This window comes from Mercenaria mercenaria, chromosome 2 (genome assembly GCF_021730395.1).
Source record: "Mercenaria mercenaria strain notata chromosome 2, MADL_Memer_1, whole genome shotgun sequence".
Lineage (NCBI taxonomy): Eukaryota > Metazoa > Mollusca > Bivalvia > Venerida > Veneridae > Mercenaria > Mercenaria mercenaria.
The window spans coordinates 78,139,272-78,257,365 of record NC_069362.1 but is presented as its reverse complement, the minus strand read 5'-3'; the positions used below and the strand labels follow the sequence as shown (position 1 = coordinate 78,257,365).

The 118,094-nt window shown below is 35.8% G+C and overlaps 2 protein-coding genes across 8 annotated transcripts; one reads left to right on the top strand and one right to left on the bottom strand.

Moving 5' to 3' along the window:
* Positions 1-12,505: 12,505 nt before the first annotated feature.
* On the bottom strand, positions 12,506-31,196 carry LOC123564380 (suppressor of fused homolog). The gene is made up of 10 exons (XM_045357919.2): positions 30,996-31,196; positions 27,858-27,992; positions 27,018-27,154; positions 25,869-26,014; positions 23,727-23,812; positions 22,779-22,934; positions 20,950-21,054; positions 18,501-18,642; positions 17,576-17,644; positions 12,506-15,279 (listed from the first exon to the last, which is right to left on the bottom strand). Exons 1-10 carry the CDS (start codon positions 31,154-31,156, stop codon positions 15,172-15,174), a joined length of 1,245 nt encoding a protein of 414 aa, XP_045213854.2. The 5' UTR covers positions 31,157-31,196; the 3' UTR covers positions 12,506-15,171.
* Positions 31,197-31,352: 156 nt separating this feature from the next.
* On the top strand, positions 31,353-99,854 carry LOC123564379 (regulatory-associated protein of mTOR-like). Of its 7 annotated transcripts, XR_008369906.1 has the most exons (30): positions 31,355-31,635; positions 41,541-41,643; positions 42,662-42,822; positions 43,175-43,255; positions 44,602-44,748; positions 45,361-45,524; positions 45,724-45,783; positions 46,045-46,145; positions 46,405-46,549; positions 46,747-47,011; positions 47,225-47,335; positions 49,178-49,252; positions 50,416-50,481; positions 54,388-54,720; positions 55,406-55,568; positions 60,047-60,133; positions 67,048-67,307; positions 68,748-68,845; positions 74,167-74,323; positions 74,583-74,820; positions 75,367-75,481; positions 81,329-81,453; positions 82,571-82,678; positions 85,593-85,699; positions 86,194-86,324; positions 88,428-88,514; positions 90,074-90,190; positions 90,420-90,549; positions 92,079-97,552; positions 97,989-99,854. XR_008369906.1 is itself a non-coding variant. In XM_045357916.2 (29 exons), exons 1-29 carry the CDS (start codon positions 31,462-31,464, stop codon positions 92,145-92,147), a joined length of 3,945 nt encoding a protein of 1,314 aa, XP_045213851.2. In that variant the 5' UTR covers positions 31,354-31,461; the 3' UTR covers positions 92,148-99,854. The 7 variants fall into 7 exon arrangements, 5 of the variants coding, with proteins under 5 accessions (XP_045213851.2, XP_045213853.2, XP_045213852.2 ...); XM_045357916.2 differs by having other exon boundaries at positions 31,354-31,635; positions 55,406-55,535; positions 92,079-99,854; XM_045357915.2 differs by having other exon boundaries at positions 74,607-74,820; positions 92,079-99,854.
* The last annotated feature ends 18,240 nt before the right edge of the window (positions 99,855-118,094 follow it).

Below are 118,094 nucleotides of genomic sequence, written 5' to 3'. Positions count from 1 at the left end.
CCAAGTTATTTGAAAATCCATCCCTCGATGACAAAGATATGGACCGGACACGAAAATTGCGGACAGACTGACAGACCGACAGATGACAGACAGACAGACGGTTCAAAAACTATATGCCTCCCTTCGGGGGCATAAAAATAAATAAGGCAAATCACTTAAAGCATTGATAATTTATTACAGTCAGCTACATAAGCATATGGATTCTATACCAAAATGCTATAATGCTACAATGTTAACCTAAATTTCCAAAATGGTCCAGTCCATCATTCATTTTGGGCAATATCATTTTTTATTCCAAGCAGTGAAAATTTACTGACTGAATAGCAAACAGTGCAGACCATGATCAGCCTGGTCTGCACTGGTCGCAAAGGCAGAATCACTTGCCGCCAGCAGGCTAAAGGTTAAAAGGAGATAATTTAGTGATTCAGCGAGAACAGTTAAAGTCACTGTCAATTTACTACTGCTTGTAGTTCATTTAAATCTAGTAAAGGTTCAAGGACAACGAAGACCTCCAGTATTAGCGGGAATGTTGCAATTAAAAGCATCTTTATATGGTCATTGACTGTAAAATTTCATTTTTCTAATTGAATAAGAAAAGCAAACATTATTTGCTGACCCCCTGTAATGAAAGGTCGAGTCAAATAAAACTATCTCAACAGATAGGAAAAATAAAATTTGAAATTCTGTTTCACACTTAAATGGCACTAATTGGCAGAAGATTCTCAATAACTAAATGTTCTTAATAATGCTTACTATCAAAACCTGATAATGTATTTTCATAAAATGGCACTAAAACTGATAAAAGATACAATGTAATCAAAACTTTAAACAAAACTTTCATTATTTTCCTTGATATAAAAATTACATTATGATTTTATAAAAACAAGTCTGACCTTTTCTGAAAAAAATAACAGTGACAATTTTGAATTTTATTTTTTTTTAAACATGAAGATGCTCTATCAATGCTTAAAGCATCATTCATATATGGTATGATAATTTTGCTTTAATGACTAGCATATATCGTTTTTATCAACAAAAATAAACTGTAATGGCATGTCATGAATAATTTTTAGATTTTTAACAAGAGCTGTCTGAGGACAGTATGCTCAACTATTCAATAGCCTTTTCACTTACACAAGGTTAAAATAATGAAAATATAAAGACATAAACAAGAACAAAAGGGCAACCATTCTGAACCATAAAACTCCCACATTTTATGATGCTTATATAATGAGAGAACAGATCAGGTTTTGTTGTCTAACTTTGTGTCATTTCTTTTGACATTACATTTGTAATTAAGTACTTATGTTTTCTGTCTAATCTAGTACTCTGATACTTTCATGTTTATGAACTGAAAAGGCGTAACTTTGTAAAAAGGAGGTAAGTATTATACAGCATTTGCAGTGAATATCAGGATATCACAGTGAACAAGTGTGTGAAGTTTCTGTGAATATCAGGATATCACAGTGAACAAGTGTGTCAAGTTTCAGTGAATATCAGGATATCACAGTGAACAAGTGTGTCAAGTTTCCGTGAATATCAGGATATCACAGTGAACAAGTGTGTCAAGTTTCCGTGAATATCAGGATATCACAGTGAACAAGTGTGAGAAGTTTCAGTGAATATCAGGATATCACAGTGAACAAGTGTGTCAAGTTTCCATGAATATCAGGATATCACAGTGAACAAGTTTCCATGAATATCAGGATATCACAGTGAACAAGTGTGTGAAGTTTCCGTGAATATCAGGATATCACAGTGAACAAGTGTGTCAAGTTTCCGTGAATATTGGGATATCACAGTGAACAAGTGTGTGAAGTTTCAGTGAATATCAGGATATCACAGTGAACAAGTGTGTCAAGTTTCAATTCAATCCCTTCAGTGGAACAAGCTTATATACAAATATTAAACCACATTGGGACACTGACCTAGATGCTGACAAACAGATGAGTGCAATAGCTCTACCTATTATTCTTACAGTCAAGCTTAAAATTACTATGTCATAAAATGTATAAAAAAGACATACTGAACCATTCTTCAGAAAGTATGCTATCCATATCTAACAAGTATTTTAAAATTTACAATTTAACAAAAAAACAGAATAAACAAAACTATAAGACTATTAATCACATAATGTTGAGCACAGAGATTCTTAAAAACATTTACAGGTAAAAACTTTTGTTCTTACAAAAGTTTGATCATAATCGAAAAAAATTACACAAGGAAGAACTTACTTTACAGCAAACTGGAAACTATATAAAGACAATTTTAGCCTGTTTTAGGTATCATACATGTATATTATTAACTAAACAGTCAAAGTATCTAGATCAGAGTTCCCTTACTGGAAACTCCAGGCCAAACTGCCTACGTCTATCAATGGGGAACAATCTACATCATGTTCCTGTATCAATAAATCAGAAATATATGAGTGCTTTTGATATGTTTGATAAAATCTCTAACAGTACTTACTGTGACAGCAATATAAAAATGTGTGTGTATATATATATAATTATGACTTGATGATTAAAGAACAAGTGAACTCTTCATCATTAACATTAAAACATTGTTGGTCCTTGAAGGGACTAACCTACACATTTTAGGCAAAAAATAATTTCTCTCAAAAATCCATAAAAACTAGTGTTCTTAAAATGAATAGTGGTATAAACTTACTGACATAAGATTTTTGCAAGATACTCTTATAAATAACCAAAAATACTGTCCAGAAAGTAGTAAACTGTTGCAACACCTTTGAAATAATGCAGAAAAGTTACATTTTTCTTGCATTTTTATCAATATCCTAACTTTTATTTTCACCCACTTTATAATTTTTCAATGTAATATAAACATTCTATGCCAAACTTGGTGGAAATGAACATGTTGAAAAATTTCACCCAAACTGTGTGTGTGGGTGCGTAGTTTTAAATCTAAATTTATGGATACAGGATTTTCTGAAAAATTATTCAGCTTACTGTTTGTGAAGGAAAGTAAGTCCTTTTTCACAAAGAAACTTCTAAACCTAACATACCAGAGTGTTTTCATAGTGCATCATTGCTTTGAGATACTCATCATGTCCCTACATAAACTGAAATACTTTCAACAGACTAGCTTAAAAAAGAACAGAATGCATGGTCTTAAAATGACCAAAAACCTTAAAAGTTATTCTTGGACAATGTAAAGTACAATACTTCAAAATGACAGAAAAAGGTACATATTTATATTTCTTCTTCGAGTTCCAATTTCATGTGAAATGTAAAAATACATTTAACATGAAAAATTGTTAAACATTGCAAAGATATCAAATCAAAAATAAAACACAACTTAAAATGACTGTTTGTTAAAAAACTGTCAAATTTAGAAAATCATTATCAATTTGTTATGTGCTACAAAATGCTCCTGGCTGTCACGTTTTCAATACATTAATGAATAATATTGCAATGTTATTATTATTAGCTCTTACATACCAACAACTAATAAACACTTATAATTTTTGATATTATATAATCTTGGAATATTACTACTGTATATTTTCATACGCTTCAAAAGGCAAAAATAAGTGGCATAACCTAATGCAATAACAATTCAATTCTTCAACCTCAAATACACCTACAACAATTTTGGCAATTTGAAAAATGTTCTTTTGGCTAACACAAGTGTTAAACATAAAACAAGAGCTGTCCGTAAGACAGCCAAGCTCGACTATTCGAAATATTGACCCAGAAGCAGGAAAATATTACCCAAAAAAGTTAAATATCAAAAGAGTTTTAAGTTCAAAGGGGGGAATAATTTGACGAAAATGCATATCAGTTATGGGACTTGCTGCTATCAACTAGATTTATAACCCTGAAGACACATGAGAAGTTTCAATTCAATATCTGCATTAGTTTTGGAGATAGATACTTGCATGTAAAACTTTAACCAGAATTTTCAAAGTCCAAAAGGGGGCATAATTTGCCCAAAATACATGCCAGAGTTATGGGACTTGATCCAGTGAGGTTAGTAATTGATCTAGAAAAAGAAAAAATAAGTTTCAAATCTATATGCCTTTTAGTAATAGCTGTATGTACTTGCACGCAAAACTTTAACCAGAATTTGCTAAGTCCAAAAGGGGGCATAATTTGGCCAAAATGAAGGTCAGAGTTATGGGACTTGATCCTATCAACTAGTTTTATAACCCCGAAGACACATGTGAAGTTTCAAATCAATATCTGCATTACTTTTGGAGATAATAACTTGCATGTAAAACTTTAACCAAAATTTTCTAAGTCTAAAAGGGGGCATAATTTGCTCAAAAAACATGTCAGAGTTATGGGACTTGACCCAGTGAGGTTGGTAATTGATCTAGAAAAAGAAAAAATAAGTTTTAAATCTATATGCCTTTTAGAAATAGTTGTATGTACTTGCACACAAAACTTTAACCAGAATTTTCTTAGTCCAAAAGGGGGCATAATTTGGCCAAAATGAAAGTCAGAGTTATGGCACTTGCTGCTATCAACTAGTTTTATAACCCCGAAGACACATATGAAGTTTCAAATCAATATCTGCATTACTTTTGGAGATAGTAACTTGCATGTAAAACTTTAACCAAAATTTTCTAAGTCTAAAAGGGGGCATAATTTGCTCAAAAAACATGTCAGAGTTATGGGACTTGACCCAGTGAGGTTGGTAATTGATCTAGAAAAAGAAAAAATAAGTTTTAAATCTATATGCCTTTTAGAAATAGTTGTATGTACTTGCATGCAAAACTTCAACCAGAATTTTCTAAGTCCAAAAGGGGGCATAATTTGGCCAAAATGAAAGTCAGAGTTATGGGACTTGCTGCTATCAACTAGTTTTATAACCCCGAAGACACATGTGAAGTTTCAAATCAATATCTGCATTAGTTTTGGAGATAGTAACTTGCATGTAAAACTTTAACCAAAATTTTCTAAGTCCAAAAGGGGGCATAATTTGCTCAAAATACATGTCAAAGCTATGGGACTTGACCCAGAGAGGTTGGTAATTGACCTAGAAAAAGAAGAAATAAGTTTCAAAGCTATATGCCTTTCATTGATGGCTGTATGTACTTGCATGCAAAAACTTATCCAAGGTGTGACGCCGACGCCGACGCCAGGGTGAGTAGAATAGCTAGACTATTCTTCGAATAGTCGAGCTAATAAAGAAATAGTGAAGCACCATCCTTGCCTGAAAGCGCAATTAAAGAAATATTAACTAGATGGATGTTTTTTCCTAAAAAAACTTATATCTCCTCATGTATTCAACAATGATAAGGCAGATTTTTTCCTCTTTTTTTTGAAATAGAAAATGGGAGTAAATTTTAACTTCATCGTAAATGGGGTTAAGTAGGCTTTATGTATAATAGTTTCAAGGCCAGAACTTAGTAGCATCAGTGAAAACCTGGTAATGAATGCATAACTAGGCTTGCTAGGCTCCAATCAAATACCAACAATAATAAAGGAGAAGTCCAAATAAATTTTACTAAAATATGGCCTTTAAGGGGCCATAACCCTGCAAACAATAATCCAATTCCAGGTGTGACAGGGATATGCACAGCTAGGCTTTATACAAACCAATGATCTGAAGTATCATAGAAATCTGGGCAGAAGAGTCAACAAGAATCTCTACATAGATATATAGTAATCAAAGGGCAAGTGGACAGAGAACAGTCAGAGGAGAAAGACCACCCAAAGGAAGGGCAAAAAGTGGTCTTTCAACACAAACACTCACTTAATACAGCAAAACCTGTTCCTTAACAACACATAAAGGGGCTGTAAAAGTAGTTGTGTTAATGTTAGTGGTCTCTAAAGAGATGTGTTCTCTATGGCAGGTTTGACTGACTGTATTTCTGCCAGAGAAATGGACCTTAAGTCAAATGGATCAATTATTTTAAGTTGAACCAAATCCTTTTATAAATAAGACAGACAGAGGGAAAATGCAGCAAACATTAACATGGAATTCTAAGTAAACAGAAGCATAAATCAGGAAAAATTTAGGCTAGAGTTATGGACCTTGTGTCATATGATGAGGGTTATGATATGGGACTGCTATTTTAAGTTTGAGTCAAATCAAGTGAGTGACAGGAGCTGTTTACTGTGACAGCTTGAACACTGTGACCATGACCTTTGACCAAATGACCTAAAAGCAGATGTCATCTACAACTGATAAGCAATATGACTGACAGTCAATGCCCTCTTTGGTTATTAAAAGGAAACCATTTTCAGTCTAAAGGTCACTGAGATCTTTACCTTTGACTTACTGTCTGAAAAAACTATAGGAATTGTGTACCACAGGCAATCATCCTATGAAGCCTGACAACTGTAGGCCAAAGGATTCTTTAGTTATGTAGCGGAAACAGTTTTCAGTTGACAATTTCAAAAACGTTAAGAAATAGTTTGTAAAAGAGGGAATTTAAAGGTATTTCTATGTTTAGCTCTAGTGGCCCCTAAAAGGAACCAATGGGCCCTGTTTGAACATCAGTAGGAGAACACCTTATAGTGAGGCTACAGTACAAGTTTGATAAAGTTCCATCAAGCCATTCATGCCAAGAAGTTGTTTTAAAAGTTGTTCTATTTTTAGCTCTAGCAGCCCCTAAAAGGGGTTAAGCCGAATCATTTGATTACATTTGAGAGAGGACCTTGCCAGGATGCTACAAACCAAGTTTGGTGTAATTCAGATGAGATGTTTCAGAGGAGAAAATTGTGGATGATGAAAGCCAGACCATCCACATACAGTATCAAAATGTTGGCAACAATGGAAAATAGAAACAGGGGGATCACAATATCTCATCTCAAGCACTTAGTTTAGGTAAGCTAAAATTACCTTATGGGGTTTCTACAAACTTCACAGAAAGATCAAAGCAGGGTCTGATGAACGTATGTACAGTTAGGCTTCACTTCAATCACTCCTGTGAAGTTTCATTGAAATTAAGCCAGTTTATTTCAGAAGATGTGCAGACAAGCTTAATGCATATAATCAGACTGACAGACAGATGACAAAGGCAAAAAGCAAGGTCTATGGTATGGGGAGACATAACAAAACTTTACATATGAAATGGATCAGACAAAAGTCTGAGGCAGAAAATAATGAACTAATAAAAACCCATAGTACATGTATCTTCAAACAATCACAAAAAAAAATTCTCTCTGGATCACACAAATACTTCCTTTTCATCGTAGCACTAGGGCAAAATGTATAGAAATAAAATATTATGTTGGCAATATATTTATCTCAGCAATGTTTGGCAAACATGTAGAACATTATCATAATATGTACTTTTTCTGACGGCCAGTTCCTTTTTTAAACTGTTAGTACTTGACATATAGAACTTAGTCATACAGACCTTTGTTCCATTAACAGTTTCAAAAACAATTTCCATGTTATCAAATTTTCAAGACCTCAAAGTACATTAAGAAGTAAACAGAAAAAAAAAAAAAAAAAAAAAAACAACATAAAAAAGCTACAGTTGAAACCTGGAGTGATAGGGTTTGTACAGATTTTCATTACAACACAGGTGAGCTAAACATTTAAGACACAATTTTTGTAATAAAACCCCTGCTTATACAAGTATCAACAGAAAAACTACATAAACTACCCTTAAACATTACTTAAGTATTAACATTTTTACAGAATCATAAATATCACTTAGGTACCACTGCTCATCTATAGTTTAAGAGGAATATCCAAAAGTTGAAACTTTTTACTTTGTAATTTACTATACTATGAAAAAATATGAATAATAACATGTCAAAACAGCAAGCAATATGAATTTACTAAATAATCAACTATTTTCGGTCTTTACAAAGACTTTGATCTGGATGTTTATAACTTAACAAACAATTTAGGTTCCACACAGTATTAAGGCATCTTAAAATGCAAAAATCAAATGAATTACTTATGATTTAATCCAAATACAATTTTTCCATCAGAAACACTCTTTCCTAGGCAGATGAGCAGTAATGCACTCTGGTTTGTACTTTTTCATCAGAACTTTGATTCCGAAGCCCAAGTAGTCTCATTTTAAAAACTACATTTAATTTCTTAGTTTTCATATGCTATGGAGACAACTTGTTAGTTTATTTTTGTTGGTTTTATTTTTGTTAAATTCAATGTAACATAATGTAAAACTAACACAATTATAGGTCTTATGGCAACTTTCTAGCTTTAAATGGTAACGGCGGAGGAAGGGCGGGCACCTCAGTGGACCACTGACCTGTAAGCATGCTGGATGGCTGCCTCATTGAATTTTACACACCAAGCACAGAACCTGCAGCAGTCAATACTGTTTTCAAGGGCAGATAACTCTTTTTCAATACTGGTGACCTATGACTTTTATTGCATATTTTTGTTTCTTAAGATGATTGTCCTTCAATATCCAAAGTTTGAAGAAATTCTACTATTGGGAAAAATTTCACCCATCTCATATACAGGAATTCTATTAAATTCAATTTGTTGTTGTTCGAGCAAAAAGATGTTAACTAAACTGTAATATAATCGCCAGGACAAGAGGCATGGTTCAAGAGTTCTTGCCATGTTAGAGAGATAAATTGTGAATATATATATGAGCCGTGCCATGAGAAAACCAACATAGTGGGTGTGCGACCAGCATGGATCCAGACCAGCCTGCGCATCTGCGCAGTCTGGTCAGGATCCATGCTGTTCGCTAACAGTTTCTCTAATTCCAATAGGCTTTGAAAGCGAACAGCATGGAGCCTGACCAGACTGCGCGGATGCGCAGGCTGGTCTGGATCCATGCTGGTCGCATACCCACTATGTTGGTTTTCTCATGGCACGGCTCATATATATATATAATATTGGGATTTTGCCTTGACCCGACAATGAGTTCAAGCAAGGCAAGTGTTCAAGCAATCCCAGTTCGAGCAAACAAAGTTGGATGGTATATATTTTATCTTAAACTGTAATGCAACTAACTGTTTACTTATATACTGCTAAATAAAAATGCCATAATACTGTATGGTACATATACATTATTATAATTTACATAAATAAAAATCTTGAAAAATAAACTACACTTTATCAGTTCTCACAAAACAACTGTAACAGTTTTACCTCTGTACACCTATACTATAACATATCATACAATCTAGGTCCAGTAATACATTTACAAGTTTAAAGGCCAGAATTAGGAACAATACAAAATAAAAATTATATAACCAATTTATATAACAATAAGAGAAACTAGAAAATGCTTTTGTAAAAAAACGCATGTCTCCCCAAATGCAAAGTCCTATAGGCAAGAAGTCTATAGGGGTCAGGAGCGAAAGTCAAAGAGTCACTGATGGTTGGCTGCAATAGGGATCATCTACTTGGCATGTCCAGTCATCCCGCTAAATTTTAACACTCTTGGCCTAGTGGTTCTCAAGTCACTGTTCAGGCTCCTGTGACCTTGACCTTTGATCAAGTGACCTCAAAATAAATAGGGGTCATCTACTCTGCATGTCCAATCATCCTATTAAGTTTCAACATTGTAGGTCAAGTGGTTCTCAAGTTATTTCCAAAAAATGATTTTACATGAACAGGCCACTGTGACCTTGACCTTTAATTGACTGACTCCAAAATCAATAGGGGTCATCTACTCTGCATGTTCAATCATCCTATAAAGTTTCAACATTCTGGGTCAAGTGGTTCTCAAGTTATTGATCAGAACTGTTTATCAATGTTCAGGACCCTGTGACCTTGACCTTTAACGGAGTGACCCCAAAAACAATAGGGGTCATTTACGCTGTATGAACAATCATCCTATGAAGTTTCAACATTCTGGGTCGAGAGGTTCTCAAGTTATTGATTGGAAATGGTTTTCCATGTTCAGGCCCCTGTGGCCTTGACCTTTAACAGAGTGACCCCAAAATCGTTAGGGGTCATCTACTCTGCATGACCAATCATCCCATGAAGTTTCATCATTCTGGGTCAAGTGGTTCTCAAGTTACTGACCGGAAATGGTTTTCAATGTTCAAGCCCCTGTGGCCTTGACCTTTCACAGAGTGACCCCAAAATAGTTAGGGGTCATCTACTCTGCATGACCAATCATCCTATTAAGTTTCAACATTCTGGGTCAAGTGGTTCTCAAGTTACTGACCGGAAATGGTTTTCAATGTTCAGGCCCCTGTGACCTTGACCTTTAATGGAGTGACCCCAAAATCGATAGGGGTCATCTACTCTTCATGTACAATCAACCTATGAAGTTTCAACATTCTGGGTGAAGTGGTTCTCCAGTTATTGATCGGAAATGGTTTTCCATGTTCAGGCCCCTGTGACCTTGACCTTTGATGGAGTGACCCCAAAATCAATAGGGGTCATCTACTCTTCATGATCAATCATCCTATGAAGTTTCAACATTCTGGGTCAAGTGGTTCTCTAGTTATTGATCGGAAATGGTTTTCAATGTTCAGGCCCCTGTAACCTTGACCTTTGACGGAGTGACCCCAAAATCAATAGGGGTCATCTACTCTTCATGACCAATCATCCTATGAAGTTTCAACATTCTGGGTCAAGTGGTTCTCTAGTTATTGATCGGAAATGGTTTTCAATGTTCAGGCCCCTGTGACCTTGACCTTTGATGGAGTGACCCCAAAATCAATAGGGGTCATCTACTCATCATGACCAATCATCCTATGAAGTTTCAACATTCTGGGTCATGTGGTTCTCTAGTTATTGATTGAAAATGGTTTTCAATGTTCAGGCCCCTGTGACCTTGACCTTTGATGGAGTGACCCCAAAATCAATAGGGGTCATCTACTCTTCATGACCAATCATCCTATGAAGTTTCAACATTCTGGGTCAAGTGGTTCTCTAGTTATTGTTCGGAAATGGTTTTCAATGTTCAGGCCCCTGTGACCTTGACCTTTGACAGAGTGACCCCAAAAACAATAGGGGTCGTCTACTCCAGCAGCCCTACAATCCTATAAAGTTTGAAGGTTCTAGGTCAAATGGTTCTCCAGTTATTGCTCGGAAATGAAGTGTGACGTACAGACGGACGGACGGACAGACGGACGGACGGACAGGGCAAAAACAATATGTCTCCTGGGGGAGACATAAATATAAATGAAATATATATTCCTGAACCACAGTACTTTAATAAAAAATAAATTCATGTGCATATCTACAAAATATAAAAATTCAATAATCTTTAAAATACATGTACCTATAAAAGTAGAATCCAAATCATTCTGCAACTGTGGGTATTTATTTTTCTTTAATTAAATTTTAAGTAAAAATCTTAAAGAATCAATTGTTTATACTGTTTTGCAACAGTGTTCCTTTCATGGCTAAATAATGAACTAATGATTCTAAAGAAAACTGAGATGTGAGCATGCTAAAACAATTATCATAACAAGTATTTAAGCAAATATTTCATTGAAAATTCAAGTTTAATTTATAAAACTGAAGCCAGCTTTACATACTGCCTCATTTATGTACAGCATTTACTTCTGAAAATTAATGGGTGGACTATATAATATGCAGATGTGGATATTAATACAGTATTTTATTTATGAACATAATGCACATTTAAAGAAATCAAACTCTTCCTATGACACACAAGGTCACAAAACCCAAACTACACACTTGGTCGCTATTAACAGTCAATACAGAGGAGGTGAAAATTAGAGGATAAATCCAACAAAGTAACTGGAAGTAACTGGATAAATCTTTTTGTAGTACAAAATAACTAGATTTAATTGTCATATCCACTAAGATAACTGGTACCAAAAACAGGATAAATATGTTAGTGATAAATAAAAAGTAAAACAAACAGAAATAACAGGATAATCCAGTAAATGCATAATTGGAAGAAACGGTGATATCTCCTAAAACAACTGGAGGTATATTAAATGGAATAAATCCATTGATGATCAATGCTGGAGGTAATGGGACAAAAGTAATTGTCTATGCAATATATATGTCAGTAAGAGACAAGCTCCTACATATTCAGAACAACATTACTGATGATTCAAGCCGCACCATGAGAAAACCAACATAGTGTGTTTGCGACCAGCATGGATCAAGACAAGCCTGTGCATCCATGCAGTCTGGTCAGGATCCATGCTGTTCGCTTTCAAAGCCTATTGGAATGAAAGAAACTGTTAGCGAACAGCATGGATCCTGACCAGACTGCGCGGATACGCAGGCTGGTCTGGATCCATGCTGGTTGCAAATGCACTATGTTGGTTTTCTGATGGTGCGGCTCATTATTTAGTTTATCAGTGGAAGAAACAAGATACATAATTATAATGCTCAATGCAAAACATCTGGAAGAAACAGAGTTATTTGCAAAAACATCTGAAAGTATAAAAAGGATAAATTCCTGGAGGGCCAATGTATGTGATTGTAGTAACTGGAAATAACAGGAAAGTTTACTTCACAGTTTTGCAAACTGACTGAATACAACAGAATTATCAATACTAACTTACAAAAATGTATGAATACTATTACACAAACTCACAAACTTGGAATGAAAGGAACAAGAAGGACACACTGGCCCAGTGTAATGCAAAATTTAGTAACTATAATTTGATAAAGACAAGGGAAACAACTCTCAACAAAGTACATTAAAATACCACACAAAACTTTGTTAATGGTATAAGTTTCATTCTAACACGCAAATAACCTATATACATGTAGAGCAAAATCTATCTCGGGTTATTCTGCAATAAACCATTCGCGTACAATGACGTCATCCGATCCAGGTGCATGGCACGGTTGTAAAAAGTAGTTACCATTTTTTCTAACACATTTGATACTAGTATGTCGTGTTAGAATCGAAATAATAACTTCCCAAGTGAGATTTTTCGTTCTTATGCAAAACAATATATATCATGAAGGCCTACAGCCTTCATGATATATTCTTACGCATAAGAACTCAAAACTCGGGTTATTCTACGATAAACCAGGTTTGGGAACTTATCATTTCTTAATTATAGTACCTTAAAAACAGAACAGTAGATAAATGTTCTACATTCAATGTCATTAATAAATGTCCTTAAAAAACAATCTTGTTCAAAAGACTACGCAGAAGTAAATCTAATAATCAAATCTGGCAATTTATCAAAACATTTCTTAGAACTTATAGCCAAATGTAGGACAAATCCCTCCTAAAACCAGACACCCTCACTTTTCATTTTGTTAAATAATGAATTTATAATTACAATATAATTAATCAGATAGGGTTGGTGGGGGAGGGGGCACATTTTGTCCATCTTGGTCATTCTGAGGGAAGGATTTGTTCATATTCAATTTAAGCCAGATACAGTCTGTGCATGTTTCTTCACATTTGTTCAATAAGTGCAGCATCTAGTGCACACACTGTATCATATGGCAATTTTGAATGATTCAAGGACCATAACTCTGGTGTTTAGCTGGAACAATCTTGCGCATTAGCAGTTTGTCCGACATTCAGCTAAAACAACTTATCTGCAAGCACCTTTGAACATGTTTGACATGAAAAGGGTGCTGTATGAATCTGGTATAACTGTCAATTCTATGTCAACAGTTTTCAACTGGACTAGGCCAGACTATATCAGGCAATACTCAACAAATTAACGAAAAATCAGAATAATATGTACATCCATGATCTCAAACACTATAACACAGCTAGGCAGTTTCACAAAATGTGGAAAATATTGAACAAGACTACTGCCAAGCAGTAAAAGTCCCCTAACAGAACTATCTAGAGAGGGCATTTGTTATACCGACTGATACAGAAACCACAACTTTTATACTGAAACCAACTTAAAGGATCTGCATATTCTCCAAATAACCAATCACATGTAAAACGGGTTTCATGAAAAAATCCTTGAACTTTTGAAGTTAACACAGGATCTATTTTTCATGACTGAAGGATGGACAGACAGATGGATGAATGGATGGATAAACAGACAAAACTAAGTGATATGTTCTAAATACTGTCTTCTTTCTATGTTCAAGGCTTCATGAAAAAATCTTTTGTTCTTTGAAGTTATGGCACAATCCACAATTTGTGACTGACAGACTGATGGAGAAAATAAAATGAAGTTTTCCACATAGCCTTCTATCAATGTACTATGCAACATGAAAAAATCTCTTGTACTTTTAAAGTTATCACAGGATCCATTTTTGGCAGTTATTTGGACTACCTGTTGCCATAGCAATAAAATAAAAGTGTGCACACCAAGAGTCCTGAAAAAATTAACTGGTATACAGTCAAACATACTGACACACAGATGGGGTGCAAACTGTAAGTATCCTATGGTGAGTCTCTGGTAGGGGACTAAAAATATACCACCACATGCAATTTTTTAAGGATATTCAATCCACATATCATGGATCGCTACTATTTTTGAGTCCTAGCATATTTGACTTAAACACATTATACAAAATACTATGCAAAGATGCACTGGTCCTTATCATATAACAATAACAATGAAAAAAAAACCAACATTGTTAACAAACTTAACAATCACTTCTTCAAAAACACTTGAAGTGAAGGTCACACTGATTATTTATAACTTGACTAGCTAGGCTGTTAATTACAAACACTTAACAACCTATTCAGAAATACTCTTTTGTTCAGTAAATGCATTTGATCAGTAAAATGCTTTTGTTCATTTCTTCCATTATTATATGACACAAATTCGAGGTAGTTTAACTGATTAACTGACTTATCGGTGCTAGTTTTGGCAGTTTTTTGGTATCACATACACAAATATATTTTGATATACTAAAGCTCAATACAACATATTTATGGCTGACTATTTGAAATAAGTAAACTACAAACTGAATTAACATGCGGCTCTAACAACCTGTATTTAAGGAGAGGACAACCATAAGCTGTTATAACTTTCTGTCCAATTCCTTAACTAAGTTTTGTAAATGTTTCATGACTTTCTGAAATGAAATATGTTTAAACTAACCTGAATTTAGCAGCAAGCCAAAAAAGTGACACAATCTGGTTGCTCAAAGCAAATGACAGCTTAAAACAAGTTGATATTAGAATAGAAATTCAATTTGGGAAGTTAACTGACTAGCTGCTTTAGGTAAGTGGTTGTTTAATACAGGTGGCCGCTAAGGGAGGTTCAGCTGACATACATGTATATAGTTCTGCAGAGAAGAGCAAAAAAAAAAAAAGAGTTGACTTAGGAATGCTTAAGAGCACAACCAATAATTGTAGTGACTAGATCAGATCTAAATGGTCCCCAATGGTTCTTCCCCTATCAGGGTGCCCCTCGGGGACACTGTGATAATCAACGTTGGATCTGTGAACCGAAACTCCCGTGGGTAGCTGTGAGAATCCTGAAAATAGCAAAATAATGTGGGTCACCACAGTAGCTAAAAATGTAGTTTAGGATAATTAGATATTTTTCACTACATTTGTTTAATTAAACATACATAACATCAAATGTTGGAGAAGTACTAAATCTTTCTTCTGTTAACTTCCCTCAGACTGCTAACAGGCTCTCTTAAACCTGTACTTGTGACAAATTAAAGCACTGAGCAGACCTTGGTAAAATACGGATCCACGACACTTCGCCGAAAGACACCTCGTCGAATACGACACTTTGCCGAAATTGACACTTTGTCGAATCCGACACTTTGCCGAATACGACACATAGTCGAAGTTACATACTCGTCGAATTTGGTCGAAAGTTGGTCTAAAATAATCGGAAAAGGAGTACTTACAATGTTGAAAAAATTTCGGAAAAGGGGTACTTACATATTGAACGAGAAAAGAAAGCGGAAACACTTTTATTAAGGTAGTTCTGCACGTTTGATAAACCGGAAGTGATGGCGTAACGTCATTTATCCGGAAAACGTGGAATAAAGCCTGGATTCGACATACGGAAATGAAACTCATTTTATACATGAATAGCAACCTATCAGTAAATTTATTACAATGGCACTGTTACTGTCTTTCTAAAGTTAAAATATGATATTAAAATATCTGACACGTTAAAAATTCAAAATAATGTCTTAAAATTAGCGTGAAAAGTGCGGTTCACTTTAATCATCTTCAAATATCTCAAAATCAAGCACACGGACCTATACATTTTATTTCACCACATTATAGGTATTATGTTTATTTACAACTATGGGAAGTTTGATTAAATTCTACATTTTAGAAATATTTCTATTCGCGAAAATGTTATGAATGTTATGATTTTCCCATAGACTTCCATTATGAAAAATTGCGTGAGATCTAATTTTTCAAATCGGTCTAACAAAAAATCAAGCACACGACCCCATCTTTTTTATTTGCTGAATTTTCTAGGTATATTCTGAAGTTTTGAAAAATCAGAGTTTAATCAAATTCTACATTGTGTAAAAAAAATCGATCGAAAAGTGCAGAACTACCTTAAACTGTGCTTGATTTATAACAAAATCGATCAGGTAGATTAATCGAGTTACAGTCTCTTTACAGTCTCTTTATTAGTATCTTATGTTGTATGCTATTCCCCTCAGAAATTCTTCAGACGATCGTTTCCCAAAGTCCTGTACCACTCTCTATTCAATTATGGTTATTTACCCATTGAGTAAACGGTAAACGTAAGCCGATAATACAATCAATTTTCATCATAAAGGCCTTTGTCAAAGGTAACAATTTCGACCAAGTGTCGTACTTTATATGAAAATTAGACCAAGTGTCGGATTCGGCTAAGTGTCGGATTCGGCCATGTTTCATCTTCGACGAAGTGTCATATTCGACCAAGTGTCTTTCGACCAAGTGTCGTGCACATTTTACAGCTTTCCTTTGGATTTGAACCTGCAACCTCTGGGTTAGGTGTAAAACAATCTTACATACCTGCCTGTGCAAGTTTTTATAATCCTAGGGTATAATGTGGAATGAGACACCAAAGTAAACATTAAAGCATCTGTCTTACTCTGGCATTCAAGTTAGATATTTTTTCTTGCCTACTGTGATGATGTCACGCAGGAATGATGGGCTCTACACACAAATCGCTGTGACTTCCATTATATTTGTTACAGATCTATTACATAAACAGCAATGTGCAAAGCATTTACTGAAGTTTAAAGGGACATTCCTCCAGCTAAACAGTCAATTTTCAAATATTTCTAAACAGATATCAATTGATATCAGATATTGCAATGACTGTTTAAGTAAATATTTTAAGGTGTCTCATATAAAATACAGCTAAGAGTTCCTTCTACTTTGCATTAAATTTCATAAGCTTGACTAATGCTTTTGACAGTTTTTTTTACATATTTTATTGATTAAAAGAGTGTTTTTATATATAAAAGTTCATAAAATGCACAGAATCACTTTATATTTTCTTTTTATTGCAATTACTAAGTAATACAAGCTTATTCTTAATTTCAAAAAAATTGTCATAAATATGGATGTGTGCAGCTTTAAAGTGAAAGGGACATTGTTCATACATAATGTAGAAATGCATGGTTAGATAGGCTATTTTGATTGCTAAATGGGCTGTTTTTTTTAAGTTTTCCATTAACCCCTTAATCATGTCACTCCAAACAAATGTATTAAATCCTTAAAGTACTAAACAAATCCGCTGTAGAGCAATATTTCATCTGAGAGGACAAACAAGAGGGGAAAGATCACATAACGTACCAGACTTCTGTCATGTAAACTCTCTAACTCTTCAGACATCTTTTCTAATAGACTGCTTGAACAAAATATCTGAAAGTATATCAAACACTCCAACATTCTATATATCATAAACCCTACAAAATGCAGGAAATTTTTACTGCAAATGTGTGAGTACAGAATATTCTGTCATGCAATGGAATTATGCTGATTCTCATCAGTGACATGGTGTTACAGTAGGATTTTAGTATGAAAACTAGCTAAAATTTTCAAACATTTCCAAAAACAGGACATGCATGGCTTCAAGCTTCTCCTTTCATTACATATTTGAAGCCAGCAACAAGTATCATGGAATATATACAGGTCTTTCAAAGCAGATATGTCAGACCATCATTAATAAACACATAGTGTTCATTGTAGTGGGAAAAAAAAATTAATGAAGAAGTGTACAATGAGGTGGAAAGGAACAATGTACCTTTCATTTTTGTCCTTCATCTCACACTTAGAACTAAGTGAGTCTCATTCTAGTTTTTTAAAAAGCTACCCTCAATCTTCTTATTAAATTTTACTAAACAAAATTTCATATCAAGGGCTATTTAAAGGAAATCTAGAATTCAATCAATGAACCTTTTAACAGACAACTGCATCTGTTGAATGTATAATGAGCCACACCATGAGAAAGCCAACATCATGCATTTGCGAGCAGCATGGATCCAGACCAGCCTGCGCATCCGCGCAGTCTGGTCAGGATCCATGCTGTTCGCTTTCAAAGGCTATTGCAATTAGACAAACCGTTAGTGAACAGCTTGGATCTTGACCAGACTGCGCGGATGCACAGGCTGGTCTGGATCCATGCTGCTCGCAAATGCACGATGTTGGTTTTCTCATAGTGCGGCTCAACCATTACCTGTAGGTAGGTACCCTGTGCTCTGTTGAATGTATATATTACCTGTAGGTAGGTACCCTGTGCTTTAAGTGGCTCTGTCCTGTTAACGTAGATCCCTTCCTCATGAAAATCTGGTGGTATCAGATGTACAGTATGGTTCTCAGCATTGTGGAACACAAAAAAACGACCCTTTTGCAACCGACCCCTATACAAAATGTAGTTAAACAGATTAAAAATTTGATATATTGTAATTTTACACAGTTCAGCAGAAACAGTATAAACTTAGAGAAAATAAAATGAAATCACATTTGTTTGCAAAATGTAGTCAAAACTACAATTCTTATTTCAAGTGATGCTGGGTATGCTACTGGTAAAACAAAGGGTCATGATGACCCTGGATCGCTCACCTGAGTAATATGAGCTTCATATCATCAATAACAAGAAAGTAGGCTAAAATATTAAGAAAGTAGGTCAGTAGGTCACATCCATGACCACTGAAAGTCAGTTTTAAGATCGGTGTGCAAAACTGTATAAGTCAACCAAATTTCAAGGCTGTATCTTAAAAAACAAGAAAGTAGGTCATTAGGTCATGGTCACAGTCAAATGACCCCTAATTACTTGGGATCATCAGGGAATTATAATTAAACAGTCTAGAAAATATGATCAGATAATTTTTGTAGTATTTTTTCCTATATAACTCATATAAAAACTAAGTGACCCTGGGACGGGGCTTTAAATGGACCCTGGGTCATGGTTTGATCAATCTTAGTAAAGAACAACTAGACAATGCCAAATGTATACTATCTAAGCCCTGTGCCTCTCGGTTTCAGAGAAGAACATTTTTTAAAGTTTTTTTTCTATAGAACTTTATGTAAATTCAAGGGACCACAGGGTGGCACCAATATTGACCCTGGGAACATAACTTGAACAATCTTGGTAAAAGTCAACTAGACAATGCCACATACCAAATATCTAAGCTCTAGTTCTTCGTGTTTCAGAGAAGAAGGTTTTTGAAATTTACAATATACAGTCAAATACCGTTACCTCGATATTCAAGGGACTTCAAAAATTGCATTGACATATCCGTAGTTCGACTTAATGATATCGCCTATCTGGGACTACATTTTGTATCTGTGTAGGAGATCTATATTGTCATTACATCCGATCCTTCTTTTAGAGGGTTTGAAAGGGTACAGAAATAATATAAAACGTAAATACGTCATTTTGAACGTGTTTTGATAACGAAAATTTGCCAGTTAAATACGCATATTGTTACTCAATCAAAAATGGTATATTTTTATTCCGTCAAACAGAAAAATATTTCGTCCTTATTAAGTGTTATTGCCCGCTTGCACGCTGTTTTAGACTAATTATTGAGAATTAAATGCAAACTTGTTAATATTTAAATTGGATTAAAGATTAAATAAAAAACAAAACAATCACAAAAACCAACCTGATTATAATTAATACATCGCCGGACAACAATAGGTTGATTTTCACACCTTACAAATAACATGGAAATTTTTTAACAAAACCAGGTGTAAAAACAGTACAGGTAAGTTGACGGGACTGAAAAATCCCATCAAGCTGAACAAAATATCGAGCTAATAATATCGAGTTAATGATAAATAATACCATTGAAATATATAGAGAAAAGTCAGGACCGACTAAAACACATCGTGCTAACCGGAGTATCGAGCTAACCGATTACAATGTATAGGGAAAATAAGCCCCACCCCTGGCAGCCATGTTTTTTTAACGAAATAGAATGGCTTAAGCAATTTTGGTAGAAAGTCAACTAAAGACCTTTTCTACAAAATATTTTTGAAATCCCGTTAACAGTTTCTGAGAAAAAAAAAAATTTAAGTTGTTCCTGGCAACCACAGTTCTGAATGGATTTTAATTATTATTATTAATCATTTCTGTGAAGTGTGGTGTAAATCTGCCCAGTGGTTTTGAAGAAGATTTCAGAAATTTACAATATAGCCATTGAGGGAAAATAAGCCCCACCCCCTGGCAGCCATTTTGGCAGAGGGTAATCTAGAGATCATTTCTAAAAAATATTTTTGAAATCCAGCTAACAGTGTCTGAGAAGAAGATGTTTAAAGATTTTCCTTTCGGTTGCCATGGCAACCATAGCTCTCAATGGATTTAAATTCTTTGGGCAATTTTGAAAGGGGGCCACCGAAGGATCATTCCTGTGAAGTTTGGTGTAAATCTTGCCAGTAGTTTTGAAGAAGATGGTTTTTAGAATTTGTTGACAGACACACAACAGACATCAAGCGGTCACAAAAGCTCACCTTGAGCTCAAAAGAATACTGATCTATAGGATCTTGAGTTTGATTCTCAGGCTGAGCAAAATTTTAATGTTAACCTTGACAATAAGAAACACAGAGTCAGATTACACCTAAAGTCATAACTGCCCAACTCTGTGCATCCTAGGAAAAGGTGTCACTACCAGTAGTGATCTAAAGAAAAGAAAGAAATTTGGTAGCTAAATCCTGTCACATACCTAATAACTGTAGGAAGAAGGTCGGCAGCCTCAGAATCAAACATTAGATGAACACCTTCAAGACACTCGGGTTCCATGTCCTCATCATTCTTCACATCAAACATCCTGCAACATAACTATATTGTAAATTGAAGGCTCAAGTTTTACTACATTGATATTTTCTCCTTCATGCTTATTCTCCTGATCCTGAAAATTCTCCCTAAATTAAAATTAAGAAGTAAAATATTCCAAATAATGATTTTATCATTGCATAAAATCTTTTTTGGAATTTAAGGATTTATATAATAATATGCATCTGAACTCTGATGATTTTATTCAATGATAATTCCAATACAACATCATGGATTATTATTTAATACATAATTCACTACATTCACCAAAACTTACCTGTTTTAAATTACCTTTCTGGGCATCGCTACAAATTTTCACACTATATTGCAATTATTGTTACATCACATTCACTATTAGAAAAACAGCTTGGGTTGTGTTAGAACTTGTTTACTAATTCCCAAAATTGATATCAACAAATTGAGGGGTTCTTGTGTTTATAACAATTGGAAATGCATACATGCCATATTTTCAGACGGTCAATAAGGGAGTTTTGCCTCAGCAGGGCTTTTTTTAAGGGAGATTTGGGTAAAAATAAGGGAGACTTTTATTCGCTCACTTTTTACGCGCTAAATAGCCATTTTCATGAAAAAATCATCAATTTTTTTTTACACTGAATTGATAAGTGGAGCCAACAGTTGTGTACAGAATGCATGATTATTACTTATAGCACTTAACTTAATCCAAGGAAATTCAGAATTCCGTGAAAGATTGAACCAGGAACTTTGTTTTTGCTTTATGTGTTGATGCTTCTGCATCTGGGGAGAGTGATCTTTTTGACATGTTTAAGCATACAATACTCAAAAGATTGCGGAGATATCATGTCAAAACAGTCTTTTAAGGGCAGTCATTTCTTTACATGTATTTAACCTGGGAATTGTTCTGTTAATTATTGCAACATGACAATATCACAAAGGAATGGCAGTCAATTATTTGGGCAATATGAATTGCAATTTATTTCATAAAATTCACTTATCCGAATTCATGTTTGTCCGAAATTCTGTGTAGTGTGCCATTAACTCGCCAATTTTGTTAGGTTGTTGTCGATTTTTTGCATGTTGTGCAAGAATTTAAATTGAGAAACATAAACTCGGTGTTAGCACTAACCTGTCTCATCCTCTGATGGCTCGATAAATACGGGAAAAGAGTGTTTCCCGATAAATATTAAGGTCAGCGAAAACGAAAGTACACTTTGGCAGATGGCGGTAAAATGACGTAATTTTAAGACTGGTTTACATATTGTTCTGAAAAATTACGGATCAGTGGCTTTGATGTTATTGAATCAGTCTAAAATCTCGCATGTTTACAATTGCCTACGGGTAAGATTAAATGGTTAATTGTTTGCAGATGGTGACAGTAGGTGGTAAGATAATTAATGCCTCAGGCGTGTATCTCTCGATAAACAAGCTAGGGATTATAGACAAATATGAAAATTATGTTTGAAGTGTATTTCTGGGCTACTCGATATTGAATTTCAAGTATTTTCGACAGAGGACTTTTTTTCTGAATTTATTTTTTTACGGGAGGTTTTCATGTCCCGGCGGGAGACCGGGAGATATACTGAAAATACGGGAGAAAAAGCCTCCCGGCGGGAGATATGGCATGTATGGAAATGGTCTCAGTTTATTGTACACGTACTACCATTACAACAGCAACAAAGCAGAGTCTTAGAATAAATAAAAAATTTTACATGTATTTTTTTCAATAGGTTTTAAACTCACCTGGAATTAACATCCACCCACTTGCACACAGCTGTAACATGACCCAGGTTTGAACCATCAACATTAATACCTTCATTCACCTTTTCTATCTGACTAGCATCGGCTTCAAATATTGACTGTTTACGTCCTATATCTGTGATGAAATATGGTCCAACTCTGAAATTCATTTTAATCCGTACACATTTTTATCCCTGGTACTGTCTTGTAGCTGTATTTGTTCATTTTCCAACTCAGATTTCCATAGTATGGAACATTTAAATAAGCAATGAATCTTATAAACAGAATGAATGACATGCTGCCTATAGGAGTGATCGTGTTTGTAAACAGATCCATTGTATTTTCTATTTTTAGAACTGATAAGACAAAGACCGGGTGGGCCGACGCCGAGCGTCCATGTTTTTTTGTAAACAGTGATGTTTTTCTAACGGCTTAAACTTTCTTAAAACACAAATAATATCAATAATTTTTTGATCAATGGAAAGTGTATAAAACAAGCAATTTATTGATTACTTTTGATTATAAATTCGAAATTAAATGGATTAATTATGAACGCTTAACTTACAGTGTTTTTTCAAAATGTTTGGAGGATCGCTACGTCGCTATTAAAATCTTATGTCATTTAAAACGGATATTCATTTTAAAAAGATATTTAAATGGGAAAATATGAAAATCCTAAGCATTCCAAAACTTTTTTAATTTTTAAAATCCATAAATGAGCGAAAAAGTTATTAAAAATTAAAAATTCAGATCCCATACACAAACGGTGTAAAAACATTTGTTTTACCCACCACCAGATAAACAGGTATTTATGCGTGACGTAATGGCGATCACTCCTATTTTAAGCTTACTTAGAAAAATTTGTTACCAGATGCAAAAGGTAGCTAATGACGCATTAAATGGACTTCCTTAAACCTACAACTTTATTCTGTATTTGACTCAGTTGTATACCCTTTACTGGTTGACATAAGATCCAGCACTCCGGCTCCTTTCCATCTCTGTGCAGCTTTCATTTCATCATCAGTCACCCCAACCACCTGGAAATAATATACATGTACAATATTGGTCAGTCTGTATTATAGTTTTTAAGCAGTTAACAATCCTTAGTAACAGCTTATAAGGTTATACAGAAAATAAAGACATATTATTCGTGGAATTGCACTCTGTTGAAGGATCTATGTGGCTCCAATGGAAACTGCTCGGGAGCAGAGTTAAAGCTTATAATCTTGTAAGTCCTAATTACTGAAAGCTTTCTGGAGGAAGTACAAGTCACGTTTTCCTTAGCAACCATCAGCATACAGAGTCTATAGCAACCAGTGAAAATCCATCTGTCTGGTTGCGTTGAGGCCCGCATGGAAGATCGGGAAACCGAATGCGTTAGCCTCATTAAATAAAGACATTACTTACTTACTTACTTTCTATAAATGAGTAAGCATATTTGAAAACATGTAAACATCCAGAGGAATTAAACTACGAAAGTGTCCATTGGTGTCACAACAAAATACTGTTTAACTACTGTAGTACTGACAAAGAAATATAGCAGCTTCAAAAACTCCTCTGCAAAAGTCTGCAGTTAATTTTCATAAGATAAGATGAACATAGGTACTCCATTTGTCACAATTTGATCGACCCATGTTACGTGTGAGTGGTGGGGGAGGGTTCTGGTTGTAGAGACAACTTTAAACTACAAATAGTTGCAGCTAAATTATGCAATTCAACATTGGTAAGAATATGTGAAAACTTGTGAAACTAGAAGATGCTTTTGTAGAAAAGCACATGTCTGCCCCAAAACATAGTAGTAATAGGCAAGAAGTCAATAAGGGAAAGGAGCGAAAATCAAAGAGACACTGATGGTTGACTTAGTGACTGAAATGAAATAGGAATCATGTACTCAGCATGTCCAATCATCCTATGAAGTTTCAATGTTCTGAGTCAAGCGGTTCTCAAGTTATAGATTGAAAACAGGCCCCTGTGACCTTGACCTTTGATCAAGTGAACCCAAAATCAATTGGGATCATCTATTCTGCATGTCCAGTCATCCTATGAAGTTTCAAGATTCTGGGTCAAGTGGTTATCGAATTATTGATCAGAAAAGATTTTCCAGGTGACCCTTACCTATGATGGAGTGACCCCAAAATCAATAAGGGTCATCTCTGTATGTCCAATCATCCTATACAGTTTCAAAGTTCTATGTCAACTGGTTCTCCTGTTATTGATCAGAAATGAAGTGTGACAGATTCTGGCCCCTGTGACCTTCACCTTTGATGGACTGACTGACCTGAAAATTGTTAGGGGTCATCTAATTTGCAGGGTGGGCCGATGGTCTAGTGGTAACACACTTGACTGTCAATCCAGAGGTCCGGGGTTCGAATCCCGGTCCAGGCACTGGAAATTTCTGAGATGCTCTTGAGTGTCTCCCACCTAACTAGAGGCCTGTACTGGTTCTTCCCAGGAAAGACGGCTTCGCGTGTATTGGTGCTATACCCCGGGCACGTTAAAGACCCAGACTGTCTATTCGCAAAGAGCTACGCTAAGTCAGCTGGACACGTCTGTATCTAAAACGTTCTCTCTGTCTGTTCTGGGGGCTTTATCTCACTCTGTCCCTCTGGTCAGATCGCTCTGTGTCTGTACTAGTAGAGGATGAATTTTGCGCCCTGTGTGGCTGCGTCTGCTATAATATGTAAAGCACCTTTGAACGTGTTTATCATGAAAAGGGCGCTATATAATCCTGGTATAATAATAATAATAATAATGTCCAATCATCCTACAAAGTTTCAACATTCTTGCTTAAGTGGTTCTCAAATTATTGATCAGAAAGGGTTTTTCATGTTCAGGCCCCTTTGACCTTGACTTTTGATGGAGGGGTCATCCACTCCATAAAACCTACCATCCTATGAAGTTTGAAGGGTCTAGGTCAGATGGTTCTCCAGTTATTGATTGGAAATGAAGTGTGACCGATAGACGGATGGAAGGACTGACTGACAGATGGATGGACAGGGCAAAAACAATATGTCTCCCCAAACTATGGGGGAGTGGGAGGTGGGGGTGTGGGGATACATAATAAGAACAGTTTGAATGAAATAATCATACAACCTGTCTGAAATCAAGATTTCCATATGGAGAGTGAAGGTCAGGCAACTCCGGATCCTTGGCTACCAGCATGTGTTGAACAAGGGACTCCTCACTACCATCTAGAGGTTTGTGCCAGGGTATGTGATCTCCTACATGTAGGGTATTTCCTGCAAAATAAAATCATGAAACCTTGAACTGACTGAGACTATTATGCCCTAAAACAGATAGATGCCCATATTTGGATTTTGCAGACCAAGCTTGATGAAGATCTGTCCAACAGAAGTGGTTTAAATGTTTTCTTCTTTTCAGTTACACACTTGCGAAAGTTTATTTGTACTACAATATAAACCTTGTTTGTTTTCATATTCTTCTTATAAATCAGTTTTAAAAATGCATTACCTGGCCAAAGCTGAACAAAGTTGCATAGTTTTTTTCTCAAATGTTTAATTCTGTCCCTTTTGTACAGTGAAACAAGTCTGACATATCAAGTCAATGTAAGAATGCTTAATACTTAATATGTTGAAGATTCATTAACTGGTTTACAAGAAGAAATGGTTGAAAGAATGTTCATGTGTAAAGAACCATCTGCACAAATTTAAGAATTATCTGAGTTTATAGACCAAGTTTGGTGAGAATCTGACTGTCTGTTTCACTGAGCATGTTGTTTTAAAAAGTAAAAGTGTTGATGATGAGTGACAGAGTGTAACAAAATTATGATAAAGTAACACGACCACTTTCCTCAAACTTGACCTTGTAACACTTTTGAGCATTCTAAGTGGTAATCAAGAAAGCAAGATAAATTAGCAGCCACTACATATCCACTTCAATTAAGTGAAGTCTTAACTTTAAACAAATATCTGTAATAGAATCTACTCTGTGTATCTTAGAGGGCATGTTTTATTTCAGCTAGGTTGAATAGCATTATAGATCCATAATTATTATGGCTGTTAAAAAATGTCTGTCTTTAAGTATCTCCATACATCATGACCATGAGTGACCAGCCATGTAAATTTGAACACATACCACCAAATAATGAATAAGGAGTTTGAAACACAAAGTTGTTTAATAAGAGGCTCATACAGAAAAACAGAAACTCGATCTGTTTGCCAACATGTTATCTATGCCATTCTTACATTTAACAAAGACAAAGAAAACGAAGATCAAACATACCAGTCTGGAAGACATAACTAGCAAGTCTATTCATAAGACCTGATGGCCACATAGGGGGTGCTGACTCATTTCCACATTTCTTTAGCCGCATTGTCATCTCAAACCCATAGCCACTGGGCTGACCTGACCCTCTGTATCTGTAGATATCAAAAAACAATACAATCAATGGCAAAACCATGGCCACTGGCCTGACCTGACCCTCTGTATATGTAGATAACATAACAAACAGAACAATCAATGGCAATGCCTTTCTAAGTAATGACCAGTTAAGTCCATATTTTTGTCACATTTTTTTGTTGTAAATTGCAAGTAAGCGATATTTTATGCATATTTTTAATGCTCATACATGCTGTCATAGTGAAAGGGATCTAAAAAAAAATCTCTTATCAAAACTAATGAGAAACTGTTTTGATCATGTAAAGCAATAAGGTAATCTACTCAGTGTTCCTGGACTTTTACCAGTAATCTGCAAATAACAAACAACTTCCACACAGGAGTTAACGTGCCGACCAGTTAGTATGTACTGCCTTCTGCAGATCCTAAATGAAAACATTCACTTTACCATGGGATTGAACTTGCAACCTCTAAATTGACAGTAACATGTTATCCCTACTGAGCTAATATGTTGAACATTTACCCATTTTCAGAAATCTAATGCAAGATGTAACATGTATAGCCAATTTAATATATGAATTCTACCAGTTCACCTACTTCAATAATTTATTGTTAAAGTCTTTATTGCTCCACTTTAAATTACCAGCAGCTAATGTCTAATGCGTTACTTTGTGTGATTTACAAGTTTCGCTTCTGATTTTATTGAAAACAATTACCAATACTTACTGGTGTACTCTGTTATCCCCATAGAGATCGGAGAACCCATAGCTCACATAATGCCAGTGTGCAGGAACTCCTCTGTCTACATCACCATTGTTAGAGTATATACTGATATAATCTAGAGGGTCTGGTCCTCCCAACCTGTAAAAAAAAAAACCCATATATATCTACATGTTACGGCAAACATTCTATAAACAAGCAAATCAGTGAATTCATATCCCCTGCCATATTGAGGGGACTATATTCTGAAAAATATTCAATTTCCAGATATTCTTAAATTATGTACAAATGGACCATGCAATGGTTTGTTGGTTCCTATTTTTTACAAAATCAAGAGGAAAAACTCAGCCCTATAGTGATCTATCTTTATATTAAGTTTCATGAAAATCAATCAGTGAGTTACTTTCACTGTGGGAAATCACCTGATCAAAATAATCTCTAAGTCTAAACCAAAGTAAATTTACGAATAATATGGGATATTATTTAAGCAAGTTTTGCTGTAAATCTTAAATATAGTAACATAGTTGATTCTAAAACTACACAGATTTTAATCACCATCACCTTCTGATTATTTTGGACACTTCAAGGAACTAAGACCTCTTATTTTCATAAATGTTCATAATTTAAACCAGAAATCTAGGCCCAAGACTTCTCAAGTTATCATCCGAAAATGGTTTAACTGTTCCGGGTCACTCTGACCTTTATGTTTGACCTACTGACCTCAGAATCAATAGGGGTCACCTAGCTGCTGGTCATGACCAACCTCCCTATCAACTTTCGTGATCCTAGGCCCAAGGGGTCTCAAGTTCCCATCCGGAAACTGTTTAACTGTTTTGGGTCATTGTGACCTTAACCCTTGACCTACTGACCTCAAAGTCGAACCTGACCTGTATTTCATGATGTTACAACTGTGTACCAAAATTTATGATCCTAAGCCCATGCATTCTCAAGTTATCATCCGGAAACCGTTTAACTGTCCCGGGTCAGTAACCTTGACCATTGAACTACTTACCTCAAAGTTGAACCTGACCTGTATTTTATGATGTCACACCTGTGTACCAAAATTTATGATTCTTGGCCCAAGCATTCTCAAGTTATCATTCGGAAACTGTTTAACTGTTCCGTGTCATTGTCACCTTGACCTTTGACCTACTGACCTCAAAGTCGAACTTGACCTGTATTTTATAATGTTACCAAAATTTATTTAAGTCTGTCAAGTCTTTCATCAGTTACTGTCCGGAAACCATAAAAAACAATTTGACAGACCAACGGACAGATCGACTGACAAGCTCACTCCTATATACCCCCTCAACCTTAGTTTGTGGGGTTATAACTACTCAAGATAACTATGACAGTGTCATTTGTATGTAAAGCAAAAATCTTGGCTGGCAGACTCTTTATGACAGACAGACATGCTTGACTGACCATGTTCTTTAAAATTGTTTATGGTTTAGCTGCATGCTCTCCCTATGCCATTATATCTCAAGTGTCTATGAGAATGACTTGCCACATGCAAATCTATACCATAGCTAAGCTTTAAAATAACTGGGCATCACTTTAAGTAAAAATCTCATTGCAGATAAATGCATAACATAACTGTACCACGTTACAGCAGACGTAAATAATTCACTAAGATTCATCAAGGGAAATGTCAAAAGTCAAAGAAACAGCATATAACACAGATGTCTGTCCACAACTTGAATACTTCTCCACCATCTGGTATCCATGGCAAAAATCGCTCACATACAAAACTGAAAAAGCGCTCTTCCCAAGTACATAATAGTCCAACACCATTTTGATTATTATTCACTGAGTGGCTGGCAACTGTAACATTTTAATCTTCATGTCTGTTTTTATTCTTAGAACTATGTAGTTCTTTTAAACTTAACACACCCAATGAGCTGCTCAGGTTTAAACCATCTGCTCAGACATAGCGCCTCCCTGTAATAATATTACCTAACTATTTGCCAGTTCATTGATGAGGTAGGTGTTACTATAAGGATTCCTTTTTTCCATGTACAGTTGTATATGGAACAGCATCCCAGCACACACTGTCCTGCAGCCTTACCTTGATGGCTTTAAGAATACTTAAGCTACTCACTAAACAGACCATGCAACAATGAGCAAATTTTGTTTTCATCTGTTTTTATGAGTTTTCAATTTGTTAAAAAAATTTCACCTCATGGCCAACACAGTTATACCAGGCTACCGAACCCATCGTCCCTTTAATACATTTATCCATACTGATACAGAACACTGATGCACCTTTGGTCAATTTTTATTTCACAAAAACTAGTTCATAAAGTTTCTTGCACTTTCACATTTTTATTACACTTAAATTTAATTCATTGGGTTACAAGTTTCTATTTCTTATATAGTATAAGATTCTTACATAGGCTTGATTCCAACTATATATTGTGAGGATCTCAGGTGCTGTACTAGGGCTGATTGGGTGTTTAATACAAGTTATAAATTTGGATTACTTTGACTACATTATCTTTTTTGTAAATACTTGGGATATATATTGGCGCCTTTTTTTTTGTCACATTGAAAAAAAAATGTTGTAAAATTAATTAATATCTATATTAATTTTAGTCATATTTTTAGATTTATCTAACTTAATTACTACTAAGAGTCAATTATTAAGCACGAGCCAGCAGACATCCAATGTCTCCATGAACACCCAGCCCATTATCCTATCATACTTTTAATCTGTCTCATTTCTTTCACAGTTAAGTCTTCTTTCAATACTTTTAAACATTATGCCATGTACAAATGCAAAACTGCTGTTTACTCAAATTACTGCCACAAGACTGAGAGTCTAGCAAGTACGTCTTATTAGATTTGGCTACCATAACTTCTCTGATGCTATATTTACTTTCTGATGGTTGTGTTCAGAGGTAAGTAAAAGCATATAAACATCTCTGAAGCTGAAACTTTCTAGCTAAAGACTTTAAGGTATCAGAATCTGCAATAATGGCATTCTTTGAAAACAACATAATATCATATCATAAAATTCTCTATGTTGTGAGTCCTGCTCAATCTGATATTAATACACAACTGGAATATGTAAAAAAGCAATGCCAAATGGAACAATTTCCAGGATTTGTTTTTATTTGTGACTCCACCCATTTGGCAACCTACCAAAATTTAACAACAGCTGTGGCCTGCAATGGATTTGGTTGGTCTGGATAGATATCCAAACATGCCTTATCTATTGCCTCAAGTCCTGCATATTCCCAATCTTCTTGTTCTTCTACATCTGAACTGTCTGCAGGATTTTCTTCCTTCTCCTCACTTGCCATATCTCTTTCTTTGGACTAATTTATTTTCTTTCTGTCAATTAAAAATAACCTTTAAATTATAGCTGCACAAAAAATTCATATTAACTGAGTAGCATTTATTTTTCATTAATAAAAACTATTCTTATATAACGTATGAAATAATAATTGTTTTCATATGAAGAAAGAGCGTTCTCCGTAATTTATTTTGTCATAAAGACTATCGGAAGGGGAAGTAATCCGAAACATGGCGTCGGACCGAAAGAGGACACATGCCAGTTTCATGAATTTTTTTCCATTTAAACAGACAAATAGTATAGTATGACAATATGCAGCCTGTACCGAAAGATATGGCTAAAGCACTTGAGATAGAGTGTGGATACTGTGATGACGAACATGATGTTGCGGACTCGGAGTTGCCAATTGCGTACAACGAGCTTCGACATCGTGAAAAAATTGAGGGTTCAAAAAAGGTCACGCAGTCGTGGCGAATGAAAGAGCGTGTATGTAGTACATTGTAACATATATTTGTTATAGAAGGCTTTATTTAGTTTTCTTCAGGTATTTGCCTCTAAAAGTTGTACTTGGAACGAATTATGAAGTGTCTAGTGGTACGAATCTGTAGTGATAGTAGGTTTATAAGCCCCTTCCAGTGGCCTTGCTGTTTGGTTGATTAGCGTCATGGTAAGTGTCTGCCTACAGATCACGTGGTCGGGTTCATGCCACAGTAGGAACCTTGGTATTTTCTTGCCAAGGGATTACTTTTCTGAAGTGTCTAAGGGTGCGGATCTGTTTGTCTAGAATCAGATTCTAGAGTTATGGATCCGTGCCCCTAGACAGCCTAGTTATCTATCTTATCTATCCATACTGCCATGCCCACTTTCCGAGTATTACGTGCAGGTGCGCATCTGTGTGAGAAATGTAAAAGAAGAAATGTACAGGAGGGTACAAGCAATACTAATGTATTTGTGAAGGGCACCGTGTAAAATATGGAGTGGAGTCATGGAGTGGAGTCTGGAGTCGATTATGGAGTCGCTTTTGGAGTAATTTTTGGAGTCAAATTTGGAGTGGAGTCAAAGTTGGAGTCAATTTTGGAGTCTAATTTGGAGTCAAAATTTAATAAAACCTAAACATTTATTAAAAGACCCTACGTTTATATGTCACCTCCAAATGATTATCCACATACAATATTTCACACTTACATTTACTAGTAAACTGTTGAATCATGGGCTCAATATCATACTCCTCTAGAAATAACAATAACAGTTACTGATGTTTTCTCAAATGACCCTTATCAGATTGGTAAGCATAACTTGTCATTACATTGGAAAGTTAATTACAACAAATCACTCTCTACTGTATGACAGATTTCTACAATTCTGCTGATGAAGGTACTGGTACAGCACCTCAGCATGATCTCATTCTTATCAGGACTTGAGCCCTAGTTCCTTCATGGTTTGTTATTTATGATGTTGGGCCAGATGTTGCCTGAAGATTACTCAGAGAGAATTGATAAACATTTCAAACTTGAAATGTTAACTAATGAGAAAGTATTGTTTTAAAATTTTAAAATGAATCAGGAAAATGAAAACAAGAAAAAAACTTGGGTAATTAAATATTGACTATCTACTACAAATGGCATAATATAATAAGACATGATAATACTTGATGAAATTAACGAAGGATAGAATACTGTGTGTTATGCATATGTTTATAATAGACAATAGTACAATTCACAAAAAAAAATACATTTGCACTAGTCTGGCTCTTGATTCGTCTTTTCATTCCATACAAAATTTGCTTTTAAACCATATTCGAGTAAGACAAATTGTTAAAGAACTATATGAATTCTGATCAACTTCATGCCTGTGCAGGCCATTCTCGCATACAAGAGCTCTACCACGGTTCTCGGGTACCATGTCGAATATCAGATGAATGAGAATAGTGCAGGCTGATCTAGTTCTATGCAAATGCAGTAAACTATGTAGGTTTTCTCATGGCTTGGCTCAACTATGAATAAAGACAAAACATCTGCATTTTTTAAGATTTGCATTTTGTAAATTTTAAGTTCAGACTGTTAAATAGTAAACAGGTAAATAGGTCTGCCTTCTGCGAACAATGCAAACCATGACCAGCCATGGTCTTTGCTGGCCAATATTCAAAATTTATAAATGATACCTATATTAAACAGGACTTATTCATAGTACGCAGGGGTGGTGTTGGGGGTACGGGGGTATTCTCCCCAAGAATTTTTTTTTAATGAGAACAGCAAATGGTGCATTTTGGGTATTTGAAGCAAATACAGTGAACGTAAACCTTGTTCAACAAAATTTGTAGAGAGGCTGATATCTTTGAATTCTTTCTTCGTGAAATAAATGCTACTTGAAATTATAATATCCAAAGTGTTTCTGGGACTTAAATACCCTTGGTAAACCGTAATATTACCAATAATGACATGACCATTGTCTTAAAACACAGACTCTAACTAGGAAAACCGTGATGAAAACAGTTATAACCAGTGTTGTTGTGTTTTTCTTCGACCATAAAATTAAGGAATTCCATTCCTAAATTCACCACAAAAATGACAATAATAATTAATATAGACCAAACACTTCAGTAACATTAAGTATCAATGAGACTCCATTCACAAAATCCTTTAACATTTAAAAAAAATCCTGCTTGAGAGGCCGCATAAAATTAGAGACCATTTGTCTTGAGGCCCATTTTTTTCAATCAAGACTGTTTCATTAGAGATAATTACATATATTTAGTGACTACAGGCCTGAGAGAAATTACACCCTGCCTCCAATCCAAAAATAGCTCCAAAAAAGACAACTCCAAATTGACTCCAAAATCGACTCCAAATTTGACTCCAAAAAAAGACTCCACTCCAAATTTGACTCCAAAATCAGCTCCAAAACTGACTCAAAAAAAAGACTCCACTCCAAATTTGACTCCAAAATCGACTCCAAATTTGACTCCAAAAAAGACTCCACTCCAAAATCGACTCCAAATTTGACTCCAAAAAAGACTCCACTCCAAATTTGACACCAGAATTGACACCAAAATTGACTCCAAAAACGACTCCAGACTCCACTCCACCACTCCACTCCATGACTCCACTCCATATTTTACACGGTGCCATTTGTGAAGTGTTGAAAAATCAAGACAACAGTGTTATTAAAAAAGTGGAGTATAAACAGTTAAAAGAGATTAAAAACAATATTCTTCACTTTACATCGTGTAAGAACATTTGGTCACTCCCTGTCTGAATTGTTCCAGGGTACCGATGTAAAGTGAAGAATGTTCTTTTTAATCTCTTTTAACTGTTTATACTCCTCTTTTTTAACAACACTGTTGTCTTGATTTTTCAACACTTCACAAATACATTTTGTTGCAAATGAAAGTATTAAATAAGATTTAAGGTTCTTGTATTTAAAGCCTTTTGAAACCTCCCCTCGGGTGAATATTTGTTTTAGTTTGTTATGCCACATAAATATTTGTTTACCATAAAGAATACACAAAACTTCATAATAGATAGAAGAAACTTTCAATACAGGTTATTCACTATTGAACAACACATTTTGTGCTATATCACATGTACTTTGGCTATTCACTTTCTGTTTTGTCGAAGATATCAAGGTATTTTGTCATAACTTTTATGATTATTGTGTGTCTAATATATTCTCCGGGAGTTGAACATTTTACAGACCATGTATATTTTTAAAAAAAATGCAAAGAATTTCAAAATTTAAGTGAAAGTAGAGCTGGAAAAATGACAAAAAAAATGCAATATTTAAAAAAATATAGAAGTTATTTAAGAACTACTTCTCATTTCCTGGAGTACCCAGATAAGTATGTTGGACACACATCAGAAACAGATTTACAGAAAAAATATGTTTGAATTTAAGAAGTTTAATATTTTGTACAAAATACAATGTAGACAGTCGAAGTACATGTGTTGTAAGACAAAATACATATTACCGAACAAGGTGACTTTTATAGAAACTATTTTCTACTTATTCTGAACAACTCCATATATACATGTTATGAATATTATGGGTCCGCTATTAGGTATTATTTCCAAAATGAAAATTTACTTGAGGAGTGGTCTCAAACACTTCACTTGAATCTAAATCGTTCACAGATCTAAGTGGTCTCTTGATTTTTTACATTAATTTTTCACACAAAACGTACATTACTGTGGAATGCCAAATAAATCATGCATTATCGAAATGGCACAAATAGATTAAACAAAGCGATGTTAAATTACGTTGTGACAATTCTTTTAGTATTTTAATTAGACTGAAAGATCTGGGCATATATGTTTGGCAGTGGCTAGGGGTCCGGTTACCGAACCTCTAGACCTAGAGGAGATGATTTCAAAAGTCCGGTTACCGAACCTCTAGACCTACAGGAGATGATTTCAAAAGTTTGCTTTCGTTTTTTCGTCGTTCAAAAAACATTGCAAGTAACAGGAAACAGAAGTATTTATAATTTTTAATCCAAAGAAAAATAAGATAGCCAGTTTGATAAATTAGGATGTTGTCCGCCACAATAAAAGTTATCAAATTTGTTTTCTCCGGGACTGAATAATTAAAATAACAAACTTATATAAAAATGTAGTCGAATTTCAGCAATTCAGATTCAGTTTGGCACTTTCGAGTGATTTTTTTACTTTTTTTGGCAACAGCCCATGCCTTTTCAGTTGGGAATTTTTAGCGCGATAAACTTCAGAATTGGGAAAAATTAACTAACCTTAATAAAGAAATCATTTTGAAAAGTTTTAAGGTAAATTTATTTCATTCAAATATGCACTGAGTATGAACAGAAAGGACTGACAGGTTATTTTCTGATGTCACAGGATCTGATGGCTCAGATAGCTTAGGGTCACCATGAGCTTCTGTTAATTTCTGAGGGTCATTTTGTGGGGACTCCGATTTCTTGGACAGATCACTTTGCTTTTCTGACGTTTCATTTGAATTTAATTTCTCTTTAACTTTACCAAAAGATGTTCGAATGTCCGGAGTACCGATGGCGTGTTTAAGTTTTATTTTCTTATTATAATATTTGGAATTACAGGGGTTCCACTAGACCTGAAAACCCAAGAGTCCCAGGACCCTTGGGCCCAAATTTTGAAGGGTCCTTTTCCAAAATACAGCAGTCCTGTCCCAACACGTCTATATAATTGACTATATTTTTTTATTTAGTAATACGTAGATCTTTACCTATATTACAAGAAAAGAATAAACCCAAGATCATGTTATAGCATAATAAAAATGTCAGTTTCAGGTCATATATTGTAAACTAATATTTATCAAAATTCATGTTATTTTGATTAGGTTTTTCTTCTGTTTCATTTAATTTTTAATAACAGAACAGTGCTATAACACTCTATATAAAAGTGTATCCAAAATGTATTGTCCGGATACTGGTACACTTTCGGAGTGTCATCGGAAAGTAGTTTTTGCTCAGTTTACTTGGCCAACTAAGCTAAATCAGAGATAGTCCCTCAAATAATGATGCTACTTATCATTAAAAACAGCATTGAAAGTCAGTTTTTTAAGGAATTTTGGAAATATGCACTATGACATCGGGTGTAATTAGACTCGTGAACGGACATTCTAAACTTATTTTTGCTTTCAAAATTCATCAAAATTTGTGAAGCTTCTTGTTGAAATTACGGTATGATCTCTAAGCAATGGTCTAATTTAAGGTTTGCATGAAAAAATCTTGCAGGGCACTTTTCACATGCTCGGTAATCGGCTGCTTACGATAATTTAATAATTGGCGCCTTTTTTTGACAGTCCACAGGATCAATACGCTTTATCAGTTAATTTCAACACTTCATTGATTCTTGTTACCTATGTGCACTCGCCGTGACGTAACTTGCTGATAAAATAATCAGCGATGCATGTCTACAGGAGAAAGGGCGGGATTTAGCAGAAGATCAAAGGCAGGAGGGCATGACCGCGAGTGTTTATTTTGGAATACACGTGTCTATCGTGGAAATAGTTTTACTGAAGGAAATGAATGATAAGAGAAAGGATTATCGAAGGAAAATGCCTCCGGGTCCCGAAGGACGCACAGGCAAGTATCATGCCGGGTCCTTTGAGCGTCTTTTGAAAATCTCCGGGGTCCCGGGTCAAATGGAACCCCTGAATTATGCGACATTTTTCGATAATTTTGGTCAGTTTCTAACAATTTTTTTTCCGACTCATTTTGAGGCATGAAAAAGCGTTTAGCGACCATGATGAAAGTCATACTAAATGCCGTACTATGCCGTGACCCGTTTTATGTTAACAATGCCCTTCGAGTTGGCAACAAAATTCTGCGAATAAACCATAATTAGAGTCGGAATTTTTATGATTATTTGCATCGTTTTAGTTCAACTTTCACAAGAAATCAATCTAATTGGGAAAATCATCTTGTTTTTGGGAATTTTTAAGCATTTTTTGGGGGAATTTTGACCATTTTTGTCAGTTGGGAAGACGCTGAATTTCGGAGTCAAATTGGCGCAAAAAAAAATCACTGCTTTCTCTCAAAAAGTGGCTACAACTTTATAAGGCCCAGGGGAGGCCCTGCAAATCTGATTGAGTGAAAGCTATTTATAAATAAAATATTTACAAAAAAACAAAAACACAATTAAACAGCAAATTTATAACACTAATCAATGCTTTTCCCAGCAGTTACCTTATACACTGGTAATACAGTACATAATTAGTGCATATACAATATATTGATTACCGGACCTCTACACTCGGGGTCTAGAGGTCCAGTTTCCAGACCCTTAGCCACTTCCTAATGTTTTCTGCAATTTCGTTGACCATTATGAGAAACAATGGAAGGTTTCACAAACAATTCTTTATACTCGTGTATAAACAAGGGAGTTAATGCTGATATTATCTGTCAGGGACATAAATAGATGTATGCATTATTCCTGTACATGTGAACTATTTAGATTAAAGTTTCAGCTGAAATAGTATTGTAATAGTAATATAAATAGTATTTGATACTTCATCTGCAGCACAATTCAAGATATAAAAAACCATAATTATATGCAAAAAGGAGGTCTGTACTCCTAGACAATCCTTACCAGGGTTGTCTAGGGGTACGGAACCATACCCCTAGACACTTCTTTACTTTAATGGTGTCAGAAGTGTTTGATGGACTCGTGTGTTGGGCATGGAGTGTCATTCTGGAGAGCTGGCAAGCTTTGAAAAGTAAAGGGGGAGAAGTGTAGTGATAGAAGGTTTATAGGCCACTTCCAACAGCCCTGCTTTAGCAATGTGGATAGAGTGTCCGCCTACGATCATGAGGTCCGGGGTTTGAGCCCCAGTAGGGACCTATTACTTACGGCCTTACATAACTTAAACATTTTTGAAAACTGCATCAAAAGGGCTATAACATAAACATAAAATCGTAATTGTGTGATCCTGTTTATTGGAACAAAAACATGTTGTTAATAATAATTTAAGGTCATATCTGTTATTTATGACCCATATTTGTTCAGTTTTAGAAAGGTCTACTGAAGAAAAAGGTTTTATCTGCTACTTAAGACCTTTTAAGATTACATATTTTGTGATTTTTAGCTCACCTGTCACAAAGTGACAAGGCGAGCTTTTGTGATCGCATGGTGTCCGTCGTCCGTCCGTGCGTCCGTAAACTTTTGCTTGTGACCACTCTAGAGGTCACATTTTTCATGGGATCTTTATGAAAGTTGGTCAGAATGTTCATCTTGATGATATCTAGGTCAAGTTCGAAACTGGGTCACGTGCCTTCGAAAACTAGGTCAGTAGGTCAAATAATAGAAAAACCTTGTGACCTCTCTAGAGACCATATTTTTCAATGGATCTTCATGAAAATTGGTCAGAATGTTCATCTTGATGATATCTAGGTCAAGTTCGAAACTGGGTCACGTGCCTTCGAAAACTAGGTCAGTAGGTCTAAAAATAGAAAAACCTTGTGACCTCTCTAGAGGCCATATATTTCACAAGATCTTCATGAAAATTAGTCAGAACGTTCACCTTGATGATATCTAGGTCAAGTTTGAAACTGGGTCACGTGCCATCTAAAACTAGGTCAGTAGGTCAAATAATAGAAAAACCTTGTGACCTCTCTAAAGGCCATATTTTTCATGGCATCTGTATGAAAGTTGGTCTGAATGTTCACCTTGATGATATCTAGGTCAAGTTCGAAAGTGGGTCATGTGCCTTCAGAAACTAGGTCAGTAGGTCAAATAATAGAAAAACCTTGTGACCTCTCTAGAGGCCATAATATTCATGGGATCTGTATGAAAGTTGGTCTGAATGTTCATCTTGATGATCTCTAGGTCTAGTTTGAAAGTGGGTCACGTGCCGCCAAAAACTAGGTCAGTAGGTCAAATAATAGAAAAACCTTGTGACTTCTCTAAAGGCCATATTATTCATGGGATCTGTATGAAAATTGGTCTGAATGTTTATCTTGATGATATCTAGGTCAAGTTCGAAACAGGGTCATGTGCGGTCAAAAACTAGGTCAGTAGGTCAAAAAATAGAAAAACCTTGTGACCTCTCTAGAGGCCATACTTGTGAATGGATCTCCATAAAAATTGGTCAGAATGTTCACCTTGATGATGTCTAGGTCAAGTTTTAAACTGGGTCACGTGCCTTACAAAACTAGGTCAGTAGGTCAAATAATAAAAAAACCTTGTGACCTCTCTAGAGGCCATACTTTTCATGGGAACTGTATGAAAGTTGGTCTGAATGTTTATCTTGATGATATCTAGGTCAGATTTGAAACTGGGTCAACTGCGGTCAAAAACTAGGTCAGTAGGTCTAAAATTATTAAAATCTTTTGACCTCTCTAGAGGCCATATTTTTCAATGGATCTTCATGACAATTGGTCAGTATTTTTATCTTGATAATATCTAGGTCAAGTTCAAAACTGGGTCACATGAGCTCAAAAACTAGGTCACTATGTCAAATAATAGAAAAAACGATGTCCTACTCAAAACTGGGTCAAGTGGGAAGAGGTGAGCGATTCAGGACCATCATGGTCCTCTTGTTTATACAACAATTATATTGTAAATAGGTCGTAAGTAGCAGATATGACCTTTCATTCTTGGTCACTTGATATATACATGGCCATCAGTACTGTTAATATTTAAAAGCTTTAGCTATTAGGTTGAAATATAGAGATGTTTTCACGTACAACCTTTTATTTCTTGGGCGTCGAACTAGATTGAATAGTTCTTTTGGCAAGAAAAATTAGGTGTTTTGCAATCTTACTATGGCCATTTATAATTGATTCATCTTATTTTCGTCTTGATTAAATCAACTTTCAGGGACATTTGTGCTGATGTGGAAATTTTGAATGATCACATATTGTATTGTCGCAGCACTTGACATTCGACTTAACATCATTAAACAAAAAGTAACACAGCAAAGTATTTACTGTCTTTACCACAACATTTCATGTCATATGCATCAAAAACTGTGTGAAAATGAGTCAGGTATCAATCGAGTAACAACCATGTATACTTCAAACTACATTAGTCAGCCATTGTCATCATGTGACGTCACATCACTAATTTCGCGGTATAGATCAACAACTGTGGCAATCAAACTATCATAGGTTAAAGAACACTGAATATTATTCAAACATTAAAAAGCTGTCTAAGTCTAACTAACAGGAACACTCAAAAGTCATTAAACATCAGTTTAAACATATGAACTCTTAACATTGGCACTATCGAAAATATACTCCTCTGGGTAGTGGGCACACCTGATATTTTGCAAGTAAACCACAAGGTCTTGGCGTGGTATTATTTATCGGAGCCAAACACTTGAACAAGAACTGAATATGTTCTACGTGACATTTAGTTAATGTTACAATTTAGTACCGTGGGCGTATTTAGAGGAGATGGTTCCAGGGCCCCCATCTACTCCTCCCCTTCCGTCGAGCTTAGATGTTCTGATAGCCTAATATTGATTTTTCATTCATTTTTGTCTAGTAGCTGGAGCCTGGAGGATGTTATGTAAAATTTGGTGTTCTCTAACCTATGGATGGAAAATTTGCATAATTAAAGCAAACATAATGTGGCTGGTAGACAAACTTGTAAACATTGCAGATATTTGCTTAATCAATGGATAATATTTTGATTTTAATAAATATGGACAGATACTTACCAAGATAACTACACATAAGAATGTTTTTTCGCTAACATGCGTAAAATAGGTCACAAGCTTTTACAAGTGATAGAAGTAAACACTGCATAGGTGGCGCAACTCAAATACTGCAAAATTAGTGATGACGCGAGATTAGTGATGATGAGTATTAACTATATTTGGAAAAACCAACATGCGATACCCTTTTGGGTACAGGGTACTGGTTTTATGAATAAAAGAGTTCTACTTGTATTTTGCAGATGAAGACTGTAAGTGTTGCCCTTGTGTTATGTTTGAATGTTGGAGTAGATCCACCAGATGTTGTAAAGACATCTCCATGTGCTAGGTTGGAATGCTGGATAGGTAAATCCATTTCTGTTCAATTTACCAAGCAATTAATTTCTAGTATTGAAACATGCTACAGTCGACATCGTACTTGCGACCACCTCTTTTAAGCGATTTTTGTATTAACGACCAGTCAAAATCCCTCCCAAACGTTTTCAGTATATAAATTCATTCCATTAAACGACTTTTTTATTAAACAACTAGCGACCACATTAATGTAGCCCCGACAGGTAAAATATTTGACAAAAGTATCTATTAAGCGACTGGGTACCAAAATTCTCGGGCATTTCTTCATCTGTGTAATTAGCGAGTACGTTTTGCACGTGATTGAATGCAATTAACCTTTGTATCAGTCGAACTGACAAACAATCTAGCCATAAATTTCACGGTTTGTGGACTTGGAAAAGTGTTCACGATGTTAAAACAGATTTGGAAACCATAAATGTATGCTCATAATAAATACAGTTACATTAACAGTTGAAAATAACTTTCCTTTTCATCTGACTGAAATTCATTAAGAGACCACTTCTTAGCAGTCCCTTGGGCGGTCTCTTAATACAATGTCGACTGTAGAAAAGGAGTTCTATGAGTGTGTAAAATCTGTCTTATTTTTAACATGATTTCTTTGGCTTCAGGTTGGCAAAATTTTTAGCATAAAAATTGTCATTTTTTACTTCTTTTCAAATTTGACCTGTTTTTATGGTGAAGTTGTGAACATAACTGCCCTATATTCACTGGACAGGTTGTTGTTTAGAACAAAATTTAATTGTGGTCTGCAGAATCCTTTACTCAGATTCTGATACTTGTCAGTGGTGTAGGAAGTAGTCTTCGAATCTTGTAAACATTAGTTAAAAAAAAATGTGTTACAATCATAGTTAAATACAAGTTTGAAACTGAACAGTTATTGTTACCTGTTCCTTGGCTTTCAAAAAGTTTGGCCTGAAGTAATATACACCCAAATAAAAATCCTTTCAAATAAGCCAGGTGATGTTTTATTTATACTTTTTCATTCTGTAATCTTCAAAATGTTTCCTAGATCCTCTAGCGCAGAGCCCTCAGAAAGCCCTAGAAGCTATAGGAGCTAACCTGCAAAAACAGTATGAGAGATGGCAACCAAGGGCACGTTACAAGCAGACCCTGGACCCTACTGTAGAAGAGGTTAAAAAATTGTGCACATCACTGCGGCGAAATGCAAAGGTACTTTGAACATCCACACATGCTTACCGGTATTACACAAAAACTATGTTTATTTACACAAAGAATTAGTAATATCTGACAGTTTAACAAAATGCTTAAATTAGTAGTGTATGGATTGACCAGTTTTACAATCAGTTTTGATCAGGAAGGCTATGGGTCAGTTACTTGCAAAATAATGCTCGAGTAAGCATGATTTTGTCAAATTGTAGGTTAAATAAGCATTAGAATTTAATTCATTATTCAAGCCAGCAAAGGAAACTAGTTGAAATAAGGGTTAAAGATCATAGTTTTTGTTTTGATCTCTTAGTACTGCAAATTTGATGCATACATTGTATGTATATATGTATTGTAGGAAGAAAGAGTTTTGTTCCATTACAATGGACATGGTGTACCAAAACCAACTGTGAATGGAGAAATCTGGGTATTTAACAAGGTATATATTGAATTATATTGAAGATGTTTTATTTTGCCAAATTACTGATAATATTTTCACATGCTTACTTTCTGAATGTTTAAAATGATAAATATTGGTGTTTTAGGTGGTGTATTTTGGTTTTCCTACAATTGAATAAAATAATTGTAGTACATTTATTACTGTGTTGCATTTTTAGCTCACCACAGTAGAGTGCTTTAGATGAGCTTTTCTGTTGTGATTTTTCCCTGTCCATTGAATGTCTGCCCATCTGTCCTCCATCTGTCAACGTTTTCTTCAAATGACATCTCCTCTGAAACCATCTGTATGAAATTGATAAAACATGTCCTGGATGGGTTTTTTTTGTCCTCGTCTGAGTTGTTGAGTCAGTTCCACTTGGTTACACATAGTTGCCAGACTGCCAGAGCAAGAAAAATTAAAATCTTGAAACATCTCTCCTTCTAAACTTGTGCTCCAATATTAAAATAATTTTACAGATATGCTCCAAGGGTGACCCTCTAGCAAGATTGTTTGCATGATTAGATTTGTAAAAAATCATGGCTGCAGGATGTGGCATGGTCACCTTCCCTATCTGTCCATAGTGGAAAAAACTTTCAGAAGCTGTTGGCCCAGTTTAAAATAATTTCACACAAATGATTCATGGCTGACCCTTGCTCAGTATTGTTCAGATTATTTTGATTCATTAAAGAAATATGGCTGCCAGAGGATGTGGTCTTTTTATACTGTATATCGTGGAAACTTGAAAATCTTCTTGTCAGAAACAGCTGCTTGATTTAAATGATTTCACACAAGTGATTCTTGGGTCACCCTCTATAAAAGTTTATTCAGAATCTTTAAAAAAAAAAACATGGCCACCAGAGAGTGTGGTCACTATTCCCATTACTGTGAAATCAGTAATTTTTGTGCAGTATGATTTTTTGCGGATATCATGGTTTGTGTCAGGTAACAAAATAAATCCCAATGAACAGCTTCTTTTACATTCACAAATTCATGTCCTTGGGACATCCCTGTTTCGGTCAAACACTAAAAATTTCAGTCTAATGAAATAAAATGATTCCAGAATATGTGTATATTCTAAATCTCAAACTCAAAGAGTCTGCATGTTGAAAACTGCTGTCCTAATTTGATAATAATTTTACAGGTGTCACCGTTCGATGACTTTCTACCAGGATTATTCTGATCAGTGAAAAGAAACAAAGCAGCCAGATTTTGTTGCCAGTATTCTTATAAAATGGAAGCTTTAAAAAAATGTCTAGTTATCCCTATATAGCTGTATGGAAAGCGTTTGAGCTGTGAAACATTGGCCCTCATGTTATTGTTAACATTATGTTTATTTCATTGGATAGAGTTACACACAGTATATACCACTGTCTATCTATGATCTACAAACATGGATGGGAAGCCCTTCTATATATGTATATGACTGTTCACATGCTGGAGTGATAGTGGATCTCTTCAAACAGTTTTCCATACAGAGGGAACAAGAATCAGAGGTACAAATCTTAACAGTTTTAACATCAAATTTAAGAATGTGCTGGTTGCAGATTTGCAAGCAAATCCTGCTTTATATCATCACTGTTAGACTGAGAATCATATCATCTTGGTATTTACAGATTTAACAGATGACTTGACTACTCTCAGCAACATTTTCAGTAGTGCATTTTGAGGAAGAGATAAAATGTGTTTATTTATTATCATTGACAGGTTATGTTTTAGAATTAGTACTTTGGTAAAATTAAGGAATAAGAAAAAGTTATAATGAATGTGGGACATGGTTAAAAAAATATAGCTTATTAGGGGTGCTTTCAGATGTCCAGTGTCAAAGTTAATACCTTATGAAAGCATTCTTTGCAGTAACTTTATCAAATATATGTCTTTAGTTGTTCAAGATAGGCTTTTGTTCAATGTTGGTAAGATCAAGATTCTTGCAGATGTTGACGATTTTTTACTTCAGTTTTGTAATAACTGTTGTGTTCTACTACTGCTGAACAAGAACTCATAATGATTTTCAAGTTAGCTGAAGAATCAGTTAAGTAGGAAAGCTGTTATGCTGGTTTACTCTATAAAGGTTAGGAACATGTTGTATCTCCTATGTCATATTACAGGCTGTGAATGGCAAATCCCTGTCATCAACTGCAACTTCCACAATGAAACATTGTATACAGCTGGCTGCATGCGGTGCCAATGAACTACTGCCTATGAATTCTGAACTTCCAGCTGATCTTTTCACTTCATGTCTAACTACACCTATCAAAATTGCCCTCAAATGGTATGTATCTTATAAATTGTTTTCATGTTTTTAATAATGAAAAAGTCGTGTTAGTTTATATTGACTGTTACTTCAGATTTCACTGTAGTTTCTTATGAACCACAGGACAAGCCACTTCAGTTTGGATTTGTATTGTAATGAAGATGAACATGAAATAAGTAAAAGAACATTAAAAGAAGCTGTTTTATATGTTTTACAGGTATGTGCTGCAGAACACAAGTAAATTGGTACCTGGCCTCACACAAGACTTGGTTGATAAGTAAGTGATAGTATTGCTCTTTATTCAACAAGTCTGTTGTAATAAAATAATACACCATTCAGTAGCTTGAAACAGTTTCTGTTTTCTGCCTTTCTGTTTTAAAGTGTATAAATTGTACATGTCTGTTTGAAGTAAATTAAATTGAACAATGTTCATACTTGGTAATTATTCTCTTGGTCAGCTCAGAATTGTGAACAAAATTAGATATTTAGTTTGGACCTGGATTGCCTTTAATAAAAGAATTTGTCTTTTATTTCCCAGGGTTCCTGGTATGTTGAATGACAGAAGAACTATGTTGGGAGAACTGAATTGGATATTTACAGCTATAACAGATACCATAGCATGGAACACTCTCCCTAGAGGTACAGTATACATGGTCTTAGAATAAGACATTTTCGTTTTAGTGTAAAGAGCACAAAGATGGAAAGTCTGAATAAACAAATCATACAACAGCAGTCAAATACTTCGCTTACAACATGTGTCCCAAAACAAATGAGCATTACAAATTGCATTGTTTCATACTGTTCGGAAAAATATACTCTATGATACAATTTGCCTTTTGCCTTAGTCAGTAATTTACTGTACAGTAACCATGTATAAGATAAGATGTATATTTCACAGATGTGTTCCAAAGATTATTCCGTCAAGATTTACTGGTTGCAAGTTTGTTCCGTAACTTTCTGCTGGCAGAGAGAATCATGCGATCTTACAACTGTACTCCAATATCTGGACCAACTCTGCCACCTACATATCAGCATCCTATGTGGTTTGTATTTCTCTTTATAATTTGTATTATTAAAAACTAAGTTTAAAAATAAGATTTTAGCCATTTTTTGTCGAAAAGCAGTTAAATTTGAAGGAATTTTATTTTTCGGGTAGATACTAATTTCAAGAGGTTTCGGTTACTCGTAAGGTTTTCAACTGTTTGCATTCATAAACATAATTGTTTTACTTTTGCATTAGGCAAGCATGGGACCTAGCGTTAGATCTATGTTTGAGACAGCTGCCCAAACTGCTGGAAGATGACAGTGCAGTATTTCAACACAGTCCTTTCTTCACAGAGCAACTAACAGCGTTTGATGTCTGGTTGAAGTATGGAGCAGAAAGTCGTGCTCCACCAGAGCAACTGCCTATTGTGCTACAGGTGTTACTAAGTCAGGTGCACAGACTGAGAGCTCTAGAACTTCTTGGGCGATTCCTGGATCTTGGACCTTGGGCTGTCAGTCTGGTATTATACTTCTCATATGTTCCGCTATCTTCTCTTTTAAACTGTAACTTATATACATATAAGTAACATTAAAGTATATATTGATAGAATAAATGTGAAATGTTTGCCAGATTTGTGGTCTGTTGTAAGGTCAGTTTAGAATCATTCCAGTGTGATGGCTTTGTTAACAGTTAAGGTAAGTAATGCTTGAATTGTTCTCTTTGTTTATTGCAGGCTTTATCAGTTGGAATATTTCCATATGTGTTGAAGTTACTGCAGAGTAATGCAAGGGAATTGAGACCACTTCTTGTCTTCATCTGGGCTAAAATACTTTCAGTTGACAGTGTGAGTGTTATTATTGTGTCATACCACTCCAACCACATCCCCGTCCAGTGACCCCTATTGTCTAGACGTTGATAGGTCAGATGTCAGCATCACAGTTTTAGGTTGAAATCTGTTCCCGCTCAATAATGGGAAAGTCCTTGCACCTACTTCTGTCAAGCTTTGTAAATGATTGTCATTAGTCAGTACTTGTCCTTTAATTAAGGGATGAAAAAAATGAAGGTAAGAGTGACCTTGAGCCTTATTAGTGTCTGTAGAATGCTTGAGTGTATGGGTGTCAAACTTAGATGATCCGTGCTGAGTGTCACTGTGATTGTAGGGGTTTCACATGAATAACTAGAGGACATGAGGAAACACAGCTGTCCAATCAAATCAAATTATTGTCTGTGGTCATTGAATATTATTTATGGGTCAGCCTTGTGCTTTTAAACTTTAGCCTGCTGGCGGCAAGTAATTCTGCCGTTACGACCAGTGCAGACCAAGATCAGCCTGCATATATCCATTGCTATTCAGTCAGTAAATTTTCAGTGAACACCTTTGAATAATAAATGGTATTGCCCAAATTGAATGATGGACCAGTTCATTTTAGAAATTTACCAAGCTAAAGTTAAACAGTTTCAGTCAATATTTAAGAAGGCTTCAACTTACAGCCATCAAACTTCAGTGTTTTGATTTTAGAGGTAAAATAGTAAAGATGGTTGCAGTATAAAATGAAGGGGATAAAGAATGGGAACTGGATTATGAAGAAATATGGGATCACCCTTGCCAAAAAAAAACAACAAACAAATGTTATATAAAGGTTATTGTTATGTCTCCCCCCATAAAATGGGGGAGACAAATTGTTTTATGTCTCCAATGTTTTTGCCTTCGCCTTCCGTCTGTCTGTCCGTCCACATTAGGCTTGTCTGGCTTTCACAGGTCAAACTGCTGGCCGGATTTCGACGAAACTTTTGTTCGCTGCACAAAATGGCGGCCAGCGCTAAAAATAGAAAAATCTTGTCCAGCTTTCACAGGTCAAACTGCTGGCTGGATTTCAACGAAACTTCACAGGAGTGATCAGTACCAACCCTAGTTGTGCATATCGCCGGCACTTCGCTGCCCAAAATGGCTGCCAGAGCTAAAAATAGAAAAATCTTGTCCGGCTTTCACAGGTCAAACTGCTGGCTGGATTTTGACAAAACATCACAGGTGTGATCAGCATCAAGCCTAGTTGTGCACATTGCCGGCACGTTCCGCTTCGCTGCACAAAATGGCCGCCAGAGCTGAAAATAGAAAAATCTTGTCCGGCTTTCACAGGTCAAACTCCTGGCTGGATTTCGACAAAACATCACAGGAGTGATCAGTACTAGGCCTAGTTGTGCATATCGCCAACACATTCCGCTTCGCAGCACAAAATGGCCACCAGAGCTAAAAATAGAAAAATCTTGTCCCGCTTTCATAGGTCAAACTGCTGGCTGGATTTCGACGAAACTTCACAGGAGTGATCAGTACCAACCCAAGTTTTGCATATCGCTGGCACGTTCCGCTTTGCTGCACAAAATGGCCACCAGAGCTAAAAATAGAAAAATCTTGTCCGGCTTTCACAGGTCAAACTGCCTGACAGATTTCGACGAAACTTCACAGGAGTGATCAGTAGCAAGCCTAGTTGTGCATGTCGCCGACACGTTCCGCTTTGCTGCACAAAATGGCCGCCAGAGCTAAAGGGATACATAGGGGGAGACATATGTTTTTGTGACAAAAACACCTAGTTTTGATCATGATTATTGGGGTTTTTTTTAAGTGAAAACAAGAATATGGTTTTGTTTTTCACAGAAAAAGAAATTTGAATGTTTCTTTGTTTTACAGTCATGTCAAGCAGATCTTGTGAAAGATAATGGACACAAGTACTTCCTGTCTGTATTAGCTGATCCATACATGCCGGTAAGAAATAATTAATGTAAATGTATTGATATGCATGTTAACGTCAACATACCAGGGATTGACAAATTGTTTGGAAGCAAGTAGACTTGCAGGATAAGTACAAATTGCAGCTCATCCTGCAGAAAAGAGTTTGCCTCTTACACTGTTACTTGCAATATATACATAATTTAGGACTGTCGGCATCTAGTTATTGCTGTCATAATGTGTTATAGTAACAGAACAGGATGGACTTCTGAGTAGTGAAACAATAAATCAACTTATGTTTTGATTGTAGACAATGTTCTGACTTTTCCCCAGCTCCATTTTTGTTGAGTGTATCATATTCTTTGTTCAGAGTTGCATGTCCTGTAGGGTGAGTACTACAGCAGGTTCCACTCGCCCAAAGCCAGTTGTTACTTGTATTTATGAGTGGATGAACTGATTTGTCAAGTCCTACATATTTAATATTAACAACTGATTAATGGAAATTTAATGAAAATAAAATTAAATGAGAAAGTTTTATGATGTTGTCTCTGGTAGCCTTCAGTGAGCTTCATTTGGGAAACCACAGGTGTTACATATGCTGCCTGAATGGTTTCTTCACAGGAATGAATTTGACACAAGCAGGTCTTTTATCTGAAATAGAGCACAGCAAGTGACTTGTAGTCAGTGACCTTAAACACACAACTATAGACATCCCCAGATTATGACCTGTAAATACATATAACTTGAAGCAATATCTTTGGAGAGTGGCACACTACTTTCAGCTTCATTTTCTTTCTACCTATATATCTAACTAGACTTACTTTATGTATTATTTAATGCCAGAGACTGTACAGTTAACAGCAGCTTCTTTTTCTTAAAAATCTCAAGCTGGTCTTAGTACTTTTATAAAAACACAAAGTTTTATATTAAAACAAACAAGTATTTCATAGATGATGAAATAGAATTTATATAATTCATTAATCAATATATAATATGCCTCAGATGCCTTCAAAAACTTAATGAAATGTGAATTTTGGATAGATAAGCGTTAAGAAACTTGTTTCGGTATGGGATAGTGACAGTTGATTCAGTTTCTTGATGGACATTACATTGTTGTGATCAGAAATAGAAAGATGTATTAAGTAGTCTGTTTAGATATAGCTTTCAGTACTATTGTTATTCTCCACTATATGTTTCAGTCTAAACAGAAGTCAATGGCAGCATTTGTGTTGGCCATGATGGTGAATGAATACAGACAAGGGCAGGTATAAAATGTTTATCTTTAATAAAAGATGGATCTATATCATTTAACTGGTTGATGTATTAAAGTGAAATTCTTCTAAAATGGATATTTGCACAGAATATATCATGAATTTATTTTGATGCAGAAAAGAATGAAAGTGTGACATCATTCATCATATGGTGGGAAGTGATGGTAACTAGATATTTTAAATGGATGTGCAGTGTTAAACATATACTGGTATCTAAATGCGCCCGCCCACTTACCTCAGTAGGGAGAGCGTTGGTCTACAGATCACGGGGTCATGAGTTTGATCCCCGTCGGGGCGTATGTTCTCCATGACGATTTGATAAAATACATTGTGTCTGAAATCATTTGTCCTCCACCTCTGATTCATGTGGGGAAGTTGGCAGTTACTTGCGGAGAACAGGTTTGTGCTGGTACAGAATCCAGGAACACTGGTTAGGTTAACTGCCCGCCGTTACATGACTGAAATACTGTTGAAAAACGGCGTGAAACTCAAGACAAACAAACAAATATAAAAAGATACAAATCACAGTAATCCTTCCACTGTTAATGTGTTATTTGCAGTATTTTTCATTATGTAAAACTTACTACTCTAAAAGAACTTTACACTATATAAATATGAATATATGGGTAGTGTGTTTTTCATATACATGTGTTGTCTGAAAAATGGGAGTTGAATGTAATAGAATCCTATTGCAAGTTATTTTTGCTCTATTTAAATGTTGGTGCAAAACAACAAGGCATTGTGACATTGATTGATGTGTTACTCATTTACTCTGATATACCTGCCTGTATGTTAGCAAATAAAATAGTTATCTCTTACGATCTCTTGTTTAACAGATGTTTATTTTGTAAATTTCTTCATGTATATTTGATAATTTTATACTCTCATCTTGTCATACCATATCATGGTACTGGTCTACTGTAAAAGCAGAAATATTCGCGAGGGTTTTATTTTTATGCCCCCGAAGGGAGGCATATAGTTTTTGAACCGTCTGTCAGTCTGTCGGTCTGTCCGCAATTTTCGTGTCCGGTCCATATCTTTGTCATCGATGGATGGATTTTCAAATAACTTGGCATGAATGTACCACAGTAAGACAGTGCAGTCGCAAGACGTCCAATCAAAGTCAAGGTCACTAGACGTACGATAGTGCATGATGGCGTGTCCGTCCATATCTTGTCATCGATGATGGATTTCAGATAACTGGCAGGTGTACCACAGTAAGACACGGCAGTGCCAACCAGCCGTATCAAGACAGCACACTAGCGTTAAAGGATAGTGCATTGATGGGCGTGTCCGGTCCATATCTTTGTCATCGATGGATGGATTTTCAAATAACTTGGCATGAATGTGTACCACAGTAAGACGGCGTGCAGTGCGCAAGACTTAGGTCTGTAGCTCAAAGGTCAAGGTCACACTTAGATGTTAAAGGATAGTGCATTGATTGGCGTGTCCGGTCCATATCTTTGTCATCGATTGATGGATTTTCAAATAACTTGGCATGAATGTGTACCACAGTAAGACGGCGTGCAATGCGCAAGACCCAGGTCTGTAGCTCAAAGGTCAAGGTCACACTTAGACGTTAAAGATCATTTTTCATGATAGTGCATTGATGGGCATGTCCGGTCCATATCTTTGTCATTCATGCATGGATTTTAAAATAACTATGCATGAATGTGTGACACAGTAAGACGATGTGTCGCGCGCAAGACCCAGCTCCGTAGGTCAAAGGTCCTAAACTCTAACATCGGCCATAACTATTCATTCAAAGTGCCATCGGGGGCATGTGTCATCCTACGGAGACAGCTCTTGTTCGCTATATTTTCGAGGTCCCTCAGCTTGTGAACTTTAATCCTTGCGTAAATAATAACTGTTAGTATAATGCAAATAAAAAATAATCTTGCCATTACACCAACCTTCCTCAACATATGAAATGGCTATGGCCATATATACAAAAAATTGAATATGTTCTGTGATTTTCTGTTTTTCCTGCTATAGAATACTTTAATTTTAAGACAAATGGAAACCAACCACAAGCAATCATCTTTACAGTACTAGTATCATAGATCAGTAGACATTTAACGGTTAAAGTTTCCTGTCTATTATGATTTGTAAATTTTATGGACACCGACTTATCAAAAAGCCAAAACATAATAACCTTTTTTTACAATTTCGTGAATACAAAACCTTGCCAACATATTCTACGTTTCAGATTCGTGAAATTATGACCCAGCAGATATATGTGCTTTTATAGTAGCAGATTGACAATGGAAACATATACAATTGTACTTTTATGTTTATTTGAAACATCACTTTTCAGATAATAATATAGTATGATAAGTATTGTGATACAGTGTTTCCATATCATACCGCTATAAAAAATGTCACCGCTTGACGGACATCAAGCTGTCACAAATTGACAAGGTGAGCTATTGTGACCGCTTGGTGTCCGTCGTGCGTAGTGCGTCAACAATTTCTAAAAAAATCTTCTTCTCGAAAACCACTGGGCAGAATTACACCAAACTTCACAGGAATGATCCTTGGGTGGCCCCCTTTCAAAATTATTCAAAGAATTGAGTTCCATGCAGAACTCTGGTTGCCATGGCAACCGAAAGGAAAAACTTTAAAAATCTTCTTGTCCAAAACCAAAGGGCCTAGGGCTTTGATATCTGGTGTGTAGCATCATCTAGTGGTCCTCTACCAAAATTGTTCAAATTGTCCCCCTAGGGTCAAATATGGCCCCGCCCCGGGGGTCACATGGTTTATATAGACATATAGGGAAAACTTTGAAAATCTTCTTGTACAAAACCACATGGCCTAGGGCTTTGATATTTGGTATGTAGCATCATCTAGTGGTCCTCTACCAAGATTGTTCAAATTATCCCCCTAGAGTCAAATTTGGCCCTGCCCCGGGGGTCACATGGTTTATATAGACTTATATAGGGAAAACTTTGAAAATCTTGTACAAAACCACATGGCCTAGGGCTTTGATATTTGGTATGTAGCATCATCTAGTGGTCCTCTACCAAGATTTTTCAAATTATCCCCCTAGGGTCAAATGTGGCCCCGCCCCGGGGGCCCTAAGTTTTACATAGGCTTATTTAGGAAAAAAAGTTTAAAAATCTTCTTGTCTGAAACCACAACACTTAGACCTTTGATATTTGGTTTGTAGCATTGTCTTATGGTCCTCAACCAAAATTGTTCAAATTGTATCCCTTGGGTGAAAAGACTTAAGAGGCCCTGCCCTGGGGGTCCCAAGTTTTATATAGACATATAGGAAAAAGCTTTAAAAATCTTCTTGTCTGAAACCATACGACCTAGGCTTTTGATATTTGGTATGATGCATTGTCTAATAGTCCTCTACCAAAATTGTTCAAATTATGCCCCTGGGGTTAAAAGAGGCCCCACCCTGGGGTCACTTAGTTATTATGTGAGTTATATAGGAAAAAATACTTAAAAAATCATCTGATCCTATTTCCAAGACTGTTTAATTATATTTACCTGATGACCCCAAGTAATATGATGTCACTTGACTGTGACCTTGACCTACTGACCTACATTCTTGTTTTTTAAGATACAGCCTTGAAATTTTGATGACATACACAGTTTTGCACACAAGTCGTAAAACTGAATTTCATTGACCATGAATGTGACCTACTGACTTTCTTAATATTTTATCATCAGTTTGACATTTGAAACATGTAGCTCATATTACTCAGGTGAGCGATCCAGGGTCATCATGGCCCTCTTGTTAAAATAAACGCTTGAATAAAATACAACTTAATTATTAGTTTCTAACTTGACAAAAGACTAAAATCAAGGAAATGCTCCAGGATAACATAGTATTTTGTAAGTTTGATGTGTTTATTTTCTGGTTTTAAGAAATAATTTTCAATTATATAGGAGGCAGCTCTGCAGGGCAGTGTTGTTGCCATTTGTTTGGACCAGCTCTACGATTCAAGCCCATTGTTGCGCCACTGGCTTGCACTGTGCCTAGCTAAGGTGTGGACAAACTTTGACAGTGCACGTTGGTGTGGTGTGCGAGATACAGCTCATGAGAAACTCTATAAACTGTTAAATGATGAGGAACCAGAAGTGCGAGCTGCAGCAGTGTATGCTCTTGGTACATTCATCAGTAATGTTAGTGAGAAAAGCGACCATGCTACCAGTATAGATCTTGGTGTTGGTATGAAACTTGTACAGGTTGCTCACGATGGCAGTCCACTTGTTAGAAAGGTACAAAGTATCAGTTATTGTTGTCATTTTTTTGTTCTTACTAAAGACATTCACATTTTCACATTTTGTTATGTTTTCAGAAACACTGATAGGAGTTAGTGGAACTATCCTTGTGTACAAAGTTTTTAAGTCCAAGCCTATGCTGGAAATTTGTTTAAAGCTGATTTTAAGTTACAGTTTAATAAGTAAATACTTGGACACAAAATATCCAAATAGGAAAAAAGTAATATGTTTTAAACTTAGCATTAAGCTATTGTTTTAATAATGTAAGTTTTAAGCTCACTTGAGCAGGTCTTGTTATTGCCGGATGTCCATGATCATGCGTCATACTAACACAGTCAGATTTGTTTTCCTTTTGAACAAAGAAGACTGAAAATTGTGTGTTATTATGCAACAATTCACTGTTTGTACATCACAGTTATTGTGTCACTGTCAACTGTCAAAGCGGTGCACTGGAAAAGAAACCCACATTAAACTGGCAAATATTTGGCGGATGTTGTCAAAGATGTGCATTATAGTCCTTGATAATGTGTTAGAATCAAAATGATGTATCTGAAACAGTGATTTACTCTTGAATAAAATCATTTTCTTGGCTGAGCTAAAAATCTGTATGGAATAGAAGTAGTGAACTTTCTAGTAAACAAAGGCTAAGTCAGAGATGCACAATGATGATGTTGTCTTACAGGAACTGGTTGTTGCTTTTGGAGGATTAGTTTCTCACTTTGAGACTCAGTTTGCCGTTGCAGCTACACAGTTGATTGAGGATGAGAAGATACGGGACCGGACACCCGCTGTACTGACAGGAGAGGCTCCGGGTGGGTGGAATCTTGTATCCCCTGGCTCCCCAGGTACCTAACAACCACCTTGTCAGGCTTTCAGCTAGGCTCAGCTTTGTCCAGCTTTTTCCAATGCCCACAGTTTTTGCTTTAAAATTTCCTTCAAGCTATAAAATTTCAATATTTTTTATCTTGGTGGCTTTGCTTGGTCTGGATTTAAAGTGAAGTATCTTTACTTTACATGTTTTGCACCATTTAAGATAGTAAAATTAGGTTGAATTAAAAGATATCAATTGTTTTAAGTCTTTTGTGTGGCTGGAACGCTTAAATACCTTCAATGTGCTTTTGCCCTACTTTCCTATGTAATAAATCCCTAAGTCTCCTAAATTTTGAAAAAAGGGCTGTAGCTTTGCCTTACTGTATCTTTAGAAGGCAGTTGAAAGCCTGCCTTGCTAAAACTTAACATGATTGATATGCTGTTTAACATTTGTTGAAGATAAAACTGCTAATGGTAAAGAGTTACCTATTTCATACCTAGTATTATCTATATCTTTACATTATCCTCATACCTTTACCTTAACCTAATAACTTTACATTATAACCATACACATACCATATCCTCATACCCTTACACTATCCTCATACCCATATCTTATCCTCATACCCATACCTGATCGTCATATGCTTACCTTATCATCATACCAATACCTTATCCTCATACACTTTCATTATCATACCCTCACCTTAATCTCATACCATACATTATCTTCATACTCTTGCATTTTCATCATACCCATTAATTATCTTCATACCCTTACATTGTCATCATACCCATACCTTATTCTCATACCCTTACATTATCCTCATACCCATACCTTATTCTCATACCCATACCTTGTCATCATACCCATACCTTATTCTCATGCCCTTACATTATCCTCATACCCATACCTTATTCTCATACCCATACCTTATTCTCATACCCTTACATTGTCATCATACCCATACCTTATTCTCATACCCATACCTTATTCTCATACCCTTACATAATCATCATACCAATACCTTATTCTCATACCCATACCTTATTCTCATACCCTTACATTGTCATCATACCCATACCTTATTCTCATACCCTTACATTATCCTCATACCCATACCTTATTCTCATACCTATACCTTATTCTCATACCCTTACATTGTCATCATATCCATACCTTATTCTCATACCCTTACATTGTCATCATACCCATACCTTATTCTCATACCCTTACATTGTCATCATACCCATACCTTATTCTCATACCCTTACATTGTCATCATACCCATACCTTATTCTCATACCCTTACATTGTCATCATACCCATACCTTATTCTCATACCCTTACATTGTCATCATACCCATACCTTATTCTCATACCCTTACATTATCCTCATACCCATACCTTATTCTCATACCCTTACATTGTCATCATACCCATACCTTATTCTCATACCCTTACATTATCCTCATATCCATACCTTATTCTCATACCCTTACATTGTCATCATATCCATACCTTATTCTCATACCCTTACATTGTCGTCATACCCATACCTTATCTTTATACCCTTACATTGTCATCATACCCATACCTTATTCTCATACCCTTGTGTTATGTGTAGTGTTTTGTCATCTTTTAGTCATTATTAAAACTTAATTTTTACGAACTGGATTTGCAGTTACCTGAGAAATCGGCAAGTAATCTAGTAAAAGAATTAGATTGATTCTGACAGCCTTTGTAGAATTTGAAAGTTACTTACTCGCTCAGCAGAACAAAATTGACGAAACAGATGCTTGCAAAGGCTTATGGGTAAATGATAGAAATGATTAATCTGTTGCTTCATATCCTTTCATTGAAGTGCTTGATGAATTGTAGTTGCTGAGTACTGTATCAGTATAGACTCTTTGTTACAAAATTTAAACTAGAACATTTTCTACAGCATTAAATGGGCATCTGAATTATTTCATTAGCGGAATAATTAGTCCAGTTTGATAAAAATTGTAGTGCATGCGTATGGTTGATAGTTGTTGTCCATGTTTGGTATGTTATGAATGCAGAAAGAAGTCATTGTAGTTTCATAAATGAAGAACAGTTGAAACTTGATATCTCCTGTTTGTGTTAGAGCTCCTGTTCTCACAGAGTTACAATTTTGATTCTTTTGTCTTATTCTTGACATTTAGGTGAATATTTGAAATTCTGAACTTTGAATATCACCAAATCATAAAAAGTTGTTTCACATGAAAATTGAACAGCATATAAAACATGTCTGTTATTCTAAAGAACAATACATGTCTTGAATTCTGGAAAAGGACCACAGGAAGGGAACACACTTTTGGACAGTTTAACACATTTATAAGCTTACAGTTTTCAAATAACTGTTACATATCTTTGTTTTGATGCATTTACAATAATGGCCCAAGGCTGAAATTTCACATAGTTAGGTTTAACAGTATTTCAGCAATTTTGAAAATTGTTTGTTTATATCTTTCCAAATAGCATTCTTTTGTAAAGGGGAACAACTTTTAGAGAATAATTTAAATACAGAAATGTAAGGCACAGGTAGATTATTGGTAAAGATGTGGCTTGTTGACCAGCAATTTTGAGAAGTTCATCTTACAACTTATATTCTCTTTCTCATATCATATGGTCTACTGCCAAAATATAAAGGGGATTATGACTGGATGAATTGTGTCTATTTCATGAAAGTCATTATGTTCATTTCATTATAATAGTTGTTTTCCTTGGATTTCATTGCAAATGTCAAAAAAAACAAACATGGCAGACAAATGGAAAAAAAGATTAAATAAATGAAAAACTTACTTATTTTTTTAAATTTTAGGCTCAGGACATTATAGCAAATATGTGAAAAATGTACACATTTTATAGTTATACGACTATAGTACCATATTAGAAACTTTGAACCATCCGGAAGTGTGACTGTTCTTCTATGGGTTCTAAGGCACAGGGGACAAAAAAATTTTCAGAGTCAACTCGTCCTGCAGGAAAAGTGACTAACAATTGTAACTCATCCTGCAACAGAGTTTACTAGTCCTGCAATAGACGACACATGTATAGAATATTGCCAGTAACCATGATGAAATAGATGCAGTCTGTGTTAGGTCATAGCAACACTTAGGCCCCTGAAGTACCAACTCCCATCCTGCTTCATTTTTGATGGATGATACTAGCCGAGTTGGTCTCATTTTATTAGGATGCAAGGACTCTCATTGCATAATCAAAAGTTTTCATTTCAATTAGGAATGTTTACTTTGGATTGGGAATTTTTTGGCTTTGAATAGCTAAATTTGGAGCATAATTGACATTCATTACTGATTTCTACCAGAAAAAAAGTGCACTTGTCCTGCAGGGCGACCTAACAGAAGTTTCCACTCGTCCTCAGGCCGTTTCTACTCGTCAGTACGAGTGGACGAGTGGAATTTTTGTCCCCAGAGGCATATGTCAGTAAAAATGACAATTCTTTAATAGCATAATAAACATTTTATTTGATGTTCAGTTTTCATATAAAACACAGCTCTTACTTTCTGTGACTAGGTGATTTACTGCTAAACATAAATTAATCTTTCCTGGCTCACGTGATTGAGTTATCAAATTCAGTTTGTGTTTAATTGTAGGTCAGGGTGTTAAACGAATGGTTATCAAGCCGGTCATTATTGTTACTTCGGAACTGAATGATGAAAATATTATATATGATCCAACATCATTGGGTATAAAAGTGTACATTCCCTTAACTCCACTAGCCCTTCAGTAATGTATATTCTCTGAAATGTTGCACCAAGGATATTTTGTAGCAGATTAGTACTTCCCTTTTTGAATTTCAAGATGATCACTGTAATATATAATCTGATATAATTACCATTAACAAAGATACCTTTTATTGATAGTAATGATTTTGAGGGGGAAAAAATCTACATGTAAATTTTCAATTTAAATCAAGAGTTGAATTTCTTGTATCTGTGCAATAAATCTTGTTTAGTAGTTTTAATTAGGGTTGAAATATATGGGCATGTTTAAAGTGTGTGGAGGACAGAAGTCAAATAGAAATTACTTAACTGCCAATTATATATTATATTTCAGGTCTTGTTTGCTCTTTCTTTTGCATTGTTTTAAATAATAATTTGTTGCATACTTACGAAGTTACAGATCTTTAAAAAAAAAAAAGTTATAACAGTGCAAAATACACAACACTTGCTTCCATAGATAAAATCGAGTAAAATTCACATATCTCCTATGAAATCTTGACATATGTAAGCAGACTTCATTAGTTAAGTTTTGTGACCTCTGGATTGTCTAACCTTTATGCCATCACAGACATGAGAGTTTATAAAAAAAATTGTGAACACACTGGTTTATGATTGTGAATGCAGGAGTAATGTGAATATTGTAACATAGTATTCCCAGTTTTCAGAAAAAGTCAGTATATGTCCTGCATGTATATTGCATTTGTAGTCACAGTTTACCATTTTATTTTGCATGTTGATATTTCAGAGGGAGTATTTACCGGACTTTCAAGTTCGAATAATTTGAAGAGATCATCATCCCGAGGCAGCCTCCGAGCCCTTCTCTCCTCCACTTGTAAGCACTTCCCCAGCACTTCCATATGAAGCACACACATATAGTTATTAAATATTGATTAAATTTCAGAATAGATAAAGGACTGCTAGGCCAGACCTTCAGTAAATATATCATAAATATTAGTTTATTCTTGTTTCACGTCTAGAAAAATTTATTTGTCAAATTTAGTTGTTTTTTGAACACAAAAGCATGTGCCAAGTCAGGAATGATTAAATTAAAACTTCAGTTAAGGTAGTTCTGCACAGTTCAAGTGGAAATGACGATGTAACATCTGTTATCCTGAAAATGTAGGATAATACGTAGTAGCCATTGTATGGGTGGTAGAAATATTGCCGGGAATTTATTGTACCCCCCGACAACAAAGTTGTAAGGGGGGGTATACTGGTTTCAGGTTGTCTGGTCTGTCTGTCTGTCTGTCCGTCCGTCTGTCTGTCTGTCTGTCCGTCTGTCCGTAGACGCAATCTTGTGCGCACCATCTCTCCTTATCCCCTTGACAGAATTTAATGAAACTTCACACAAGTGATCAGTATCAACAGTAGTTGTGCATGGGGCATGTTAGGTTCTTTTAGAAAAAAAATTTGCAGAGTTATGGGACTTTGTTTTTTTGTTACTATACTATATACATAGACACAATCTTGTGCGCACCATCTCTCCTCATCCCCTTGACACAATTTAATGAAACTTCACACAAGTGATCAGTACCAACAGTAGTTGTGCATGGGGCATGTTAGGTTCTTTTAGAAAAAAAATTTGCAGAGTTATGGGACTTTGTTTTTTTGTTACTATACTATATACATAGACACAATCTTGTGCGCACCATCTCTCCTCATCCCCTTGACACAATTTAATGAAACTTCACACAAGTGATCAGTACCAACAGTAGTTGTGCATGGGGCATGTTAGGTTCTTTTAGAAAAAAAATTTGCAGAGTTATGGGACTTTGTTTTTTTGTTACTATACTATATACATAGACACAATCTTGTGCGCACCATCTCTCCTTATCCCCTTGACAGAATTTAATGAAACTTCACACAAGTGATCAGTACCAACAGTAGTTGTGCATGGGGCATGTTAGGTTCTTTTAGAAAAAAAATTTGCAAAGTTATGGGACTTTGTTTTTTTTGTTACTATACTATATACATAGACACAATCTTGTGCGCACCATCTCTCCTCATCCCCTTGACACAATTTAGTGAAACTTCACACAAGTGATCAGTATCAACAGTAGTTGTGCATGGGGCATGTTAGGTTCTTTCAGAAAAAGAAAAATTGCAGAGTTATGGGACTTTGTTTTTTTGTTACTATACTATATACATAGACACAATCTTGTGCGCACCATCTCTCCTCATCCCCTTGACACAATTTAATGAAACTTCACACAAGTGATCAGTAACAACAGTAGTTATGCATGGGGCATGTTAGGTTCTTTCAGCGACAAAAATTGCAGTGTTATGGGACTTTGTTTCTTGTTAACATACTATGTACATTCAGTCTGCATATGCAATCTTGTGCGTGCCTAATCTACCAAACCCTTACACACAATTTAATGAAACTTCACACAAGTGATCAGTACCAACCCTAGTTGTGCATGGTGCTTGTTACATTCTTTTAGATAAATATTCTGCATAGTTATGGGACTTTGTATGTATACAGTATAGTAACAAAAAACAGTCTATATACATACAGTCCACATAATTATGCAATCTTGTGTGCGTCAAATTGCAATGTACTGTGTCAGTGCATGCGGGGGGTACATTCATCACCTTTAGTGATAGCTCTAGTTATATCAGTCAGCACTACTGTCTTTCTTAAGGCTTATATTGACAATAGATAGGCTTTGACATAGAATAATTCAAAATAATAACATATAATAGGCAGCAGTGTAAGACTCCAATGGATATTTTGGCAAATTGTGAAAATTTAAGCACACAGACCTTTATTATGTCTTCCCCCCATATTGTTTTTGCCCTGTCCGTCCGTCTGTCTGTACGTCACACCATTTCCGAGCAATGACTGGAGAACCATTTGACCTAGAACCTTCAAACTTCATAGGTTGGTAGGACTTATGGAGGAGACGACCCCTATTGTTTTTGGGGTCACTCCGTCAAAGATCAAGGTCACAGGGGCCTGAACATGGAAAACCATTTCCGATCAATAACTTCAGAATGACTTGACCCAGAATGTTGAAACTTCATAGGATGATTGGTCATGCAAAGTAGATGACCCCTAATGATTTTGGGGTCACTCCGTCAAAGGTCAAGGTCACAGGGGCCTGAACATGGAAAACCATTTCCGATCAATAACTCAAGAACGACTTGACCTAGAATGTTGAAGCTTCATAGGATGATTGGTCATGCAAAGTAGATGACCCCTATTGATTTTGGGGTCACTCCATCGAAGATCAAGGTCACAGGGGCCTGAACATGGAAAACCATTTCCGATCAATAACTTGAGAACGACTTGACCCAAAATGTTGAAACTTCATAGGATGATTGGTCATGTAGAGTAGATGACCCCTATTGTTTTGGGGTCACTCTGTTGAAGGTCAAGGTCACAGGGGCCTGAACATCGAAAACCATTTCCGGTCAGTAACTCGAGAACCACTTGACCCAGAATGTTGAAACTTAATAGGATGATTGGTCATGCAGAGTAGATGACCCCTATCGATTTTGGGGTCACTCTGTTAAAGGTCAGGGTCACAGGGGCCTGAACATCGAAAACCGTTTCCAATCAATAACTCGAGAACCTCTCGACCCAGAATGTTGAAACTTCATAGGATGATTGTTCCTGCAGAGTAAATGACCCCTATTTGTTTTTGGGGTCACTCCATTAAAGGTCAGGGTCACAGGGGCCTGAACATTGATAACCATTTCCGATCAATAACTTGAGAACCTCTTGACCCAGAATGTTGAAACTTCATAGGATGATTGTTCCTGCAGAGTAAATGACCCCTATCGATTTTGGGGTCACTCTGTTAAAGGTCAATGTCACACCCATGCAAAAACAGGGCCTTTGCAGAATATACTTTTTATCTTTGCCAAATATTTGCCATAACCTTTGCAGAACAGTTGCAGCACCTGATTGCTGAATATATTCCACAGACGAGTAGAAATGGAACGAAATGTACAACTATTCTGCAAAGCTTTTGCAAATATACACTATGCACACAGAATGCAAATACTTCGCAAACAATTTACAATTCGCAGCTGAAACTTTGGCAAACACATTGCAAAGCGATAGCAAAGTATTTGCAACTTACATGCAAATATTGACTTCTTGCCTATAGGACTTTGCATTGGGGGAGACATGCGCTTTTTAGCTCACCTGTCACATAGTGACAAGGTGAGCTTTTGTGATCACCCTTCGTCCGTGGTGCGTCCGTCCGTCAACAATTTCTTGTCTTCACGATAGTGGTTTCATTTATGATTTTATTTTAACCAAATTTGCACACAACTTGTATCACCATAAGATCTCGGTTCCTTTCTTGAACTGGCCAGATCCCATAATGGGTTCCAGAGTTATGGCCCCTGAAAGGGCCAAAATCAGCTATTTTGACCTTGTCTGCACAATAGCAGCTTTATTTATGATTTGATTTTTACCAAACTGGCACACAACTTGTATCACCATAAGATCTTGGTTCCTTTCTTGAACTGGCCAGATTCCATTATGGATTCCAGAGTTATGGTCCCTGAAAGGGCCAGAATTAGCTATTTTGACCTTATCTGCACAATAGCAGCTTCATTTATGATTTGATTTTAACCAAACTTGCACACAACTTGTATCACTATAAGATCTTGGTTCCTTTCGTGAACTGGCTACATTCCATTATGGGTTCCAGAGTTATGGCCCCTGAAAGGGCCAGAATTAGCTATTTTGACCTTGTCTGCACAATAGCAGCTTCATTTATGATTTGAATTTAATCAAACTTGCACAAATCTTGTGTTGCCATAAGATCTCAGTTCCTGTGTTGAACCGGCCAGATCCCATAATGGGTTCCAGAGTTATGGCCCATGAAAGGGCCAAAATTAGCTATTTTGACCTTGTCTGCACAATAGCAACTTCATTTATGATTTGATTTTAACCAAACTTGCACACAACTTGTATCACCACAAGATCTTGGTTCCTTTCTTGAACTGGCCAGATTCTAACATGGGTTCCAGAGTTATGGCCCCTTGAAGGTCCAAAATTGGCTATTTTGGCTTTTGCAGCCATATAGAGACTTCATTTATGGTTTTACTTGATACAAACTTCCAAAATATCTTCAACAACAATAAATCTTGGATTCCATGACAAATCAGATCCAATCGTAGGTTCCAGAGTTATTTTATATCTGATTACCTCCCCTGATTGTAGTCAAAATGGATTTATATCAGTAAGTACTTATAGGACTTATTTGAAATTTCATTATTATCATTAGTTGGACTGAGTCAATCAGGGTAGATAACTATGGACTGATTTTATGTCAAATTGCCTCCCTTTATTTCAAATTAAAATGGGTATATCTCCATAACTAATGGAGATACTGATCTAAAATTTCATTTATGTCAACAGATTTATTTGGCAGATCCTTCTTTTGTTCACTTACAATAATTTTCTTTTGAATTACTTCCCTTTTACGTTAATATAAATAGCTTATTTTTAGTAACTTTTTAGCTTTTTGTGATCACGCGGTGTCCGTCGTCCGTCATCCGTGCGTGCGTGCGTGCGCCCGTAAACTTTTGCTTGTGACCACTCTAGAGGTCACATTTTTCATGGGATCTTTATGAAAGTTGGTCAGAATGTTCATCTTGATGATATCTAGGTCAAGTTCGAAACTGGGTCACGTGCCTTCAAAAACTAGGTCAGTAGGTCTAAAAATAGAAAAACCTTGTGACCTCTCTAGAGGCCATATATTTCACAAGATCTTCATGAAAATTGGTCAGAACATTCATCTTGATGATATCTAGGTCAGGTTCGAAACTGGGTCACGTGCCCTCAAAAACAAGGTCAGTAGGTCAAATAATAGGAAAACCTTGTGACCTCTCTAAAGGCCACATTTTTCATGGGATCTGTATGAAAGTTGGTCTGAATGTTCATCCTGATGATATCTAGGTCAAGTTCGAAACTGGGTCATGTGCGGTCAAAAACTAGGTCAGTAGGTCTAAAAATAGAAAAACCTTGTGACCTCTCTAGAGGCCATATATTTCATGAGATCTTCATGAAAATTGAACAGAATGTTCACCTTGATGATATCTAGGTAAAGTTTAAAAGTTGGTCACGTGCCATCAAAAACTAGGTCAGTAGGTCAAATAGTAGAAAAACCTTGTGACCTCTCTAGAGGCCATATTTTTCATGGGATCTGTATGAAAGTTGGTCTGAATGTTCCATCTTGATGATATCTAGGTCAGTTTTGAAAATGGGTCACGTGCCATTAAAAATTAGGTCAGTAGGTCAAATAATGGAAAAACCTTGTGACCTCTCTAAAGGCCATATTTTTCATGGGATCTGTATGGAAGCTGGTCTGAATGTTCATCTTGATGATATCTAGGTCAAGTTCGAAACAGGGTCATGTGCGCTCAAAAACTAGGTCAGTAGGTCTAAAAATAGAAAAACCTTGTGACCTCTCTAGAGGCCATACTTGTGAATCAATCTCCATAAAAATTGGTCAGAATGTTCACCTTGATGATATCTAGGTAAAGTTTGAAACTAGGTCAGGTGCCTTAAAAAACTAGGTCAGTAGGTCAAATAATAAAAAAACCTTATGACCTCTCAAGAGGCCATACTTTTCATGGGATCTGTATGAAAGTTGGTCTGAATGTTCATCTTGATGATATCTAGGTCAAGTTTGAAACTGGGTCAACTGCGGTCAAAAACTAGGTCAGTAGGTCTAAAATTATTAAAATCTTTTGACCTCTCTAGAGGCCATATTTTTCAATGGATCTTCATGAAAATTGATCTGAATGTTCACCTTGATGATATTTAAGTCAGTTTCGAAACTGGGTCATGTGCGGTCAAAAACTAGGCCAGTAGGTATAAAAATAGAAAAACCTTGTGACCTCTCTAGAGGCCATATTTTTCATGAGATCTTCATGAAAATTAGTGAGAATGTTCACCTTGATGATATCTAGGTAAAATTCAAAACAGGGTCACGTACCTTCGAAAACTAGGTCAATAGGTCAAATAAAAGAAAAACCTTGTGACCTCTCTAGAGACCATATTTTTCAATGGATCTTCTTGAAAATTGGTCAGAATTTTTATCTTGATAATATCTAGGTCAGGTTCAAAACTGGGTCACATGAGCTCAAAAACTAGGTCACTATGTCAAATAATAGAAAAAACGACGTCATACTCAAAACTGGGTCATGTGGGAAGAGGTGAGCGATTCAGGACCATCATGGTCCTCTTGTTTCTTTTTGGTTAAGTTTCTTTCCTTTGTTGTTCCTGTTCTTTGGACTTAGATATTTTTTCTGAGGACCTTCTTGTCCCCAAGTGCAATGATAACAGGTCAGCGATATAGGGCCATCATGGCCCTCTTGTTTACAAAAGCAGTTTCTAGTATTTTATTTGGCCATATGATTGAAAATAGGTTAATCTACATTTGTGAAAAGATTTCTTAAAATCTGTATTTTGGAACTTTTTCTGTATGTGAATATGTCAAAAATGTGATTTTCCAATAGAAGCCCATTGTGAACATTGACCAGGGGACCATTATTTTCAAATCAGTCTAGCAAAAAGTCGAGCACTAGCCCTATCTTTTTTATTTGTTAAATTTTCTACATGTATTCTGAAGTTTTGAAAAATCAGGGTTTAATTAAATTCTACATTGTAGAAATATTCATCCAAAAAAGCAGAACTACCTTAAGACGCAGCATATTTTGATTCCTTATGTTTCAACAATTATGTTAAATTCCTAACAAAGTTTATATCTTTGATAGCTTCAGCCACCTCAGTTGCTCCAAGCCCCCTTGCAGTACCTAATACAGCATTAAATAGCTCCATGGAGAACCTGTCACATCTTGAGCTACCATCTACATCAACACGTATCCCACGTGCCATGTCAACTAATGCAATATCAAACCTCATGTTCAACAATGTTTATACCAATGTGTGGAAAGCACTCACACAGCTGTCCATTGATCCAGAGTCACAAGTTGCTGGTATGGCAAAATGTCTGGTGAGACTAGTAAAGTCAAAAGTAAGTTTTGATACATTCTCTTGACTGTGTGATAAAGTGTTTATTGCTTTAGATTGAAAATAAAGTTGGAATCACTTCTTATCAAGAGGTTATTACAGGATTTTGTTGTTGGTTTTCCCTCAAAAGAAATTATGAATTATTTCATGTTTTTCTGTAGTTTATTGAAATAGAATGGGGGATTATATTTATAACTCACTGTTTTTAGACAGTGGGATTTTAATTTTATAATTTTTACTGTTGTGGAACTACACTAGAATGCAAAAGAATATGAATTATAAATAATCAGAAATTCTTTCCAAAAAATATGTACGTGAATATAGATATAGGAGAATGTTAATACCTACAAAAACATAAAGATATGCGCTCTAACATTATAAAATGTAAAACAGATCTTAAAGCTTGTAAGAATTATTCAACATTTTTACAAATATTAACAATTTGACATCATGCTGTTGTGTATAACACTGCTCAGTGTGCATGACGTTGCTTGGGTATAATTGGTATAATTTGATATAACCCAATTATGACATGAAGTAAAAAGAAAATTTGTTTCAGCAAAAGGTCGGAACAGCTTTAACAAGTGAACACCACAATTTAATTTTAACTCGTAGGTGTGCCCACTTGTGAAAATCTTGTGTCTGGTGAAATATATTTTGATGATGCACTGAAACAGTTAAATATCCTTTATATATAGGGTGTTACTACATGTCAGCAGTAGGGGCCTCCGTGGCCGAGTGGTTAAGGTCGCTGACTTCAAATCACTTGCCCCTCATCGATGTGGGTTCGAGCCTCACTCAGGGCGTTGGATTCTTCACGTGAGGAAGCCATCCAGCTGGCTTACGGAAGGTCGGTGGTTCTACCCAGGTGCCCGCTCGTGATGAAGTAATGCAAGGAGGGGCACCTGGTGTCTTCCTCCACCATCAAAGCAGGAAAGTCGCCGTATGACCTAAAATGTGTTGGTGCGACGTTAAACCCAACCAAAAAAAACAAAACATGTCAGCAGTCACTTTGTTCAAAAGTTAATAATTAAATTGTCTTTGTAAATGGATCTGCTATACAAACAGAAAATGTTTGAAATAATAGAAAGATCAGATTAATATCTGTTGTTTTGTAAACTGCTGATATTTGTACAGACTTGGAACTAACGCCATGTACTATCACATGACTCCATTCTGTAGTTTGTGCTAAGACATGTTTAAAGTCTGAACTTGAAAAATAACCTATGAAAACTTATTTCTGATGTAATAAAATGAAAGGACTGAGGGCAAGTAGTCTTGACTAACAAACCATTCAGTAAGTGTTTATTAATGATGGCTCCTAAAACAGTCCTTCTTGTTGTTATCTGGGCCTTTGAACAGCTGGAATGCTGACTATTTTATGAAATGCATATTTTCTATGGATTTTATTTTTTCTTCTATACATATGATACACATTTTACAGATAACGACAAACAGCAAACCTCGACATATGCCAAACAGCAGCACGAGTAGCTCACAGTCTGCTCCATCTAGCCCCTCAAATAAAGTCCTCACTGTAGGGTAAGTGTATGCAATATGTCCTGTAGATTATGTTATATTTACGATGGTTTTGTTGTGTTGTTATATTTCCTGGTCCTTTGAGATCATGGAGTTCATTCAATAGATGTGAACTAGAGTTCAGCTTAAGCCAATGCTAGGGGGCGTGAGAGGTGTTGCACATTTCATTATCTCTCATGAACAGACTCGATCAAACCGAGTCCGCTATTATTCTGCTTGGTTGCATTGTATGCTTCCAAAGGATCTTCTTATAGATTTTAGTAACTGTTGTTCTGTTATATTCATGTATAAAGCCACTTGCAAAATTCAAAATATTTGTGGATATTAATCTATGTCATGTCCTTAAACACAAACAGCTGTGTTCTTTACACTGCAAATAAGGCAGCTAACAATGAAATCACTAAATAAAGCACATGCAAAAATTGTCCAGTCTATAGTAACTGTAGACATTTTCAGAAGAAAATAGATTTTACGGAAAAAACATGCTCAAGATGAGGTATTGTGACCACTCCTCTTCCATCTGTCATCCATCAACAACTTATATAGATGTCTCCTCTGACAGCAGTGGTTTTAAGTTGATGAAATTTGGCATAGGTATTCATTGGATGTTTCTTTACTATAGCTATTACATGCAGTACCCATGTCATGGCAGCTGAAAGAAAAAACTTAAAAAAATCCTCTTGTAAGAAACTGCTGGCCTGATTTTAAAATAATTTAACACAACTGGTCCTTAGGTAACCCTTTTTTCAAAACTTTAGAAATTATTTTGTTGTTTAATCTTCCTCGAAGAAATCCATTCTAATGCAGAACTTTGGTTGCCATGGCAACAAACAAGGTATTTTTATCTTCTTGTCCCATATCAAAATAATTCCACACATGTTTATATTGGGTGATCTTCTATTAATAATGTTCAAATTGAAAAATTGCTATTCTTGAAAAAACATGGTGATCTGGTGGTGGGGGCTAGTCACATTTCCCTATGATATGTATATAATGTAAATTTTAAAGATCTTCTAGTAAGATACTGCCTGCTGCACAAATTTAAAATAGTTTCACACAAATGTTCTTTTGGCAACTCTCTACCAAGGTTGTTCAAATTACTCAGATTGTTAAAAACCATGACCACAACAAGGCATGGCCACTTTCTCCCTGTGTATATTATAGTGGAAAATTAAAAAAAAAAATCTTATTAAAAACTGCTGCCTAATGTTAAAATAGTTTCACACAAATCGAGGGGTTAAAGCCAGAACGGTATAAGTCCACGTTTTACTGAAAATCACTTTTTTAGACTTTTTAATACCATTTTTAAAGCTCCTTCTTTTGCCCTTATCTCTGGCACCATATAAGGTATAAAACCTAAGATATCAAAGGGAACCATATCGCAATAAGTGCTTATCATCAGTATTGTTGTATGCCAGAACGTTATAAGTGCATTAACATGAAAACCAGAAGGATTTAAGTGCACTTAGTTCCTTCTGGCGGTGGGGGCCTCCGTGGCCGAGTGGTTAGAGTCGTTGACTTCAAACCATTTGCCCCTCATCGATGTGGGTTCGAAACCTCATTTGGGGTGTAGAATTCTTCACGTGAGGAAGCCATCCAGCTGGCTTACGGAAGGTCGGTGGTTCTACCCAGGTGCCCGCTCGTGATGAAATAGTGCACGGAGGGGCACCTGGGGTCTTCCTCCACCATTAAAGCTGGAAAGTCGCCATATGACCTAAAATTGTGTCGGTGCGACGTTAAACCCAACAAAATAAAATAAATAAATCCTTCTGGCGGTATACATTTTATATATTATGTAAGGTAAAAAATGTGCCAAAACGATACAAGTGCACTTAAACCATTCTAGAAGTAACACATTTTGTTAATAATTCAAGGCGCAAATGAAATATGATCACTTAATACATTCTGGAATTAACACCTTTGGTTAATTAGGAAAGAAAATACTTTCAGAACTTGTATCCACAAGGTATATAATTGTTAATTGTAAATGGAAAGTAATATTTTTATTAAGGTTTATGTTATATTCACATGAAAACTTATATTGTTCCCTGCTAAAATGGTGAAAACTCCAGATTTAACAGTATTCTGCCATATTCGTATATATTAAATAGTTTGGCAAAGAAAAGTATTAAAACTATGAGAGGGAATTATAAAAGGAGGTAAACAATCAGTTTTTTGTCAAGCTTGTGCTGTGAACAGAAAACAAAGAGTTGACAGAACAGATGACAAAACCGTTGAGACCGTTTAATCAGGAACATAGTAAAATGAAAACCAGAGACAGAGAAATAAAATCAAACAAATTGAGCACAAAACCAAACCAACCATCTGCAGTCAAAGTAGTTTTACTGATTCCATGTTCCACTGTCAACCAAGTTTATTACCTGTATATAGAGAAAATTAGGTTGCTACAATTTGTTTTTCTTCTCTTTGCCCAATTTAAGTTCAACATGAAAATTGTGGAAAATATCTGAAGAATAAAGAATAAAGAAACTATTGTGAACTTTGAAGTTGGCATACAAGTCATGTACATAAAATAATTTACTAGGACAGTAATGCATGTTTTTTCATTGTGATTGTTGTGAAGGTGAGAATTGTTGCTGTAACATTAAAGTGGGGGGCAATATAAATTGAAAATTAATTTTACAGAATTTCTATTTAGTGACAATAGTGTTTAGTTGGTATAATTCAACGTCAATTAGTGAGGCATGACTTATCCGCTATCCTCCGTCTTTACCCCAGTATTGTTATGAGCTAAAAGATCTGGCACACTTCAGTGCATAAAGTTGATCTATATTTGTTTGTCAGAAAATACTGTTGTTTATTTAATAACACTGATACTAATAAACTTTGATAATGTGGCAGTTGACCTCAATACAATCGACACTATTTATTTTCCAATACAGGTAAATCCAATAATTGCTTTACAACAGATCTGTGACCGATTATCTTTGAACACCCCTGGACTTATTGGACTCAACTGCCACATTATCAAAGCTTATTAGTAATAATTTTAATGAAAACGATAACAGAAATATTATTCAGTTTGTTTAATTTTAAATTTCACTTCCACCGTTTCAGTTTATCAGTTGTTAAAACTCAAAGTTCTATTTTGTTGAATTTTGGATATAAAATAGTTTAATATAATACTTAAAGTTAGTTCATTGATTATTTTCACTTTATCAAAATAGGAACCACACAATTCTTCAAATATTAACTTAAAAGTTACCCTTGTTGATGTTTTCTTCAGTAGAGGGTATTCTAATCAAGGGGATTTTGACAGCCCCGACATTTTCAAGAAGGGGATTATGATACCCCTGCTATTTTTAAAGAGGGGAATATGATACCCCTGCAAAAGTATGAATGGGATTTTGTAACATACTGTCTTTTTTCAGAGAAGGGAATTTTGATCACGGAGATTTTTATATACACATGGCATGCAAAAGAAAAATACAATAACATAGAAACCATTGAGCAAGTTTTGAGTAAGCGAACTTACGCAAACGGATAATGACTGTAAATGGAGTAGTAGTATAAACAAGGAAATAGAAGAGCAAAGAAAGCAACTTCAGTAACTGTTACTGTATTCATACCCTGTCAGTCGGATAGAATTGTGAGAATGGCAAAAACAAAAAATCCTTGTGTTGTAGCACATTTACCAGTGAGAATTTCTTTCCATAAAGAGCATTGCAAAGTATGAAGTCCAAAAAAAAAAGCTTGGATAAAAAGGGACAAAAAGTGGAAAAAAAACTAAAAGGTTAAAATTTAAAGAAGGTAAACCTGCAAATGAATATGTTTAATACAGTTTCGATGACCTACATTTCTAATGTATAAAACTTAAATCAAGGAAAGAAGCTTCTATAAAATCTGATTTACTGCCGATCCACAATGCAAAACTTCCCATTATACAAAAAAGGAAGGACTTCTTTAGCTTTGTTCTGATGGAACAACATCTTCAGAATTCCATCAGTATTTCAAGAATATTCATTCTGAAAAAGCAGCCAGAGACTGCCTATCAGAACCAAACATGTTGAAAGTAAGTGATGAGTCTGATATTGAATAGTTATTATAAGTACAAGGGTTGTTTTGTTTTAAGAGGTACTATATAGAAAAAGATGGGAAAACGTTCTTTTACTAATATCTAGAATTGATTGTTGAAATTTTGTGTAGTGTAATTTTTATACAATTTTAAACAAATTTTGTAATTTTATACACATTTTACTCAACATTTCTATTTGTACTAAGTGCACATATTTCCTTAGTCTTTGTAAATCATGTCATAAGATTTAATAGTTTTGTTATAAGTGCACTTGTGACAGTATGGCATCGAATAAAACAAGCATTATTGCAATATTTTAGAGAACTAAGTGCACTTAACACATCTGAACCCTCAAATTATTTTCCATTTTGTTCTATGCCAGATTGAGTTAAGTACAATTTTAACTATAAAACCAATTTAATTTATGAGTAGTCCTTTTATATTCTTCATACATTATAACAACATTATTGTCTGTAATATAACCAAAGCTTACCTAAATATTCTGATTCAGTAAAAAGTTTTATGTGTCTAAAACCTTCTTTTGCGTTTTTCTCCACTATTTGAAAAATGGACTTATACCGTTCTGGCTTTAACCCCTCGAAATGTTCTTTTGGCAACCCATTTTCAGAATTGTTCAAATTATTCATAATTGTCAAGAGACTGACCACCAGATGGTGTGGTCTCCAGATGGTGTGGTCTCTTTTCATTATATGTACATAGTAGAAACTTTAAAACTTCTTATTCAATTTTAAAATAAGTTCTCACAAATGTACATTTGTTGACTGTTTAACAAGGTTTTTGTAATTATTTTGATTCCTCAAAAAACATGGTTGCCGGAGATTGTGATCACTTCAACCAGCATGTACATAGCAGAAAGTAAATACATTCTTGCCAGAATCTGCCAATACAATTAAAATAATTTTACACAAAAGATGCATTGGTTATTATATACCAAAGTTTTTTTCTGATTTGTCAAAACACATGACTGCCAAGCTCCCTGTATGTTTATTGTTGGAACTTGAAAAAAATCTTGTTGTTAGATATTGCTGACCTGTTCTTAATATAATTTCACACAGATGTTCCAAGGGTGGCTCTTTACTAAGAGATTATTCAAATGATTCTATTTCATCAAAAAAATGGCTGCCAAAACTTGTTATACAAATTTGATCTCTGAATCCCTTGTGAGCAATATAGGGCCTTCTTCTCTTGTTTAATACTTTACTGTGACCAGTAATGAGTGGTAACAATAAATTGATAGTGCTTGATAATACCTCAGTTTTTTTTTCAGGACACCACCTCAGTTAAGTAGTGTGTTTGAAGAATCCTTAGAACAGAAACGCGAGTCTCCATCACGCATCACTATAGTACCAAACCCAGCAAGTCCATATGCATACTCAGCACAGTTCAGTAGGTCCAGAAAAATGTTTGACAAGGGACCAAACACGGTAATGTCTTTTGATAAAGTTTACAAGAAAAAATGTCAGTAGCAGTGTCCTAGTTAGAAACCTAATACATATATATAAGCATTGCACTTAACTTTTATTATATGTTTATTCCGAATTATTGAATTACAGACAACTTTATATTGTATTATAGAAAAATCAAAAGCTTCTTAAACTTGAACCAAGGAAAACTTCATTTCCTTTAATTTTTTGGTGTTTTTCCCCCCTACTTTTGATCTGACCCTACATGATGTTTCATTAGGACATGAAATTGTTTGAAAACCAGATTGAGGACAAAGATGATGAGAAAGATGGTAAAGGTCAGATGCATAGTATCAGTACAGAGTTCTTTGAGTGGAGTTGTAAACATTTTGTTCAGCCTATTATGAGATTGTCTGACGAGGAAGACAGTGAGAGTAGTTCATACCTGCAGAGAGAGTTCCGATTTGACAGGAATACACACGTGAGAGAGGAGGCACAGGATGAACAAGCAAAGGCTGGTAAGCACACATTTGTTTTGTAGACGTTGTATTAGTAAACTGAATAAAACATAATGAGCTGTATTTTAATAAGCGGAGTTGACCAGTCATAGCAATAACCTAATACCAAATATTATTATCAACAAAAGAGATCACATTGAAAATAAGCAGATTTGAAGAAAATTCTACATGTTATTGCGATATATAGTAGTAAAAATGTGTTATTATGGAGAGTTTTAGAAGTTTTTTGCCCCAAGATCCTTGAAATCAATGGGGGATTTTCAGTTTTATTGAGCACTTTCATGATCAGTAATTATGGGTTACAAACACAAGCATTTTATACAAGAATTACATTTGCCAGCTACACTAGTTATACATTATTTCATTTTAAATGCTGTTGGAAGACGATGACCATTCTGAATGAAATTATGACCAAAAATTGCAATGGGACAACCACTTATTGGCATTTTTTAACGTTAGTGCGCAGTTGCATATCGCATATGGCCTTCCCAGTACCTGATTATATACATATCAGAATCATATAACTTATCACTATTTCATTTCCAGGTTTCAACAGACTAGACAACGAGATATTTGTGAATAGAAATCAAGGAATACCGTCTGTGATAAAATTCCATCCATATGAGTCTGAGTTAGCTGTAGCTGACAAGGATGGCGTTGCGTATGTTAATTTTTTCTTGACTGAGCCGCACCATGAGAAAACCCACATAGTGCATTGGTGACCAGCATGGATCCAAACCAGAGTGCGCATCTGCGCAGTCTAGTCAGGATCCATGCTGTTCGCTTTCAAAGCTTATTGCAATTAGAGAAACTGTTAACGAACAGCATGGATCCTGACCAGACTGCGCGGATGTGCAGGCTGGTCTGGATCCATGCTGGTCACAATTGCACTATGTTGGTTTTTTCATGGTGCGGCTCTAATATGTCTTCTGTTAAGAGATTCATTGCTGTAAGTTAATTGAGGAATTTTTTGTCTGATACTGGTAATTGTATTATTCAACATACATTGTCTATGACAGTCATTTTTAAGTCTGAAAAGACTGGCTGCGTACAAAAGTTTTAGTTGTCTTTGTGTATGAATACATTGTATATATGTATGCAGGGTTTTCCCTGATGCACAAATCCTGCGTCATAGTTGCACTTTTCTGATAAATGACCCGTAAAAATAAAATCTGTGCGTCACAGTGGACACAATTTCTTGAAAATCTAAATCAGGCCAATTTTGTTTACAAAGAGCGATTTTCTGATAATGTACTTTCAGTTTCATAATTATATGCAGACTGTGTCACCAATTTTCTACATTTGTGTCGATTCACATTTCACAAATTTAATACCCAGTCTGATACTTTGACTGATTAACACTTTGTAACAGTTGTTATACCCCCACCAAACATGTTTGAGGGGGGTATATAGGAGTCAGTTTTGTCGCGTCCCGTTGCGTCCCGTCCCGTCCCGTCGCGTCCCGAAATCTATTATCTCAGTTATTACCAAATGGATTTGATTCAGACTTAAAATACATGTTCCACCTTATCACCCACATCATGTGATACAAGGTGCATAACTCTTGACACCAAGTTTTCATGAATTATGTCCCCTTTTACTTAGAATTTAAGGTTAATTTTGTTGTATTTTCACTATATCTCAGTTATTACTAAATGGATTTGATTCAAACTTAAAATAGATGTTCCACCTCATCACCCACATCATGTGACACAAGGTGCATAACTCTGACACCATTTTTTTATGAATTATGCCCCTTTTTACTTAGAATTTAAGGTTGATTTTGAGGTATTTTCACTATATCTCAGTTACTACTGAATAGATTTGATTCAAACTTAAAATAGATGTTCCATCTCATCACCCACATCATGTGCCCACATCATGTGACACAAGGTGCATAACTCTGACACCAAGTTTTCATGAATTATGTCCCCTTTCACTTAGAATTTAAGGTTAATTTTGTTGTATTTTCACTATATTTCAGTTATTACTAAATGGATTTGATTAAAACTTAAAATAGTTGTTCCACCTTATCACCCTGATGATGTAACATAAGGTGCTTAACTCTAACATAAATTTTTTATGAATTATGTCCCCTTTTACTTTAAATTTAAGGTTGATTTTGATGTATTTTCACTATATCTCAATTATTACAAAATGGATTTGATTCAAACTTAAAATAGATGTTCCACCTCATCACCCACATCATGTGACACAAGGTGCATAACTCTGACACCAATTTTTAATGAATTATGCCCCTTTTTACTTAGAATTTAAGGTTGATTTTGATGTATTTTCGCTATATCTCAGTCACTACTGAATGGATTTGATTCAGACTTAAAACAGATGTTCCACCTCATCACCCACATCATTTGACACAAGGTGCATAACTCTGACACTAATTTTTAGCTCACCTGAGCAATGCTCAGGTGAGTTTTTCTGATCGCTGGATGTCCGGCGTCTGTCGTCTGTCGTCCGTCGTCTGTCAACATTTAGCTTGTGTATGCGATAGAGGCTGTATTTTTCAATTAATCTCATGAATATTGGTCAGAATGATAACCCTGATGAAATCTAGGCCGAGTTCGAAAATGGGTCATCTCGGGTCAAAAACTAGGTCACTAGGTCAAATCAAAGAAAAACCTTGTGTATGCGATAGAGGCTGTATTTTTCATTTAATCTTCATGAATATTGGTCAGAATGATAACTTTGATGAAATCTAGGCTGAGTTCGAAAATGGGTCATCTGGGGTCAAAAACTAGGTCACTAGGTCAAATCAAAGAAAAACCTTGTGTATGCGATAGAGGCGGTATTTTTCAATTAATCTTCATGAATATTGGTCAGAATGATAACCTTGATGAATTCTAAGCCGAGTTCGAAAATGGGTCATCTCGAATCAAAAACAAGGTCACTAGGTCAAATCAAAGAAAAACCTTGTGTATGCGATAGAGGCTGTATTTTTCAATTGATCTTCATGAATTTTGGTCAGAATGATTGCCTTGATGAAATCTAGGCAGAGTTCGAAAATGGGTCATCTCGGGTCAAAAACTAGGTCACTATGTCAAATCAAAGAAAAACCTTGTGTATGCAATAGAGGCGGTATTTTTCAATTGATCTTCATGAATTTTGGTCAGAATGATTACCTTGATGAAATCTAGGCCGAATTCGAAAATGGGTCATCTGGGGTCAAAAACTAGGTCACTAGGTCATTTCACGTAAAAACCTTGTGTATGCGATAGAGGCTGTATTTTTCAATTGATCTTCATGAATTTTGGTCAGAATGATTACCTTGATGAAATTTAGACCAAGTTCAAAAATGGGTCATCTGGGGTCAAAAACTAGGACACTAGGTCAAATCAAAGAAAAACCTTGTGTATGCAATAGAGGTTGTATTTTTCAACTGATCTTCATGAAATTTAGCCAGAATGATTACCTTGATAAAATTTAGGCCGAGTTCGAAAATGGGTCATCTGGGGTCAAAAACTAGGTCACTAGGTCAAATCGAAGAAAAACATTGTGTATGCAATAGAGGATGTATTTTTCAATTGATCTTCATGGAATTTGGTCAGAGTGATTGCCTTGATGAAATCTAGGTCGATTTTGAATATGGGTTATCTGAGGTCAAAAACTAGGTCACTAGGTCAAGTTAAAGAAAAATCTTGTGTATGCGATAGAGAGTGTTTTTTTCAATTGATTTTTATGAAATTTGGTCAGGTTGATTGCCTTAATGAAATCTCGGTCGAATTTGAATATGGGTCATCTGAGGTCAAAAACTAGGTCACTTGGTCAAATCAAAGAAAAAACTTCTGTATGTGATAGAGGCTGTATTTTTCAGTTGATCTTCATGAATTTTGGTCAGAATGATTGCCTTGATAAAATTCAGGTAGAGTTTGAACATGGGTCATCTAGGATCAAAAACTAGGTCATATCTAAGAAAATGCTTGTTTTATGGCAAGAGACCAATTTTTTGGTCCAGTCTTAATGAAAATTGGTCAGAATATTTGTTTCCATGAAATCACTAGGTCAAACATGTTTTACACTGTTACGGAGTGTTTCTTAGGTGAGTGACCTATGGCCATCTTGGCCCTCTTGTTCTTGAATTGTGTCCCCTTTTACCTAGAATTTAAGGTTAATTTTGATGTATTTTCACTATATCTCATTCTGATTGGCTTAGAGCCAAAGGGAAGTAACCTTTTTTTAACTTTTGTACTGAGTTTCTTCCCCTTAAATTCCAGGAATAAGTCTATTTTTAGAAATCCTATTTTTAGATTTTCAATATTTTAGGTATTTTTCTTACTTTTTTATTATAAGTTCTGTGTAAAAAGTAAAAACATTTTTCTGTGGTAACATGGGTCGGTAAGACACTTTTTGTATTCACTTTTAGTGTATATTTTAGTGTATCTCTAATATTTGAGATTTAATATATTTACTAGTATTACTATACTAGTATTATACTAGTATTACTTATATGTGGAAGCCCAGGATGAAGTACTCCAAAGTATTTTTTAAGATTTCTTATGGTTGCCATTCTTCTGTGACAAGACCGTATGGTGGGGGTATGAGTCACTCCTGTGACAGTTCTAGTTTTCGCTGCTCCCTACTACTAACAGTAGTACCAGTCTGCTGTTTACTAAAAAAATGGCTCAAAAGCAATATGCAAGCTGACGATGTTTATGACGTCGTCGGCAGCAAGTACAGTAAGACCAAGTGGTTCAAATCAACTGTTTCTACTGTAATACTGCCTGGTAAAAAGTACTAAAACCTATTTTAGCACATTATATAAATAGAAGTCAAACATCAGCTGTTTTTGTCATTGTACCCCCCGACAACAAAGTTGTAAGGGGGGGTATACTGGTTTCAGGTTGTCTGTCTGTCTGTCTGTCTGTCTGTCCGTAGACGCAATCTTGTGCGCACCATCTCTCCTTATCCCCTGAACAGAATTTAATGAAACTTCACACAAGTGATCAGTACCAACAGTAGTTGTGCATGGGGCATGTTAGGTTCTTTTAGAAAAAAAAATTGCAGAGTTATGGGACTTTGTTTTTTTGTTGCTATACTATATACATAGACACAATCTTGTGCGCACCATCTCTCCTCATCCCCTTGACACAATTTAATGAAACATCACACAAGTGATCAGTACCAACAGTAGTTGTGCATGGGGCATGTTAGGTTCTTTTAGAAAAAAAAATTGCAGAGTTATGGGACTTTGTTTTTTTTGTTACTATACTATATACATAGACACGACACAATCTTGTGCGCACCATCTCTCCTCATCCCCTTGACAAAATTTAATGAAACATCACACAAGTGATCAGTACCAACAGTAGTTGTGCATGGGGCATGTTAGGTTCTTTTAGAAAAAAAATTTGCAGAGTTATGGGACTTTGCTTTTTTGTTACTATACTATATACATAGACACAATCTTGTGCGCACCATCTCTCCTCATCCCCTTGACACAATTTAATGAAACTTACACAAGTGATCAGTAACAACAGTAGTTGTGCATGGGGCATGTTAGGTTCTTTCAGAAAAAAAATTTGCAGAGTTATGGGACTTTGTTTTTTTTTGTTACTATACTATATACATAGACACAATCTTGTGCGCACCATCTCTCCTCATCCCCTTGACACAATTTAATGAAACTTCACACAAGTGATCAGTAACAACAGTAGTTGTGTATGGGGCATGTTAGGTTCTTTCAGCGACAAAAATTGCAGAGTTACGGGACTTTGTTTCTTGTTAACATACTATGTACATGCAGTCTGCATATGCAATCTTGTGCATGCCTAATCTACCAAACCCTTACACACAATTTAATGAAACTTCACACAAGTGATCAGTACCAACCCTAGTTGTGCATGGTGCATGTTACATTCTTTTAGATAAATATTCTGCATAGTTATGGGACTTTGTTTTTTGTTACTTTACTGTATACATACAGTCAATATACATACAGTCCACATAATTATGCAATCTTGTGTGCGTCAAATTGCAATGTACTGTGTCAGTGCATGCGGGGGGTACATTCATCACCTTTAGTGATAGCTCTAGTTTTATTCAGTGACAATTATGAGGAAAGACTTCAATCTGTATAATCACTAGTAAAAGTAGAACAAAGTTTTATTCAAAATACTTAAAGTATATCTGTATGACCCCCAAAATTTGGAAATGACCCCCATGATTGGGGGTCACAATGACCCTCATTTTCAAAAGTCAAGGGAAAACACTGGTATGTATGCAGATTTGACTATAATTATTATAATAATAAATAATAATACATTGTTCCCCACGAGTCAGATGCTGTTAGTAAATTGAATGTATCAAATACAGACAAGTGTCTGGACCATTGCCAAATGGCTATAGCTTACAGTATAATGATAATAAAATCTTTACTTAATGAAACATATTTAACAAATGTAATGTATTCACATATTATTCCCAGCCTAAGCTACTGAGTTTTGTATGTTAAGTTTAGGAAGTTGCTTATCATGTTTGTGCGTGATTACAGGTTTTGGGACTGGGAGCAAGGTCCGAAACTTGGCTACCTGGTAAATGGTAACCCCCGTCACACAAGAATAACATCACTGGAATATATCAATGCTCATGATAACACACTGCTTCTTTGTGGATCAGGTACGTGTTTCATGTTAAAGTATACTAATAAACTATATAGCTGAACTAGATACTATATCATGTAATTGTTCCTACATTGGTAAGCATCATGTTTTATCGTAATGCTGAAAATATATATGTTTAATTAGCTAGAAATTCTCAAATAATTGTAATTATGATTTTAAATCATATTTTAATGCACAGCTTTTGTAATGCGCAGTTGGACTGGTTGTTGTATTTAAATTTGCAAATTCTGTGTTTCTGTGTTGCTAAGACTCTGTGTTAACTGAGGGAAAGCATATGGCAGCATTATGGGTTCAAGTCATTTATAATTTTTCGCTGATCTCCCCATTAGAAAATTAAAGCTGAAAACTCCTGCCTTTCTAAAAGTCTAGAACCCTGCCTTCAGATTATTCTATTTTTTTTCTATTTCAGCTTCAAAGCATACACATAATCCAAAGCAAACAATGAACTTTCAGGTCATACTGTCAGTCTGAAGTCTTCAACTCCAGTCATTTTTGCTAGATTTTGAATAATGTTTTGAGTTCTTATGGAATTAGTCAATAATTTTACCTGCTATAATGATATGATTAATATCTAGCTTTCTGTGAATTCAGCAAGTCACTGCAAAAAACACAATAACATGTGAACAATGTAGTTTTTCACTTGACATTTTCTAAGAAAGTGACACAATAAAAATGATGTCACTGATATGCAACAGTCTGTTACAAGTAATCAAGTACTTGTTTCCGTAACATAGGTGAAGCCGTAGGTGAGAGGCTTAAGATTAATGGCAGGCATGTTGTGTATTGGTAAAAATTGAAGCAGTGACGGTTCCAAATATAGTTTTGACAATTTGGGCAGGACTTAATTTAGCATAACCTCAATTAAGAAATTTATCTATAAAACAGATAGGGTTAAGCACATTGTAATTTAAAACATTTTGACATTATGTGAGTTTTTTAATGTCCTTAAATTTTTTTAAATGATTGGCAACCATCAAAAATCAGGGATGTCAATGAATATTCGAACATTTCAAACAGAAATGCAAGCCCTTCTGGTTAAATGTTTTGAAATACAACTTTATTCTATGAATCTTCATAAAAATGACGTCTTGATGGTTGGATGGATATTTCAGATGATGGTTGTGTGAAGCTGTGGAGAAATTATATCTCAGATAACGAGTCTGAGATAGAGCTGGTCACTGCATTCCAGGCTGTTAGTGAAATGTTACCACTTAACAGAGGTAGGCACTGTATATCTTAACATAATGGGATCTGTATTTATGAAGTAATGTCATTATGATGATATCTCCTCAATCTTGTTGTAAAAATCAGCAAATTTATATAGGATGATCCATGTCAGGTAGGTGTTCATTAGAACACATTTTTTGTTAGAAGGGTTTGAGGTTTTGTAGGGCCTAGAGGTTGATGGCTCAGAGATTCTGCAAGAAATCAGAATAAAAGGCTTAATTTAGAAATATGTAGATGTGATTATAAAAGTGTACAGTATGTTCTGTAATAAAAAAAAAATAGGTTCAGGGTTGATCAGTGACTGGGAACAGGATACAAGGATTCTACTTACCATCAGTTGATGTTAGATTTATGTGATGATACAATAGGGTTATTCCCACAAGGTGCTTGCGCCATGAGTGATCCGGTCTGGCAAAATCACGAGAGTCACATGCATCATTGCAGATCAAGGTACTGCGTTAATGACCCTTTTATTATGCCCCCCCTTCGAAGAAGGAGGGGTATATTGTTTTGCAGATGTCGGTCGGTCGGTCGGTTGGAATGTAGACCAATCCGTTTCTGGATGATAACTCAAGAAAGCTTAAGCCTAGGATCATGAAAGTTGATAGGGAGGTTGGTCATCACCAGCAGATGACCCCTATTGATTTTGAGGTCTGTATGTCAAAGGTCAAGGTCACAGTGACCCTGAATAGTAAAACGGTTTCCGGATGTTAACTCAAGAACACTTGGGCCTAGGATCATGGAAGTTGATAGGGAGGTTGGTCATGACCAGCAGATGACCCCTATTGATTTTGAGGTCAGTATGTTAAAGGTCAAGGTCACTGTAACCCTGAACAGTTTAACGGTTTCCGGATGATAACTCAAGAACGCTTAAGCCTAGGGTCACGAAAGTTGATAGGGAGGTTGGTCATGACCAGCAGATGACCCCTATTGATTTTGAGGTCAGTATGTCACAGGTCAAGGTCACAGTGACCAGGAATAGTAAAATGGTTTCCAGGCAATAACTCAAGAACGCTTGGGCCTAGTGTCAGGAAAATTGATAGTTAGGTTGGCCATGACCAGCAGATGACCCCTATTGATTTTGAGGTCATTAGGTCAAAGGTCAAGGTCACATTGGCCAGGAACAGTTAAACGGTTTCTGATCTTCTTGTCCAAAACTATAGGGCCTAGGGCTCTGATATTTGGTATGTAGCAAAATCTAGTGGTCCTCTACCAAGATTGTTCAGATTATTTCCCTGGGGTCAAATATGGCTCCGGCCCGGGGGTCACATGGTTTATATAGACTTATATAAGAAAAAACTTTGAAAAACCTCTTGTCCAAAACCACAGGGCTTAGGGCTTTGATATTTTGTATATGACATCATCTAGTGGTCCTCTACTAAAGTTGTTCAAATTATTCCCCTAGGGTCAAATATGGCTCCACCCTGGGAGTCACATGGTTTACATTGACTTAGGGGAAAAACTTTGAAAATCTTCTTGTCCAAACCACAAAGACTATGGCTTTGATATTTTGTAATGTAGCATCATCTAGTGGTTCTCTACCAAGTTTGTTCAAATTATCTCTCTAGGGTCAAATATGGCCCCGCCCCAGGGGTCACATGGTCATATAGACTTATATAGGGAAAAACTTAGAATCTTCATGTCCATAACTTACACCATTCAAATTTGGACCATATGTATAGTTTTGAGTGGCAAGATGAACCTTGACATCAGTTGACATTGATCTTGACCTAGTGACCTACTTTCACATTTCTGTAGCTACAGCCTTCAAATTTGGACCACATGCATAGGTATGTGTACTGAAAAAAACTTTGACCTTGTTATTGACCTAGTGACCTACTTTCACATTTTTAAAGGTACAGGCTTCAGATTTTGACCACATGCATAGCTTTTTGTTCCAAAATAAAATTTGACATTGATTTTGACCTAGTGACCTACTTTCACATTTCTCAAGCTACAGCCTTCAGATTTGAACCACAAGCATAGTTTTGTGTACTGAGATGAACTTTGATCTTGAGATTGATCTAGTGACCTACTTTCACATTTCTGAAGGTGCAGGTTTCAAATTTGGACCACTTGCATAGTTTTGTGTTCCGAAATAAAATTTGACCTTGATTTTGACCTAGTGACCTACTTTCACATTTCTCAAGCTACAGCCTTCAAATTTGAACCACATGCATAGTTTTGTGTACCAAAATGAACTTTGATCTTGAGATTGACCTAGTGACCTACTTCCACATTTCTCAAGCTACAAACTTCAAATTTGGACTACATGCATAATTTTGTGTTCGGAAATGAAATTTGACATTGATTTTTACCTATTACTTACTTTCACATTTCTCAAGCTACAGCCTCCAATTGCAAGCACATGCATAGGTCTGTCTACTGAAATGAAATTTGACCTTGAAATTGATCTGGTGACCTACTTTCACATTTCTCAAGCCACAGCTTTCAAATTTTGACCTTGAGCTAGTCTTGAAATTTGGAATATTCAAATATGGCTCAGTTGATGGTGCCAAGATCACTCTGTAATCTCTTGTTAGGTTAATAGGTTAAAGGTCAAGGTCAGATTAAACCAGAATGGTAGAACTTTTGTTTACAGTGAGCATATAATTTCTGTTCCTTGTGCAATTACTGAATGCATCAAGGGGGGCATTTCATGTTCGACGAGCTCTTGTTATATATGTATACCTTTTCTGCTATTACATCGGCAAAAATGGACTACAATTTTAGACAAATAAGGCTAAAAACTCATTTTAAAGGGTGAACTTTTTGTTGCACAGAACATTGCAACTAAAACAAGTAGTCCCACCATTGAATATTTTACCATATCTGTCGGGAGTTGAATACACATCCTGTATATGAGACAGAAAAGGTATGTAATAAAAGTGTATACTGTATAAACAGGTTCAGGGTTGGTCAGCTACTGGGAACAGGATACTGGAATGTTACTTACCTCAGGAGATGTTAGATTTATCAGGATCTGGGATTCACAGAAAGAAATCAAAGTTCAGGTAATCTTCAGTGTAATTTGATTTAAATGTCTTAATTGAGTCACTGACCTTTGGCAGGTTGGCTGGATGAACTTACAAGAGCAAGTGACAAATTACTCACAGCGGCCTTAACACCTGCCACAGATGCACACACCCAGTCAAAAACCTTATACTGGTGTTGTACTATGGGATATATGGAAGTGATGACTGCAAGGTCAAATCAGTAATCTTTTATGTTGAACACGAGACCATTATAAGCTATTTTGATAACAAGGATGGGTAATCATTTCACTCTTCTCATAGCAGTGTACATTAATCATTTGACTCCTGTCACAGAGGTTCTTCTTGTGCAGAATTAGACTGGATTCTTCAAATTCCATTGCTAATCTGGGGAGCAGTCATTATGCGTAGTGAACAAAAGGTGTGAGAAATCTAGTCAATGTAAATAAGTGTTTAAGCTAATGAAAAAAAAGAAGAGCACTGTCAGATAATTAAGAAATATTATATGATTGCAGGATATTCCAACTGGGGCTGACAGTTGTGTAACATGTTTGGCCTCGGACATGTCAGGGAGATCATTACTCATTGCTGGCTGTGGTGATGGAACTGTCAGACTGTTTGATAGGAGACTTGCACCTACAGAATGGTAAGCTGAGTGGAGAACATTTTAAGTTTTACCCCTAAACAAAAACAAATTGGTGCCAAAATTCAAATATAATAAGGTAATGCATTTAGGCTTGTTTACATGTAACTCAGATTGTATATCTTTATAATTATTCTGTGAAAACCAGATTTCTAACAGGGAACAGAATATTGAAGATGCAGCCCCACCTTTCCTAACAGTCAAATTAAAAAGGGGCTTTTTGTCATAAATGGCCAACTTTAATTCCCCATACCAGTATCATTCTATAAATGACTTCATTAAACTGTCGCACCATAATTTTCAATGGAAAAGAATTGGGCGTACGTAAATATTCGGTATTGTTTAGGTAGTATCTGGTAATAGTACGCTCTCTTTATTGATTGAGTGAATGAAGAACATTTATGGAGAAAAAAAAGATTTATTTTGGAATTCTCTTTCGATAATATTGATATTTATATCATGCTACGACTGATATTTTGTCTCATTTTAATCTAATGATCCTAACTTACGCTGAATAAATATATCATGATGTTTAAAATACTGCTGTTGAATGAAAAATATAAAAGGATATGATGCCTGTTTCACAATTAGGCCAAAAGACTAAGAACAGAAAGATTCCTTCTAAACTGGTTCAGTACGTACATTAATTAGCTTCACGCACTTGTTCACTGTGATGATCTGACATGCAGTGCACAGGTTTCATAACTCTACTTTGCATTTTTTACCAAATTATGCCCCTTTTTCTACTTAGCAATTTTAAATTATGCCCCTTTTTCTACTTAGCAATTTTTGGTTCAGTTTTTGTATGCAAGCTGGTATCTCGGTATCCACTAATGGAAATGGATTGAAACTTAACACACTTGTCCACTGTGATGAGCTGAAATGAGTTGTACAGGTTCTTTAACTTTTACATTTTAACAAAAGTATGCCTCTTTTTGTGCCCCCAAAAAACATTTTGTGGGGGACATAGAGTTGCCCTTGTCTGTCAGTCCCTCCATCCAGATTTTTGTCATGCATATCTCAAAAAGTATTTGACCCAGTCATCAAACCTTACAGGATTGTTATTCAGCACTGGAAGTTGTGCACCAGGAGTTTTAATTTGGATCTCAAACAGCCAGATCAGAGTTATGGCCCTTAGTCAAAAATATGGATATTAGGGTCTAAGTTTGTGTCGCACATTTCTCAAAAAATATTTGACCTAGGGTCATGAAACATCATAGGAATATTATTCAGCATGTGAAGTTGTGCACCTAGGATTTTGTTCTGGATATCTGTCAGTCAGATCAGAGTTATGGCCCTTGATTGTCAAAAATATGCGTAAAGGACGAAGTATTTGACTTAGTGAATAGTCATAAAACATTTAGGGATTTTTATATAGCATTTGAACTTGCACACATGGTATTCTGTTTGGGATTTCACTCAACCAGACCATATTTATGGTTCTTGACTTAGTGAAAAATACACATAAAGTGCTTATTAATAAAAGGTTGTGTTGCATATATCTTTAAAAATATTTCACATAGTCATGAAGCCATGAAGGAATATTATCCAGCATTGGAATTTGTGCACCTGAGCTTTTTATATTTCACTTTGCAAGACCAGAGTTATAGGCCTTGACCTAGTAAAAAATAAAAGTTTGTGCCACATGTATGTCAAAATGTACTTTACCCAGAGTCGTAAAACAGAGGATTTTTATATAGCAGGTAAAGCTATGCACTGGCTGTTTTCTTTGGGATTTTAATCAGCTAGGCCAGAGTTATGGTCTTTCACTTAGTGAAAAATACACATAAAGTGCTTAAAAGTTTGTGTTGCATATATCTTAAAAAATATTTCACCAAGAGTCATGAAATCATGTTCAGTGACAGGATTGGGTGGCACCTGTGTCCTATGGACACACATCTAGTTCGACTTTTATATTCATTCAGTTGACAAGGCTGTTGAAGAGTCATGCGTTGATGTCCTCCGACAGCTCTTGTTTTTTAAATGTCAGAAAAAATAGTATTATATCCCAAAGTTATAGAGGCAGGTCAAGGATACCTGATATGTGGGATAATATTTACAGTAAGATCAGCCAGGAAAATGTTACCATGTATATTATATTTACAGTCGAGTGATGACATTGAGGGAACATCCAAGATGGGTAGTCAAAGTTCATCTACAGAAAGGTACAGAAGGAAAAATTGTTACTGCAAGGTTGGTGCATCTTTCTGTATTTGTATTACCAGGATAATGTAGTGCCGTCTTAACAAAATATCTACAAATTGAAAGGTTTATGAAAAAATTACCAGTGCTGTAGTAAATTTACATTGACTGCTACTCTGGCTAAATGCCAAATCATTCTAAAGTAGAAGAACTACTAAGTTATTATGTCTCCCACCACAAAGTGGTGTGGAAGATGTATTGATTTACTCCTGTCTATGTGTGTGTCTGTCACAAATCTTGTCCGCACTCTAAGTCGAACATTTCTCATCCGATCTTCACCAAACTTGAACAAAATGTGTTTGCCAATAAGTCCTCGACCAAGTTCGATAACTAGCCATATCGGCCTAGGCACTTAGTAATTACGGCCCTTGAATCTCATTTTGATAATCAAAGCACTGAATGTCTGATAAGGCAGTTGAGGTCTTGTTGCATGGTTGACTCATATTCTACTATTCAGATGATTAGGCAGCTGTGGGACACATGCGCTTTTCTCAGAAGCAGCTCTAGTTTATATTTAAAAGCAGCAGTTCTTATGTGAAATGCGTATGTGTATCGTAAGCTAACACATTGTGAAATAAATTTTATGCTCTCAAGCATGTAGTGATTGAACTGTCTGTCCAAGGGGCCTCCGTGGCCGAGTGGTTAAGGTCGCTGACTTCAAATCACTTGCCCCTCATCGATGTGGGTTCGAGCCTCACTCGGGGCGTTGAATTCTTCATGTGAGGAAGCCATCCAGCTGGCTTACGGAAGGTCGGTGGTTCTACCCAGGTGCCCGCTCGTGATGAAATAATGCACGGAGGGGCACCTGGGGTCTTCCTCCACCATCAAAGCTGGAAAGTCGCCATATGACCTATCATGTGTCGGTGCGACTTTAAATCTAACAACAACAACAAAAATGAACTGTCTGTCCATCTATTTATGAGTCTTTTTGCTCTTGTGCATATAGTGATTGAACTGTCAGTTTGTCCTTCGGTATGGACCAGATTGCCTACAGCCCACCTTAATGACCCAATTTAGTTCATACTCACACTCGAGAAACTTTGTGGCATTACCTACAAAGTGACTTGTGTATGAATTAACCCTGATATGGCCTTCACCTTCAAACTTAAACCCTTAATAAACAACATTTTTGGTCATAATAATCATAAATTGCTACTAGCCATGATTGAAATTAAACTACCAAGATGACCTTGACCTTAATCCATCCATACAAATCAGATTGCCTACAGCCCATATTAATGACCTGATTTAATTCATACTCACACTCAACAATCCTTGCTGCAAGACCTACAGAATGTATATATAAATGACCTTGACCCTTATATGACCTTTACCTTCAAACTTAAAACTGTAATAAACAACATTTTTGGTCCTACAGTCCACATAAATGACCCAATTTAGTTCATACTCACACTCAACAAACCATGCGGCAAGACCTGCAAACTGACCAATATATAGATGACATTGACCTCTTTGGTCATACACACGGGGACATGATTTGGATTTTGAAACCACAGTTCTTTATTGGTGTTTCTGTTCTGTTTTTGCAGTAATGCTGGAGATGTGAGGTTCTGGGATCCGAGATTCACAGAGAGTGTGAGGTGTATGAATCTACAGTCCAGCTTTACCAGTGTAGATCTACATCCAAGAGCTGATGTTCTGGCCTGGTATCTCTGTTCTTTTCAGTTTCATTATTTAATGCTTTATTCATATATTCCAGTAAGTTTTAACAGTTGTCATTTGCCAGGTGCAAAACATATTGGACATGTTATTTTAAATAATTTTAAAACTTTGCATAATTCCAAAATTGAGACAAAAGATGCATTGCCTTAATTTAACATATATAATGCAATAGGACTAGTGTATTATAAATTTTCCTCTGTATTCTGTTTACAGCGGGTCCATGAACCAGTATATTGGAGTGTATAACCAGTCTGGGGATACTCTCAGTACAATCAAATACCACGATGGCTTTATAGGTCAGAGAATTGGTGCAATAACTTCATTAGCTTTCCATCCATATAGGGTAAGTGTAATTGTCTCAATCTACCTTGGCTGTTAAAATTGCGATGGTGTATATAACCACAAGATTTTTATGCCCCCCACTTTTGGGAGGGGGGGGTGCATATAGATTTGCCCTTGTCCGTCCGTCCGTCCTTCCGTCCTTCCGAGAATGTGTCGCGCGTAGCTCCAAAAGTATTTGACGTAGAGTCACAAAACTTTACAGGAATGTTGGTCAGCATGTGTAGTTGTGCACCTGGGATTTCGCGTCCGGATTCATTCAGTCATGTAGGAGTTACAGCCACTGACTTTGTAAAAATTGGTCATTTTAATGTTGTGTCGCACCTAGCTCCAAAAGTATTTGACCTAGAGTCACAAAACTTTACAGGAATGTTGGTCAGCATATGTAGTTGTGCACCTGGGCTTTTGCGTCCAGATTCATTTAGTTGTGTAGTAGTTATGGCCCCTGACTTGGTAAAAAATTGGTCATTTTAAAGTTGTGTCGCGCGTAGCTCCAAAAGTATTTGACCTAGAGTCACCAAAGTTTACAGGAATGTTGGTCAGCATGTGCAGTTGTGCACCTGGGGTTTCGCATCCGGATTCACTCAGTCATGTAGGAGTTATGGCCCCTGACTTAGTTAAAAATTGATCATTTTAAAGTTGTGTCGCGCGTAGCTCCAAAAGTATTTGACCTAGAGTCACCAAAGTTTAAAGGAATGTTGGTCAGCATTTGCGGTTGTGCACCTGGGGTTTCACGTCCGGATTCATTCAGTATTGTAGGAGTTATGGCCCCTGACCTAGGAAAAAATTTGTGTCCTTTGTTATGTGGTGGGGGCATCTGTGTCCCATGGACACATTTCTAGTTGTTACATAACTTTAAGGAATTATAATAGAAAGATAAACATGTTACCTACAACCAGACTCTTGCAGTCTGTTCTACTGCTCACTATTTATAAACAATTTAGTAAAAATATTTTCAGTCTGAGGTTGATAACTTTTTTTGAGAATCATCTGAACTATAGTTTGTGAGAGCTACATTCTGGGTTAAAGCTTTAAATGTCCATGAATATGTCATAGTTAGGAAATTGTGAGCGACTGTAAAGATTTGTTTTTGTTGGGTTTAACGTTGCTCCGACATTTATATTTCATACAGTAACTTCTAGTGTTGATTTGCTGTAAAACCCAACTCACTCACTCTCAGCTTTGAAGGTGTGGAGGAAGACATCAGGTGCTCCTCCATGCATTATTTCATCACGAGTGGGCACCTGGATAGAACCATCAACCTTCCATAAGCCAGCTGGATGGCTTCCTTAAATGAAGAATTCTACGCCCAGAGTGAGGCTCAAACCTACATCATGAGAGGCAAGTGATTTGAAGTTAGCAAACTTAACCACTTGTCCACGGAGGCCCCTGCAACTGTAAAGATAACACAGTTATCATCTGTAAAGTGTTGGTCATCTGGATGCAAAATATGTATGGAGTTAAATGATAGTACCACAATAAAATGTAGAGTTAGCCTTAGTAGAAAGATTACATTTGTCCTTTGTGTTGCAGGTTAAACTAGCAGCAGGCAGTACGGACTCTTACGTTTCTGTATACTCCACTTCATTGAGACGCAGCTGATAGAGGCTTCATATTATGTAGCATTTACACTATTCTCATTGCTGAGATAATCTCCACCAAGCTTCATAATAATGCCTGTGATGTAAACCAAATATCTAGTTTACCTTGCACACACGCTAAACAAAGGAGCTGGAAGAGGTGAGAGTTGATCACTGTGTGTAAGCTCAAACCCTACATGGTAGGACCCTGATGCTGTACCAGGATAGTATTTACCGTGAGATCAGCGGGCAGATCATCCCTGTATGTATCTACCTTTCAAGGCACGAACATTCTGACAGAATGAAATACGAGTCATCAAGTGTCTATTTGCAGCAGCAGGGAACATTTTGGAAAAACATTAATGCTGATCTGCCAAATTATTGCAGCTTCTGAAAGAGGTTAATGTATAAAACTTGAATGCATATTCTGATATAGATTTGTGGCAGTGCTCTACAATTCTTGCTTATGCTCTCTTTTATTATTTGCCAGATTGTGTTGTAACCTGCAGTCTCACATACCTGTTACAAAGCTTATTACTGTATATAAAGATTTTTGAACACACATTTGTCAAAATGATTTTAAGAAAATCCGTCTTTGAAGCATTGGTGAGGTGAAGAGGATGTTCACAGATTTTATATGTGGAATCAACAGAAAATTTCTCATACTAACAAACTGCACAAAGGTTTAGGTTGGGAAAAATAATACCTGTGTTCAGGGTCTCCAGGCAGGCCATATAATTCAGCCCCAACCATAACATTCTTATTTTTTCATCTTGAATATAAAATTTGGAAATATTTGCTGTCAGAAATGAATTTCAGGAATATTTTGGTAAAACTTGTTAAAATTCATTTGTAAGAAATTTTATAGCTGTTATTTACTTCTTTATGACACTTCTTCTTAAAATGAAAATGAGATAAAAAAAAATTGACTACATTCCTACCTAATTTTTTGTCAGGTAATCTTGAACAGGTATTTTTTATGGCTTTAGAAGTGATGGTGAACACTTTATGAGTAAAGACTGTTGTGGCAGAAATGATCTAGGTATGAACTATTAATAGTGGTTTAATGGAGGACAATTGAACACAGATTTCTTGTTGATAGCAGTCGAAGATTTTTTCTACCCATGCAAGGCTTTATATGTATAAGAATAATAAAAATTTAGAATGACATTCTACCTTCAAGATTCGACTTCAGCTCAACAAATTAAGTGTTGAACTATAGACTGGACAATAGCACAAACTATGGACCAGTGATGTATAAAGGGAGTTGTGTAATGATTATGGTTATATAACCACATGTTGCAGTGAAATTTGGTGTACAAGGTTTGGTAGCTTAAGTAGAATGAAAATAATGTTTTGGTTTCAAATGTTGCCTTCTAAAGTCAAAGGCAGATGATATACAAAAACATGTTGTGTCGGAGAGTATTCTAGTATTGTGTATTCTGAAGAATGTGAATAGTTTTTGAGATTTTAATTCTGCTTGTCTAAATTCATATGATAATGAATTTTGTGTCTTAAAATGCCAAGAATGTCTGTTGTAAAAGTTTTAAAGATAGAAGAAATAGCAATGATTTAGCTTGCTGATTTTGGTCTGGTTTCTCAGTAGAAACTACTCTACAATATGTATCTTATATTTAAATAAATTCCTACTTTAGGAGCAATGAAATGAAAAAAGTGACAGTCTGTGATTATGATAAAATGTGTATTTTCAGATATTTGTAAAATAATTGTAGATCCTTTTATTTATAAGAAAGGTACTATCAGTTTTAAAGTGTTGTCAGCTATGTACCTGCATTTCACTTGACAGTATCATATCATTATCAAACAATCATACCATCCCACACAAATCTTTTAGTATATTATACATTCATCCAAATTGCTTTGGATACCTGGAATGGGTATTTTGACTTTAACATATTGTTACAGAAAGACCATTTTCTTTCTTAGAAGCATAAATTGTAAAAGGAAAATTGCAGAAGCAATATTCAGGCAGTAATGTTACATGTGCTGAAAGCTTGACTAGCATAGTAGTATTGTTCATATTGAAAATGTGTGTGCCAAAATCAATTTGTTTTATGCTCAGAAAAATTGTTATCTCATCGTTGCCCAAATACCAGCAAACCTCTGTGACATACCTCAATCTGTCAAATTAAGAGTGTTTTAGTTATGGCTTTTTGGAAAGGATAAAGCTGTATATTCTATGGCATGATATCATGGTAGTTTAAATAAAGAGAAATGTACATCATGTTACTGTACATTGTAAATACATGATAGGAATCTGTCACTTGAAGGTGTGGATTGAAATACCTGGTTGAAGGGTATCTGTTAGAGGGTAACAGTCACTTTTAGAGTTTTAACCAAAAAAAACCAAAGTATTCTGAGAGCCAGATATTTCTATCTACACTACAATCATTGTTTAATTCTTTTTCTTGCACACTGTATTCCTCAAATATTAAAAGAAATGAAATAAACAAGTGCTTTTTATGCCCCCGAAGGGAGGCATATTAGTTTTCAACTGTCTGTTCGTTCGTTCGTCCGTCACAACATTAACTTTTTGCATGAAGGCACTTTACTCGCGAACCACTGCACCCAGGACCTTCAAACTTCACTTGCCGGTAGTACTTATTGAGTACACCACCCCTACTGACTTTGGAGTCACCAGGTCAAAGGTCAAGGTCACAGGGGCCAACGTTAACTTTTTGCATGAAGGCATTTTACTCGCAAACCACTGCACCCAGAACCTTCAAACTTCACTTGCTGATAGTTGAGTACACCACCCTACTGACTTTGGGGTCACCAGGTCAAAGGTCAAGGTCACAGGGGCCAACGTTAACTTTTTGCATGAAGGCACTTCACTCGCGAACCACTGCACCTAGGACCTTCAAACTTCACATGCAGATAGTACTTATTGAGTACACCACCCCTACTGACTTTGGGGTCAAAGGTCAAGGTCACAGGGGCCAACGTTAACTTTTTGCATGAAGGCACTTTACTCGCGAACCACTGCACCCAGGACCTTCAAACTTACATGCTGATAGTACTTATTGAGTACACCACCCTACTGACTTTGGGATCACCAGGTAAAAGGTTAAGGTCACAGGGGCCAATGTTAACTTTTTGCATGAAGGCACTTTACTCGTGAACCACTTAACCCAGAACCTTCAAACTTCACATGCTGATAGTACTTAATGAATACATCCCCACTACTGACTTTGGGGTCACCAGGTCAAAGGTCAAGGTCACTGGGGCCAACGTTAACTTTTTGCATGAAGGCACTTTATTCACGAACCACTGCACCCAGGACCTTCAAACTTCACATGCTGATAGTACTTACTGAGTACACCACCCCTACTGACTTTGGGGTCACCAGGTCAAAGGTCACGGTCACAGGAGCCAACGTTAACTTTTTGCATGAAGGCACTTTACTCGCGAACCACTTCACCCAGGACCTTCAAACTTCACATGCTGATAGTACTTATTGAGTACACCACCCCTACTGACTTTGGGGGTCACCAGGTCAAAGGTCAAGGTGCTGCGGGGGCATTTGTCATTTGTCACCATTAATGAAAGCTCTTGTTAAGCACTATTTCAATACAGTTGCATATGAACTTGCTTCATAAATTATAGCAAGTGAGTTAAACTAAAATAAGACAAGTCCTTTAGCACCAGTGAAAACTTGGGAAAATACGTCGTGCAAGATTCATCTTTGGAAAAACATACTTACAAACAAGCATTTATTGGTTGATAAGCACTTTAGTGATTATGTATTTTATGATAAGGGCATAAAGGCTAAGTGACTTTAAGACTTTAATATAAATTTAATTTTTCAAAGTGCTACAATATCCAGGTAGTTATTTTGTTTCCTGTCTTTTTGCAGTAGAGAGATCAGATGTTGTTGATGTGCTTGTAAAGAAATTGATAGTTTTTCATGTTATAGAAATGTCTATGTTAAAATGAATTGTGATAGAGAGAAAAATGTGATAAAATTGTTAGTTGCTCCAGGGTCTTTCAAAAATTTTGAGTGTACCTGGTTGTTCTAATTTCCTTATCTGTGTAACATGTAATCATTTTAGTCTGTGTTTATTATTCATTGCTCATGTTCATGAATTGTACAAAACATAAAAATTTGTATATTTATTATTGAAATCAGATGCATTCACAGGAGAAGCTGAAAGTGGAACAAAACTTATGCCAGATTGTTCATGTGTCCTAAGTCAAATTGATATGATAAATATTTTAGCAAGATTTTTTTCTGCTCAACGCCAGCTTCTTGTCAAAATTATCTGAACTTTTGGAAGTACACTACCGGTACTTGCAGCTATTTTCATTCCACATCTAGTCTCATGGTATTTGATTTTTGTGAGCAGAGAAATGTGCAGGGCTTCATACAGGAAAGATTTGACCACCTTTTGCACTTAATTTAGGGAAAGGTAGTATAACTATTATTTTTAAGTAAACATAGACATTTTATTGTGTGTAAATATTGATGAAGATACCCTGCCAATGTCTTGCATTCTTACTGAAATAATTTTAAATGTGATTCACATGAAATTATTTAAAAAATATGAGGGTCCAGTAAATTTTTCACTTTCACAGGAAGTGTAGCATGTAGCATGCCTTACCATGAAATTAGAATTAACACCCTTGGTAAAAGTGAAGGTCACATGTACCAGAAAATTTATGGATTTAAAAGAAAACAATATCAGAAATCTGATTTTCTGTTTGAAAAATATTTGCAAGGAAAATGTTTACTTAGTAAATAGAAAATAATAGTGTAGTAATTTTGTTTTCCTTTTTTAGCTCACCTCTCACAAAGTGACAAGGTGAGCTTTTGTGATCGTGCGGTGTCCGTCGTCCGTCCGTCCGTCCGTCTGTAAACTTTTGCTTGTGACCACTCTAGAGGTCACATTTTTCATGGGATATTTATGAAAGTTGTTCATCTTCATGATATCTAGGTCAAGTTCGAAACTGGGTCACGTGCCTTCAAAAACTAGGTCAGTAGGTCTAAAAATAGAAAAACCTTGTGACCTCTCTAGAGGCCATATATTTCACAAGATCTTCATGAAAATTGGTCAGAATGTTCATCTTGATGATATCTAGGTCAAGTTCGAAACTGGGTCAAGTGCCGTCAAAAACTAGGTCAGTAGGTCTAAAAATAGAAAAACCTTGTGACTTCTCTAGAGGCCATATATTTCACAAGATCTTCATGAAAATTGGTCAGAATGTTCATCTCGATGGTATCTAGGTCAAGTTCGAAACTGGGTCACATGCCATCTAAAAATAGGTCAGTAGGTCAAATAATAGAAAACCTTGTGACCTCTCTAAAGGCCATATTTTTCATGGGATCTGTATGAAAGTTGGTCTGAATGTTCATCTTGATGATATCTAGGTCAAGTTCGAAACTGGGTCACATGCGGTCAAAACTAGGTCAGTTGTTCTAAAAAATAGAAAAATCTTGTGACCTCTCTAGAGGCCATATATTTCATGAGATCTTCATGAAAATTGGTCAGCTTGTTCATCTTGATGATATCTAGGTCAAGTTCGAAAGTGGGTCACGTGCCTTCAAAAAGTAGGTCAATAGGTCAAATAATAGAAAAACCTTGTGACCTCTCTAGAGGCCATAATTTTCATGGGATCTGTATGAAAGTTGGTCTGAATGTTCATCTTGATGATCTCTAGGTCAAGTTCGAAAGTGGGTCACATGCCGCCAAAAACTAGGTCAGTAGGTCAAATAATAGAAAAACCTTGTGACCTCTCTAAAGGCCATATTTTTCATGGGATCTGTTTGAAAATTGGTCTGAATGTTTATATTGATGATATCTAGGTCAAGTTCGAAACAGGGTCATTTGCGGTCAAAAACTAGGTCAGTAGATCTAAAAATAGAAAAACTTGTCACCTCTATAGAGGCCATACTTGTGAATGGATCTCCATAAAACTTGGTCAGAATGTTCACCTTGATGATATCTAGGTCAAGTTTGAAACTGGGTCACGTGCCTTACAAAACTAGGTCAGTAGGTCAAATAAAAAAAAAACCTTGTGACCTCTCTAGAGGCCATACTTTTCATGGGATCTGTATGAAAGTTGGTCTGAATGTTCATCTTGATGATATCTAGGTCAAATTTGAAACTGGGTCAACTGCGATCAAAAACTAGGTCAGTAGGTCTAAAATTATTATTATCTTTTGACCTCTCTAGAGGCCAAATTTTTCAATGGATCTTCATGAAAATTGATCTGAATTTTCACCTTGATGATATCTAGATAAAGTTCAAAACAGGGTCACGTACCTTCGAAAACTAGGTCAATAGGTCAAATAATAGAAAAACCTTGTGACCTCTCTAGAGACCATATTTTTCAATGGATCTTCATGAAAATTGGTCAGAATTTTTATCTTGATAATATCTAGGTCAAGTTCAAAACTGGGTCACATGAACTAGGTCACTATGTCAAATAATAGAAAAAACGACGTCATACTCAAAACTGGGTCATGTGGGAAGAGGTGAGCGATTCAGGACCATCATGGTCCTCTTGTTTTATTCATGTATTCCCTTTATACAGTGAAAATAGCTTCAAACGGGCTAAACATTTCTACTACGATAACAAAGGGATACAGCTGAGGAGTATTGGACATGGGAGAGGAATTGCTCTTGCTTATTTATGCTTTTTATGGCTCAGCCTCTTTAGATTTAAACATGATTTGAATATACAGTATGCACAGTGCCGCATTATGCAAATTTTGACCATCTCTATACATGTGCTTCTGAACTATTTTAAAAATATGCTGTGTACAAATATAGTACATGTTTTTATTCTGAACATATTTATGTGTTTGCCATTTTAGATTAAGACAGTTTACAAGTTTCAGTGTTGCATGTTGGAAGGTGGCTGTTCTTATTTGATCTTTGTTTTCTATAAACTTGGGAACATTTCAGTGAGTAATTTTCACTTATATAGAGGATATTACATGAGTGTCTTTTCATATTGAATTTATTAAATAATGAATTGAATAAAACAACAGCGTGAGGCTCTGCCGAGCATTTCATCAATTTTATTCAATAAGTTTAATAAATTCGATGTGGAAAGTTACAAATGTAATATTCTTTTTATCACTTGTTAGCTTTTCCTGCCAAAACATAAAAAATTGACTTTCTTTAACTATTATAAACAAATCAATTTGACCAACGTCTCCAATACTTTAAACGATGTCTACGTCAAAGCTTTATTACACTAGTGTATTATCAAATTTATGTAATGGCTTTATTTCACTCCGGCGACGTCAACCATGATAAATTGCATCAAGCCCTGCCTGCAGCTGAAGTCATGTCAACTTTCAAGCTTTGATGGTAGAGGAAGACCCAATGTACCTTGGAAGAACCACTGACCATCCATAAAGCAGATGGATGACTTTGACTGCAAGGCTTGAACTGATGAATATTAAGGGGATGTGATGCAGTGTCTGACAAAAATCTTTGAAAATATAGTGTTACGTATTTTCACCTTGTTACTTTGTCAGGGACATTAGAATTTTGATTCCGGTGTAACTAAAAGTATTTGGAATTGAACAAGACATTAAATGAATGCATCTGTTTATGATATATAGTTAAATATGAAGGCAATCATTGTTCAGGATGTTATTACACATTTGTTTGTTAATGGATCAATTATGCATGTTAAATTGTTCACAGGAAAGCTTTGAAAATGAAATGAAATAAATCCAGAGCATAATGTTTCAGTATTTGTCTTGTTATACTTGAGTTGATGTGCCTGCCAAAGGTTCAGGGTGAGCTATGAGTATAGGCTCGATGGTCCGATGTTTGGCATCCATCATCAGCATGTTTACTTCAACATCTCCCAGAAATTACTAGCCAGAATTACACCACACTTTATCTCTGGCATCCTGACAAGGTCCCCACGCAAATTGTTCAAGTTATTCCACCTGACCTATTTTAGGGGCAGCTAGAGCTAAAACAAAATAATTAAACAACTTTTTCTCATAAACTACTTACAGATTTTCAACAGACTTACACTATTGCATCTTTATATGAGCTGTTTTTTTAGCTTGGGTGAGCCTTTGTGATCACTTGTCGTCCATCCATCCGTCCACAATTTCTTGTGAACACAATATAGACCACATGTTGCAATCAATTTTAATCAAACTTGCACACAACTTGTATTGGCATAATATCTCAGATCCTTTCAAAAACTGACCAGATCCTGTCATGGGTTCCAGAGTTATTGCCCCTTAAAGGGCCAAAATTTGCTATTTTTGGCTTGTGAACACGATAGAGACCACATTTTGCAATCAACTTTAATCAAACTTGCACACAACTTGTATTGGCATAATATCTCGGTTCCTTTCGAAAACTGGCCAGATCCCATCATGGGTTCCAGAGTTACAGCCCCTTGAAGGGCCAGAATTTGCTATTTTTGGCTTGTGAACATGATAGAGACCACATTTTGCAATCAACTTTAATCAAACTTGCACGCATCTTGTATTGGCATAATATGTCGGTTCCTTTCGAAAACTGGCCAGATCCCATCATGGGTTCCAGAAATTTGCTGTTTTTGGCTTGTGAACATGATATAGACCACATTTTGCAATCAACTTTACTAAAACTTACACACAACTTGTATTGACATAATATCTCGTTTCCTTCCGAAAACTGGCCAGATCCCATCATGGGTTCCAGAGTTACAGCCCCTTGAAGGGCCAAAATTTGCTAATTTTGGCTTGTGAACATGAAGAGACCACATTTTGCAATCAACTTTAATAAAACTTACACACATCTTGTATTGGCATAATATCTCGGTTCCTTTCGAAAACTGGCCAGATCCCATCATGGGTTCCAGAGTTACAGCCCCTTGAAGGGCCAGAATTTGCTATTTTTGGCTTGTGAACATGATAGAGACCACATTTTGCAATCAACTTTAATCAAACTTGCACACATCTTGTATTGGCATAATATGTCGGTTCCTTTCGAAAACTGGCCAGATCCCATCATGGGTTCCAGAAATTTGCTGTTTTTGGCTTGTGAACATGATAGAGACCACATTTTGCAATCAACTTTAAAAAAAACTTGCACACATCTTGTATTGGCATAATATGTCGGTTCCTTTCGAAAACTGGCCAGATCCCATCATGGGTTCCAGAAATTTGCTGTTTTTGGCTTGTGAACATGATAGAGACCACATTTTGCAATCAACTTTAATAAAACTTGCAACAACTTGTATTGGCATAATATCTCGGTTCCTTTCGAAAACTGGCCAGATCCCATCATAGGTTCCAGAGTTATGGCCCCTTAAATTTGCTATTTTTGGCTTTTGCAGCCATATAGAGACTTCTTTTATGGTTTGATTTGATACAAATTTGCCAAATATCTTCAACAACAATAACTCTTTGATTCCATGATGAATCTGTCAGATCCAGTCATAGGTCCCAGAGTTACGGCCCCTGAAAGAGCCAAAATTTGTTAATTTTTACCTTGTGAAGACGATTGAAGTGACATTTTATATTTGATTTTAACCACACTTACACACAACTTATGTCACAATAAGATCTTGGTTTCTTTAGAAAACCGGCATGGGTTCTAGAGTTACTGCCCCTGGAAGGGGCAAAATTTTCTATTTTGGCCCTTTCAGCCATATAGAGGTTTCATTTATGCTTTGATTTGATACAAACTTGCACAAAATGATTATCTTGATGATCTCTAGGCCTGGATCGAAACTGGATCATGTCGGATCAAAAACTAGGTCATCAGGTCAAATCAAAGGAAAAGCTTGTTAACAACCAAGAGGCCACATTTATGACCCTGTCTTCATGAAACTTGGTCAGAATGTTTATCTTGATGATTTCTAGGCCAAGTTCGAAATAGGGTCAATGGGGTCAAAAACTAGGTCACCCGGTCAAATCAAAGGAATAGCTTGTTAACACTCTTGAGGCCACATTTATGACCCTACCTTCATGAAACTCGATCAGAATGTTTATCTTGATGATTCCTAGGCCAAATTTGAAACTGGATCATATGGGGTCAAAAACTAGGTCACCCAGTCAAATCAAAGGAAAAGGTTGTTAATACTTTTTCATTTGATGTGCATGAAACTTGGTCAGAATGTTTGTCTGCATGACATATCGCATGAAATTTAAATTTAGGTCATGTGGGGTCAAAAACTAGGTCACTAGGTCAAATCAAAGGAATAACTTTTATACAGGCCACTTTTTTATCCAATCTTCCCGAAACTTAGTCAGAATGTTTGTTTCCATTAAATTTTGGACAAGTTCGAATCTGGGTCATGGGGGATAAAAAACTAGGTCACTAAGTCAAATCAAAGAAAATGCTTGTTTACACTCAAGAGGTCAAGTTTTTTGGTCCAATCTTAATGAAAATTGGTCAGAATATTTGTCTCCATGAAATCACTAGGTAAAATATGTTTACACTGTTATGGTTTTGTTACTCAGGTGAGCGACCTAGGGCCATCTTGGCCCTCTTGTTTTTTTTTAGATATGATTTGTTTTGTTTGACTGAACATCCAGAAATTAAAATACAATAGCATTGAAACAGTTAGAGACATACTTGTATGGACTAACCTAAAATTTTATTGAATAGGCCTAAAGAAAAAAATGTAAAATCCTAAAATTGCTTTACCTGGTACAATAACTCCATATATGATGATTCTTTGTATTTTTAAGGTATATACTTTGTCCTGTCCACTCAAAGTGTGCGTTTATATTCTTTGCTACATTGTTTTCATGCTACATGTAATTGATACCAGTGATGAGTGTGTTTTGACACATTTCATGGTCAAGGGCATTTATAAGTCCTGATTTCTTGTCTTTGTGTAATCTTTTATGCTTTTCATGCTAAACACAGTTATTACTATTTATGATACAGTGTGTCATTCACATATTCAAGCAAAGTAGTCAAGGTGAGGTGAGCAACTTTGGGTCAGTGTGGCCCTCTTGTTAGACCTTTGGGCTTTAAAGGTGTAACATGACGTATGGGTAACATCAACATTTTCTAAAGGAAAAGTTAAAACACTTTATCATGGAAAAAGTGAAAAGACAAAGGGGACGTGGTTCTACATTTCGAAAACTCATTTCATTCTTTATCACTTTTGATTTTGTTTCAGTTAGATATTTCGGTTAAGTGTAATGGAATTTTTATACCCTAGGGCTGAAGACCCGGTGTAGCTGGCCAGTTTTTCCCCCAGTCAGTTCCACCACCCAACCAAACTTAGTTTTCTCCTTAGTTTTTATACAAAAGAAGTAAAAAAACAAGATTGGTTTTTCTTTCCCTTGTTCAACTCTGTGTTGTATATGGAGAGCCATCCTACTGACCTGACACCAGCTTCCGCATCAGCGTCCTTTCGGGTCCACACATTGGTTAAAGTTTTGATGCACTTTCACTTTATCTCTGTTATTACTTGATGGATTTGCTTCAAACTTAAAACAGTTATCCCTTCTCATCACCCACATCATGTGATACAACTCTCATACCAATATTAAACGAATTATCCCCCTTTTAAGATAGAATATCGGGTTAAAGTTTTGGTGCACTTTGACTCTACCTCTGTTATTACTACATGGATTTGATTCAAACTTAGACTAGATGTACTACATCATCACTCACATCATATGACACAAGGTTCATAACTCTGACACCAAGTTTTCATGAATTATGCCCCCTTTTTACTTAATAATTTAGGTTATTTATGATGCATTTTCACTATATTTCTGTTATTACAGAAGCGATTTGATTCAGAATTAAAACAAGTGTTCCACATCACCACCCAATTCATATGACACTAGGGCCAGAACTCTCGCTCTAACATTTCATGTATTATCCCCCCTTTTTATGTCCCCGAGCATATAGCGTTGCTGCTGTCCGTACGTACGTCCGTCCGTCCCAAAATTTAGCCTGATTTGCTTCAGACTTTCTCTGACAATTTTTGCTAAAGTTATGGCCCTTTGATAGTTTTACTAAATAAAATATAAAGAAAAATATTATGTGTCCAACTCCTCCCACACTACTACTAGTCGAACACATGTATGTGTTAAATATGTCTTCGATTATCGAACACAAAGTAGCATGCATTAAATAAGTCTTCAATTATTGGACACAAATTTAGAAGTTAGTACCAAATATGTCTTCGATTATTGAACGCATATATACAGTAATGTATCAAATGTCTTCGATTATTGGACATATAAATATAGTTAAAAACAAAGTCTGCGGTAATCAAATACATTTTGTTTTTATCATCGAACAAACGTAACATGAAAATAATTATTTGTATGCGATAATCGAACAGAAATATAAACAAGAGCTGTCGGAGGACAGCAACGCTCGACTATTCAACAGCCTTGTCAATTGAATGAATACAAAAGTTGAAAAAGGGGCATAATTTTGTAAAATGCAAAGTAGAGGTATTGAACCTCTGTACTACATGTCATATCATGACAGTGAACAAGTGTGTGAAGTTTCAATCCTTTCCAATTTGTGGATACTGAGATACCAGCTTACATACAAAAACTTAACAAAAAACTGCTAAGTCAAAGGGGTATAATTTTGTAAAAATGCCAAGTAGAGTTATGGGACCTTCACAGTGCATGTTAGATCATGACAGTGAACAAGTGTGTGAAGTTTCAATCCATTCCAATTAGTGGATACTGAGATATCAGATTACATACAAAAATTTAACCAAAAACTGCTAAGTCGAAAAAGGGGCATAATTTTGAAAAAAAAGAGAGTAGAGTTATGGGACTTGCTTAGTGCATGTCAGATCATGATAGTGAACAAGTATGTGAAGTTTCAATCCATTCCCATTAGTAAGTACTGAGATACCAGCTTACATACAAAACCTTAACCAAAAATTTCTAAGTCGAAAAAGGGCATAATTTTGTAAAAAAGCAAAATAGAGTTATGGAACCTGTGCAATGTAGATCAGTTCATCACAGTGAATAAGTGTGCTAAGTTTCAATCCATTCCCACAAGTGGTTACTGAGTTACCAGCTTACATACAAAACCTTAACCAAAAATTTCTAAGTCGAAAAAGGGGCATAATTTTGTAAAAAAGCAAAATAGAGTTATGGAACCTGTTCAATGTAAGTCAGTTTGTCACAGTGAATAAGTGTGTGAAGTTTCAATCCATTCCCACAAGTGGTTACTGAGATACCAGCTTACATACAAAACCTTAACCAAAATCGGGACGCGGACGCTGACGCCGACGCCGACGCCGACGCCGACGCATGGGCGAGTGCAATAGCTCACTATTCTATGAATAGTCGAGCTAAAAACTAAACACATACGTGTCCGATTATTGAACATAATGTAAAAATCGAACATGGACACAATTCTACTGTCATAGTTTGCCTCCCATGATGGCCTGGTCCATTTCCAGAGTCGAGATTTCTTTAACTTTGACCTTTGACCTGCCGATCCCCGTCACAATAGGGACAATCTATTAACCAGAGGCAGTTATCTTAAGAAGTTTGTAGAGTTTAGGTGAAAGTTTTCTTTAATTATTGAGCGGAATTGTTTTCAGTCTCAATGTCACTTTGATTTTGAACTTTGATATCGAAAAGAGCGCCGATCTACTGGCCACTGGCAATCATTCTGTAAAGAGTAAACCAGTAGACAGTGTCCAATAGCTGAGTAGACTGCGTCACTCTGATCTTGAACTTTGATCTACATACCCCAAAACAACAGGAATATCTACTGGTCACAGGCAATCATCCAATGAAGTTTGACAACTGTGACCTTTGACCTGCTGAACTCAAAAACAATAGGGATTATTTAGTGACTGCCCACAATTGTCCTAAGAAGTTGGACGATACCAAGACAAAGTGTTCTTTCGTTATGGTACGGAAACCGTTTTCAGTCTTTATGTCTCTGTGACCTTGACCTTTGACCTAATGACTTCAGAAATGATTGGGTGTTCGGGTTAAGCGTCTTTTTCAACAATTTTTCAGTCCTATAAACGACAGTTTCTAATGTAGCAATAAGACCAATGTCAGTCACGCCGTAGACATGTGATATGACACCGAACTTAGTAACATTATACTGACACCGGGCAGACCAGTTCTAGAACAAGCCTCATAGCTAGTGCTGAGCGCCAAGCGAGAAATCCGATAGTTCCATCTTTCACTTTGTTTTTTGGAGTTATCCCCAGAAGGCTTATCTCAATGAGTATTGAACAATAATCTGTAAAATTTCGAAGGGCAATAACTCCTAACTGGGCACGGTACATGTTGTACATTCATATCCTGAAAATTCGCTTTATAGTGAAACATTTCTGTGTTTGAGCCAAACCCCTTGAAAACTGTAGAAGAATATAATAATACGGGCGAACAAGGCGGCATACCCTCTGAATTTTTTTTTCGAGGAACATTATAAATCATTGCGTTATTTCTATTTCTCTGTAGCCAAGCATATACCAATATACCTGAACTAAATATAATGCAAGTTAGGTCACAGCAATACGCGCATAAAAGCGATAAAGTAATGATGTTCTATTCCTGTCTCGAAGTTGTAGCAGCGCTTCTTGAACCTTTCATGTGTGTAATATGTGTTGGACGTGCATCCGTCTTCCACACTTTCTACAAAGAGCGTCTCCCCATTTAAACAACCAAGTCAAATTTTAACCAGACTCCACTGGAACGTTTCTTAGGTGCTCCAGTTTCAGATTCCTTCAAAGCTATAGGTCATCAATGCAGATTTCTGGCTGCCATGACAACTGAACTTACAATATTCTTCCCAGATACCACCAGACGCGTGTCGCAGTATCTTCCCTCATGCTAGTTCGCCTCGGCGAGACAGTATACGCCGAACATCTCCAATTCATGGCTCCCAGCTCTTGCCTTTAATTACAAAGAGCAAGCCAGCAACCTAAAACAAAGGGCGTTTTGTTTATGGAAAGCTTTTACCGTCAGAATCAAGAGATTTTTTTGGAAACCAAAGTCGGACTGCAGAAAGCAGGGCACGCAACCCTACTCCGTCTTTGGACATCAGAAAAAATGCCATATCCTTTAAGAGGATTCCTTACTCCCATGCTTTGGAACTGCGGCGCGTAAGTTTGCCTGGAAAGCAAACAGTAAAATTAGCATGTCAAGAACATGACACTTGTGTAATATTACAATATGACAAAATAAGAACAATGACTAATTCAGCGTGCTAGTTCACAGTCCTGGTTATTTTACAGTAAATATTCCAAAACTCACTTGAAGATAGATCTACTTCTAAGGACTTTTCTGAAAATATAATTCATAGCAATATGACGTATATGCACGAAATGGATAATGTCTATAATATGAAAACTGGATGGCTTCGAAACTACGAACATGTTCAAGCCAATAAAACTGAAATTAAATACTAGTATATTTTCGGGAATTTAGCCACTTGACGGATCACTGTTGGATGTAATGCGCGACACTCGAATAATTGTCAATCATAATCCCGTGCAAAATACCCGCCAAAACTGTTTACACAGTACACGACATTCAAAACGAAAATTACTGAACTATGTAATATCTTAAAATGTGTATTATACCATAATTATGTAGATCTACATGTATACGTGACAGGTGTTCCTAGTAAATGTGTAATTATATTGATCTGTATTACCTGTGCATTGCGCAGGTCACAGTGTACAATCGTTACTTTTAGTAATCGGATCAGTACGCATATATACCGATTATATATATATATATATATATATATATATATATATATATATATATATATTTTTTTTTTTTAATATTTTAAGTATTTTTTTTTCTAATATAAATATTTCCAAGATTGAGTGTATCGAAAGATGTGCTGTCGTCATGCTGGAATACTCATTGCTATATAGACAATTTCGTAGCAAATACGGATATTTTTGGGAATCTTGGGAATAACAAGCCAAATGGCGACTGGCCAGCTGACTGTCAGCCAATGAAAAGCTTACGATCCCAGAGAGCGTAGATCTGACATAAATTCAAATACAGAAAGTTGTAGTTTACTCATCCTGTGCTAATTTAAAACAGTTAGTATTGAAAGGTCAATATTCGCAGTGTTCGCAAACAGCCATATACATATTGTGAAATTGGTCTTTGATTTTAAATAAAGCAGGTCAGATCTGACTATTACAATTACTGGGAATGCAGCTTGACACAATGATATAAATGTACCAGATGTATCTGCATCTACTGGTATAAATGACGTTTAATTCAATTAATTACCAATTTACTAACAAATATCTCACCATGTAAACATATACTCTGTTCTGTAATTAGATATGTGGACTGGAGGTCAGCACTGGTTAAAATACGAGTAATACAAAATTCAAACAACTGTTACTTACTGAAAATCAACGGGAAAGACGTTGATCAGCGGGAGCTAAACGACATCATTTATTTTGTGACATTACAATTTTATTCTGTATAGAAAGTAAAAAGCCTTTAATTTCGTATATACAACATCCATAGAATGTAATAATATCAAGGATGGCCGCACGCGCAATTTAACCGATGTGGGTTCGAGCCCTGATTGGGACGTAGAATTCTTCTTGCGAGCCAGACATACAGCTGGCTTGCGGAAGGTCGGTGGTTCTGTCCAGTTGCCCGCTTGAGATAAAGTAATGCCAGGAGGGACACCTTGGGTTATTCTCCACCATCAAAAGCTGGAAGATCGCCATATGACCTATAACTTTGCCAATAAGGCGTTAAACCCACCCCTACAAAACAGAGTAATTATAGGTCATTAGGTCATTCACAAAAACACGAACAAGATGCCGTTCTTAGGAAAATTCTTTCAAAAATGATGACAAAATTAAAAAAAAAAAAGATTAAGTTTAGTATACCTTAAGTAAAGATAAAAAATTAAATCGGTTTTCACTAAATTTAAGGATATTTTAACCCTTACCCTGCTAAATTATTATAATGAACTTGTCCATTTTTTAATTTGGACAGAACCATTAGCCGTTAAAAGGGGTGCATACAAAATGGATACTGACTGAATGGCGAACAGTGCAGATCATGGTCGTGTTCAGCATGATAAGGGTTAAATTAAAACACGGAACTGTATTTTTAACGAAAGAATTACAATTCAGTTCGGCTGTTCTATTTAGATGTTGAAAAGATCGATATCCTGACATTTATTATCCCCGACGAAAGTCGGAGGGATATAGTATTGGCGTTGTGCATCCGTCCGTCCTTCCGTCCGTCTTTCCGTCCGTTCTTCCGTCCGTCCTTCTGTCTTTCCGTCCATCCGTCCGGAGTCATATCTAGGAAATGGTTGGGAATATTTATTTAAAACTTCATATACATGTTCACCACTATGAGTTCTTGCGGCCCGTCAAGTTTCAGTCAGATTGCCCAAGTAACACTAGAGTTATGGCCCTTAGAAGTTTCTAGTGTTAACTATATAGGGTACTATAAATAAGGCAATTTCTGCATCATAACTTTTGATATATTTCACCTAGAACTATGAAACTTAAACAGAATTTAGATCACCATAATGTGGTTGTGTACACACAATTTCATTCGGATTTATTTGTAAATTAAGAGTTATTGCCCTTTAATTGTATAAAAATCCACATATTTGTACATAACAAACATACCATTTGGTAGAATTTCATTAAATTTCTTTCATTCTTTTCCATGAACATTTATTGTTAACATGTGAAGGTGTGTACCCACACCTTGTCACCCCCTTACCTTGATCACACCCCCCCCCCCCCCCCCCCCCCCCCCCCCAAAAAAAAAAATCATTCCTTATTTTAGATTTTTTTAAACAAACTTCATATACATGTTCACCACTATGAGGTTATGGGGCCCATCAAGTTTCAGGCAGATTGCCCAAGTAACACTAGAGTTATGGCCCTTAGAAGTTTCTAGTGTTAACTATATAGGGCGCTATACATCTATAGATATGACAATTTCTGCATCATAACTTTTCATATATTTGACCTTGAACTATAAAACTTTAACAGAATTTATAGTACTATAATGTGGTTGTGCACAGACAATTTTGTACGGATTTCTTTTGTAACTTCAGAGTTATTACCCTTTAATTGTCTAAAAATCCACATATTTGTACATAACAAACTTACCATTCGGCAGAATTTCATTAAATTTCTTTCATTCTTTTCTGTGAACATTTATTATAAACATGTGAAGTTGCGCACCCACACCTGGTCACCCACTTGCCTTGGTCACATCCCCTCCCCACTCCCCCCCCCCCCCCCCCAAAAAAAATAGTTTTTTCATTTCTTATTTATTTTTTTTTAAACCTTCCAATTTGTACCATTCCCCCACCTCACTTCTCCACCCAGTCATGCCCACCACTGATCATGCATCCTCTGCCCCCCCCCCCTCCCCCTCCCCCACCCCCTTTTACTTTTTTTTTTTTTCATTTTCAATTTTCAATCAATATTTATAATCAACATGTGAAATTTTGTTTCCTCTCCCGTTCCCCTGCACCCCCACCCCCTAAAAAATAAGTATATACATATATGTATATATATATATATATATTTCCATTCCTTTTTTTTTTTAATGTTCAAACCTTCAACATGTTAAGTTGTGACTGCACAAACCTTGCCCTCAGACATGTTCAAGATATCTTACCTGTGTTCTCTTAAGGACATCTGTTCTTTTAAGTACATGTTAAACAGCAACACCTGGTGCCAAACCACTCAAAGACAATATTTAGTTTCAGTTAAACTTCAAGCTCACATTTCAATTAACTGCATTTAATTTTAAAAGCTAAGCTTATTACAGTAAGCATATTCCGTTCAAAATAAATTCTTTAGTCAGGATCAAAGTATCATACATTTATTATGTACTCTTTAATTAAACATTTGTTTTCTGTTAAATTGATTTTGACTAATGAAATTATTTGCTTCTTATTAACATCCTTAACTTTTTTCCGGATATATTTGCCATTCGTCACCACCAACCGTTTCGGCGGGGGATACCAATTCATCGAATTTGCTTGTTTTAATTATTTTTATTTTCTGATAATCACGGAAAACAAATCACTTATTAGTTTAGTTTATACTAATTTGTTTGAGCTCGACTGTGATGAAAGCTTCAAGCTTATTGGAACCACTCTCGAGTCCGCTTCCTGAAAAAAAAACAGTGGTGTCATGTGAAAAGTCATTGTCGTGACCCACGACCCCTGGATTGAGCGGCCACTTATTAAAGACACTTTGTAGCAAGCTACTGTGAAAAAAGGTAAATATAAACACTGAATGCTTCTGCAAATCATCAAAGAATCGCTACAAATTCCTGTCCTAAATTATACCTACCACGGGAGTCGACAGGGCAAGAACGATATTTTTCTAAAAAGAAGCAAAAACTTGCACGGTGTTTATGCCAATTTTAAATGTATGAAACACTTTTCCCCTCAGAAAAAAATCCGGCGCTTCTACCTTACTGCATTAAAATGTTGTCACGTATCCTATTACCGATTAGTTCAGTCATTAATTACATTTTACACCAATTAAGACGAAACATGTTACAGGATAAGATAAGATAAGTTTTATTTTAAGTCGACAAGACATATAACAATATAACATAAGCTCTGACTGAGCTTTTTCACCGATTACTAATATATGTGATACAATAGAAACTGGAAGACTGAAAATAATGTTTACACTGTTTTTACCTACTGTTTTCGCAATTTGTTTTCCAACATAAAAGGTTAATAGATAAACTGATAGCAACAAGTATTTAAAAAACAACAACACGGGAACACACATGATCTTGCGCTTTCTGTCATCCTTGGACATAGATTTAAAAATTCAGGGAAAATACCTACTCTATTTCATGATATCTCAAAGTAACTATTGGACACGGTGGTAGTGGTACTGGCAAGTGTTAATCACGTGACATTTGTTGTTTCATTCAGAAGGCAGCCTTTTAAGGAAGAGAAGGAAGGTAATTATATGAGGAAAATAGCTAACTAAAAGTTTGGCTTGTCAAAGAGTTTATTTTTAATTACTTAAGGTGAATTACATTACCAAGTTTATGTAAATTTCAACAAGGTAATGAAACCCTGTACATTTCCAAACTTGACTTCCCGCCATTTTGAAGTTGTGTTGGATTTGTTAGGCTCTCAACTTAGTTTTGTCATTAATTTTGCTAGGTCTGAACCAGATACCGTTGATTGTATGGAGAACAGTGGTAGAACCATATCCTTTGCCTTGAATGTAGGCCCTATGTAATTTTAGATTAGATACCTCCTCTGCCACCATATATGGCCTAAATCTGGAGGTTGCCACATACCTTAGTATTTTTGTTACCAGTAACAAATGTTCTCGCCATTTTTACAATTTTTTACAATAATGTCTGCAGAGACATTTTCTCTCTGTTATATTGCTCTTCAAGAGAAAAACCAGGCTAAAATGACTTATTTTTATTGTTTCCATGTAGCTAGAGTGTCTGCGGACGAGAAAAATGATACATAATACATCTATATTTGTATAACTTTCAGCAGTTCCACAGAATGTGTTGCATTTTTAGCCATTTTTCAGCGTTATGCTGTTGCACTGAAAAATTGGATAAACTGTGTTGAATTTTGTGGAAAGACTATGAAATGCTGAAGATTGTTTGTAACCTTTTTTACAACTTCAACAATATCGCTTTTAGGTATTTTTTATTTCAATCAAATCGGATAAAAACTGTCAAAGATACAGCAATTTCTGCAAAACAATACTCCGTTATGCTGTTTTTCTAAAAACAACTGTGTTAATTTAAAACAGGTGAAAAATATGTTGTAAAATGCATAAAAACTATTAAACATAATTAGATATTTGCTTAAGTATGTTGTTTTCAATAATAAAGTATGGAATTGCAACCAAAAAATGATATTGCTAAAATAACATTTCTTGTATTTCACGGGTACTTGAATCAGAATATTTGTAGTGTCCGCAACGCAGTAGATACAGGAAATGAAAGTGATCCAAATGACAGCGAGTTACTGATTACAAAACGCAGTTGTGATGCACATTATTTGTGCAAAATTATTTTGCTGCTATGCCAACAATAATTTTTACATATTGGATTTGCTGACTGTAGTGTCCGCAACGTTTTGTAGTGTCCGCAACACTTATTATTTTTAAGAAACCAATTTTATCAGCTCAAATTCTGTGTTTTAAATGTCCATATCATTCTGTAAGACAACGGAATTTATAATTAAACCTAAGGTGCCAACAAAAATAAAAATGAAACAGGGCTATAACATAAAACTTGCTAAGAAGCCTTGCAGCTTTTGTCGAGAAGAAAATTAAATACGTATATTAGTTTGTATTACTTAGGGTCCAAGATGAAACCATGAGTAGTGTTTTCAAACTAGTTTTATTAGTATTGACAATTGAAGATACAGTTGAACAGCATTTTAACTTGCAAAAGATTTTGTAGTGTCCGCAACGTTTTGTAGTGTCCGCAACAGACCTAATATACTTAAATCTATCCTGCTTTTCTGATTTTTGACATTTTTAGCTCGACTATTCGAAGAATAAGTAGAGCTATCCTACTCACCACGGCATCGGCGTCGGTGTCGGCGTCGGCGTCAGCGTCACACCTTGGGTTAAGTTTTTCGTACCAGTCCACATTTTGACAAAGTCTTTTGAGATAAAGCTTTGAAACTTTCAACACTTGTTTACCATCATCATGGCCAGTTATAGGCAAGAGCACATAACTCCATCAAGGATTTTGGCTGAATTATGGCCCCTTTTGACTTAGAAATCATGGTTAAGTTTTTCGTACCAGTTCATATTTTGACAAAGTCTTTCAAGATAAAGCTTTGAAACTTTCAACACTTGTTAACCATCACCATGTCCAGTTATAGGCAAGAGCACATAACTCCATCAAGGATTTTGGCTGAATTATGGCCCTTTGTGACTTAGAAATCTGGGTTAATATTTCGTACCAGTCCACATCTTGACAAAGTCTTTTGAGATAAAGCTTTGAAACCTTCAACACTTGTTTACCATCACCATGTCCAGTTATAGGCAAGAGCATATAACTCCATCAAGGATTTTGACTGAATTATGGCCCCTTTTGACTTAGAAATCATGGTTAAGTTTTTCGTACCAGTTCATATTTTGACAAAGTCTTTTGAGATAAAGCTTTGAAACTTTCAACACTTGGTTACCATCACCATGTCCAGTTATAGGCAAGAGTACATAACTCCATCAAGGATTTTGGCTGAAATATGGCCCTTTTTGACTTAGAAATCTGGGTTAATATTTCGTACCAGTTCATTATTTTGACAAAGTCTTTTGAGATAAAGCTTTGAAACTTTCAACATCTGTTTACCATCACCATGTCCAGTTATAGGCAAGAGTACATAACTCCATCAAGGATTTTGGCTGAATTATGGCCCTTTTTGACTGAGAAATCTTGGTTAAGTTTTTCGTACCAGTTCATATTTTTTGTAAAGTGTATGACATATTATGGCTTTGAAACTTTTATCACTTGTTTAGTATAATAGTCTCTATCTGTAGGAAAGAGAACATAACTCTGTCATCTATTTTGGCTGAATTATGGCCCATTTTGGACTTTGAAATTGGTTCTGTTTCCATACAAGTCCATGTTTTGTCAAAACTATTTGACCTATGGCTTTTAAACTTTGAACACTTGTTTATCATTATGATTTCCATCTGTAGGCAAGAGTACATAACTATTTTGACTGAATTATGGCCCTTTTTGGACTTTGAAATTGGCTCATATATTGCCATTTAGTGCAAGACTTATCGAAATCAAAGTAATACAGGAACATTGTTTGTCTAATCTATTTATTTCTTTTGTCTGAATATCCGTGGAAATATTTTGACACCATTCTTCAATCAATTCTTCGAATAGTCGAGCGCGCTGTCATCAGACAGCTCTTGTTTTTCAACCAAATTACATGAGTATACATATTTAATACTGGTCTTTGCTGGATTATACCATAAATTCTAAAGCCTCATAAGGCATGTTATTTGCAAAAAAAAAGGAACTAAACTTTATGAATATTCAAAGAAGTTATAAATAGCTCGTTACAACAAAAATGACACAAATTATTGAAGGAACTTATGCAGGTATTGACTTGAAACTTCACATGTGTCTTCGGGGTTATAAAACTAGTTGATAGTGGCAAGTTCCATAACTCTGACCTTCATTTTGGCCAAATTATGCCCCCTTTTGGACTTAGAAAATTCTGGTTAAAGTTTTGCGTGCAAGTACATACAGCTAATACTAAAAGGCATATAGATTTGAAACTTATTTTTTCTTTTTCTAGATCAATTACCAACTTCACTGGGTCAAGTCCCATAACTCTGACATGTATTTTTTGCAAATTATGCCCCCTTTTTGACATAGAAAATTCTGGTTGAAGTTTTACATGAAAGTTACTATCTCCAAAACTAATGCAGATATTGACTTGAAACTTCACATGTGTCTTCGGGGTTATAAAACTAGTTGATAGCAGCAAGTCCCATAACTCTGACCTTCATTTTTGCCAAATTATGCCCCCTTTTAGAGTTAGAAAATCCTGGTTAAAGTTTTGCATGCAAGTACATACAGCTATTACTAAAAGGCATATAGATTTGAAACTTATTTTTTCTTTTTCTAGGTCAATTGCCAACCTCACTGGGTTACATGTAAGTCCCATAACTCTGACATGTATTTTTTGCAAATTATGCCCTCCTTTTGACTTAGAAAATCCTGGTTAAAGTTTAGCATGCAAGTACATCCAGCTAGTACTAAAAGGCATATAGATTTGAAACTTATTTTTTATATGCAAGTTACTATCTCCAAAACTAATGCAGATATTGAATTGAAACTTCACATGTGCCTTTGGGGTTATAAAACTAGTTGATAGCAACAGTCCCATAACTCTGATATGCATTTTGGTCAAATTATGTCCCCTTTTGAACTTAAAACTCTTTTGATATTTAACCTTTTTGGGTAATATTTTCCTGCTTCTGGGACAATATTTTGAATAGTCGAGCTTGGCCGTCTTACGGACAACTCTTGTTCATAGGGGCAGTTGTGGGAGACATGCGCTCTTCTCAAAAGCATCTCTAGTTTTCCTCTTTTCTTTTACCGCAGATTTGGTAATTATTTTGTTTAATTACTTATATGGAAATATCGAAATCGGAACCGGTTCTTTATGATATGGTATATACCGGTACTTTTCGAAGTGATTACTCGGTATGGTACCGATACCGGGAACCGGTATCCAACCCTAGACATGTATATAATATAGGCTAACATAGAAGAAACCTTTAACTTTGTACTTGTACCATTACGTTACACATGCACACTTGAAGCGATCACAAAAGCTCACCCTGTCAATACGTGACAGGTGAGCTAAAAATATAATGAAATATTTTATCATATTGAAGAGAGGTAATAAATAAACAAATGACATGCATGACATTTATATAGTACTAAAGAAGCATTTTTTAAAATTACACACCATAACAAGAGGGTCATGAAGACCCTATATCGCTCACCTGTTAAACTTGGTTTTGGAATCATCAAGATAAACATCCTGACCAAGTTTCATGAAGATGATCCATAAATGTGGTCTCTCCTTTGATTTGAGTGGGTGACCTAGTTTTTGACCCAACATGACCCAGTTTCGAACCTGGCCTAGGAATCATCAAGATAAAAATTCTGACCAAGTTTCATAAAGATAGGGTCATAAATATGGCCTCTAGGGTGTTAACAAGCTTTTCCTTTGATCTAACCTTGTGATCTAGTTTTTGACCCAACATGACCCAGTTTCTAACTTGGCCTAGAGATCATCAAGATAAACATTCTGTGTAAGTCTGTATCGAATCAAAGCATAAATGAAACCACTATAATTATGGCTTAAAGGGCCAAAATAGAAAATTTTGCCCCTTTCAGGTGCAGTAACTCTAGAACCCATGATAAAATCTAGCCGGTTTTCGAAAGGAACCAAGATCTTATTGAAGAAATGTTAAAGAAGTTTTGAACGAACCAACATTATCCTCCAAGAGCAAAAACAGGAGAAATTATTTTGTGTTTTAGTACTGATAAAATGTAGTCACTGAAAGCTAGACAGAACTGAAGTGTTGTCAAACTATTGACAGATGCAGATATTTATAAACTGACTTCAAGTTCTATTCTGTTAGTTTGTTACTGTTAATTTCTTGTTACAATCAAGTTAACCAGTTTTACTACTTTTTGAAAATAGCTGTTCTGAAATGATTTTTTCTTATTGCTATACAGCCATGTATTTTCAGCTTGGGAATAATGAACAGTTTCGGACAGAGAATGTTCCACAATTTGTTTATTTTGAAAGAGGTTGTGATAGAATTGTCATAACTGAAATATTTTACTTTTACTTTTGTTATTATTGAGAGAATTTAAATGTTATTATTCAGAGAATTTATATGTTTCTACAGAATTACTATACATATATATACTTCTTTTGGTCTTCATAAATTCTGATTTCCATTGGAAACTCTTTTGGAGAGGACATGTTTCAAGTAATTATGTAAAGATTTGGTTACCATACAAGCTTTGAGGCAACATTTCTATTTCAGTAAAGTAAGTCTGTTTATCTTCCATTATTAAAATTTAGTAAAGTGAATTTTCAAAAAAGGGATCGTTCCAGGCATTGAAAGCTAACACCCACTAGCACAAGCTTTAGCTGTATTCTATTTACACTATTCAAACAATTTAATATAAAACAAAGCAACTGAGGATTTAAACATGTAATTAATACTTGAATATCTTTTAAAACGTTCTTGTTTAGATTTTTATATTCTGGCTTGGCAGGAAAGCACACTAATTATTATGTGTAGTGTCTGCAACGTTTTCTTAAATGCCAAGTTGGAATTTCTTTTAGAGTTACAGTTTGTTTTATCTATAAAAGTCCTTCTTAAACAAATATTCTAATGTCCATGCATCAAATATAGCAAAGATAAACACTGCTGTTTGGAAGATATCACAAATTTTTGGCCTGTTTAC

Excerpts from the sequence above, each read along its gene's own strand:
- LOC123564380 (XM_045357919.2), bottom strand. The coding sequence starts at position 31,156 with ATGGCAAGTGAGGAGAAGGAAGAAAATCCTGCAGACAGTTCAGATGTA. Across the intron at positions 27,993-30,995 it reads ACAGCTGTTGTTAAATTTTG|GTTGGGAGGACCAGACCCTC; the intron begins GTAGGTTGCCAA and ends TTTTTTTTACAG. Across the intron at positions 23,813-25,868 it reads GAAATCTTGATTTCAGACAG|GTGGTTGGGGTGACTGATGA; the intron begins GTTGTATGATTA and ends TATTATTTCCAG.
- LOC123564379 (XM_045357913.2), top strand. The coding sequence starts at position 31,462 with ATGCAGCCTGTACCGAAAGATATGGCTAAAGCACTTGAGATAGAGTGT. Across the intron at positions 46,146-46,404 it reads ATGGAACACTCTCCCTAGAG|ATGTGTTCCAAAGATTATTC; the intron begins GTACAGTATACA and ends TATATTTCACAG. Across the intron at positions 47,012-47,224 it reads GACCTTGGGCTGTCAGTCTG|GCTTTATCAGTTGGAATATT; the intron begins GTATTATACTTC and ends TGTTTATTGCAG.